This window comes from Melospiza georgiana, chromosome 2 (genome assembly GCF_028018845.1).
Source record: "Melospiza georgiana isolate bMelGeo1 chromosome 2, bMelGeo1.pri, whole genome shotgun sequence".
NCBI lineage: Eukaryota > Metazoa > Chordata > Aves > Passeriformes > Passerellidae > Melospiza > Melospiza georgiana.
In genome coordinates this window covers 111,736,933-111,857,336 of record NC_080431.1, presented here as the reverse complement: position 1 = coordinate 111,857,336, position 120,404 = coordinate 111,736,933, and the positions used below count along the sequence as shown (strand labels likewise).

The 120,404-nt window shown below is 40.2% G+C and overlaps 3 protein-coding genes and 1 long non-coding RNA gene across 4 annotated transcripts in view; 3 read left to right on the top strand and 1 right to left on the bottom strand.

Moving 5' to 3' along the window:
• Positions 1–32,238: 32,238 nt before the first annotated feature.
• OTC (ornithine transcarbamylase) lies at positions 32,239–67,548 on the bottom strand. The gene is made up of 11 exons (XM_058045586.1): positions 67,485–67,548; positions 67,159–67,372; positions 60,565–60,703; positions 59,907–59,988; positions 51,676–51,763; positions 45,779–45,932; positions 38,265–38,387; positions 37,513–37,566; positions 37,258–37,407; positions 36,312–36,449; positions 32,239–33,746 (listed from the first exon to the last, which is right to left on the bottom strand). The coding sequence occupies exons 1-11, from the start codon at positions 67,546–67,548 to the stop codon at positions 33,687–33,689; spliced, it is 1,266 nt and encodes a 421-aa protein (XP_057901569.1). The 3' UTR covers positions 32,239–33,686.
• RPGR (retinitis pigmentosa GTPase regulator) lies at positions 67,530–109,801 on the top strand. The gene is made up of 14 exons (XM_058043905.1): positions 67,530–67,586; positions 69,878–70,003; positions 76,519–76,611; positions 79,162–79,224; positions 80,739–80,897; positions 82,402–82,551; positions 87,935–88,093; positions 95,294–95,449; positions 95,965–96,089; positions 97,230–97,409; positions 98,301–98,463; positions 99,791–99,897; positions 101,573–101,638; positions 102,626–109,801. The coding sequence occupies exons 1-14, from the start codon at positions 67,547–67,549 to the stop codon at positions 105,161–105,163; spliced, it is 4,125 nt and encodes a 1,374-aa protein (XP_057899888.1). The 5' UTR covers positions 67,530–67,546; the 3' UTR covers positions 105,164–109,801.
• Positions 70,018–73,469, top strand: LOC131095839 (uncharacterized). The gene is made up of 2 exons (XR_009115919.1): positions 70,018–71,992; positions 72,963–73,469. It is a non-coding gene; the product is annotated as an uncharacterized LOC131095839 (long non-coding RNA).
• A 3,620-nt stretch (positions 109,802–113,421) lies between the features above and the next one.
• The window catches only part of LOC131095832 (cilia- and flagella-associated protein 251-like), a 7,881-nt gene continuing 898 nt past the window's right edge, over positions 113,422–120,404 (top strand). Inside the window, exons 1-4 of the mRNA XM_058043954.1 lie at positions 113,422–116,557; positions 116,784–116,823; positions 118,055–118,137; positions 119,086–120,404. The exon at positions 119,086–120,404 is cut by the window's right edge and continues 898 nt beyond it. Of these exons, the coding sequence (XP_057899937.1) occupies positions 116,204–116,557; positions 116,784–116,823; positions 118,055–118,137; positions 119,086–119,307 (699 nt within the window). The 5' untranslated portion in view covers positions 113,422–116,203 and the 3' untranslated portion in view covers positions 119,308–120,404. The remainder of the gene's footprint in view (positions 116,558–116,783; positions 116,824–118,054; positions 118,138–119,085) is intronic.

Below are 120,404 nucleotides of genomic sequence, written 5' to 3'. Positions count from 1 at the left end.
CTGAGGGTTAAACCACATTGACACCAATTCCTGCAGTGTGGATTTGTGCATGTGCAAGCACTGATGAACAGCCCCTCTCCATTTCCCTGTGAACAAACTGTACCCACTCAAATGTTTGCTTAAACACAAATGGGTTCAAGCCTGGCTGAGCAGGATCTCTGTCTGCTTAGGCACAAATATTTGAGGGGATCTTTCTCCATCATTTTCCCAGCTAATTTCCAGCTTCATACTTAACTGATTGATGACTCGCTGTCAGTGTCCATGACCAGGAAACACTGACAGCCTCTAGAGGGAAGTTTATTTCATTCTCCCAGGCCACACTGAGGGTGATGGTGCTGCAAAGCCCAGAGGGTGAAGGTTGGCCTTCACAGGGGAGAGGAAGAATAGGTGGCTATCTTTCATTAGATAAAGAAGACACATTTTAAAAGGTCAGATCTCTCATCAATTTCCTAGCTACAATCCAACCAGTGCTTTGAAATGCAAGCTGTAAATAACAAAACCTAAATTTAGGCCAGTTTATGAAGCAGCACTCAACACTATGGCTTTCATGGCATCTCCTCTTTTGAGACCTATAAAGAGCAAATTTATCCCAAGAGAAGTTTCCTTACAACATGTGTCAGATTCCCTTCGAATCTGAGATTGGAAGTGAACACCTTGGCAATGGTGAAAAGTGCTTTGTGTTTGGAGAGCAGCAAGTTAAATGCCTAGCCTGCATCCATTTTCCCTGCTTCAGCTGAGCAGCAGTGCTAAAAACAGCCCAAAACACCAACAGCTTGCCTGCTTTTATAAATTTGGGTTGCCCTAATTTATGATGCTCATGTGCAGATCCATGAGCAGCCACTGTGGGTGAATGGGGAGCAGAAATCCACCCAGAAAAACTGGAGGGTGTTTGTGGGCTGGTGCTGGCTTAGAGGGACATTGGCAAAGGTTGGTTAATGCAGCTGCAAAAAATGTGGCTCACACATCAGAAAATAGAACTGTGATGCATTTGGAGGAGCCAGCTGTGCTTTATCAATAGGGGAGTGGGTAGTGCTGCTGGACAGGGTAAAGCTGTAAATGTTGTATATGGATAATGTGGAAGAGCTACATGGGTAGACTTTGCCATGTTAGGCAGGCTTGTCTTTGGAATGGTCTAACCTAACCAGCTCAGTGGCCTTTTTTTATTTAATTTATCAAACTGAATAATAGAGCAAACATAAATTGAAAGCAAGCATGCTACTTGGTTTATTTACAAAGCTAATAGAAATGCAAAAAATAAAGTAATCAAATTATGTTCTCAAGTAAAAATGAATCAATAGATTAATAGCTTCAAAGTGCTTCCATACCAAATTAACACAATAAGCAATCAAATCAAATGATGAGGCTGTCACTTTCACTATCAGTCCTTGTCATTAATGAAGTTATGCTAAGAGAATCAGAAGAAGAGTTGTTTTCAGACCACAAGTGTCTGGCATCCAACCCAAAACACTCCTTTCACTTGTCTGGGGAGCAGCACAGGTCACGCCACCTGTTTGGTCTGGACTTTGACCCTCACCAGGCAAGAGAGAGGTGAGCAATATTCCTCTTTCAAGACAAGAAGTGCTCAGCTATCCAGAAGTAAACAGTGATTCTTGCCATAATATTTTTTGAAGTCCTGTGGCTGTTTCAGGGACATGGGTGTGATTACCAGTTCCCCTGTCCTTGCACACAGTTTGTGTGATAGTAGGTCCATCCTCTAGCACAGGTGGGATTGCTAAATCCTGCATGATGCAGCTTTAGAGCAGCTTTTGTCCTCAGCAGAACTTCTGACTAACTCAGTGGCACGCTGACATAATTTATTTTTATGAAACTCTGAAAAGTGTTTCTTCTGGAGCTGTACACAAACATTCATTTGTAACTGGGGGAGGAGGGTGGCAGGTGGAAGAGAGAAAATACATGGACTAAAGTCAGCCTGGAAGTGGAGCAATTCAGTGAGGAACCTGCAGCTGTGTCCAGGAGCTGAGCAGGGGCACTCTGGCCATGCTGGACCATCCCCAGGAGCCAGGAAAGTGCCCACTGGCCCAGGCTGGATCGTGCTGAATTCCTGGAGTAGAACTGCTCAGATGCCACTTGATTCCTGCTGCTGACATGCAAATTAACAGGAGGCAATATGGAAAAATAGAGAGAACTGGAGAGATTATTGCTCAACAGTCCCCAGGTAAATGTGCACTGGTGAGGCTGTGTTTTCTGATGACCACAGTGTTCCCTTCCTGAAACAAAACTGAACCCCAGTGAGTGCTGGGGACAAGAAGGGTTGGATTTATCCTCCATAGGGCAATGCTGAGAAAATGTTTCTGGATGTTTCTGTCACTAAAATATCTCACTAGGAGAGTACAAAGGCAGATACTAGTGAGTTTATCAAAAGAAAGAGCTTTCAACCCATCAGGGAGCAACAATGTGCTGTCCAAGGAATATGAAGATAAGCTACTCTAATTTCATGCTGTGTTATTTTATTCCATAAGACAAACTATTACTTGCTTTCATAAATTTATAACGATGACCATACAAATTATGGTTTGATGTCACAGTCAGTCTCTTGGCTTAGCTAGCAGGGGAGAGGAAAAGGTAATTGCAAAATGTACAATGACAATAAAACAGTAAAGCTAGGTGGTTATGTTAGCCATTATTTCTGATGTGTGAATGTTTCCACTACAGCTAATTTTCGAGAGGAAATTGGAAATTTCTTTTAAAGAAAAATCCTTCCTGGAATCCTAATAAGGGCCAGAGGAAATGGATGGGAAAGCCTCTCATGGCAAGTTGGGTGAGCAGCATGAAGGAGCAGTAGCAGGGGAGTTTGCTGGGGTGTCACTTGTTGCTTCCTGACAGCTTCAAGGAGAGGATGTGAGCCAAGGGTTGACTGTGACCAGAGCAGGGATCAGCCTGGTGGTGCTGGCTGGGGGAGCAGCTGGAGCGTTGCAGTCTTCAGATAGACATGTTCCAGATTGCAAGGCAAGATGTTTTCTATTACCATCTGTGTGGAAGTTGTCTTTTGTCAAGTGGGCAGTTTGCTTTATCTCCCTCTTTGAGTGACAACATTCACTCCTCCCTTGGGAGGGGACATCTGCTGATAACAGACTATTGGATGTCACTGCATGGCTGATAAGAACTACAGCATCCCATTGGGAGATGCTCCGCCCAGGGGGAGGAGCCAAGCATTGCTACCCAGATATAATCCAGAGGTTTTGAGACACCAGTACGGCTTTCTCCACTGGATTCCCCAGAGGAACAGCAGCTGCCTCTTCTCCCACTGGATCTTCAGGGGAAGAATGCAACTTTCTACAGGACCCCCTTGCTCCAGCAGAACCACCCCTGACACTGCAGGAGGGCTGAGCCACATTTCCAATGGGACTGCCACCAACACCCCACAGGGTGTCAGGTTGGGTTCTGACTCTGTCAGTGTTGTTCTAGTGTACTGCATTGTTTATTTTATCCTTTTATTTTCTTCCCTATTAAAGAACTGTTATTTCCTGCTCCCATATTTTTTGCCCCTTAATTTGAAATTTATAGCAATTTGGAGGGGTGGGGAGGGTTTACATTCTCCATTTCAGGGGAGGCTCCTGCCTTCCTTGGCAGACTCCTGTCTTTCCTGTCTTTCCAAACCAAGACAATACAGTAAACAAATAATGCAAGAAATCAGTTTAACAACTCCTCTGAGCAGATCAACACCAGCAACAAGAAGAAATTTCCAGCAGTAGTGAGAGGAAAACCCCCACATCAAATCTGTGTGGGTGGTTAGCAGGAGTGCAGTGACCTGCTTCTTCTGGGTATTGTTCTAAAATATTGGGAAGTCACTGAGAACAACCTCTCTGGGACAATGGCATTGGCTTTAGTAACTCTTTAAAGTGAAGATGAGCCAACAGAAGGTGGGTTGTGGTACAAAAGAAAATGTTCTAGGGTGTTCTGACTATTGAAGTAGGTGCTTGTTTAACATGGCTGGGAATACTGTTATTAAAATAAATATTTGTTGCTAAGATACCCTGTTAGTTCAATAGCTTGAAATCTAGTTTGTGTCATCAGACTGGAGGTGCAGATATTTTATAAATATGTCATTGCAGGGATTGCAGGCAGACCTGGGAGGCAAGGAGGGAACTCCTCAAACACTAATAAGAAATAAAACAGCTGCTGGCAGCAGCTCTGACCTTCAGGGCAAAGCTATCCTTGGAAATCAAGCAGCTTGCTGAGTGGGAGGAAGAGCAAGAAGGAAAACAGTGGTATGGGAGAAGGGAGAAAAGGAGCAGGATAGCCACAAGGAAGGCAGCAAACAGCCTGATAAATGCCACCTCTTTTGGGCTTTGTTCACATCAGCCTGTGAGGAGGAGTAGCAGAGGCAGGGCCTGGAAACAGAGGGGTGGAGGGGTGGTCTTCTGGCAGCCAGAATTCCTCACCCTTACTGCAGGACATTGGATCTGCCCTGGGCTGGGCCCACGAGCTGGGATCAGTCAGTGACTGCAGCACCAGAGATGGGCTCCTACCCTGGGACTTCCAGAGAGGGCATTGTCCAAGCATAAACCAGCACCCAGATATTGGGCTCTTCATCCAAGCATAAACAAGCACCCAGATAACAGGTTCTTCATCTAAAGCATGGCTGGGCACTGGCACAGGATCCCCAGGGCAGTGGTCAAAGCTCCAAGCCTGACAGAGCTCAAGAAGTGCTTGGACAGCACATGGACGGATTATTGGAGCTGTTCTGTGTGGGGCCAGGAGCTGGATTTTGATGATTCTTGTGGGTCTCTTCCAACTCAGAATATTCTATGATCTCATTTAGGTCACCACCAGCCTGCTTCTTGGGCCTCTAGCCCATGGTATAGTAACATTTATTCCAGTCTTCCTAAAGAAAATTCTCTCTGCCTTTTTGAGAGGGCAGAAGGCATCCCTAGAAGCTTCTAGATATTAATTCAACATCTTAGATTGAGCATCTCTCTTTCTCTCAATTGAAAATTTAAGAAATGAGTAGGAAATGCTGGATGACTCATTCCACCAGAGGTACTGCTTTTCTGAGGAGGATCAGCAGCTTTTTAAAGAAAAGGCAGTGGCATTAGCTCATCTTTTTCTTCATCTTCCATCTCACCATATAATAAGACTAGGGGGTGGAAAATGTGCCTTGAATGAAAACAGCTTTGGCTCTGTGCTTTCCTGAGCCCAAGAAGATCTGGATTTGTCTGATATGAGAGCATGCCAACCTCAGCATGGAGGGGAGCCAGGGAGGGAGCGAGAGGAATCCTCTGTCCCTCCTGTTGGCAGAGGATCTCTGAAATCCTTAAAGGGGTCCAGCTCCCAAAGCTCATGGGGCTCAGCAGGAAAGTTAGCAAGAGGGAGTCTGAGTCTCATCTGGGAAGCAGCAGGAGGCTCTGTTCCCTGCAATATGTCAGTAATAGCAAAAGTAGTCACAGAGCAGGGTTTAAGGTGTTTTGGGACAAGGCACTGACTGCCCTTAACTGGTGCAATTTTGCTCTTGCCCCTTCTGGCTCCATCACTCTCACCTTCCAACCAGAGATTGGTCAGGGTAATCAGAGACATTCTTTTCCTGTTCAGGTGTCTATCAGAACAGGTCCCAGGGTTGTACTGTTGCTGCTCACACAGGTGAGCACCAGAAAATCCCCAGGTCTGCAGATCTCCTTAACAGCAAGCACAGGAAAGCTTGAAAAAAAATCATCCCTCCCTTGCTAGAGACTGACTGAAAAGGGAAAGCACAAAAGGGAAAGCACCAGGGTTGAGTGCTGGTTTCAGCCACAGAAGTCCTGGGGCAATGCTGGCCCACAGAGGAAATTTACCACATATTCTCCCTATTTTTTGTGCTTTAGCAGATGATGTTAACATCTGTGTTTCTCAAGTCAACATACCCAATTTCATTACAAAGGGGTTTGTCAGATGGTAACCCTTGCTGTAGCAGTTTAAGATGTTATTGCCTCCAGCTGTGGGCTCTGTCCCTCTGTTCAAAGTCACAACCCTTTAAGAGCCAGCAGAAGGAGATGTGCACCCACCTACATCTGCTCCCATTCCCAATCCAGCACATCAAAGCCTTCAGCTAAGGCTGTGGATCAAAATTTGGAGCCACCAAAGAAGAGGTGACATTTCCTTCACCTCACATTGCTAAGGGGTCAATAACCTCACTGTGAATGAGTGACAGCTGGACCTGGTCACCCATTAAAGCAGTTGCTCACGTTTCTCAAAGCTGATGCGTGGCAGTCGGAAGCTGTGCTGGCCCTGGAAGGACTTTCCTTGCACAGTAGTGCAGGTACAGTGATTTGAGCAACAGAGTTTGTTACTGGCTGTGTAGCTGTATCACCATTTCTGCTCTTTGTGCTCCTAGAGAAAGCAAAGCTGTATTTTATGAGCAAGCCAAACTATCCCAGAAAACACGAACTCTCACCAGTGTGGCTGGATCTGCACCAGAGGCTTCTGCTGACACAGTTAAGACAGTCAAGGATTATTCTGCTTTTCTCTCCTATCAACCTACCAGGCTGGAAAATATCTGCTGTAGAGAGCAGAATAAAAGAGATCACGATAGTTTGTGTTTTCTGTGGTGCTCCAATTTAAACAGGATCACATGGGCAGCATCTGTGGGTGCAGCTTTACTGCAGAGATCGATTTCAGCACCCTGAGGAATTTGACCAGTTGTAATGTAGCGTGGCTTTAAAATTAGAAAACCCAATTACAGCCAGGCTCTGTCTGCACAGATTCTGCTTTGGTGGCTGGGGCCACCAGCCTGTTCATGTGAGGGCAGAAATGCCCCATGCCAGAAGATGCCCCATGGCCAGCCCTTGAAAACAAAATATTGGGAGTGCATGTGAAGAAGAGCACAGAGTTACATGTAGATGCTGGGCTGTCTGCTTGTATAACCACTTTTTACTCACAGAGAAGTGATTCTGGCAGAGTATAAATACTGCCATAACAGTTCTGAGAGCACTGCTGAAGGAGAAATATGTGGTTTAGCAGGGATGGCTAGGGAAGCACTTATGTCACCTCCTTGCAGGGTGATGGAAGTATTGCATTATTACTAACCTGTCCTAGGAAATGGAAACCCTCCATCATTTTCCTTGTCCCTGTGCTTTAATAACAAAAGTGGTGAACCATATGATGTCCTCTACAGGCTAAGAATCTGTGGAAAAATTACTAAATTCATTAAAGCCAAGCAGATAAAATCTTGATCCTACTGACTTCACCGGGACCTGGATTTTGCTTTATGTTCACAAACTTGCCTGTGTGTATAAAGTCCTTTTGTACTATGTTCTGCTCTTGTGTAATAGTTAACTTAATTCCCAGTATTAATGTTTAACATGTATTTTTTTTCTAAAAAGATTAGCTTTTCATGTAGAGCTAATTGATTCCAGCTCTGCCCTGAGTTGCTGGTAACTGAACCATACTTCCTTTGTAGAGGGGTGATGCATGGGGATGTTATTACCTGACCCTGGGACTGGGGAGCAAAAAATCCACTGTGTCATTGCCCATCATTCCTGCAGCTGTTTAAAGCAGCCAGCAGCAGTGGAATATTCCCCCATTTCCCACTGGTTGTAGTCTGTGCTCACCTTCCAATGGAGTGAAGAACAGCCCATTTTTCTCACCAGTGGAGATGATGTTCAAAGATAGCCACTTTCTCGTCTTGCTTCTCCTATAAATCCTCAGTAGCCTTGGGCATTTCACTTCTTGTCCCTCCCTTTTTCTCAAATTTATAAACAAAGGATAATATTTATACAGTCTTTCAGCTGTTGTGATGGCTATTAATTACTGTTCAGGCTCTGAAATTAATGTATGGTGCAAGTACTAAGTGTCATTTAATTATTGAATTTCAGATTTATTTGGCTCAATTGGTTATTTTTAACTCTTATCACTTAGTCTATATAGAAACATATCTATTTCTTTCAGTCTGCAAAAGTCTGTGTTAAGGGCAAAAGGTATCTATTACTTAAAGCTGGAGGTTACAGAAATATGAGACTTTCTGGATGCCTAGAAAACAGAGAAATGTTTGCACCATCTTTTATACCCACTACTGCACCTTCTTTATTTCCTGTCTCCTCCCTCCCTTTCTTTGCACTGAATGTTGTGGTTTTCCCACTTTGCTACATTAAACCTTCCTGGAGGTTCTGCCTATTGCAAACAGTCTTAAAATTAACCTGACCCCAACCTTACCTTCAAAAGTCATTTAATTCCTGTCTTCTAAACTCTAGACAATTTCTTAATTTCTCTTCAAGCTAAGAAAAACAAATTATGTTTTTTTAATGATTTATGACTGAAAATCGTCGGGGATTTGGCTGAACTCTATGTGGAGGGCTCAAATAGAGGGTTTGTATGTTGTCAGATATGTCAGTCAGGGTTGCACTGAATGGGTGCTGCTTGGTCTGTGTCTGCCTTCACCAGCCCATGACATGGATTTTGTGTGTGTGCTCATGGAAAGAGGCAGAGAGCTGCACTTCTCCCAGTTCTGTCCTGCTCCCTCAGGACCATGGAGAAAAAGCAGTGCCTGTGCTGCAGGGACCATGGGGACCTGTATTTGCTGTATTCCCCATGCATTTGCTGTACTCCCCATTGTCATTCTCATGCATCCTCTGCCTGGTGTGTGCTGGTTGTTTCCATGGTCTAGAGAAGAGCAGCATTTTATCTGTGAAGAATTCAGAAGGATCTCATTCCCGATGTCTCCAGCAGACAGGGACTGCAGGATCCTAATATTTGTAGCTAGTTAAAATAAAAAAACAAAAAAACAAAAAAAACAAAAAAACAAAACAAAAAAAAACCAAAAAAAAAAAACACCAAAAAAACCCCAAACAAACAAACAAAAAAAAAAAAAAAAAACAAAACAACCCTCATACTCCAAAAGTCATAGGGAGGATTTAGGGGAATGGATGAGAGTTGCATGCTCAGCTGCTTGTCTTTAAAACCTGATAGGATCAATGTTCAGTCAGCAAAAGGGTGTAATAAATTTCTCTGCAGGATATTTCTCTTCTACAGACAGTTTTGGTGAGTCTACAGAGGCTAACTCAAGAAATGCCCATAATTTCTCAAATTCTCCAATCTGTGCACTGCCAATAACTCTATTCAGGGAGCACTGGGTAATATCTGAAAGGCTCAGTGACCTCTCTTTGCCAGACAAATAGCACAGCTGCTGCAAATGAGTCTGAGGAGAAGGAGGCAGTGTGTTTATACCAGAGTGCAGGGAGAAGCAGGACTCTCCTCAGATTCTCTCCTAACCCAGCTGGTGCCCTGAGATCCCCCTGCCCCAGGGGAGGCACAATCCAGGATGCTAAAAAGCCATGGCCTCAGGCAGAATCTTTTTCCAGAGGAGCTGTAGGAAGAAAATATAAATGTAGAAAGTTAGGGAGCAACACAGAGCCATCAACCAGTTCCTCTGGCCTGGTCCCTGAGGAAGATGCCAGAGAGGCAGACCCATAAAAATGACCATTGCTCCACTCTTGTCTTGCTTTATGCACTGAGCCAAAAGTCAGTTACTTTTCCTGTGGAAAAAAAATAAAATTTGGAAAAAAATTTTCATCCTAGAAAAGCCAAAATACCTGGAAAGGGCTTTCCTCTCTCCGCTAGAGGGGTGGTTCTGAGCAGGCTGAGAATGGCAACACTGGGGAGAGGAAAAACCTTCAACTATATAGGGGCAAAAATAAGGAGAACTGATGGCAGCCAGTATGGCTCCAAGCTTGTTAGGAGAAATTCATGGAAAAGATAAGAATAAAATAGGAGACAAAAATAGCTGTATACTGTACCCAGTAGCTGCAGAAAAACAAACAAACAAACAAACAAACAAAAGCAATACTATGAAACAGTAAAGCTTCTGTCTTGCTGGTAAGATAAAACCAAGCAGAAGGGTTTTCCACTAGAAAATGAAGGGATGACCAGTTGACAAGAGGGTGTCTAGGATGGCATGGTATTTTTTTCTTGGTATGACAGTTACTGTGTTGAGTCTTGAGGTATGAATCACACTGCAGTAGGACAAATAGTTAAATGGGTCTGAATAATTCAGCACATCTGAACAGAAAGGAAGGAGTGCTGGAGATTGAAAAATGGGAAATTTTCATTCCACAGAGAAAAGGGTTTGAGTAACAGTGAGAGTGACTGTTTATACATTCCCAGCATGTCCATGCAGCAGCTACAGCAGTAATGTAGTAATCAGTTAGAGTCAGGGTGCATTTGAGCTGTTACAAAATACATGGCTTGATTTGGTTCCATACCACAGCTCTTCTTCTATTGCTGTTATGGTTTTCCATCAGTATATAATATTCTGCCTAACTGTATTTTAATAGCACACTATGGGCAGCTCTGTGCTCTGCTGAAAACAAAATATTTAAACAAAGAACTGTGAATTTTTAACCCATTCATATTTTATGGCTAAGTTTATTGAATTTTTTATAGCACTCCAATATTTTTCTGCAGAGGTCACAGTGGCCTTTTGCTAATAGACAGCATAACAAGCTGGTCCATTATAATATGGCTCCAAAGTCTGAAATATGGCAGCTGAGAAGTAGAAAGGTAGACAACAGCAGGGACTTTCCCAGAGACTTTTTGAGGGGTCAGACATGAATTATTTGTAACACAGGCAGAAATGTGCAGTGGTTATTGCTTCAGCTTCGTACTGGTGCCTGAGTGGACTCAGTCACTGTTTGGCCTCAGCCCCAGCTGAGCTCAGCATCACACAGAGATGGATTCATGGCTCATTCCACTGTCCAGCCCACTTCCCTGACACCTCTGAACTGCCTTCTAGCCCTGAGCATGCCGAGGCTGCACATGAAGGAAAATGAAGCCATTCACAGCTGGCATGCTGAGGAAGCTTGGAAGACAAGCCCTGTGACTCTGGCTGCTCTGCCCCTGCCATGGCAGAGCCACCAGCCTGCTCCAGCTCCTGTACAGCTGCTGCTGCAAATGCCCAGCAACAAGGGTACCAAAGCTATCATTAGCAGCACTTAAACACAGCAGTTGGGAAGCAGCACAGGGAAACACAAACCCTCTGATTGCAGGAAGCTGGGATAAAGTCCTAGCACCCTGGGAGGAAGCAAAGCCTGTGTTCTAAAATCCCCTTTCAGAACAAGTCAGGCTTTCAGCTGCTGGGGTGACTCGTGGCTGAGGATGCCATTAACAGGGAGGGTGTGACACCTCACTGAAGTCTCATCTCCAGGCTGAACATAACTAGGTGAGCTTGTCATCTGCAGTCAAACAGGACACAGGCAAGACTCTGTGTCAGAAAGGGTTCCTGGATGGCCCAGTCATGGAAGTGAGCACCTGTCAGCTGTGCACATTTTGGGAATGTGGCAGCAGGCCTTTGTCACACATGACAGAACAACAGCCTGGGGGTGCTGCAGACATGCCTGGGGCATGACTAAGAAGGGATGGCCATAGACAAACTTGGCACAGTCTAATTCAGGACAGGGCCAGACTTGTAACAAATCATGTGATGCCTCATTTAAAATAATTTTTTACCAATTTTTTATTTCTTGGTAAACCCAAACTTCTGGTTTATGTGGATGTAGTTATATTTTTGTAAGACAGCAATCGTGCCTTCTATCTTCTTTGGGCTTTCCATTTTGTACTGACAAAAGCAAAGCAAAGCAAAATCTCATTAGTGTCTTCTGGAAATAGTTCACAGAGTTGTGGTTTCCATCAGAGCAGCTGATTTTGCATTCCAGGCTCGGGGAGCATCACACAAACCAGCACAGGGGCTTGGCACAGCAACACTCACCACTTCCAAGATGATTTGCCTGTCAGGCACCTATGCAAATGGCATTGTGTCTGTGATAAGCAACTCTCTCCTCATTATCCTCTCTAAAAAGCTTAAACCACTTTCTGATTAATTCAGGAGAAGTGGATAAGGGCCCTGTCATTTTACATTGCTTAATGCTTTCCCTTACAAAAGCCCATCATGATGTTTCACCAGAAACTTTCATATATTCAGTGTTCTGCTGTGAGGTAAGGGGAGCTGGATTTTCAGCAGCAGCAAAGACTTTTGCCTGAAAGAATGAAATTCTTGCTAGGTTTTTGTGTAAAAAAGTATATTGTCCCCAAAACACCCTTAATTTTAATCTTTGGGAAAAACTTGTTTCCTTGCCAGCCATCAGCTTTCTGAGGATAGGCTGTGGCTGTAGCAAAACCACTGATTTACTCCTCTTGGGAGGCCTCAGAATCTCTGCTGAAGCAATCAGTGATGGGAAGAGAGACAGGCCAGGGCCTTCCCTCTCCCTGTACAATCACACATAACCAACAACCCCTCAATCAGTCCCAGCTTAGGATAAGGATCCGCTGCCAACAACACCAAATAAATAAACACCACCAACATTGCCCCTAAATAAACCATAACCAGCACCAAAGACACAAAAGAAACCCCTAAACTCACCAATCAACCACACCCTGCAGCAGCTGCTACAGCTAATCCTGTCATTCCACAACAGGGAGACTGATTGGATGCAACTGTACACAGCAGCAGAATGCCTTCTTTTCTGGGGCGCCAAGTTAAACAGCAGAATTCCCTCTCCTGCCTCCCCACCCTGCAGGGCCCTCCTGTCTCCAGAAGGTGCCCAAGGAGCCCTGGGTGTGCCCATTCCCCAGCCTGGAGGGGACACTCAGGACTCAGTTCTGCTGCTGTCCCAAGACCCCTTGTGCTATTTCAGACACCCTCTTCTCTCCTGCAGGTCTCTCTGGGACTAAAGGAGAAGCAGGAGACCCATTATCTTCTGGAGAGGTGGCTGGAGGGTAAATGGAGTTCCCTAGAGTGTGTAATACAGCAGCAGAAGTCCTTGATGAGGGAACAGATTCAGAGGCTCCTCTTCGTCTCCACTTTCAGACACCCAAACACACCTATCCTCACCACAGGTACCTGCAGGTGCAGTGAATGTCTCAGCTCCTGTTATTGTCACTGGAGAGCCATTTAGTAGGACCTGAAGAGCTGTGAATTCACGAGACATCCCATTTTAGGGAAGTTCTGTAGACCCCAATGACTACAGTGGCAGGACAGGTAAGAGTTTCACATGTAGACTGATATTCCAGCAATGCCCAAATTTTGGGGTCTGGGCCTGGAGGCAAGTCCCATTTTCTGTGTCTGTGTCTGGAGTTCAGGTCCTTCTCACAACAACAGCAGGTTCCTACAGTTACGTATCATTTGTTCTTCATCATTTTCCACACCAGGGGAAAAATGGAGAATTGCATTTAAAAACAGAAGCATGCAACTTGTTAAGAAATAAGTTGCAAAGTCAGATACTTGAAAATTAAAAGTTCTGTATGCAGAAGCCATTCTGCAAAGCCTAATTCAGTTACCTTGTGAATATATTGCAATTTTCCGCATTTTACAGCAGTATAATTTTTTCATATCCACCTCTCTCTTCATTTTGCATTTCAAATTACTTTCCTCCTATGTCTAACAATACGTTATTAATATAAATATAGCCATTCAAATGTATTACAAATACCTCTGTACAAACATTGCCTTTATTTAGGCTGCATAGTCAAGCACTTGAAAGCCAGGAAATGCCAGATGTACACACTGCAAGCACAGCGAGATACATTCTCTAGCCCAGAAATCTTATGAATCAAATTAACACAAGGTGAACCATCTGCCATGGGGATAGGATGGGAAGACAAAAATAATAGCGACCAGGACATGTTATATAACCTAGGTATGAGCACTGAGAGGAAATGAGAGCTTGCCTTTGTTTTCTGCTAAGAGGTTTCAAGAGACCTCTTGGCCCTGATGCTGTTGACATTCCTGGAATAAAGTTTTGCACATTGCACATCTCTGGATCTTCTGAAATGGCATCATCAGAAGCAGTGTGCCTGTGAGGGCTCAGAGAAGCCTTTCTCCAATACTTGTTAACAGACAAATTCCTGGTGTTAGGACTTTGCAGTACTAAGTGGGAGTTCATCTAGCAAAAGCGCTGCAAGTTTTAAAAAAAGGATATTTCATGTTCCAGAGCATGACTCTGGGCTCCAGGATAAGGGTAACCTACCCTGAGCCCACTGTGCTGAACAGCCAGGGCCTTGCAGTGCAGATCTTGCCCTGAGTGGCCTCACATCACTGGGAGCTGGCACATGCTTGGATTAACCTTCTTCTTCATGCTCAATGTTATTTTCAGGGGTGGATATCTGAGCATGGGTGTGTGCAACAGCACTGGATGCTGTATGCAGAGCTGTCATCCCATTCTTTGGGGCTTTGAGTACCTCCTGCTGGCTCCAGTGACAGAGAATGGCACTGACACTGGCTGCTGTCCCCATATGGGATACTTTAGACATCCAGGACAGAAAAAAGAGAAGATAAAATGGAATTAAGTTCTCAACTTGATCTCCTGGCCAGTTGTTCCACCAGATCATTACCTCTGCTACAACTCCTGCTCTCTGTCTGATGCCTCTGTTTTTATGCTCATGCTAAGATATCTCAACAATGTGAATGTAGGAGGAGACAGTAATGTAATTCCATGTCCCTTTTGCAGGACTGGCTGCAGGCAACTCTTTTGCCCCACATGCATCTTTCTCCAGCAGGCTCTGTAGAGCATCCCAACTGCTCTGTTCTGCAGGTTTCTGATGAAGGTACTATGGAAAAGGCTCCTGAAGAACACTGGCTTTTCAAAAACTGTCTGGACTACTGTTTCACCAATCTGCCTGCTAATTTCAGATTTATGCCTCTTCTGTGGGATCCAGTGGTATTCCCAGCTCCTAGATCTGTGTCTGTGCGTGCCTTCTTCCCACTTCCATTCCTGAGGCTGAATCAGAACTTGGATATTTGTCAGCCCCCTGTCTCCACATTCCAGAAGCCTGCATGAGCTGTCCAGAGAAGGAGCAGTGACACACTTTCCCTGTGCTTCTTTTGGAAAGAAGAGGAGAGAGAGGAGAGCAGGCCTGCAGGGCTCCCCACAGGGCCAGCATGACCTGTGCCACCTGAGCAGCACCCTGGCATGAGCCCTTCAAACTCTGCACGATCTGTTCCCAGTTTCTGGTGTGTCAGATGATTCATGACACAGAGGAGCAGAATAAATATAAATTTAAACCCTCTCCATGCTGCTGTTAATCATCTCAGGGTATTGTTGTCCCAGCACACTCCTCCCACAGGCTGACACCCCTCCAGAGTGTTTGTGTCTCACAGGCCTGTGCACCAAAGGGGGGTAAACACCAGAGAAGCCACATCCCTGCACATTTGTGGTTCTACTAACCAATGTTCTCCCTTGTTACTCCTGGAAACTCTGCAATCGACTCCCCACCCACGTGCCTGCCATCTGCTGCAGGCTTTTTGGTGGTGGTTGTCACCCATGTGAGAACAACTGCACAGAGCTCATCCTCAGAGCTCTGTCAAATGCTGCTTTCTTTCCAGTCTAGAAGGAGGAACTGTGGGAAGGGTGTGGAGATCTTCCCTTCCCTGGTTTTCTGAGACTTTGAAAAAATACCTTTTCTGTAATGACCACAACAAAATGCTCTTTTTCTTCTCTTTATAAACATTTCAAAGCACACCCCTTGCCCTGATCTTTCTTTGGAGCATGCACTTTGTTCCTATTACTCTATGCTGTTGTTAGTATTGATCACTATAGTGGTTTTTAAGTTTCCTTGCTCCAGTAGGTGGAAAAAACCCATCACTTCTCTGACCTTTAGAAATGCTTTTCTTAGCTATCAGCATAACTCAATGTGCAGGATTTAAAAAGGGCTGGAACAAGATGCATCTCTGCTGGTTTGTTAAAGTGGGGTCAAGTGGGTGGAGGAAGGAAATTATATGAACAGAGAGGGGTGAATTTATCTTCTTTATGCTGTTTGTTGTATGCATTCCACCCTGTCTCTTGGCCTGCACAGGAGCAGGCAGGTCCACACTTACCCTACACGGTGCCATTAGCATTAGAATATTCTCTGAAATCTTTAATTGCCTTATTGACTTCAACACAAGGTGCCAAACAGAATTTTATAACTGCAGGATTTTTGTCTAACTTAATTTGCACTCCTTTTAAAAGCACCCCTAAGCCACCCCAAAATGTCATTAGTTAAAAATGTGATGTTTCTGTGTTTGGCACAAAACTGGAGGAAGGCATTTTCTCACTTCAGGTGTGTTGGAGCTTCCCTGTGGTACCTTCCATTACATCACCCACCAGGAAACTGCACATTTCCACAGCAAAAGGCTACAGCAGTGTCAGTGCTGAAGCAGAATGAGAGGGGAAGGAAGAAACACCTTTCTTTTTAAACATGTGCATAGTTCAACTGGCTAAAATCACTTTAGGAAAAAAATGCAGATAAATCCCCTTCCTTATGAAGCTGAGTGAGAGGAATTGATAAGAGAATTAGTCTGAAAATTCAGAAGTGAAATTACAAATTGAATAGAATATGTCCTGGAGACTTCTCAATGGAAATATTGTCCTATAAGTGCTAATAACATATTTACCATTGCTTTCTATCTAGGCCAAAGAAAAGTGAAGGGGGGAAAAAAAGAGTGGGAATAGAAGGTTAAACACTTCAGTGTGATGCAATGCTGTGATGTCTCTCTTAGCTGCCAAAAAAAGCATCACTTTGAGTTTTGGCTGATAATTCAACTGGGAGGTTTTCAAAGCCATTTACTGATTAGCAGAAGAACAAGTGTAACATAAATAGCAGCACAGACTAGCAGAACAATAGAGGGAGAAAACACAACATCTCCAAAAGAAAACTCTGTGCATCTTTCTGGCAGCCAGAGTTAAGTGTCTGGAGTACAGCATCTGTCCCTTACCTTTGCAGCCACCTCAGCCAAGAAACACAAACACAGGCTTCAGGAAAATGGGACAAGATGTGAACTGGGCAGATCATTCACATCCCATCTTTGCTGGGGTTTCTTGGAAGTGGAACTTTCTCTGTCTCCTGAACTGATGCTGCAAAGCAGCAAAACTGTTGTTATTGTTTTGTTGTTGCCCTTTTGTGACGCCTCACATGTATTTTGAGATCTGCTTTCTGTATTTATTAATTTATACCTGTGTATTTTTGCTCACATCATCCTCAAGCTTGATCATTTCTACCTACACTCAGGTTGTGTCCCCATGGCTCCCTGGCTTGGCTCAAAGTCTTCAGGTGCAATTGTTTGTGAGAAATGCTTTTGTGGAGAAATGTTTTTTGTGGGAGGGGAGGAAGAAAGAAAGACAATGTAATATATTTCCTCTATTGTTGCTTTTGCAACCCATTGTTAATATAAGTAATTTAGTTTCCCTTTAATAAGTTGACAGTGTCCAGAATAGACAAACTTGGAGGTGCTGGAGACATGAGGGACTTAGTGGTCTCTAAGACTGTCTCTTGAGACAGCATTCCTAACAATCCATTATTATTTCCAGGTATTTGTAACAGCTAGTGAGCCTTAAAAATGGTCTACTTTAAAAAAAAGGTCTGTGATATTTTCTTTACTTCCCTTTCTAGAAGTAAAAGTGGCAATAGGAGACCCAGGCTGCTTTCAGCTCATGTCTAATATAGGATAAAATCAGACATCTCCAGAGGTTTCACCAGAGCAGTTTTCTCTCAGCTCTAATCAGTAAGAATGAGAAAAGAAGATATTTGCAGTTGCCTGCTGGGTCCATCATTTTTCTTTGTTACTGGACTACAATATCTGTGTTCATAGCACAAGAATGCAGCCAACAGATCCTAGACATACCATATATTTCTGGGGTTTAGCAACCCATAAAAGTGGAGCATAGCATCTGATTTATCTCAGCAAATGACTCCAACTCTTCTCAGGAACATATTTTTTTCATCAGAGGAGGTGTTCCCTAGTTTAAGTCTTGATTTGAATCTCCTTGCCCAGGGATATCTTTACAGAACTACTTATAAAATATTATCCACTTCATAAATGCATTTTGAATGCTTTGTTCACGCAGTGACTCTCCTGAAAATCATTGTTTCTTCCCAAAGGAAACTAGCAGGACCTTTAGTAATTGCTGGATTATCAAACAATGCACAAGCTCATTTTCTGCAGGTTACTGGAGTTTCATAAATGCTCAGTCACGTGCATTATTCTTCTATACTGACTTGAAGAGACCACCAAGGAGAAGGTAAATGACCCATAGAGGCACAGAAAAATATTTACATTCCTGAGTGATCTGGTGCTTCACTTGCTCACTGCCTGTGTGAATGCAAGGGATGCCTGGGCCCTATGTCCCACAACATATTGATAAGAGAATGATGACAAGCAATGATGTTATAAATATCTGACATTTATCTTGGCCTGGTTTTAAATAGTGGAGTCAACCTTTACTCATCTACAACTCTCCAGCACAGCTGTTTTATGGTCCCTCCCTTCTTCCTCTGCCACCAACTTTCTGGTTTTGCCTCTGAAACCTAAATCCTGGTATGACACAGAGATGAAAAATCTTCAGGCTGGTCTCCATCAGAAAAAAATTCTAGTGGTGTTCATAGGCCTCCATAAATCACAGGACAGCCTCTTCCTTCCAGAAAGGAAATCGAAAGAGGAGAATGACAGATACATATTTTTGATTGTTTAACACTTAGTTTTAACCAATAGGTGAATGCACTGGAAATACAAGGCAGAGATACATTAGAGGGATTCTTTTACTTCAGGTGGGAAATGCTGGTTTGACAAAACTGATTTTTTTTTACTGGTACATATGGCTTTCATTAAAATATTTACAAAATATGTTGAAACATTCCGTTCTTACCTTTGTGCTACAGCTTTTATGTTACACAGTTATTTTACTAAATGCAAAATCAAGTCTAAATTAATGAGCCCAAAGGAAACAATTTGACTTCAATGTTTGAATGTTTGCCCCCATTAAAAAAAAAAAACAAACAGTGTAGTCACTTTTATTTATGATTCAGAATGAAACCAAATTTTGAAATCCTGCAGCTTTCCTGAGGATGGGATTTCTGGTTTCTGACTGCTCCTAGTTCTGGGCAGATTATGGCACAGAAATGGGACTGAAGGGGTGCAGCACACGACATGGCCTGAGCTCTGTGCTCTGTACCACAGCATCCAAGTGCCACAAATGCTTCATTCAGCAGCATCCCTGGAAAACTTCTTTGTAACTCATTTTAGTTGTTTTTTCATTTCTTATTTAATGTTGGTGGGGCTTTTTTCTTTTTATTTTTTCCTCTTTTTCTCCTCCAGGGACTTTTTTCATAGTCTAGTCTTGCTTTTTGTTTTTTCTCTCTTAAATGGTTTGGTGAGTGTGATGCAGTCCATACGTGGGTTAAAGAATGAGGAGAGATTTGCCCTTGCCTAGGGGTGGCTAAACTGCCTAAAATTTCTCCCTGGGAGACTGACTTGAATCCCTGCAGGAAGGTGGGAACGTGGATGATATATGACTAAGCTATTTCATGGCTTATAACTTTTATCAGCATATAAATGAAAGACAGTGAGTGTCTCTTTCAAACGTTCACAGTGAAAAGAGTTCATTTGGACACATTATCAAAAAATAAGAGATGTGAACACGGCAGAGAGAGGCAGAGACTGGGATGTGACCAGTGTAGGAATGAGTCACCTGAAGCCTCACAGAGGGATGTGGTGCAGACTTTACTTTGTGACCCAAGGAAAGCAATTTACACCTTTTCAAAGCAGCCATTAACTTCAGGGGACCAAATTGAAACACCGTGAGAGGAATTTCTCTCACTGGAGATGTCCATATGTGAGCTGGTCACAAACGTCCTATTTACAGCCCGGAGAAAGCAGTGGCTGGGCGTCAGATATTTACCTCTTGGGCTGCTTTGGATGCTCACACCGGGACAAAAGCAGCTCTCAGAAATGCCTGTTTCTACCCCCAGACTACACGGGGAGCCAACAGGGCTCACCATGCCCAGCTATCAGCAGTGCAGGATCTGGAGTTAGGTGAGAAGCTGCAGCACCTGCCCTGCAGCATCTTGCTTGATCCAGCTGCTGAGTGGCTGCAAACGCCCTAACCTCAGGTGACACCTGTACAACAGGTGTTTTGGAAGCAAAACCATTTCTTGTGATCTTGTACATGGATCTTGTAAAAAAAATTAAATCTAACAGCCTGATTTTTTTTTTTCCCTATGGGAAAATGTCCTCTCAGGATTGTGCTATTGCGTTTGCTGGGAAATGTCCTGACAAAGGCAGGAATGATTAATCTGACTCCGTGTTGTCAGAAGGCTAATTTATTACTTTATAATACTATATTATATTAAAGAATACTATACTATACTCTACTAAAGAATACAGACAGGATACTTACTTAATGTTAAAAAGATAATAATGAAAACTCGTGACTCTTTCCAGAGTCCTGACACAGCTTGGCCCTGATTGGCCAAAGAGTCAGAACAACTCCCACCAGAATCCAATGAAACAATCACCTGTGGGTAAACAATCTCCAAACACATTCCACATGGGACTACAACACAGGAGAAGCAAATGAGATAAGAATTGTTTTCCTTTTTCTCTGAGGCTTCTCAGTTTCCCAGGAGAAAAATCCTGGGCGAAGGGATTTTTTCAGAGAATGTGAATGCCACATTGTGCTGCCTCAAGATTCCTGAATGTCAGAGCCAAATCTAAAAAAAACCAAAAAACAAGTGGGAAATGTGCTATTAGGAAATCACAGATACTGTTAAGGGCCTCAATCATTGGTCTGTTCCTTTCAGAACATTATTCCTTAATCAAAAATTGCCTTGTTTTTAGAATTACAGCAGGAGAGAGGTAAGATCAGCATCTAATGGAGGAGTTCAGTCTGGCAGTTTCTGTGCCTTCCAAGTTATAGTTTCTTGTATTCATGCACAGCCATAAAACTGTTACAGGTCTTAAATAAGAAGCCCTAAAACATTATGAGGTGTCAGAACAGAGAAGTAGAGGTTAGAGAAAATTCAGACAACAGTCCTTACCCATTCTATCTATCTTTACTGGAATATAAGAATCTTGAAAAGATTAAAGAGAAACTTACTAGTGTTTCAATAGCAATCCAGTGTCCTAATGTGCATCCCAGGCCAAATTCAGCCCTCATTTAAGTGATTGGCACACTCATGAAGTCAGGAAATTCATGGAGTCAGGCTTTTGCCTGAATTTGACTTCCTTTTAAATGGGGGAGCTCATTTGGGTTTTTTTCCCCTAGGAGTGAACATACAGTTTACAACCAGGATGTGATACATGCCTTCACAAATAATCAACAAATTCCCTGTGACAAAAGCTCAGCCTCATCAAACTGAGCTCTGTGCAGCACTCAAATAAAAAGAATAAAAAGCTGCTACAGCTCTAACACAAGCTGGGATGAACACGATGTGTACCTGACTCTGGTTTGAATTCAGCAGGCTCCTCTCCCCTAACAGAACAAACAGATCCTGCTTCCCCAAGCATATGGCAGCAGCACATGCAATTTACATCCCAGATGGGATCTTTGTCAGGCAACGTCCGACTATAAAATGTCACAAGGAGTCACTTCAGATCCCCATTATTGAGTGCAGACGCTCAGCATTCCCTTTTGTAGCACTGTCCACAGCTTCAGGAGAGGTGCTTTTATTATAATTTTTATTTGTGCTGCATTAGTACCTGCAAGTTAGAGAGCACTGCAACGCCTCTGCCATCATGCTGTGAAAAATGAAAAATGTAGGGTTCCTTCAGATGCCCACAGACTAATTTAGCCACAGATGAAACCAGTTGGAGTGACACATAATGAGGAGAAATGGGACAGGAAAAACAACAGTGCATGGTTACTGCAGAGCATATTTTATCATTTGGTCTCAAAGCACTTGGAAAACAGAGTAAGAAAAATTATCCTGTTTCAAAGGTGGGGAAACAGAGGCATGAGCAGGTGACTTGTCAGAGCATGCCAAAGCAGTGACAGAGCTGGCATCAAAACCCCAGTCACAGGCCAGCCCTTCCCTTTCACACTGCCTCCTCCTCACATACTCGGGTCCCATTTAGAGAGATCACGTCATGCCTATGAATAGCTCAGCCACACACATGTCAATGTGGGGGCAAAACACCACACAGAACAGGCTTTTCATCTCCTTGGTGCCTGTGCCATCATGCTTAATTGGCACTGCTGTGTGGGCAGCACAATGAAAATGCCCACAAAATGCAAATTTTAAAGACCTGTATGAGAAGGGCCCCCCTTGCAGGAGGAGGAAAAGCATGTGTGCACTCAGTGGGAAACTGGATATCCAGGCAAATGGGGCTGGGATTTCTGGCATTGCAGAGGATGGAAATCAACAGGGAGGGCATCAAAGTAAATAAATGGACAGAAGTCTGGAACAGGAAAAGAGAATGTTTGTGCTTGATGTATTTATAAGGAAGACAGAAGCAGAAAGGGATAGAGCAGGGAAGGAAATTGCTTTATCAATGCACATGCATTAGATTTAATGGGTTTCATACTAGGAAAGCCAAGAGTGGGAGGATTCATATATTCCCCTCACAATGGACTATTACAAATACCATGTGGGGCACAGCAAGTAACTCAGGCTGTGGAAATTCATCTTACAGTGGACCTGAAAGACAGGCAGAATAGTCAATGAGAGGCTTCTGAGGTCAAGAAGAATGGTGATGACAAAGGGAAGGGAAGGAAGATGCAAAGGATGTTGATGTTTTAGCCCAGAAAGATTACTTCCATGTTAATAAATGGCTCTTATGAGCTCATCAGAGTATGTGGCTGGAATGCAGAGAGGATGAGCAATGTACTGTGACGTTCTCTTTTCAAAGGAAACAAGAACAGAGGAAGCCATTGATGAGAAGCATTGGGGGAATAAACAGAGAAGTAAAAAGAGGTCTTAGGAGGCACAAGACTGCCAAAGCCACAGAAAGAAAAGGTCTCAGCAAGGGGATAAAACTGATGTCACCAAGGCCAGTAAGGAGGCTGATGACCTAAAGATATGGAGTAGCTGGGAAAGAAGGGGTCAACAACAGTGTATGTGCCACCCACCAACAACTGCACAAGCAGTGCACCACTGTTCATCCCACTGCGCTTACCCTGGCCCAAGAGCACATGAGAGAACTTTAGTTGTGAGGCAAAAGCTTTGTCTTGAAGGATCTTACCTATTTTCACTGACCAACCTTGCCTCATGTCCTTCATCCATCCTGACAGTGACACCGGTTTAACACCACTGGCTTGACATGGCAGTGCCGTGAAACCCAGATAATTGTACCCTGAAAACCCAATTGTTTCACAGCACATCACATAGCCTGTCTCTAGCCAGTAATTTGCCTGCAATACTGTCCCCTTAGCAAGAATTTGCCAAATCCTGAGAACTTGGTCTGGATGAGAAAATGTTCAGTGCAAACTTTAAATTTCCTGCAGTCATTAATCTGATGTTTTTCTTTTACCTCTTCTAGTTATGCTGGTCCTTTTTAATGAGACTGTATATTAAGTCATTCTAGGCTTTACCTGTAAATTTGCATGCAGCAAGATTTTGATGAATGTTTTTAATAAAATCTCTTTGGTTTAGCCAGGCAGCAACTTCCCCCCTGCCAAACACCCACGCCCAGCCTGCTGTCTTTCCATTTCATCCAGTGAGCCAGGTCAAGCCCCAGTCAAAGCCTCATTCCTGGGAGGCTCCCACTGGGCTATAAAACTGATAATGACACAAGGACAGTGAGCCCAGTGCTCAGACACTGTAATTGCTCAGCAGTCCATAAGAGAAATAATCACAGTGTATAGATAGCAGCCAGCACAGGGAGACCAGAGCGTCCAGAAAAACAAACAAATTGTTCTCCAAAGAAGACCTCTAGTTAACTTCTCTCTGCCTTCGTCTAGACTGGAATTAACCTTATGAATTCAGGCAATTATTCTCTGCCCTGGCTCTTGTGTGAGTGGCTTCAGAGCCATCTCCCTGCTGTCTCCAGAAGCAGCAGTCCACAAGGACATTGCAGATATTAATTGGAAGGGAAATGTTTGCCAAAGGTCAGTTCAAGCGGAAGAAAAGCCCCTTTCATTGTGGCTGGGGAAAGAGCAGGAAAAAAAGAATCTCAAAGGAGGCATAGCCAGCCTTTGTGATTTATTTGGTAGAAGGCAGGTGAGAATCAGTGAATCATCCCGCTCCTATATATTTTTGCCCAGCCTTTACCAACTTAACACATTTCTAGCCAGGACATAGATCACTTCAGCACAGTTTTCAAGACTGTCCTTTTTTTTTCCCCTACACTTATGCACACACATGATAAATCACTCTGCTGATGACTTTGTGTAGATTAGTGCACAGGAATGTTTAAATCAATGTTTGGAGTGGCTCATCTCACTTGCTGATGGCCAGCACCCAGTTTAATGCAAAATGGCATTCAGAGCCCAGAAGGGTATTGCCCTTGTATTTCACATGAGACCACAATGCCAATTGGGATGCAGAGACTGAAGTTTAAGAAGAAAAAGGATGGGAAATTATGAAGGACACATTGAAGGCCTCCTGACAGTTCAAGGCAGAGGCAGGAAATACACCATAAATTATTTCAGCAAGGTCTTCTGCCACACTGGACATCCACCCCTTTGCTGTGCATGCATTTCTCTACAGATCCAGACATCTCTAGCATCTCTCATCCTGTTCCAGAATTTTTCCTCTCAAACAAATGTAGGATTGCTTTACTTTTATTTTTGTGGTTACAGACAATATATGACATAAATGGAACATCACATTGCATTCATTATTTAAGAGTTGAGGGTGTTTTTTTGTAAAAAAATTCTCATTTTAGGCCTTTGTTCCTCACTGTCTTATGTTCCTGGGTCCTGGTAAGCTGGGAGATGCATTGGAGGTTTTAGGACTGAGAGAAAGGAATGGGCGGATGAACTGGATCATTCTGACTGTGCTGAAAGTCTGTGAAAAATGGAATGAAGATCCTGGCTACAGCACAGTCACCTGCCAAGCACCTCTGTAGCAAACACTGGAGGTGGCTCCAGACCATGAGCTCAGGTTTTCAGGCAGCCATGGACTCAGAGGTTTGGGATAGGAGGGTCACCAAAGCTGGTAGGCACTTGGGTCTCTGTCCTCTGACCAGGTAAACACCTGGGTTAAAGGACACGTATTCTCTTCAGTAGCCTGTACAAAATAATCTCAAAGACAAGTAAAATTTCGTGAAAAAAACTGAGTTCTACTGTGAAAAATTGGCATGGGAAAGTGTTTTGATACTGTCACAACTGCAGCTGAAAAAAACTGCCCCCAGTTTTTGCAGAAGTTTTGCTGCAAAGAGTGTCGTCCTGCTTAAGCATTTGCTTAAACATATCCTGTGTTTGCTTCTGCAAGCAGCCCCTGTAATGCAAGCTCTCCATCTTCCTCCTGCTATCAGCCAACCAGGCAATCTGTGAGCAATGGCTCTCCAATAACTGGTTGAAAAAGGGAACTGCTGCAAGGAAAGGCACTGGCTACCTCTCTTGGAGACAGTCCAGACATTCAGCATGTAGAGGCTAATCCAGTTAAGCCATGTAAGGCAAATACTCTGCAGATTACCTTTTTAGCTGCCTAGCTAACAAGCTACAAGGACCTCCTTTATTTTTTTGTGTAATAGCCTTTGACACCTGTTTCTCACAGGCAGCAGTAATCTGGAGACAGGTAGTATGAGCTTGCTTTCAGAGTTACTGAGTGCTTCAGGTCCAAGCAATTTCTGTGAATTTATTTCTCCCAAAGGTTAGGTCCCAGGTCTATAAATTAACCTGGCAAGTCAGCAGGACCCTGATTATTGTTACTTGCAATATACAGTGCTCAGAATAAACATGTTTGTGATTCTTTTGCTGTCCACCTCAGCAATGGGGAAGGGTAGGAAAATGCACTGTGGCCCTGAGCATCAGCAGTGAGCCCTGGGAAACAGCTTTTTCCCTTGGCAGAATGGGGCAAGTCCAAAAATTATAGGTGAAACAGCTTTACTGCTTAATTATGATGATCCCAGAGGGCACCTGTGTGGGAAGGATGCTTCCAAAGCCATCCACAATAGTGCAATAGTGGAGTTCTGTTGAGCTGCAGGGACAGGAACAAAGAACTGGTGCCTTTTTCCTAAAGTCAGAGCTGAACCCCTCCAGGTGGCAAAAACTGACTGCCCCCACAATTCAGGATCCATCCTGCCTTTAGAAACCTCTAATACAGGCTGGATGCACTGCCCTCCCAGAACATCAGAAAAGCTTTTCCTTGGCAGACCCAGTTATTCCTGCTATATGGACACCTAGAAGCAATTTGTGCACAGTCACTACAATAGTCTTTCAGAGGAATTTATTTAACATGCTTTCCTGAGTCCTTAATTGCAGTTTTGTGAATTCTAGTTACTACCCTGAGCAAATCAACAGTGTTGCTGGGAGAATAACTATAATCCCCTGGTTTCCTTTTCCCAAGAATACAACCAGTAAAATAGATAGTTCTGCTGTACTGCAACTTCCTATTGCTGTTTTTGATTGCACTGTCCTCCCTAGTGTTACAATAGGAATTAAACTTCTCTCTCTGGTGCAGTTTTCAGATTGTCTCCTGCTGGGAAGACGCTCTGTAATGCCCAGTGATTCACAGCTCTGATATTTCATGTCTAATGGAATTATTTCTGCATGGAATTGTTACCTTTCCTGAGAGAGAGACATTCAGAAAGCTGGTAGGAGACAAATTATATACATCTTCCCCTATCTCCTCCACAGTGCTTCTCAAAATCAAATTATTTGGCTACACTTTTAAAAGTTCCTCCCATTGCAAGAATGTGTGAGAAATTTAAAGAAAAACATGGGGCATTGAAATTACACAAAACACAGGAAATTCAGGGTTACAAATGGACTTAAGAAAGACCCAGCTGTGTCACAGCACAGAGGATTAAGACAGGGGGATCTGAAAGCTTTCTCTTCTTTCTCTGTAGACCATGTTATCAATAGCTCTCCATTATAGGATTATATGCCTATAAGGCATATGCATAGATCACCACATGAGGTGTGTTCTGTAATTGTTGGATCGGAATAAAGACATTTTATTGCTTGAAGTCAGTCTGAGTTTGAAGTGTTTTAGACACCCTGCCTCTCCCTTCAGAGGTGGCTGTGTCCTGTCACACTGACAGTGCCCACAGAGGAGCCCCAGGGCTGCTCTGCCACAAGGAAATTCCCTGGAGAGATGCTTGTGCCATTGCTCCTCCAGCACCCTGTGCTCAGGAATCCCCCAAACTGCTCTGGGACTGAAGTCAGGAATCTGAGCTGTGCAGTGGGTCCCATAACCCTGCTGCTGAATCATGCAGGGATCCTGTGCTGCTGGCAGACATTTCTTTTCAATTCAGTTCAATTCCCAAAGTCAGCAGATGTATTCCAAGTGATATCAATTACAAACATTTCAGTCTGCCTCAGGAGAAGAGCAGTGCACCATCTGTGGGGCTCCATTCTTGGGGTTTGCAGGGCAGGGACAAACCTGCCCCGCTGAGGCTGCCCTGGGGTGGTGGTTCAGCCCCATGGCACAGGGCAGGGGCTCCTGGGGCAGCCCAAAAGGGCAGATCGTGGGATGTGATCACCCATGGGTGGCACAGTGCCTTGTAGAAAACCCAAGGGCTCTGCTGTGGGTTTTCCCCATTGTCTGTCATCTGTGGGGAGAGCACACCCCGGACATGCAGGAGAGCCTCCCAGGAGACCAGAGCAGTGCAGATCCCATTCTTATACCACCAGAGAGCGCAGCAGGCTGCCCTGCCAGCAGGGACATGGCAGGAGGGCACTCTGACACCCTCATTTCTATCCTAAGCCAAGGACTCTGTGCAATTGCCTGTGCTGGGTCTCAGTTCTGTGTGTGCACTGCAATGTTTCTTATTCCAGCGGCTCAAGTTTAACTTTCTTTGTTACCCAAATGAGAGCAACAAGCCATGAGCGCTGTGTGTGGCACTGAACCCAGGCAGCAGTGGCTGGCAGTGTGTCAAACACAAACCTTTGGCCCAGCAACACCCAAGCCAAGTTCACCTGGGCCCAGAATTGGGAACAGGATGGGAAAGTTGGCTTTCATTTTGGGCCACAAACAGAGTTTGGTTTGTCACCCAAAAGAGATGTTTTAACACCACTGACTTGGCATTACTGAGGTGAGTCTCATCTTTACCTTCTGAAACAGGTGTCCCACACTGGGGCTGCAGAGGGGCTGTGGATCCCATGGGCCAAACCAGGCATATGGGGGGATTCCCACCTCTCAGGGCTGGGACACAGCCACCCCACACACCCTGAGCAGCCAGGGAGCCATGGAGTGCTCCTCCTCCAGGAGTCCAAACGATCATTCACCTCCCCTGCAGATAGATAGTGGATGGGCATACCAGGTGAGGCTGCTGGACAGACAGAAGTCAGTGAGGTGCACTGAACGTGCTGACTCTGAGATGGAGTTGTGATGTCTCACGACTTCAGGGGTGGTGGGGCACTGGAAAAGGTTGTCCAGGGAACTTGTGGGTGCCCCATCCCTGGGAGAGATCAAAGCCAGGCTGATCAGGCCTTGAACAGCCTGGCCTAGTGAAAGGTGTCCCTGCCTGAGGCAGGATGGTTGGAACAAGAGGATCTTTAAGGTCCTTTCCAAGCCAAACCATTCTGTGACTCCATGATTCTATAACCTGTGTGGGTAGTTTATCTTCCTCCCTTCAATTAATATTATTTTGCACTTAAATCACTAAGCATGACCCACATTTGCCCTGCCAACTCTTCAGTACACTTCTCCAGCTATCATTGCTGTTCCTTACAGTTGGAATTGAGTTTTGGCTCAACTAAGTAAACTTTGAGCAGCAAAGATTGAGGATCTTGGTGCTTGTCCCTCTCTGGATATGCTTGTATTGGAGCCTACTTTGCATGAGTGCCAATCCCCTGAAAATAGGCCCATTAAAGAGCAACAGCATTCATTAATCCTCTGGCCTATAATGCAGACCACAAGGAACTTTCCAAGGGATTTGGCAAGGGCAGGCAATGCTTTGACTGTGGTTGTGAAGGATCTGTTGTCTGAATGGAGGCACCTCAGATTTCCTGCCCCTAGAGAAAAATCCTCTACACACATACACATGGAAAAGATCATCAGCCTTTACAGAGGCCACAAAGGTTTGGGATTTCTTCAAAAAGCTGGTAACAAGATTGTGTAAGAATCAAATAACCTTGCAAATAGCTGTATCCCATTAGTCACGAGAACAAATGCTGGGCTGAATTAAATGTTGATTGTGGCTTATGAAGTGTCTCTGTACACATAACCTTGGGCAAGACCCAAAAATTCTGGGCTCTGCATTTTAAAGGCAGCTGACTAAACAGTCATGGCAAAATAATCAAAAAAGCACCGTTTATTTTCTCAATTAACCAAGTGATTAGCTGAGAAATGGGAGACACAGAAGAAAAAAGAAACTTTCCCTTTTTGTGAAATCTGTTTTTCAGACTTTCCACCAGTATTGTACATTCCTGGAAAACAAAACTAAGCTCAATATATCTCAGCTCAGCCATGAAATCTTTCCCCAGACTGAACAATCAGTTCAGTGCACTGCTCAGACCTTCATGAAGCTCTTGTTCCTTCTTCCACAAAATTTGAAATGGAGCAAGATAATTATGGATTACTTACAGCCCTGTTTTATGAGAGGCAAACATTAATTCAGGAGTTCTAGAGGATTCAGGCAACCAAGCCTTGGTGCTTCCTTGCTATTTAGTTATTCCTGTATTTCCCTTTTAGCAGCTCAGGCTTTCACAGGCGGCTGCTTCCGCTACCAGACAATGAGTAAATCTGCTGTACATGGTGTTATTCCTGATGTAAGCTGGCTCAAATAAAATATTTAATTATGTTTGAAAATTTTTACTTTGTTCTCTCCTGGTTGTCCAGGCTCCCCATTCAGTCCTCCCTAAATTACAGGAATCATTTGCAAATTCTTTCTGCAGGCCTCTTACCTGCTGTGGTTACTGTGCTCTCTCCCTTGTAGTACACAGGAAAAAATGCTGTTCTTCCTCCTTGAGAAAATGATAAAGAAGATTTCTGCCCCTCTTTGCCTGCTAAATCTCTAGTTAATGTTAGCTCACTTTTGGAAGATCACACACAGATAATCAATTCCCCCACTGATGTTAATGTGCTGCAGAACAAGAATGTACAGGGTCTGGGAACTGCTAAAAAGCAATCCTGTACTTTTCTTTCTAGGCATAGAATAGGAGTAATCCTCTACAGGCCATAGTGAGGAGTGGTTGCCAAAGCACTGGATTTGGGGCCATCCGAGGTGCTGTAGGATGTCCTTGCTGGCCACCAGTTTCTGCCCTCAGTGCCCCATTGCTCCTGTGTCCCATCTGCTGGATCTGTGCAGATGTCTCCAAGACTCCCAGCTATCTAAAATGACATCAAAGTACCTCTGGGCCCCTGTGGTCCCCATGGCCTCAGCTGGGATCAGAGCCAGATTCAGTACTAACCTTGGATCTGCACCTGGACTTTGAGCACCAAAGTTAGCGTGAATATTCCCTGTTGGGACAGAGCACAGCCTCAGTGCTGCCTGTGTGTGAGGTCTGGGTGTGCCTGCTCAAGCAGGAGCACACAGCCAGCCCTGCAGGGCAGAGGAGCAGGACAAGGGGGGTCAGTCCATCCCTTGTGCCTCTGTGAAGATGGATTAGGCTGGGAGCTGCCCCCACCAGTGCAGGGTCACCAGAGCACAGCCATGCAGGTGTGTGGGCTGAGATACTGGACCAGGGCATTATTGAATGAGTCAGATGTGGGTAAATCTTGATAGACCTGAACTGACCCAGGGCTGCTCTCTGGGTCACACAGAAGAGCAGGACTTTTGTGGAAGGAAGGTCTAGGCTATCAGGAGTCAGGCAGGAACATCCCTGTAAAAACACACAGAAAAACAACACCCTATCCTTCAAGTACACTCAGCAATGAAAACAGCACTCCCACAGATTAAACCATAATAAATGTAATGAAAAATGAAAAACACTGTAAGCTATTAGTTATGCTACCTGTTATGCATTTGGCTTAAGCCCTTTGAATGCTGATAAACTGTTTTCCCCTGTAGAAAATCTCCCTGCATTATTGCTGCTTTCCTTATTCACCACATTTGCAGTCACCACTAGTAAATTCAAGTAATGAATTAATGAGGAGTCTGGGTGGCATCATAATGCTGTCTTGCACACTACCACAGCTACCACTCAGCAATCCCAGGATGCTTAAACCTGCCCAAGTGGATTAATCCTTGCAGTGCTTTTCTGTGAAAGTCCCTACAGGCATAACAGAAACCCTTCAGGGCACCACATTTCAGGGTCTGTGGGGCAGAAAGTCTATTTGGTACCAATCCAATGCCTCTAGGAAGTGTCAGATCTGCTCTGTGAGCACTCTGCAGACAGTCTACACATGTTCCATAAATCTGCCTGCTGGGATGGTTTTGGCTCCCAGCACACAGGCTGGGTATTGCACGTGCAGCAGGGTGTAGCAGGTTCAGTGATTCCACACAGTGGGATCCAGTGCTCAGGATATGTGAAGTCCACCCAGTGTTTCTATAAAGCACCAGAACAGCTCATGGTGTGAGCAGTTTGTGCAAGATAGAGCAGGGGCTGTCATCCTTGTGTGTTCACAGAGGAATAGAATGAAGTGAAATCACCCTCCTGGAAATGCTGGACCCTCTAACTCAGACACCATGCCAGCAGCTCTGTGCATGTGTTATAAAAATGTCGAGGGGATTCAGCTGCCTGGCATCCTGCTCAGACTCCTGAGTACAAAAAGAGTCAGCAGTAACCAAGATGCATGCTGGCTCTAATCAGAGCACTGAGAATCAAAAGAGGAGCAGGACTGTTAAACTGCTCACCCTGAAACATTTAACTGTGCAGCTTTGGTGTTATAAATGTGTGTGACTTCACTGAGAGTACATTGAGCAACACTATAAACCTTGTACTGATGTGGCTTTTATGAAAGGACCAGCAAAGTGAGCTGTCTTACTCTCAGACAGCACTAAAATCAGGTCAATGGGGACATCTTCAAATTTGAGCACATGAGCAGCTCACCAGGTCCAAGAGGACCAATCCTATTTCTACATATCTTGCTGAACTGGAACCTAATTCAAAAAACAGGACTTACTGCAACCATATACAGAAATATACTGTATTCCATGCATTTTCCTCCACATGCTGAACTGGGAAGTAAAACATTGATTTCTAGCACATACCCTATTCCTACATCATTGATGCAACTATATCTCTGCTGAAGTGTAAATGTTCATTGAATTATTGAAACCCTTATAATGTTGTAAAGGAAAATGTTAATCTTAACAAGACACACAAATGCCTGCAAGAACAAGAAATCAATTGTAAATAGATAGGAAAAAAAGTATCTTTATTTTCATTTCAGTGATGTGTGGCCCTGCAGTGAACTCCAATTTGGAAAGGAACTGAATAATGTTTCGCAGCTGGTCAGAAAATGCAAACCCATTTGCAGAATTTTTTAAAATATCACAGACATTGTCCCAGTATTACGGTGGGGGGGAAAAAAAAGAAAAGTGAAACTATTTAGAAACAACAAAGAAGGTGTTTGTTAATAGTGAACTCAAAGCTTTACCTGAAATATTACATGAACATACCTAGATATCACAAAAACTACAAATGTCATGAATTTGTTTGCTACAGAGAAGGAGTAGCCAAAATGTATGGTGTGTTACAGTGCAAGGCAAAATGCAGCAATTTCTGCAAACAAGCTGTAGAAGTTTCATCATGTAGTGCCCTTTGAGTTTGCTTAGGGAAAAAAAATAGAATATTCAATTCTTTAGCCAAAATTCTGTTTGGGGAATGAAGGTCTAGGGGAGATGGGCACAGAATGAACCAGTTCCTCCTGGCTGTCTCTCTTTGCTGCATCCAGCTCTATTCCAATTCCACAACAGTATCCCCCTGCACCAGCCCACAGGAATATCATGGAGGAGGATAATGCTCACAAGTTCTCTGTATTTTTGGTGTCACACAGGAGTGGGATTTGGAGGTTGGCTGGAGAACAGAAACAGGAGCCAGGGTGCCCAGGAAATGCAGACAGCCAAGGCAAACTGCAGCACTGCTGCTCCACACACACTTCCCAAGATCAGCAATTTAATTTTATGTCTGTTGTATTGCTGCCTGGAATCAAAAGACAAAACTTTCCAAACAACATAAGAGTGGTAAGCTAAAAAGCAATTCTTTAATGAAAGCTTTCAGGTGCACAAAAATGGCTCTGCACACATGTGATACAGGATTTGTATAATTTTTATAAAGTTAATTTATTAGTACATCTGGCCAGTACATCCAATCAGAGATCAGTTGCCCCAGTAACCCACCCTTGGCTCTGCCCCTCTGGAGCTGGTCCAGGGGGTTTTTTGTCCTATATGTTGTTATGTCTCTCAAATTCTGGTGGAAAACAAGATGTCCTTGTTAGAAATTCCCTTCTTGAGAATAAGACTAAACAGAATTTCAAGAATGTGTTAGAAAGTGTTAGCTTATTGTTCTAAAATGTGAGAGAGGGCAGGAAAATCACTATAAACTATACAACTATATATTAAAAATCTACAAAGCGACAAATATATGAAAAAAGCTAAAAATCTTTATAAAAATCAATATCACACAGTGCAAGGCCACCACACCTACACCTAGACTATATCATGCCTATGCATGGGGTAGACCCAACCATTAAGGCACAACCTTGGAATGTTTTCCATTATGCTGATCCCCTAAAAGGAGGGCCAGCTGGGAGCATCCAGATGAAAAGCAGTTTCTGCAATGGTGTTTATTGTCTTGAACATTTTCAGAACTGTAATGCAATATTATACAGCTAAATATATGGTTTTATTAAAAAAAAATCACTCATTGCCTTGGTCCTTTATGAAGAAGATCTATGCATTTGCAGACCAGAATATTCTGCTGATGAGGAATATTTTTCTCCTGGCAGGAATCCAAGCATCAAAATGTGGGTTTTTGTAGCTGTGGTGAGTAATCTGTCAGCAGGGAAACCATGACAGCCTAGAGGAGGAAGAGAAGAAAAAAATCCAATCACATTGGAAACAGATACTCCATAAAAATAAATAAGGGGGAAATATTTTCCAGCTCTGAAGCCTTGTGTTGAAAGTTATTATCCTGACAAAAATGGTACACTCAGATTTATTTGCTAGAATTTCTTATGATGAATCAGGCAAGAGCTGAAAATCAGTTAGGATGTTCTGTATTGTAGCTGATAGATTTTCTCAGTGTGGACAAAATATATTAATGGACAGCTTAGGAGCAATTCACACAAGCATTTAGATCAAATGCTGAGGCCTTTTTGGCATGTTGTGATGTATTCTCTGCTACTTCTAGGAGATGCTGTGGGTACCCAGACATCACATGGGCTGGCTTGTGGATTCCAGCACTTTCCATTAGCATCAGTGAGAGCCACACCAGAACATGGGCTCTGAAATTTATCCCAGTTTAACTGTACTTTCTGCAGTGAAACATGGAAAATCCTCACTGAGGTTAAGAGTGTGCCATCCAGCCCTGCTGCCCTGCCTGGCCAGCCTTTGGCACAGCTGTGAAATAGCAGTGATTTAGTCAGGTAAATGAAATGTGATGTTGTAGCAGCTCTGCTGCCCCTTCCATGCCTGTGCTCACAACAAATCCCACACTTGCCTGGCCTTGATAAGGCTTTACCTGGTTCTTTACCTGGTGCTGTGATTTCACAACAAGGTCTGCCTGCACATTGTTATTCTGGCCCAGCACTGGGTTTGTGAGGGTTCTCCAGGGGCTGTGGTCTTGTTCTTCCTTTCCCCTCATCACTGCCAGGTGTGGAAACCCAGGGCACCAGGAATATTTCTCTGTCTGCTCTGGGGTGCCCTGACCCCCAGGGGTGCACTGACTTTGACCCTCATTCATGGAAAAAGTTTCCCAGACTTCAAGAGAGACTGGAATCCACAAAAGTGTGAAATAGATTATAGAGAGTAGTGTAGATGTATCATTGGTGAGAAATTTAGGTTTTGGGATTTTTAGTATGTTGTGGATGGAAGCAAGATGGAGGCTTTGGGTGGAGGCAGATTGTTCTTCTTTACCTTCTTCTTCCTTCTTCTCCATGGGTTTGGGTGATGTTTTGTAATTGAGCAGAAAAGTCCTCATTGCAGCTCTTTGGGATCAGTGATTGGGTTAAAAGGGAAAATAATCCAGGTGTCAGTTCTTCATTGGATAGTTTAGCTTTAAAAGACCTTGTGCCAAGAGATTGTTGCCATTTTGTGTGTTCTAATGAAAAGCTGCCAAACTCACAGTGATGAGACTGTTTTACTGATAAGAAATAATAAACACCTGAGTCCAAACATGAACAATTCTCTCAAGTGCCTTCAATCCAGACCCAGAGAAACTGATAGCCAGGGCCAGCCAGGCACACAGAAGTGCCTGAGTTACAGCTGTGCAGCCCCTCAGTGCTGCCCATTCATGGCTGCATCTCAGCCCTGCTTGCATCTCCAGCTGAGCAAATAATCTATTCTTCAGTTTGCTCTCTGTGCTACAAGTGGTAGAAAATACTATATAAACACGACCCACATATTCATTATTTTTATAGGTTGATAAAATACAAAGATGACATTTTCCTTTCATCCCCCCAGCCCCCCCAAAAATGTGCATCTGGAACCCAAAGTAAAGGGCTTCTTTCTTTTAAAAAATAATATTTAGGGCAGTTAGAAACAGTGCAAAATTAAAACAAAAAATCCAAGCCTTTTGTTGAATTTTAAGGACAAAACTATGAATTTAACACAAATTTGTTAGTAATTTTGACTGTGTCCTATGTCTGAGGTTTTAGCAAACACAACACTAAACCCTTTATTTATTCATTTGGAGCACATCTAGACTTCATCTCAGAACTCTGACAATGCCATCTCTGTTTTTCTTTTTACCTCTGAAAGTTTTCTCTAGCTTTTGTCAGCTTGGTAGATCGAAAGCCAAAAAAAAAAATAATAGGCTACTGAGATCTGGCAATGATTTTCTGAAATTCCAGGAATGTTGAGAGGGGAGTTGTGGTTTATGTTAAATGCCAAGTGTCCCTCATGGCTCCCATGATCACACAGCGTCACCCACACCATAACTTTTCAGGATTATTCGAATCTTTGCTCTTCCAGCATTTTCTCAGGGAAAGTTCCCATTGGTGTCAGCAGCAGCTTTTCCTGAGAGAAAATAACTGGCTTTAAGTGTTTGGGAAACTGCAGTTTCTAAACCAGACCCTGGGACCTCAGCATTTAACATGTTTTAATTGAGAAGTTGAGTTAATCATTAGAGTAAATCCAGTGAGTTAATTACCAAAAAAACCCAACAGTTTATATTGTAGATTTCACTTAGTGATAAAACCTGGGTCAAGCAACAGCAGAATATCACCAAAATAGATCACATTTGTGCCCAGAAATATTTGTGCTACAAATGTTTTCTATAGTCAAATTGTGATGTGCTCTGGGGTAAATTTGAAACGTATGTTTTAACATTCACTATTTATTGTGGAACCAGGTTGAATTGAAGGTAGAACAGAATTGACCCTAATCTCCAAATAATGTTATCTTTATTTCTTTTTATTCTTACCATAATTGTCCATTTTCTGTTTTCAGCCTCCTGGAAAACTAATGACTGTGGAGAATAAAATACTTCATCATCAACTTCTTCAGGCTTTCTGGGTAAACAGTGTAAAAAAGTCCAGTTGGAAGCAGCAGATTTTGCAGTCTGTAGATTAAAAAACATATAAAATACAGACATATGTGAGGACATTAGCAAAATCCTTAACTAGTAAAAAAGTTAACAAATTTTATATTAACTCCCACTCTGGTTACTTGGATGATGAACTCAGAAGAATTCCACAGACTTCAAAAGAATTCCTCATCTGTGAATAAGATGGGAATATCTCCATGCAAGTCTGTAGGAGTTCAATGCTGACTTCACAAAAGTCAAAAAGTCACTCTAATTTCTCTGAGTTTAGAAGTGGAGTGAAACCCTCCCTGCTGCACATGTTCTGGAGCTGGATCCCGTTGGGAAGCTCTGAAAGAGGCCAAGCCATGTGGAGTGTATGATATAATTAAAACTTTGTTATCTTTGTGAGTTTTCTCAGCTGGAGGGAGGTTTGAATGTGGCTCTTCCATGGCCCCACTCAAAACCCCCAAACTCATGCTTGGTTGATGTTGATTCTTATAAATGCAAAGTGTTGCTCTGATTTTTTAAGATATTCTAAACCTTCTAATATTTACATTCTTGTAACGAACTTTCTCACACACTTTATGTAAATAACTTATTGTTTTTTGTTCCTTTATGGAAGAGAAATTTGATGGACTGTTGGTTTGTCCAGTGTCATTGGAGAGGTGGCACTTTCACCCTCCAACCCACTGTCACTTTTAAAAATCTATAAATGTTGGAGTTAGAAAATAAACTTCCCCTTTTTCACATTGGGAACAGCGGTGTGTGTGTCATGTTGTTTTGTGTCCTATGGTGATATGGAAACTGTGAAAACATAAATAAACCCCAAAATCTCAGTTTTTACCTGCATTGTAATCTGATAACCTTGAAAAGCCTTTAGTCTTTCTTTCTTCTCCTCCTCTTGTCCCATGCTTATCCAAGTGTCTGTGACTAAGACATTGGCACTGTCTGCAGCTTCCAAAGGGTCTGTTGTGAGAAGCAACTTGGTACCATACTAGAGTGAATAAAATTAGGAAAATCTTTAAGACAAGGAACTTCATTTATAATGATAATAAACTCTATTCAAACTATTCTACTGGGCTGTTTCTTAGGCTCCTACCTCTTTGGAGTTCTGTTCACTTATTTTAGTTATCCTGAGGTCTGGTTCAAAGCCCTGACAAAAGAGATGATGGGTAAGACATCATTAGACATGTGTTAGATCTTCACTAATCAATAAGAACAGTTAGAAAAATACTTATTGAACCATTGTGAACCATTGGCCATGGAAGAAGAATACCTTCAAAACTGTAAAACTTGAGGAAACTGTTGGTTTTGTTGAAAGTTTATTTTGGAGATAAAGTGGTGAAAATTGTTCTAAAAATATAAGAAAAATGTATTTTGACAATTACAGAATTAAATGCATATACAACATTTAATTTTTTTTGTTCTAAACTGATTTAAAAATATTTTATATTGTATTACAATGCAATATAAAATGCTGCACATTCTAAAATGCTGCACCACCAATTTACATGAAATGAGACGCAACACTTCCACCTATCTGAAACAGGCCTAATGTTTTTTTTTTTTGGACAGGGAGAGTACATTGGATGGCTTTGTAAGGCTTTATCAGATGGAACTGTGATCCTCCATGATTTATACTCCTGTCATGTATTCCCATTTCTGATGTTGGACTCAGTGGAATCACTCCTGCTTTGCATCCGAATAACTGGATTTTGTACCTTGGTTCTGAAAACAGGCACTCGGGATAGATGCAGGCACCCCCAGCTGGGCCCCTGAGCCATGCCTGAGTGTTTGAGACAAGCCTGGTGCAGTTTGCCTTCCTTTCTGCTCGGGTTTGCTTTTCCTTACCCTGGGAGTGGCAATCCTCAGGTGCATTCCCAGCTTTGCAGCGCTCACCATGAAGGAGTGCAGGACGTTGTTGCCGTCCCCGATCCAGGCCATGGTGAGCCCCTGCAGCCCTCCATAGTGCTCCTGCCAAAGCAACCACAAACCCTGGGGTTACATTCCCGAGGAGCTGGCAGGCTGATGGACAGGAGGGAATGATCAGAAGGGTCTGTGCAAAGGCAGCTGGCTGCCTTCAAGTGCTGCCTGCATGGAGCACACCTGGAATTGCTGCTCCTGCAGGATGGTCATGGAAGGGAAGCCCTCCTGTTGTACAAGAAGGGCCAAGTGCTGCTGCTTCCCCTGGAGAAGGACACTGTCACAGACACATTTTATGAAAAAATCCTTTCCTTAGGATTTTTCTCCTGAGAAGCTGAGAAGCCTCAAAAACAAAATGTAAACAATGATTATCTGCTGCTGAGGAATGCAACAAATAGATCTGTGATTGGTCTCCAGTAATTGTTTCTGATTAATGGCCAATCACAGTCAGCTGGCTCAGACTCTCTGTCCGAGACACAAGCTTTTGTTATCATTCTTTCTTTTTCTATTCTTATCTGGCCTTCTGATGAAATCCTTTCTTCTATTCTTTTAGTATAGTTTTAATGTAATATATATCATAAAATAATAAACCAGCCTTCTGAAACATGGAGTCAGATCCTTGTCTCTTCCCTCTTCCTCGGACCCCTGTGAACACCACCGCAGGACACATTGGCACATGTGAGAAGGACACATTGACACATGTGAGGATGACACATTGGCACATGTGAGGACACATTGGCACATGTGAGAAGGAAACACTGGCACAAGTGCCACGTGGTGAGGCTCAGGCTGAGAGATTCAGCAGCCGACACAAAGTGATTTTAGCATCGCTGATGAACAGCTGTTCTTTGGACCTCATAAACATCAGTGAGTGTTGGAAATTATTACTGTAGAAACAGTCTAAACGCCTGGAGTGGAAGTCCTTCCAGCTTTCCCCCAGACTGTGAAAATATCCCAATTGAGGTTTGCTCTGGCTTGGTTGCCTCTGCACACTGTTCCCTGTGGCCATGGCAGTGCCAGGTCCTGGGGGTGCATCTCCACCCCCAGCTGCACAGGACAGCAAAGAGCAGCACTCTGAGAGCAGCTGTGCCACTCATGGCCTGCAGCATTTGTTCTCCACTCTTCAGCCAAAGAGTGCAGGGATTTAAAAAAAAAAATGTGGATTACCCAAACTTGAAACAGCATTACAGAGTTAACTGTGGCTTTGCCTGGCGGCACTTAGAGCCTGGCCACGTGCAGTTACTCTGTCCCTCCACCCCAAGCAGATAAGGCCTAAGGAGGAACAAGAGTACCAGGAGTTACATCCAGAGCAGGACAATTTGAGGCTCCTTAATGGGCCTTGTTTTAAATATCCTTGTTTATAGGCACTTAAGCTGCTACCAAAATTTTTACAAAGACATAACCAAATTCTCCTATAAGCCTGCCCAGTAAAATTCTACCTCATGACTTGAAACAAATTCTGGAGAGCCTTTTATTCTTAGTTCAAATCTGGGCCATGCTACAATTGCATTGTAGTAGCTGGAAGCCAGACAGTGTTTCAACACTTTGTGTGACATGATTCAATGCTTGTCAGAGAGGATAAGCATCCGCATTGTACTAAGTGGCAACCTTGCAGGCAGTTGCAGAAAAGATGCCAAAAGACCAAACAGGAAAAGGGCTGGGACCACCCCCTCCTCTCCTGGCAGCAGCTTCTCCTAAACAAATAGTTTGTGAGGTTGTTCTGGAACAAAGTTATTAGCATTTCTTTCAGTGACCACAATTTTGAGTCAAAAATAGTAGTACTTGAAAATTGAATGACATTAAAGTAGTGTAAATACCTAGACTGGATAGAGTCCTAGACTGTTCAGGTTTAAGGGCTAAAACTATGCTATTGCAAAAATATTGCTTTTCAGATAAGTTTGTTAACAGCAGGCTCATTGGCAGAGGTTGGATGCAAGGGCATTTACAGCAGAACAAATCAGGACTGTGTGGACATGGAAGTCATTTCAGTATAACCATTCTGCAGGTCTCCAAGGATCTTTCAAAGTCCTTCCACATCTCCTAGCAATAGTGCTGCTAGGAGAAGGCCAAACTGAAGCATTTATTTAAGGTGTTGTTTCCATTTAGAGCTTAGTGATAGCTGAGACGAGAACCCACAGCCAGAAGCAAGTGAGACAGTCCTGAGTTCTTTTCATCTCACTGTTTAAAAATAGACATCTCAGCCTTAATACTCAAAGCATTGACTAGAGTCACAAATACACTGCTATGTTAAACAACTTCACCTTACTGCCAGCTGCTGCTCTGCATTAAAAGAAGCCCAGTGCATACTAAGTGCTCTCCTCTGTTTTCCCAAGCTGCTGGCTGTTACAGATAAAATATGGAGTACTGGACGTGTCTGTATAATGATCCCTGATATGCAGTGCAAATTGCAAACCGCATCTGCAGTGACTACTGTGTAGAGTGGACATCGCTGAACTGATTTTAATGAAGATGTTTTGCTAATGGAAAGAGTCATAGCAGGGCAGAATCAAGCCGTGTGTGTGCCAGTGAAGCCTGTTTTGTATCCTGGGCTAGGCTTTATGCTGCCACTGGTGCACTGCTGCTGTAATTCAAACCTCTTCATCTAAAGCCAGATCACTGTGTCTGTGACTGTACTGCTTATAAGCAAACACATCCCCTCAGCTTCCAGCAAAGATGAGGTGACTCTGTTGGTCAGAATCAGAAAGCTTGGAGGCAAAACAAAAGCTACAGTAAATAAGACACACTTCCCCTCCCACCCTCTCCCTCTTATAGTATGTGCTTACACAATCACACAGGTGAAATCCTGCTGAAAGTGTTTTGCCATGATAGTAACACTCTAAATTAAATGAGAGCCTTTACAATCAATACCTGCTGCTCACCAGAACCTCTGAAGAAATTTCCCCTTTGCATCCCTCCCCAGTTTTTACAAATTATGTCATATTGATGTAGGCTTTACTCCTGCATGGGTGCTCTGCAGTTTCACTCTACATTTGGAACATGACTCCTAGTAAATCCACACAAAAAATAACACATTTAGAAAGTCTAGAGCCCTTCTCCCTTATGAAGGCTCTTTGACAAAGTAGTTATTGCTGCTGTAGTGCCATAAATCTTGCCTGTGTTATTTTCATGAAAAATCCCAGCTAAATAAGTAATACCAATTTTACATTCAATTTTCTCACCCTCGTGTTGCTTTTATAATGTTTCACTCTGTTCTTATCCATGGCTGCAGTGTATCAATGTAGGCAATTCTTGGAGAAAATCAGTCTGCTCAGTGATTTGACCCTGCTGTATGTGTGGAGAAGCCTGGGTTAACTAACTGGGGACATTTGTGTCTGCCTCTGCCTGGACTTGCTTCCAGCAAGACCGAAACTCTGACACCATTATAGATTAATTCTGAAATGTTTGACCACAACTGTCATAACAGCCCTCAATTAAAACAAGCTTTTGAATAATGAATCAATAATCTGTCAAATTTTAAAATGGAATGCCAGGGACTAATCAAAGCTTTAGCCCTTCAGGAGACAGTGCAATCCAGTAAATGAGAAAGTGGGCAAACTTGGATCTTCTGCTTCTCAAACTGGGCTTAAGGCAGATGCTGGGCCAGTTCTTTCTTATTCCCTCACTGGTTTTTGTCCTGGTTATTGATGCAGTATATTTTAGAAGATCAGGACAGATCTTAGTTGGGATTTCTAATTGTTAGAAAAATAAGGATGATTATGGTGATGAATTTGAAAATTGTAATAATTTGAGGTCTTGGGATCACACAGCAAGGAGAATTTGAGAATATATTGCAGCCCTTTTCTAGCTGGGCAGCATTATTTGTTATGCTGTTTAAAAAGAAACCACCGATGTATTTCTTATGCCAACCGTTGCTTTCTGAAAAAGAAAATTCCCCCCAGACCAGTGACATAAAAAGCTAGTGGCATATGGATCCACTCTAATTACCAGTCTGGCCAGCTAGAAGCGAGCTGATTTGGCCAGTGACATTAATATCAATTGAATCAATGTCAATAGCCAGGCTGTCTCTGGAATACAGATTGTGTGATGCTGCCCTCCAGCCACGCTGGGCAGAGCAGAAGCTGAGCCACAGCTCCTGCCCAGGACACTGAGAGGCACTGGGTGAACTCAGCTCGTGGCTGTTTCAGAACAAGCAGGGCAGTTCAGGGGCTCAGTGTGTGCTCACAAACTCACAGTCTTTAAAGGATAAATCCCCAAATCCTCAAAAGTAGGTTCTTTATGTGTTTGCAACCATTCCAAGTGGGTTATAACTTGAGCACGCTCAATTCAACACAACCTTTAAGAAGGAAGATAGTGTATATATAGGTTAAGTAAAACATTTTTCTTGCCTTAATGGAGGGCATTAACCCTGAGCACAATATTAAAGGACAGAGCCAGCTTAGACTTCAAACACATGAGGGGATCCAGGTCGCTCAGGAAGAAGGCACTGGGCAGGAAGATGCTGAACCTGAGGAATCTCACCCCAATATCCATAACAGGAACACACTGCATGATCTGAAAAGAGCATTTCCAGGATGAGAATTTGCTCTGAATACAGAATGAGAATTGACAGCCCTGAAAATAAACCAGCTGCATTGTTTGGGGGATGCAATGGACTATACTAAAATAATGATGCCAAAATGAACCTGTGAAAAGAGAATAGAAGCTATAAACAAGAAAACATTTTTTCAAAACAAACCATGCAATTATGTAGTTTCAGACCAAAGAGAAAGTTCTTGAGGAGGGTTCAAGAAGGCACACAACTAAATTAATAGAATATAGAAAATGGAAGAAGAAAAATGTGCTAAACATGAAGAGGACCAGAGTGCATATAGAGCTGCACTGAAAAACAGAGAAGAAAAAAAAAGGAAAATAAAAAAAAGTACATATTGGGTATGTACTGACAGCAGGGAGGAACAGATCCAGGCAGGAAAATATTTACAGGGATAGGGAAGAGACATTTTTTAAGGAGAAATAAGCTGCACAAAATCTCTAGTTACATTTAAATATTAGGCTAGCAGTCTGTGCCACTACTGTAGTTTGCATATATGTATAAATCAAATAAATTGCCTTTGTATTGCACAGAAACAGTCTAAAAGTTATGTATGGTCTTTCAACTCATTTAAAGAATCAGTGGTACCATTCCACATCCTTCCTGTATTAATCTACTTGCAGGCAGGACTTGGATGACATCTTGCTGAAAATCCCATAAGAAACTTGATTGGGGTAAGTAGCAACCAGACCCTGTGGCTCCCACCTCTTCAAGAGTTAATCTCACTTCTGTGGCCTGGCAAAGTTCATTATATGATTAAAATGTTGTTTCATTACATGCCACCCCCGTCTTCTCCAACTCACTGTACAGTGCAAAGAGGAAAAAAAGGGAGCAGAGGGACAGAAAGGGAGAGTTCAGGCAGTGCCATCACCCACAGGGAGCTGCTGAGAGCTCTCCCCTGCCTGCCCCTCTCTCCTGGATAGGAAACAGGAATGGAAAGTGAGTCAGCAGCCAGCAGTGCAACATGCCCTTGGCACAGCAGGGTGGCCACCCAGCTGCCCTATAAAGATCTCCTGACAAATTTTGGGCTGAGGAACACACTGGAAAGAGTCAGGGAGAGATGGGTAGATGGATGAAATTGTGCTCTGCTTATTGGGCTGAGTGTGAAAGTGCTGCAAATTAAAAAAAAACTTCCTCATCTGTATAAAAGCTGAGCCATTCTTTGTGATCACTGTAAGCGCTCATTTTGTCATGACACCTCTCCATGTCTTTTGTTTGAGCACCAACTGCTATGGACCTGTTTCTTCATCACCAAATTCATCCTCCCTGGTGTTTGGTGCAGCAAGAACACCCACAGCTGTTGGTGCTGCCCCTGGAATTCAAGCCAGGGAAGAGTGCAGCCCGGGCTCATATTCACCTGGAGCTTCTGCCACAGCTGTCCTGTGCAAGGATGCAATGGAGGAGCAGAGGGTGATCAACAGGGCATGTTCCCATCCTGCTGCTTTCCACAGGCTTCCCCCTAAGATCAGTGCAGAAAGAGATGCATCTCCAGAAGGTGACTGGGATGCTCATTGGACTCTCTTCATTAGCTGGAGGTGGAGTAGAGGGGAACAGCACTGTGAGCCTGGGTGCTGGAGTCAGTCAGTGGCTGAGACAAAACCACGTTTAGGAGCAGAGATACCCATGGCTGTGTGGGCTGGGAGTTACAGATTGCTCTGGTGAGTGTTACTCACAAGTGATAAAATACTGATTAATAAGGTGTTTCCAAAACAGAACACCCCACAAAACACAAACAGAAGATTCTCCTGACTTTTGTTTGCACACAGCGTTAACAATAAAATTATGACATTCTCATAACAGCTTACTGTCTCTTATGCAATTTGAACATTGAGGCTGGCTCAATGTGATCTCACAAATCTCCCTTATCCTGAGGTCTGTAAGCATTTTAGTCTTTAGTTCACCAATTTTTGCTGGTCTCTTCACCATGAATATAAAAAATTTACAAAAAATTACTTAAAATAAAAAGTGATTTTCACCAAACACATGAGCTTCCAGTACTTAAGGTGTAAAGCATGAATAATTTAATATTACTCGCACTTGATCTTTTCCACACGCTGAATGTCCCATAGCAAAGTCCCCAACAACTGAGAAACATAGCTGAATAAATCAGAAAATTATTCTGCCCTACCATTTTCAAGCAGTGTGGTTTTTATTCATTCAGAAAGTAAACAAGGTCAGAGGAGTTCATCATAGTTGTCAACCAGCCCTGCAGTATAATAATCTTTTTTATAAGCCAGATCCTCAACCGATTGTAAAACCATACAGTCCTTCTGTTCACAGATAAACATCTGGTATTCTGTGTGTGTAAAATATTATCCAGTTGTCAGATCCACAGTTACATTAGATGAAAAATAAAAAATACAATCTCTTATAACTGTTCTTTGAGGTGAGAAAGGTTTAAACTGGTTAAAGTGCCTGAACACTAAGTGTTGGTACTGGTAACATTAACTTGCTTATTCAAAACAAATTTGTTCAACCATTTCCTAATACATAAATAGTGATTCCTTTTAAGATATCCACAGATTAGGGAGGAATCAAGAGCAAACTACTGAGTGTTTTTAAGCCAATGAAAAAATCTGCTGGCTTTGCCTGAGCAAGATTCTCATCTTTGTCTTAATATGTACAGCCTTCTGTACATTCTTTGGATTGCAGACAAATTCCAATACAATACTTAATTTTATGCTTAACTTCAGTCCCCCACTACAGCTGATAGAACTATGTAATTGTTTTAAATTAAACAGGTCCTTAATTATATTGCTGGATGAAGATCTCTTTAAACAACAAGTGCCATATAATTGCTACTTTGAAAAACCTAGAGATAAATGGATTTGAAGATGACTTCCCCAAATACTCACTAAGAATTAGCAAAAAAAAAAATTGTTTATATTTTTACCTGAAGAGTTAGGTAATCAGCTAAAATCTGAAGAGGATGGTATAAATCAGACAATCCATTGATTATTGGGACTGTGGCTTCTTTTGCCATTAGGTCCAGATCATTATGGTTATAAACTCGAGCCAAGATTGCATTTGTCATGCTGGACAGCACCCTAGAGATGGCAGAAAATACTCAAGTCAAACATAATAAATATACCACTATTGCACTCTTCACCATGCAACACATAAATATTTATGAGAAATGGTAATGAATCAATATTTTTCAGCTATCTGAATAATTTATCATGCCTGCAGAACTGACTCAAATATAGTCATTTAACAAGCTGCTAATAAGTAAGAAGTTTCACTTCCTAACACTACTATAGTAAGTAAATGAAAACTGCTGCTCTATTTTATATTCTTTCCTCTTTAGCTTTTCATTGTAGTTGGAACATTGATACATGTTAATCTCTCTGAATAAGATAAGAGATTGTGTGATAGTGTGACAGTTAAAGAATTGGATAACCTCAGAAGAGATAAGGTATATGATTTTTTTCAGTCTTTTAGCAAAGAACAAATTTAGCATTGACTGAATATTATAGACTCTGTATGGTAGCCTGACTTTGTGAGGATCAGCAATACAGATCTTAGATTACCACAATTGTTTACTGATCTTAATAAACACAGAAACACCACAGGCTGGGATTGTTGGTCTGCTTTCTCCTACCTACACACCTGTGTATTGACTCACAGGGTATCAGCATTCAAGTAATGCCCAAATTTCAAACTCAGAACAAGGGAAGGGGTTGCAGAAGCCCCTGTACCATTCTGGCTTTAACTTCATTTGCTGAAGTGTGAAAGACACAGGAATTAGCATAGTATACTCTGAATTTTTTAGATAAATTTAATATGGATTGGAGCTCTTAATTTCTCTGCATTTCTGTGTTTTAATCAGGCCCTGAAGCTTGACTTTGAAGTAGCATTTTGTGTGTTTTCATATTATCTGAAATAGGACCTTGAAACAAAACAAGGGAGGACTGAATTAGAAAAATGTGGAAAAAATCCTTGCAGTATCTGCCTTCCTGATTAGCCATGGCAAATTCTTGCATCTCCTCTTGTGGAAATAAGGCTGTTAGTACCATCATCATCAAGGGCTCCTGATGAAGTCAGTTATAAGAATTTTCTACTCATATCAGACATTCCTCACACAAGCAAAGCTCTTATAAAATTACAAGATTTCCTGTAGAGCTCTCTCTGAAGAAAAGACTGTCAATAGAAGCTACAAATGAAAAGGAGGAACTGAACAAGGTATTTACTGATTACAAAGTACTGGAAGAGTTACTGTTGGTGCCATTATTTCTTCTCAGCTCACCAGTTCCTTTCTCAGGGGGAAACCTGTTTTGTCCTGAGCTGGTCATCAGGGATGTGATGCATGGTTCCTTTTGTTAGCCCTCTCACTGGTGGACTCCCTAAACAAGACACAGCCAGCCCCCAACAGTCAAGGAAAGGGACAATCATATTGGGAAATGGCTCACTTTTCTTATAGCTTTCTTTTTCTTTTAGGATGTCAGCTCAGCGGATTTCTATTTGACACTGATGATCAAGAAATTAAAGAAGATGGTTCCGTCATAAGGAATGCCATTAGGGAAAATTCAGTCATAATCACCAACTAGTGAAAACTGCTGGATTTTCATCTTTAGTCTGTTGGAAGTAGATATCAGATCTATTAGACACCTACCAGCAGGACATCAGACTTCTGCCAGCATTTCTAGATGTCATGCTTTACAGTAGGAAAATCAGTGGTAAACTGGCTTTATTCTTTGTGAAAACAAAATGAAACTGCACTTGGGGGAAAAAAACCACAAATAACCCTCACCTGGAGGTCTATGATTACAGGGGAATGATTAAGTCTCTGGTAATTTAATCAGTTGGAAGGAAACTGTGTAAGGCTGGAATTGCATAGGAAAAAAAGTCCTGAATATATAAAAGAGTCTTATCAAAGGTGAAGTTTTGGAAGCTGAGGGCTGTAAGCACAAGTTCATCAGGTGACTACATTTAATGTTCTTATTTTATCAACTACTAGGTCTTTCTCTCTTTTCATTCCTTTTCAAAACCATGAGATTATCAACTTCAAAATCCCAGAGCCTGGAAGTATATTATATTGGAACACTGACTACATTGAAATGTTGCATATCTCTCTTTTCAAAGTAATTTTTATTTCTATGGAGAAAACCTGATTTTTTTTTCCTCAACTGTATCCTCTGAGGAGTCCAAAATGAAACACAGAGTATGCCATTTTGGTATGGCAGACTTTTGAATTTGAAAATGGGGCATTTGCATATGTTTTGTATAGAATACTGCTATGCAAGGTAGTTTTGCTTTTGTTTTGACAGTTTATATCCATTCAAAAGCTTTAAACTTCTCACAAAACCACTTCACTTTCACTCATAGTCTCACAGGGACAGACAATGGATGTGTTCTCAGCAAAATAAACCCATTCCCCATAAATGCAGAGATTAATGCCCTAATAATTCCAGTGGTTAAATCATCCTATGAGCTCTTCAGAGCTCCACTGAACCTGATGGCCACTGAGCTTTAGTGGTGCCCAGTGGAACTGCTCTGCAGTGGGAAATCCAGACACAGTACTTATATTTCATTTCAAGTGATAGATCAGACATGTTAAACAGCACTGAAAGGCTCACAGCTCCTTAATGGGCGGAAACTTTTTGCCACAGTGTCAGCATAAATGTAAATGTCTTGTGAAGCATGGAGAAACTGATTTATGAGCAGGTAATAAGTCACTAAAAATATGTTCACAGCAGCAATGCTTTCAACCCTCACCTGCAGCAGTTCTAATAAAACCTGTGACTTTTATGGATCTGTGCCCCTTTTACTTTAAGTCTCAATCTCAAATACTTCAAAGGCCCTCAGAGCCCCAGACACATGCCTGTAAATATTTGAAATACCCTCTGGGTCTACTACAGGCATTCTTTTTCTGTTCTTACATTATCTGAATGAGGTTGGGATGTCATCTTTCATTCACAAGAGGCACCAAGGAATTAACACTTCAGTTGTTCTTTTGGGTAAACTACTCAGCCTTGATTATGCAGTCAGTAGTATTTCTGCTAATGACAGCAGGAGTGGAGCAGAGCACTGGGACTGTAAGGTTTTGGGAAAAGCCCCTGTCCACTGTAGCAAGTGAGAGTTGTGACTGAGCAGAGGAGCAAAATCCCCAGGTAAGAGTCATAAACAGGGGCTTGTCCTGGAGGAGCAAGCAGTGACAGAGAAAAGGGGGCTGGAGGTTTATTTGGGAAGTAGATATTGTAGGAACTTTATCCACAGAATGGGAATGCCTTCAGAATGGCTGGAAGGTTTACTTGCTTCTATTTATTGCCTTGTTTCTTGTAGTTTATTGTCTGCCTTTTTCCTTTTTTGCTTGTGCAAACAAAGGTCATTCAGGACACTGTAAACAAAAGATTTAATGTCCCTTTACTACACATTTGGGAAGAAGAAGAAATGAAAACTAGTTTATATTACGCATATCCGTTTTTGTGTCAGATTTGCTGTAGGATGGGCATCTGACTGGCAGAGAGGCTGCAGGTGACAGTCCTGCATGGCTGGTGGGACAATGCTTGCAGAGGTTATTACAGAAAAATGCTTTGGAAGGGCCCTGACTTCATCCTTGCCCTTCCTGCAGGTTTGGCTGCTGGGGTTTACAGCCAGCTTTGCAGTAGTGCAGATGAGAGCTGCAAGGTGATCAGAGAGGGAGCACCTTGCCGCCAAGGAAAGGCTGAGAGAACTGGCATTATTCAGCCTGGAAAAGAGAAGGCTCCAGACTGACCTAACTGCAGCCTTCCAATACTTGAACAGAGCCCACACAAAAGATGGAGAGGGACTATTTAGGGGCTTCAAACTGACAGAGAGTAGGTTTAGATGATTTTAGGAAAAATTCTTGACTGTGAGGGTGGTGAGGCTCTGGCATAGGTTGCCCAGAGAAGCTGTGGATGCCCCATCCCTGGCTGTGTTCAAGGCCAGGCTGGATGGGACTCTGAGCAACCTGGTCTAGTGAAAAGTGTCCTTGTCCATGACAGGAGGGTTGGAACAAGATGATACTTGAAGTCTCTTCCAACTCAAAATATTCTATGAACACGATGATATTTAAAGTCTCTTCCAACTCAAAATATTCTATGATTCTGTTGTTGCAGCTCACTTTGATTCTGGCAGATTTATGTATCTAGCAGAGAGTTAAGCCTAGTACTTCCAGGCCTCAAGGGACTGAGATTTTTACTTTCTACTATCAACACCATATGTCTTCCATTTCAGTAGTAAAAAAAAACAAGGAAGGAAAATTTAGAATGTCCTAATGTTTGATATTTTTTCTTTAATTTTTGTTGGATTTCACCGCAGAGAACAGCAACACAGTTCTCAAACAGTGGTATTCAGCAAGAGATCTGTGGTATTCAGCAAAGGCAGTGGAACTCATCTGCCTGATTTGCACATTTTGAATCGAGCCTGATGACCTTGACACTGCAGATCTTTCACCAGAACAAAAAGGACCACTCAGACACTGCTAACCTTCCAACAGCTGGGCCTGACTGAATCGACCTCAGGCTGCAAAAGGACTGCCTAGAAAGCAGGATAATGCTAAGGCTGGATGAAGCTTTAATAGCTGGTGTGCCATGGAAAACAGCAGGAGCACCTGCAACACAGGACCTCATGTTCCGCCAGCTTTCTGCAACATCAGAGACTGCAGAAAACCTCTGAGCTCAGGACCTCCCTGCACAGCAATGGAGACAGGCTGCTCCCCACCCCTGCATGTGGGACTGGGCATGACTGGCATCTTCCAGGGATGCCAGAGAGGGCAGGGAGCCACAGCCCAGCCTCCACAGCAGTCCTGGCAGTGGGTACAGCTGGGAAGGAAGCTGCAGGAAAATCTGAAACTGGCTACAAAATGTTGGTCCAGCTTCATGCTGCTGAAATGAGGGGATCAGAAAGGCCCTCAGTGCCACCCTGCCACTGCAGGGACACTGCTTCAGCAGGCTAAGGCCCACCAGCAGCTGGCCTAACAAACATAAATTGTGTCTTTGTTTTTTGATTTTGCTCGAAGGGCAGCAGAACCACAAGGTTTGATATTGGATTGTGATGCCATTTCCTGCTTCAGTTTGAGTCTTGTTAGAATATATGTGCTGTCATCAGTGGAACTGCATGACTACTGAGGTTCATAAAATTGTTCCATTAGTAAATGTAGCTCTAATTAACACTCTATATGCCAAAATAGTTCTCAGTGCGGTGTCACCGTGATATTTTCTGAAAAATCCCTTCTCCAGGATTTCTTCTCCTGGGAAGTTGAGAAGCCTCAGAGAAAAATGTAAATAATAATTATCTGATTCACTTCTCCTGTATTTGCTGCTTTGGAATGTGGTTTGGAGATTGTTTACCAACTGGTGCATGGTTGATTGGTTTCATATGAATTGTTTTTAATTAATGACCAATCACCATCAGCTGTGTCAGACTCTGGCATCAGTCACGAGCTTTCATTTTCATTCTTGTTAAGCCTTCTGTCTGTATCCTTTCTATTCTTTAGTATAGTTTTAGTATAGCATTATGTAATATCATATCATATCATATCATAATAAATCAGCCTTCTGAGAACATGGAGTCAGATTCTCATCTCTTTACCTCATCCTGGGGACCTCACAAACACCACAGTGTGGGAAGTGTAGGATAGCTTGAGAGGATGGAATAAAGTTTTACTGAGCTACAGATTCTGTGAACTGATCTGTAAATATGTAAGAAATTTGGACTAGCTTCTGACATTTTCCAGAAAGAAAGTATCAGCTCCCAAAATTCTGTAAGACAGGTGTCAGCCCAATTACCAACCAAATGCAGTGATCAATCAAGTGACATTCTACCAACCTTGCTGTATCTGTGAGACTCTCATTAGTGCCCAGATGTATATCTTGTGTTGTAAGGAAGGAAGCATGTCCTCCAAGAAGAGCAAATCCTACAGTGAGGAAAAACGTAAAAAAGAAAAAGAAATGAAACACTAGCACTTCATATTTGCAGCTAAGTTTAAAAATCTTCTTGATAGAAAATACATTGTCAAAAATAGAAGTAGAACTCAGCAGGACATCAAAATGTTAAAATTCTTAGCATTTGACACAGAAAATATCAAATAAATGTGCTGTGGAATAACCCCACTCAAATGTATTTGTTACTGAAATCCTTGGCCATGAGTTCCTATCTGTGATCACAGGAACAGTGATTCCAGCTCCAGGGCTACACATTGCCACAAGCATCACTGTTGCTCCCTGTTCAGAGCCAGGTAATCCATTCATCACGCTGCATTTCTGCTTCATGGGGCTTTGCATCCTAGAAGGACCATCAGAGTCACCTGGTGCATTTCCACATCCTTGCAAGGATCAACATTGTCTTTCATGTAAAGTCAGGCAGAAAACCCTCCTCACAACTGTAACAAACCTGAATTTGGTCTCAAATGACCAAGTGCCCTAAAAATGATAATGTGAGAGAGAGAAGAGGAAAGGTCTCAAGCCCTGCCAGCATCCCTCTACCTTGCAATAATTAGGAATTTACACGGAGGTCCAAAGAGCTGGATGGATTAGGTATGAAGAGTAAAATCCATTCCTGAGCAGGAAACCATGGAAATTTGAGCATCATTTAAGAGAAGAAAACACTTTGGGGAACTTCAGAGGTGTCTGAACAGTGTTTTGGATGAAAAAAATTACATGTTAAAGGCACATCTCTGGTTCTCTGCTGCTTTACTTTAATGGCACCACCAGTAGAAAGTTATAAAAAGAAACCATCCGACACAGACAGGGAAGAAAATATCTTCTTTTCACCAACATCTGAGTCTCTTTGTCTTTGCCTGGTTTAGGTCTGAAGCCTCTTTCCACTGAATCTGAGTGTAAAGTCCCTCATGGCCACACATTGGGAGGATAGGGCCTGATGGGGCTGTTTTATGAACTGTCACAGATGGTTTAGCATAATCCTAGCATGGGGAACAGGATTCCACAGCTGGGGATGTACAAAGTGTAGGATCTGAACTGGGCTGTATGTAGCCTTGTATGGCATTTTCTGTGTGTTAAGAACAACTCCCTTCTAGTGCAGAAATTTTCTGCAGGCAGATCACTGGCATTTCTGATGGAGGAAATTGCCAGAGAATCTTAGCATGGACAAACCAGCCTTGTTGAGACAACACTGTGGGGATGTGAGTCTTTTATTGTGACAAAAATCTAGAAAGAAGCCCATCTTTATATTTATATTTCCAGGAAGAGAAAAGCTGCACACAGCACAGTAGAGACCCCTACTTTGTTTACCAAACTGTGATGTTGTGGAGATGCTGATGAACTTCGTGCTGCTAGGAAACAAAAATTAAAAAGAGAGAAAAGAAGAGTGGAAAAGGAAGAAAAAAACAGAAGAAAAGGTCAAAAGCTGCTCAAGCTGGCTGTATCCATTAGATGGCACTGCTGACAGATTCAGCACTGTGGCTTCAGCACGGTGGTTGTACAGGTCTGCCATGGATTAAAAACTTCATCCCACAGTTACTCTTTAAAAGAGGATTAATCCAGGACTGAACACTGAAACCTTTCACAGATAAAACCAGCAGGTACAGGCAGCAGGTCTGGGCCTCACAGCTGGGCTCCTTACACAGAGCAACCCTTATTAACTTCCATGTCCTGCCGGCAGCAGGGATGAGGAGAGGTCTTCTGCTTTGCATCAGTTCAGCCAGCCTCGGGAGTTTAAAATACAATAGATAAAAAAAAATAACAGCAAAACATTTTCTTTGGACTGCCTCAATTTCCTTAGATGTCAGATTAAAAGTAATGATGCTCCAAGTCCCACCTAAAGGGCAAATTTCTGCTCCCCTAACCAGTGTAGACTCATTTTATTGAATGGGCCCTCTTAAATTTCTTGTTGTTTTCATTAAGGATTGCTCCAAATCTCAACAATATTGCAAGTCACACAGAGCAAACTTTTAGAAATGAAGCACCATTTATTCTACTGTTACTTTTTTCACCTCCCCTCTGCAGCTCAGACACAAACACTGTATTTAAAGGACAGCGTATACAAACTACACATTACAGCCTGTTTATTCTGTGCAAAATTTTAATTGAGGACCTCAAGGATGAACTGTCATTGGCAGTAACTTTTCCTTCCCAAATTCTTGTGGATTTTTTTGAGTCATATACAATTATGTCAGGTATTTATTCCTGCAAGATACACACAATACAGCAGCTCTGCATTTTAGGATTCTAAATGCATACACTTTTGTAGATGATTTGCAGTCCAGGCATGCTCCAATGGACATATTCTGTTTTCTAGAAATGATGCCCAGGTAAAAAACTGGAATCTGAACATTCATTCAGAATTGCCAGACGTGAGGCAGCCCAGTCAGAGCTGCCACCTGGAGTCTGTGTACATAGCAGAGCCCTGATGTGTTGGGCTTTCTACTCATGAACCGGCCATCTGTGCAGGGCCTGGCAACATATTTCCATACAAAACTTTCCAGCTGGAAATACAGGAGCTCTGTGCTCTAGCTTTGTATATAGTTGCAGAGACAGAATATTTTTCAGATTCTTTCATCCAGACTGCCAGTAGAAAGTGAAAAAAAATGATGACTTTTGAAGGTACGCAGGCACCAATTCAGCATATAAACATTGGAGTGGTGTATTAAACTGGGAGATCTAATCCTTTGTTGTCACAACCTGGTCATATCCAAGGCCACATGCTAAATATTTATATGAATTGTGATATCTTCAATAAACTACTACATGTTCATACTGCAAATCCAGCATAGATTACTACCTCTTGTCCACAATTCTCACTACTGTTATTTATCAAAATACACAGTTTCACTCCTCAGGCTGTGGCACATTATTGACCCCACTTATGCAGACTCTTTCAGACAGGACATGAGTGAAATCTTCATGCCAGGCTGTCCCTGCTGCATGGGCCAAGAGGGACAAAATGAATCCTGTAGTTCACAGGTTGGCTACACAGGTCTGGAGCTGTTACCTGGAGAGTCATCTTCTCAGACTCAAAGGAAGGATCTTCTTCAGAATTTCAAGACATATGGATTTGCATTTATTAATTTCCTCATTGCCTGCCTGGACTTACAAAGTAGAAAGTATTTTTCCATTTAGACTGATAACAAAGAACTCTCCTAGGCAGAAATTGCAGAACGTTCTTAAAGCAGAAGCTAAAAACTGACAAGCAGTTTTTAAAAGTTATTTTTAAGCTAGTCTTTTAAGTGAAGAGTAAACTAAGGTGCATTTGGACCTTCTGTAATGCGGCCAAGCTAAATAATACTTAGCCACTCCAACAGAAAACAGACCCTGTACCATGTATTATCATCCCCACTTTAGTTCATATGCTACAATGCAATTACTTCTGTGATTCTGTGTAGCAGTCTTTAGGCATGGCCATCATGTTCCTCTCCCCACACTGTGTAGGAGGAGTGAATTGGGAGTAATTCCACTAAAGCCAGGGGCACTGAATCCCCCTAAAGCTGTTAAGATCTTGTATATTCCAATGCACAACAAGAGAAGGTAGGCTGAGCTTTCCTACCTGCCCTGTTTCCTCTCCATTTCTGCTCTGTGAAATATTGTCTGCATTCAGTGTCTGGGAAATGCTTGGATTTATTTATGACTTATTCACTAAAACATAACTGCAGCTGTATATTTTAAGAGCAACAGTGACAATCAGATTATTTTACACCAAAGCTATAACAAAAACAGGGCATTCAACTTGTGCCATGCCTGAGGATGTTTATTTTACAAGTAATATATGACCATGTGAATAGTTCTGTTTTCAAAAAGTACACAAAATTTTATGCAGAATGGGTATGGGATTCTGGCTGTGAAGAGCTGACATTTTCCAGTGTAATAGCAGATATGTCACATTTTCCAATAAAATGGCCAGTGATAGAAATAAATCTCCTAGGCTTGCAGAACTGGATTTACTTTGCCACTACTCTATGGAAGTTACTTCTAGTTCTGCATTAAACTTACAACATCACTACTTATCTTAGAAATAGTAAAATTATATGGGTTTCAGAAATACACATTGGGACAAGATTAAAGAGGCAATTAATTATACCCCAAAGAGAGGTTTATTATTCAGTACAGTTGCAATGTCATTAGAATAAAACAGTTCAGAGAAACAGGATGTTGGAAAACTTTAAATGTCAACTGATCTATTACAATGCATCATAAATTAATGTTTTGATAATCTTCAATTAATCTTGACAACTAGAAGAAATGCAAAAAGGTCACTCCTAAGTTAAAGGGCAAGAATTCAGGCCAAGCTGCCTCACCTCAATCTGTGGGAAGGTGATGAAGCAGCTAATCCTGGGAACCATTTCTAGGCAGATTAAGGACAAGAAAATTGTCAGGAATAGTCAGCATGGTTTCACCAAGAGGAAGTCATGCTTGAGCAGCTTGATCAACCTCTGTAATTCCATGACTGGCCTGGTGCATGAGGGGAGGGCTGTGGGTTTTGTCCGCCTGGACTGCATGGTGTCCATTGACAGTGAATCCCATGAGATCCTCCTAGCCAAGCTGAGGATGCCTGGCTGGGTGAGCAGAGCATGGGATGGCTTCACAACTGTCCAATGGCCAGGCCTGAGAGTGGTGGCCACCAGCACAAAGTCCAGTTGGGGGCCAGTGACCAGCAGTACCCTCAGGGTCCATTTGTGTCTAGTCCTGTTCAACACCTGTGTTAAGGGTCTCGATGACCCAGTGTGGTTTCAGCAATTCTGCTGTTGACACAAAACTGGGAGGGGTGGCTGGTACATCATAGGGTCATGCTGCTGTCCAAAGGGATCTTGACAGGCTGGAAAAATGGTCTGACAGGAGCCCCATGAAGTTCAGCAAGGAGAGATGCAAAGTCCTGCACCTGAGGAAGAACCACCCCCTGCACCAGGATGTGATGGGGGCCTCCCATCTGGGGAGCAGCTTGGCAGAAAAGGACTTGGGGGTCCTGGTGGACAGCAAATTGAACATGATCCAGCCATGTGTGTACCTGGATTTCCAGCAGGGGTGGTAAATGGTGTCCTGGACTGCACCAGACAAATACTGCCAGAAGGTGGAGGGAGGTGATCTTTCCTCTTTATACAGCACTGGTGACCTCAAGAGTCTGGATTTGGGGTTCTCAGTAGGAGAAATGTTGTTATATGGGATACAGTTGGGATGTCCATGCTAACAAAGGCTAACAGAGATGGCTGAGGGACTGAAGCATATTTCATATGAGAAGTGTTCCAGATTGCAATGCAAGATGTTTTCTATTACCATCTATATGGCAGTTGTCTTTTGTCAAGTGGGCAGTTTGCCTTATCTCTCTCTGAGTGATCACAATCACTCCTCTCTTGGGAGGGGACATCTGCTGATAACAGATAATTGGATGTCACTGCACGGCTGATAAGAGCTATAACATACCATTGGGAGATGCTCCGCCCAGAGGGAGGAGCCAAGCATTCCTACCCAGATATAATCCAGAGGTTTTGAGACACCAGCACGGCTTTCTCCACGGGATTGCCCAGAGGAACAGCAGCTGCCTCTTCTTCCACTGGATCTGCAGAGGAAGAATACATCCTTCTCTACAGATCCCCCTTGCTCCAGCAGAACCACACCTGACACTGCAATAGGGCTGAGCCACATTTCCAATGGGACTGCCACCAACACCCTGACCCACAGGGTGTCAGGTTGTGTTCTGACTCTGTCAGTCTTGTTCTAGTGTACTGCATTGTTTATTTTATCCTTTTATTTTCTTCCCTATTAAAGAACTGTTATTTCCTGCTCCCATATTTTTTGCCCCTTAATTTAAAATTTATAGCAATTTGGAGGGGTGGGGAGGGTTTACATTCTCCATTTCAGGGGAGGCTCCTGCCTTCCTTAACAGAGTCCTGTCTTTCCAAACTGAGACAAGAAGAAAAGCTGAGAGAGCTGGGACAGCACAGCCCAGAGAACTGAAGGTTCAGAGGGAATATTGCTCATGTATATAAACACCTGAAGGAGGAGGCAAAGAAGACAGAGCCAGGTGTTTTTCAATAGTGCAATGGGCACAAACTGGGAAGATCCTCCTGAATAAAAAATTTTATTTACTGAAAAGCTGATTGGGCAATGGCATAGGTTGCCGCAGAAGATTGTGGAATCTTCATCCTTGGAGATATTTAAAAGGCTTCTGGACATGGTCCTGGACAACTGTCTCTATAAGACCCTCCTTGAGCAGGGGATTGGACCAGACGACCTTCAGAGATTACTTCCAACTTCAACCATTCTGTTTATTTCTTTTTCAATTATGTCCTTCTTTATAGGCATAGGGACAGCAGGAATTCTGAAAACTCTTCCATGATGTTAGCATGTCCCAACAAACTCCTAGACACTGCACAAGGAAGGTTTTGTAATCAATGCTTTCCAAGTCTCTGCTCTGTAATGAAATGCACTGATTTAGCAGTTCCTGAGAGTTGCAAGGTTTGTTTAGATTAATCTCCTCCCCGGGACCTTGCCCTACAAGTGACCTTTCTCAAGTTATTGAAGGGGCAGCTCTTGGGAAGAGCTATTTGAGATGACTCAGGAACTTTATAAATAAACACTTCAATCCACTGCAATTGTCCACTTTCACTAGACATTAGAAAATTGGTATTAAATTATCTTGTTTAGCTAAAAGGAACACATGTGGCTCCACATTTGTTTTGAGTTAGAAATTCCAAGGAGGGAATCATTTATGTTAAAAAAGCAGCTGAAATGTATAGAGTTTTTGTGGACAGAAAATACTTGAGTCTGCCTTTGAAGCAAAGTCTTAGGCTTAACAGACTTAAGACCAATTAACTGAAGGTGTGAAGTTAATGCACAGAAGCTAAACTGCATTAAACTCTCTTGTGGAAGCTCTCACTCAGAAATAAATTTCACTGGAACTTAATTCTCCCTTGGATGAATTTATGTGCATTAACTCCCATCCTTAAGTTAATTCATTTGAACTTTCCTGAGCTTCCCCCTTCCATGAGCCTTCAAAAGCCAAGGACTAAGCAGTGTTTCCCTCAGAATACAGAAGAATGAAGGATAAACAGATCCAGAGAATTCATTACCTGGCCATACACCAGGATGGCAGGAAACAAGAAACTGGACTAAAAACTCAGGAATTAAAAGGTGGGTGGTCTTCACAGAGAGGGAATGCACATTAGTAAGTCCTCATTATCAGGAGAAAACAGAAAGCAAAAACATGGCTGCTTAAAGAGAAGGATCAGCAGGCAAATGGCTGTGCCAGACAATACAAAGGCAAATTCATAAATGCTTGGAATTAATGTATCTGCTTTTTCCTTCCATTATTTTTACCTTCTCTCTTACAATTTGTAAAGAAATGTGAATACTCAACAGGTTTCCTATTCTTTCACTAGGGAGAAGTGAGGGATACTGGGTCAGCTTAAAAGAGAGAAGAGCAAGTTCTTCTTGATGTATCACCAGATCAGAGTTATTTCTTGCTATGAATGATTGATTGATGAGTGATTTATTTCAGCAGTGTCATTGAATTCAGAACAACTACCATGTAAATAAAGATACCATAGGTACATGTTTCAATGTTTCAGGACTGTAACCCAAAAGAAAAATGTTCCAGTGCCTGATATGATTAGGCTAATATCCTTGAGTCTCCATCAAGTTATCTTCTCCTGTAGGTAATCATGTTAATTTTTCCCCTGAATTTATATCAAGGCATTACTGTATTCCCAGCCTAAGCACGTATTTTGAAATGCAACAATGGTAATGCATATAACATTAGAAAAATATTTATTAGAGCTTGCAAAAAATTAAATTTGTCATGCTTACTGTAGTAGATGCTAGGAAATGTACATCTTGCCAGTACAGCTGGGAACTTACACCAGAAATACTTATTTCTGCCTATTACATTATTTCTGATTTTGACAAAATTTCAGTGACCAGAGCCATGTGCTTGTGAAATTATTATGCAAGGTGAAACACAAACAGCCTCCATTCTTTTCTTATTTTTGCTTTCAAAGTTTAGATTTCTCCTGAGTAGAAATTGCTAAATGCAAAATTATGCAGTGTTTTTCAGTACATACTCAATGTATATAGTTTGATATAAAGTCTCACTGTGCCATTGCTCAGACCTACCTGTTTCTGCAGATAATCTTGTTCTTGTGCTTCTCTTCTCAAAAATCATGGCCAAAGATTTGCCTTCCATCAAAGGCAAATACTGAAACATGAAAAATGAACTTATTTCAATTTTATAATTGTTATAGTCTTTAAATTATTAAATACTTCTTGCAAAATTTAATTCAAATTAGAAAAGTTCCAAAAGTGGGGTTTCTTACCTGTAGTTTTGTTCTCCTGCCCTTCAATAAATTTACTAGCAGTGGAAAGGTTAAAGGCAAAGAAGTAATTCTAGGCCCAAAAGCAACTGCATTTTGGCACTCAGTTTGAGCCAGCATTAAGGAGAACTCAGATACTAATTTAATCCCATGCAGGGAAGTGTATTTGTTTGCCACATTTAGTGCTGCATGTGTGGATGGATGGGGTTATCTGACAACAGGGAACTTGCTGCACAAACCTGTTTTACCTTTCCACTCACAAAGTCCTCTGAAGTGTTTAAAGAATATCTCTGGACACTTTGCAGGAAGGTTCTTTGATTTGCAGCACATGATTTACAGTATTTAAGACCTCAGGAGATTTTGATTAGGACATGACAGCTGAAAGGCTTTTTCACAGTACCCTTCAGAACAGTATTTATTTCAACATCTGAGGAACCTAAATGACAGTTAAATCATTTTACCTCTCCTTTGTGCTTTATCCTTTGTTTCAAATCTGATGCCATCCACAGCAAATACTTCAGTTCATCAGCTGTGTAGTTCTGTAGAGTAAGGAGGTCCCGACCTTTCAGATCAACATTCATTTGAGCTGGTGTCCCATACCTGTGTCAAAAGAGCAGAAAATGTGTAATTTTTTGCCATTCAATGCTAAATTATACATGTGCTAAAGCCAGTGACCAAGAACCTGAAATCTCTCCCACTCCCTCACATGACCCAGCTGGATCATCCTGATAGACTTTGTTAATTAGTTTAAATAATTAACAGATGTGGTCAGACAGGCACCACATGCCACTATGCACTGCATCTATGGCCATTGCAACTATGTTTTAAACTGTGTTACAAAATGTACCTTAGATGTGATTTCTTCTGTCTTCTGAGATGCATATGGCAACTGCATGCTGCCTGTTAAATAAAGTCAGAACCTGGAAAAATGACTTATGTGTAGGCCCCAAAGCTGGGAACAGAACAACAGAAATGGATCTTGGTGCTGTTTCTCCCCTTTTTGCTGTGTGCATGAGTAGACACTTGCCACATTCCAATCCCACTCTCACAAAAGGTGGCGTTTCTATAAGTGTGTATGCAATCTCTTCATTACATTGGAAAAAAGGGTAAAAAAGCCCAACAAAACAGCCTTGCTGTACCACACGAGGCATTCTGGACATGTGGTGCTTATTCAGCGTATTCTGGCCTCCATCCAGATTTAGGACTTCAGAATCACATGAAATTGGATGTTGATAATCACCCACAGAAGTTACATGATCAAATTTCCTCTAGATTAAATGAGGCATCTTAATGAAAGTCTTGTCCAAGCCCCTGTTTCACAGGCTAAAGGTTAACAGGGAGGTGTGGCAGTTCAGCCCTTTTTGGCCCTGTACTTACAGCCCTCCTTATCACTACACAGCCCACACTCTGCTCTTGCTAAGGTTTTGAAGGGTATGAGCTAAACATGTATTTCATTTAGACTGATTGAATGAAATGGACACCAAAGCAGTGCAAAAAAGTGGACTGAGTGCAGTTAATACTTTTCTATTTCCAGTTGTGTTTGTGGTTTATATTTCCCTTTAGCTCACCATTGAGACTAGGCTCAGATGGAGCACCTGCTAATTGCCAAGCCCTGAAGTCCGCAGCTAGGAAAATATGCCCAGATATACCCCCATGAGGCTTTGGACACAATCCCACACAACAGCCTGAGCCCCACAGTGCAGAGCCCTGGCTTTGGAGGGTGGGCTAAGCAGGGCACAAAGCATTGGCCAGATGGACACAGCCTGGGACTTGTGGGCAGGGGCTCCATGTGCACTGCAGGCCAGGGATGAGGGCTGTCCCTCAGGGCTCTTGTTCCTGCGGGTTTAAGCCATTTCAGAGCTTTCCAAATTCTTTATTTCTGTCCCATTCCTTTTCAGTAGGTTCTGATTTGGTTTTCAGAGTGGCACCTTCTGAGCTTAGTGCTATTTGTGTCCTCCTTTCTCTTCTGCCTTCTTTGCCTGCTCCGTTTCTTTCACATTATCTGTCTTTACCCAAGGCAGCTCCAGCCAAAAACCCTCCCCTGATTTTTTCCCCAGTACATGTGCTGAAACAGCCCTGGGTTAACTCATGAAGGCTGGGAGTGAAATGTCATTGTAAAATCTTGCTCCACTTGGGCTTCAGCCCTTGAGAGCTTTGCCTTAGAGGGCAGGAACATCTTTTCCTTGCTGGAAAGTGGAATTCCAGACCATTGCAGGGTGTGCCATGGATCACAGAGGGGAATTACTGAGGTTCCTGGGGTGCTGTTTCTGCTCTGCCTCCCAAGGGTGCAGGTGACAAGGTGACAAGGTCCCAAAGCCGTGTGGGCTCTCAGAGCAGATGGGAAATGTTTGTCTGCTAGACATTTTCAATCACACTCACAGCTCAAAACAGAGGGAGGAAGAAAATGGGAGCAAGTGTAGGGTCTTTCATGGATCAGGTAGTTTCTACCACACCATGAAAACCAGCCCACCAAGATAAGCTACTGAAATCCACTCTTATATATCAAGAGTTTTAATACCAGCAGTTTATAATCATGGGATTTGCTTTAATTTTCATTGTGCATATTCTAAAGGAAAATAGTTTTATAACTGGGACTTCTTTAATTACTTTAAATTTTCAGAACAGGGATTTGCTTTTTTAATTTGTTCATGGGGAAAAAACCAAACTTGTTCTGCATTAAAATCTATGCAATTTCTTGCTGCTTCCTACTCTCCTTATTTCAAGAACAGCTTTGGGGCTGTTCCTTGTTTTTCTCATTTCAGCCTGCAATTCCTTCCAGGGACTTAGAGATTATCTAATCTCAACTTGCCAAACAACAACTTCTGTTCATTGCTCTTGTTTCACCATCTGGCGTGATTGAGAAGTGGACTGAGAAATATTCATCACTATTTTCTCCACTGGCAGATAGTGAAGCACTTAAATTTGTTGCTGGAGAGGATTTGGAATTACCATCCTTAAGTATTTTCAAGAGGTGCCTAAGCAAAGGCATAGCTGCTCCCATATGGTGTTTGACAGGCTGCAAGCAGAAAGTTGGACTACAGATTTGCTCCTGACCTCTGAAGATTCTGTTTTATTGCTATGACCTCCAAGAAATTTACTCCCTTCCCTGTTATCCATATGTGAAAGAGGGGCAGAAGTGGAAAAATTAATTCCAGAGAAGGAGCATGAGACAACATACCAAAGTTAAAATGTAACGGGCAGAATTGCAAGGTCAAGCAGTTTTGGCTTCTTCCTTTCTGAGCAGGGACACATAACTTTGGACTCAGCACAGACTGACACACATTAGGTTATTTTGCAATATTAAACACAGTGCTATTAGCTGGGAATACCCACAGACAGTGGTGATAGTTTATGCCAATATTATGCTATAATGTTAAAAAACCCAATAAAAATAACAATGCTGTGTGTGGAACTTAACAAATCAGATTTCATCCTTGGAAAACCAGCTTTACTACACTTGTTTTCCAAACTTGCTTTTCCATCACCTCTGTGGGCTGCAGAAATTTCCCAACTGGCTTCAGTAAAAATCCAAAATTCATAAGAAAATTAACATCCAGCCTTTAGGACTGCTCTAAATCTGTAACAAAGAAATTATAGAATTTGGAAAACATTTGGTTTTCATATGATGTAATGTAGAAATTATAAACAAAAATTACTTACTGCATATTAGGATTCCTGTGAATGTGAAATTTATACATATTGTTTTCTAGAACTAATCACTTGTTATGTAACAAGTGTTAATTCTGTTCTTATTGAAGATGACCTAAAACCATGAGAAAACATGGAATTGACTTTCAGCTCTAAAATTTTAACCTGATTTTGGAGATGTGACAAACCTGAGAAGCAGCTTAGTGAAATGCTGTCATACAGGAACTTTCCTGAAACTGGGGGAGCAGGCACAGCTATGTGGGTGCAGAAAGAACCCAAAGCCAGGTCACAGAGGCAGATCTGCCTGCTTGACTTTGAATCTCCCCTCACATCATGCTTTTGCTGCATGCCTCCAGGGTATATATAGACTCAAGATAATGAGACACAGATTCACCTTGCAGCTTCAAGGAGAGAATTCCCCACCTGAACTGGCTACAATATATGCCTAAATGCACATAGATCGCCTTTATTCAGATTATTTACTGGTTATATACTGGTTACAGTAGCTGCAGCACACACTGACCTCAAGAATAAACATTCCTTCCTGACTTGGCAGCTAAATCCCACAGAACAAATTAATGGTACTTCACAAACACTAAAAACAGACGATACTCCAATCTCCTGAAGTCACAGAGCTTGCTGGCTGGTGAGGTAAAAGGACACTAAAATTGCAGGGAAAAGCCCCCCAGATCCTTTCTCCAAAATACTCCTTCACAGGATTCTGCTGCTTTTGGCTCCAGGTTTCTGACGAAACACCACACACCAGATAAAATTAAAGGATAAGCTCACCAAAACTGTCGCAGCAGCTGCTTGCTGGTCCCTGCTAGTTTTGCAATACTGATGAAATTCCTCCTGTTAAACAGCATCTTCTGTCTGCATCAAGGCTTCTCTTAACCCACAAATAAAGTTATGAGAAAGGAAGGTGTAGGAAGCAGAGAGTGAGCTGTGCTGCTGTGCAAATGAGGGAAAACCAAGAACCAAGGTCCTTGTTTTGGCTGTCTCAGCCAGCACTGGGCCAGGCTGGGCTGACCCTGAACCTTTTCTTTGGTCAAACCCTGCAGATACAGAGATTTCTCCCAGGGCCCATTGCACCACTTGCAGTTTGTGTTCTTCTGTGTGGGCTCATCATGTCATATCACTAGTGTCAATACTATTTCATAGCTATTTGGGGTTAAATATTTGTACAGGAGCATGTGCTGATGGAAAAAGGCAAAAGAAGACTTGCAGGATCAGCATGAGCAGGGGATGGGGCTGTGGGCATGGGGGCTTTGGCACAGCCCAGGCAGGGACTGCTGGCCCTGAGCTGAGCCTAAATGAGGGTTCTGGGTCCTTGGCTGAGGAACTGGGCAGGACATAAAGATTTATTCATGCTTTTGGGGCCTTGAAAAGAATGAAGTAGTCTGCATTAAAGAAATCTACATTTTCCTGGGGGTTTTTGTTGGGTGGGTTTTTTTTTTTTTTGCTTGTTTTTTATTTCTTTCTTTTTTTTTGATTTTTCTTTTTTTCTTTTCTTTTTTCCTTTGGGGTTTTCTTTTTGCTTATTTGTTTGTTTGTTTGTTTTCTGTTGTTGTTTCTTTTTTTTAATTATTTTTGGAGCAAGTTTTCAATTATGCTGTGGTAGTGTTCAACACTGTGGGCCCAGAAAGTGTAATACTGCAGCCTGCCTACCTCCTAAGGCTAAACTGCTTGCTGTATAATCTGAAGTAGGTCAGTTGCTAAATACTAAAGTGATTTAATTTAAGTTTCTACCTTCAAATATAATTGTCAGATAAGATTTTATGTCACCTGCACTCTAGGTGGTTTTGAAATATGACCATTACTTTCTCATTTCTTCCTCCCTGTAAAGAGAGACTCACTAGGGTAAATCAAGGTGATGGCATATCTGTCAGAGAGGGTGATACCTTGAAATTACAATTCAAGGAACTTATAATTAAAACATACAAGAGAGAAGTTTGACTTCTGGGAAAGACGGACAGCTGTGAAAACATCATGCAGGGTGATAGCTCCTGGTGGGATTTGCTCATGCTGAACCAACCTTGAGATACTTGGGAAATGCAGCAGTTGCCAGGGGAAATGTCAAACAGAAGTAAAATCCTAGAGAAATGAGTAGTGAGGGAAAAAAGGGAAGAAAGAGAAGAAAGGGAAGAAAGGGAAGAAAGGGTAGAAAGAGAAAAATGTCAGGCCATGTTTTCCCTCTTGGTTGTCCTCTGGCAAATGACTCCCATGACTTTCAAGCCCGGCCCCTGGGACTGAGCTTGTGCCATTAGTGATGCCCAGGAGAAAAGACAGCAGACAAAGCAAATGTGACCAAGGTGCCCAGGGCTCCAGTGCCACCCTGCAGCCTCCCAGGGAGGGGACACTGCTGATGCCTCTTGGACTGGGTCTGGCTGAGCTGGGCTCATTTTCCCACAGCAGCTCTCCCGGGCTGGGCTCTGCACTGGCAGCTGGAAGGGTGCTGATAACACCCCAAGAGTTTTGGGGACTGCTGAGCAGTGCTGGCACAGCACCAACGCTGTCCCTCCAAATTCTCATCCATCTGTAGGTTGGGGGTGGACAAGGTCTTGGGAGGGAACACAGTGAGGACAGCTGACCCAAATTAACCAAAGGGATATTTTATATAATGTAATGCCAGCTCAGACAGAAAAGCTAAGGAAGGGAGGCAGAAGGGGGAACATTCATTATTTTACAATATGTGTCTTCTGGAGCAAAGGTGAGATGCTTAACTCCTGCTTCCTGGTAATTGGCTGGACATCACTTGCTGATGGGAAGAAGGGAAAAAATTCTTTGTTTTTTTAATTTGCTTTTGTGCATGCAACATTTCATTTTTGCTTTAGGAAACTGCCTTCTCTCAACCTATGCTTCCTGTCTTCTCTCCTCTGTCCAGCTGAGAAGGGGTATAGATGAAGTGTCTTGGTGGGCACCTGGTGTCCAGTGATGGCCAATCTACCACACCCCTGTACAGAGGCTGCCTGACCCCAATTCCCACATGGACCAATTTCATAGGAAGCTCCTGTAAATGAGTGTCACCTAAGAGGAAGGGGACAGCATCCTGTGACGATGCTGTGCCCACAGCTCTATTCAAAGCCTTTCCCCCTGCCTACCATGGCCCATCCTGTGATGCCGTGCCCACAGCCCTCTACCAGACCTTTCCCCCTGCCCAGCACAGCGCATCCACAATGCCGTGCCCACAGCCCTGTGCCAGGCCCAGCACAGCCCATCCTGCAGCACCGTGCCCACAGCCTTGTGCCCGGCCTTTCCCTATGCCCAGCACAGCCCAGAGTGCAATGCCGTGCCCACAGCCCTGTACCAATCCCAGCACAGCCCATCCTGTGGCGATGCCGTACCCACAGCCCGGTGTCAGGCCTTTCCCTATTCCCAGCACAGCCCATCCTGTGGTGATGCCATACCCACAGCCCGGTGCCAGGCCTTTCCCTATGCCCAGCACAGCCGATCCTGTGGCGATGCCATACCCACAGCCCGGTGCCAGGCCTTTCCCTATTCCCAGCACAGCCCATCCTGTGGCGATGCCATACCCACAGCCCGGTGCCAGGCCTTTCTCCGCGCCCAGCACAGCCCATCCTGTGGCGATGCCATACCCAGAGCCCGGTGCCAGGCCTTTCCCTATTCCCAGCACAGCCCATCCTGTGGCGATGCCGTACCCAGAGCCTTGTGCCGGGCCTTTCCCCGCGCCCGCCCTCAGGGCCCGGCCGCGCCCGGTGCCGCCCCCGCCGGCCGCCAGGCGGCGCTGCCCGCGCCCCGGCGCCCCCGGCCCGGCGGGGCTTCCTCCCGGCCGCCATGGCCGCGCCCGCCGCGGGGACAGAGCTGCCCGTGCCCGGTGAGTGCGGCCGCTCCTGGAGGCACCGCGGGGACGGTGCGTCTGCCTGTGCCTGCCCTGCCCGTCTCTTCCCTGCAGGGCTCCCCCGGCTCCGGGCCCCGCGCCGGGCTGGTGCCTCACGGTGTCCGGGGAGAAACGCGTCCGCAGCCGGCAGAGCTCCGACGGGGCAGCCCCGTCAGCGGCGGGGCCGGGGGGCAGCGCCGGCACTCGGGGGGACGCGGTTAATTCGGAGCATTAATGGTTGGTTTGTGTCGCGGTTTGGCCCGGGGTAATGTTTAAACGTCGCCTCGTTGCTGGGATAACAAACGCCTCGTGTATATCCTGTGTGATTTAATTTACCGAGTTGGTGGGGTTCCGTTTCCAAAGTTACCGAGTTAATGGGGTTCAGTGGCAGCGCTGAAGCGCAGAATGGGCCAGGCTGGAAGGGACCGCCGCGGGTTGTCTGGTCCCTGCTCCCTGCTCCAGCAGAGCCATCCCACAGCTCATGGCACAGGATTGTGTCCAGATGGTTCTGGGGTATGTCCGGTGAGGGATACTCCTCACCATGCACGGTCACTGCCCAGGAAAGAATTTCTCCCTCTTGTTCAGGTGGAACTTCCCGAGCGTCGGTTTCTGCCCATTGCCTCTTGCCCTATTGCTCAGCACCACCGAACAGAGCCTGGCTGCATCTTCTTGGCACCCCCTGGGCTCAGATAATTATACACATTAGGTGTATATGAATACACATTAAGGTTCCCTGTAAGCCATCTCTTCTCGAGGCTGGACAGGCCCAAATCCCTCAGCCTTTCCTCATAAGAGAGATGCTCCAGTCCCGCAAACGTCTTTATTGCCTCTCCCCATACCCACTTTGTGAGCTCCACATCTCACTTGTACTGAGGAGCCCAGAACAGGGCACAGCAGTTGTGTCCAGATGTGATATGTTGTGGCTTAGTCAAATGAATGAGATACAAAAGGCATTGGAAAATGTATCAGCTTTTTGTATGCATTGAATAAAGAATATAAAATGTTTTCATGTTAACCCTTCTGAAGGGAAAAGAACCAGAGAGCACTCTACCTGCTGGAGAGATTGCTAAGAAAGTTCAGAAGTGCATGGCTGTCCGGCTGGACATGAAGACTTCAAACAGAGTTTTCAGATGCTGTTTAGCTTGTCTGTAGTTGTAGGTGTGTCTAGATAAAATAAGGAAAAAGCTCAACTTCTTCTTTAAAAAGGCTTGAGTTTGTCTGCACAAAGCTTTTTGAGCAAGTGAAAATGAAAGCCACATCTAGTGAGGTAATAAGTGCAATTTATACATGTCTGCCCCATCTGATACATAAAATAACATCTTTGGAAGTAGGGGAAGCTTTTGCAATAAATAATTATTTTAAATGCAAATCAAATATACAGTTTAAGAAAGAACTTTTAGGTTTTGGAGCTGGGGTGCATATTGTTGATGAGATTGTTTTCTTTGAAAGTTAAAGCACTAAGTTGTCTCAATGTCATTTTCAGAAACAGTCTACTGTTATTGTGTGTATTTCCTAATGTGTTACATGCTAACAAAATTTACAAGGAAAAGGTTTGGTTTATTCTTGGTTTTGTTTTTAAAAACATCTCTATTTTATAGCACAGGCTTTGACATTTTAAAATAGGAAGTCTAATTGAGCTTTTATATCTGAGCTGACATTGTCTGCAAGGATTTTGACAAATTATTTAACTTGTAAGTTCATGTACTTTTCTGTAGAATTGGCATTTTCTGTCAAACCACATGCCTAACCAAAAGCTGAACAAATAGTTAACATTCTGTGTTTTAGCAACTATGTTGTTAACATATTTGAGAGGGGGGAGAATTGAGAAGCCGGGCAAACTACAAAGCCTGAAGAGCTGCTTGGACTTCATTTTGGGGTGGTTTTGTTTGGATTTTTTAGTTCATGGTCCTACCACTGAATCACAGAATGGCTGGGCTTGGAAGAAATCTCTGGAGACCATCTGGTCCAACCCCCTTGCTAAGGCAGGTTCAGCCAGAGGAGGTTGCACAGGATCACCTCCAGACAGGTTTTGAGTATCTCCAGAGCTGGAGACTCCACAGCTTCTCTGGGCAGCCTGCTCCAGTGCTCTGCCACTCACACAGGAAAGTTCCTCCTCCTGTTTGGGTGAAATTATAGAGCTTTTCCAACCCATGTTTTGAAGGCTGAGAGAAGGAAGAAGAGAAAGATAAGAAAATAAAATGTGCCACTGAACTGATACAGCATATCTACTTCAAAATATGTGAAGTAAAATTTGCTTTCACTAAAACTGTCATCTTTTTCTGTTTCAGAGTCAGGTGCTGTTTTCACATTTGGGAAAAGCAAATTTGCAGAAGATATTCCTAGCAAGTTCTGGTTCAAAAATGACAAGCCTGTGCTTATATCCTGTGGAGATGAACATACAGCTATTATTACAGGTCAGTATTGGAAATGGAGGATATAGAATCAGAATTGTTAAGGTTGGAAGAGACCTTTAAGATTACCAAGTCCAACTATTAATCCAGCACTGCCAAGTTCACCACCAAACCATGTCCCCAAGTGGCACATCTGTACATCTATAGATAAACACATCTATACATCTATAAACACCTCCAGGGATGGGGACTCAGCCACTTCCCTGGGCATCCTGTTCCGTGGAGAAATTTTTCCCAATCTTTGGTCTAAACCTTGGTGAAAACCAAGGTTTTCACAGGACTTCCCCAAGAGCTGCCGGGAGGAAGTTTGTAACAACTGAGTGTATGACAGGATTTAAACTAAGTGTAACTTAGTTCAGGCTGAATGTTTCTCATGAATCTGACAATGTTTAGTATGTTACATGTATTGTATCATGGAAGTAACAGTAACTGCTGAACACCACAAGTTCACTAGAAATCTCCTTGAAACAATAATTGTATCTCTCAAATTAAGCTTGGAATTACTGTTGCCTGTCAGATGAAAATAGCCCTTGAAAGAACAAGTCAATACAGGATTTCAGAAAATCCTACAAAAATCAGAAATAAATGGAAAATGCATTCAAAGAAACTCTGGTGTAATAGAGGGAGCATCATTAATGGTTTTTTCTTTTCTTTGAAATGATAGAAAAAATACTCATTAAAGAATTTGTTCATTTTATTTTACATGGAAGGAACTACTCTTCTGTGGATGAGCATGTGTGATGGTTGTATTGACAATCAACTGCTGACAGATAATAAGACTTTGTTGTTGAAAAAAATATATGTGTCTTTTCAGGACTTTTAAAATTGGAATGTAGTTATTGCTCATCAATTTACAATTGGTTGTTGTGTATTAAATAATTTCCTGAGGCTTTCTTGCAATGTTCACAAGCAACATTGAAGATGCTGAATTTTTAGAAAGAACTATTCCAGGCAAGATAAAAAAGACTGTAGATTTCATGGGCTGCAGAACACCCTGAGGTGAAATTACATGATGAATTTTTCAAGCCTAACTTCACGGCAGATGAATTATACATTAATAGTTTATTTTGAACAAAGCTTGGCACTTCTTCTTGGATTGAACCAATAATATTAAATTACCTGTTGCATTGAATTAATCTGGATGTTACCTGGGGCACAGTGGCATTTTCCTTTTGCATTTCCTTTTAACATATACTTTTATATGCCCACACCCAGTTTGAAATAACACAGGTATAGTTCTGTGTTTAAACCAGTAAATTTAAATTTAAACCAGTAAATTTAAATGCCTGGGCCAGCACTGTTAACCCCAGTCAGCAACAATCCCCTAATTCCCACATCACTGTAATAGTTACCACTTAGATAAAGCTTTTGAAGAGGTCATCTTGCAGAGATTTTCATGCAGCACCATTTCTGTATAATTTCTCCTTCTCTCCATTACTTTAGTATATGCAGCTTTTTTCAAAAGTGTCTCTGTAGCTTGCCCTAGCTGTTGTAGTGGGCAGGTACATCACCAGGGAGGCTTCTAGATGATCAGATCTTTATTTCCTCAAAGCTTTTGCCCTCAAGGAACTGTAGAAGCATGAGAAAAAGACATTTTTGGTAGCAAAAGGTTTTCTGGGTCATTGTAAAGTAAAGGCAAAAGTGAAAGTAAAGTGTGGATCAACAACATGCAAAGGTAGAGAAACTGCAAGAGTCATACACAAAAAGTGAAGAAGGAAGGAAAAAGCTCTTCTCCCTCATTTGTTCTTCACACTAGTGCATGCCCATGTGCACCTCACATTTCTGCAGTTAGATGGAATTGGATGATACAGTCCTTGGGAATGACCCTGAGCTGTAGTAACAGCTGGAATAAATGGTCCAGAATCTCATTCTGAAAATGAGTTTACTGAGAAGGGTGCAGACCTTGTGGGAGACCAGGATCTTCTTCAGCTGAACCTGACCTGGAAGAGATAAAATGCAAACATCACCAAGGAAGGAAAGTATCTCAAGCTGGTGTGTGTTAATGCATGTTTCATTTTACCTTCAGTCTTTAGTTGCAGGTCACAAAATTTCCCCCCTCCTTTTTTTCCCACACCTTGAAAGAGGGAGTGAGAGGTAAACTTTTAGGGGACAGTAGGAATATGAGGTAGGTTAAAATTGAGAAATACACCAAATTTACAGTTAACATGGCTCAACAATCCTAAATAAAACAATCATCCCCAAACTGATACAAATCATTCCTTAATGCTGGACTTGGGCAGGAGAGATGGCTGCAGCTAGCATCAAATCTTGACTGAATACTAATGAAGAAAATGTACAAGAACTGATATTTAGCATTCAAACAAAATATTCAGAACCTTTCAAATACTTCTTTTATCTAATCCAGCATCAATATTCCCATATGACTTTTATAAAGACAAGTGTAAAATAAATACCAAACACTCCATCCTTTGCATTTCTAGGTCAGGAGTTAAGAGTCCAAAATTTTATTTACCTGCTGTAGCTGCATGTTGGAATTGAAGGCACTAGTGATAGTTACTTGCAGACTTTGAGTTGGCTTGCTGAGCTAGTTGAAATGTTTTCTTCTTCAGGAAGGAAGTTTAGGATTGAAATTTGTGTTTCTTTATTCTTTTGCATATCATTGGCATAAGCTTGATTAAAATGTCCAAGCAGGAATTTTTTTAAGCAGTGGTCTTCCTTAGGTCTTTAATGCAGTGATGAGCAATATATATTCCACCATCACTTGTAACATGCTTCATAATGGTTCTTGCCTCATTTCTGTATTTTTTGGCCCAAGAATACTGATACTGCATCTTCTATAACTGCAGGCTTTGGAAAGCAATTAATTCATCCTCATGGGAGCTGGTGTGAAGAAGTATGAATATACTTTTAGGACCTCATTCCAATGCCTGTGTATTAAATTTTATTTCCTACAAAACCCTCAAACTTTACAGCTATCTTATTGTTTATTTGCCTTGATTAGAGTATCCTAGGCAGCTTAACCACATTTGATCAGAGACTGATCCTGTTCTCAAGGGGGAAAGTGCTGATGAATGAAGACACCTTTTCTGAACTGAGTGCCCTGGAGAGAATTGAAGCCCCCAACACAAGAAAGCAGAAGGAAAGAAAGAAGTGTCAGTTGCAAAAGTGGGAGTGAAAGGTGCATATGGAATCAGAAGATAGTATACTCATAATTTCAGGTTTTGTAAGGCATTAAGCATTCAGCAGAGATCTTGGAAACCCTCCAGGTGTTTTGTCACCAGTTTTTCTCTATTTTTTCTGCTTACCAGTAGGTCATCAGAACATGGCACAATACCTTTTGCATCAGCTGCAAGGGGAGGATGAGAAAGATTAGTACACATTTGTGTTGATGTATGTGAGCAAGCAATGTTCTGTGCTGGTTTTGCTTGTGTGATGCCAAATGTCCTAAGCATGACTGTGCTTGTTGCTCAATAAAGTTTCTGAAAATATTATGACTTGTCTAAAGAAACTGATGCCACTCTTATTTTCCTGGGATTTATTTGACTTCTATATGAGTTTTAAATCAACTGTTAACGTAATTTATTCACTAAACAGCTCAAATAAAAATAATTTTAAAAATAATCGTGGTTCCTTGGCATTTGCTACTCTGTACAAAATACTACCTTTTATGTTTTATTCAGATACAGTTTCTCAGAAGGATCTTATAGTAAATATTCAAGGCCTGTACATTGCCTCCCCATCTTATTTCTCTCCCACACTCATATAATTTAAAAAGAAAAAAGGGCAATATGTAAAACATACCTTTCAACATAGGTGATTAGAGTACTTGGCTGCCTGCTATGACAAAGCACTTGGGATTCCAGCTGATATTTCCCAGCTGCCCAATGATTGCCTTTAAAAGCACTTCATGAACCAAGTGCACATGACTGATGGGGTTGCCAGGAATCACAGTTGTGATAGCAACTGTTCATGAGAAATGAGGGGGGAGACAATCTCTTACTGAAGTGTCCCACAAAACCTCTGCTGCTACACGTGGAAGTGTCTTGTGGCTTCCCTGGTAGCCCTGAATTGCTGCTGGTGAAACATCTGCTGCTGTACCTGCCAGGGAACACATGCTTGGTATAAATACTTCAGTTTTGCATCAGGATAAAGGTGGTGGAAGTGTGTTTTCATCACCAAAACAGTCTGAGTAGGCCTTTTCATTGTATCCTATTGTTTCCCTCCTGCCTAGTGTCACAGTCTTACTCTCTCTTGTGCCAGCCATTCCACCTGGCAGGTGGCCACAGTCTGGATGGTGGCGCCAAAGTAGAAGCAAAGAAACCAAGAGCAATATGAGTTTACAAAATTTTGAAATTTGATTCTTGCCTATTTGTCTGCTGTTGGATTCAGTGCATCTGTGTGATGGCTGGGATATCTCAGTATGCAGTTATGAAAATTGTGCCTTTTGCATGCAAAATTATGTTGGATTTCTCGGCCAGCTTAGACTGAATCATGTCTGTTCTGAAACTTGATTTGTTGTACAGACTGGAAAACATTGCTTCATTACAAGCAATTGTTTAGGTTCCTCTGTAGTGCCTATTAATTCTCATTCTCTTTCTAAATTAACTGCTTCCCAGATTTCTTATTTTCTGTTATACTCCTAGGAAACCTGAAATTACAAAAGGCTGTCAGTCAGTTGTAAAAGAATGTGGAAAAATTCCTCTCATCTATTAAGCTCCTTGACTTACAAAGCAATGCCTGAGAATTTAAAGACTGATATAAAACCCAGCAGATTATAGGATGAAAAGCATGACCTTGTTTGAATTTTGCATGGATAAAAGAGAATGTGCTTAAATTGAATTAGGGCAGCTTGGCATCATACTCCCACAAAAGTACTGCTGTCTTAGGAAAGCAGTTGGAAAGTGTAAAGCAAGGATACAAGGAAGCCATACCAATATAGGATAGATGTCATTTGCTGGTAAAAATCCTTTCTGTTTAAGGTGTGTTTGCTGTCAGGGACAGCTCTGCATGTGTTTGACATGATTGCATTATCAAAATTAGGATGGAGATATAAATCCTGTTAAGTAGAACACTGTGAGCATGAATTTGACCTCTGTCTTTCCTCCCTTCCAGCTTTCTTGGAAAGACATAATATTGACACATAGTCCCACGTGCCAAGAATTGTAAAATCTAACAATCAGGATTTTAGATACTAGTTACAGATAAGCACTGGTGTGTTTTTTTTCTTTTTAACTATGTGGTTATATTTAAGAAAATGAATGGATATTTTTATTAGAATAGGATTTTTGGTAATGTTTAAAACATTGCAATATCATGTTTCAAAGTTTCTGTAAATCACAATCAGAACCTTCACTGGGAATAGCCATATTATTTTGTCATTATTATATGGAATTGCAGTTGTGGATTGTGGTTGTGGTAATTGTAGATTATGAGGGTGACGAGCTCTATGACCAAATTTCTGTCTAGGATAACAACATTATGATGGAGTCTAATGCACAAAGCTCTGCACACCTTCAGAAGTAAAAAACTCCTTTTATTTGCTGTGAAAGGGTGGGAGTTTGGGGAGAGGATGTTGTTTTGTTGTGAGTTTTTTTGATAAATCAGTTTCTGTTGTTTTGGAAAGATTTCTGTTGGAACAAGGGTTTTATTTCTGGTTCCGGGGAATTTACAGCTTTACAAGGTGTGATAATTTAAAAAAAATGAAATTAATTGAGTTCATTTTAAGGTATTGTCAGTAGTCAGTTTTGGCTAATTTTCATCCCAGATGACAAAATTCTCATCTGTTCATATACCATCCTCAGAAAAAAACCACTGATTGTTCAGAATTGTAACAGTTTGTTTGCAATGGGCAAACATGCAAGTCCAATGACACATCATAGGAACTTCTGAAAGGTGATTCTAGCATTGTCCCTGTTGAACATTTGTAACCTAATGTCTGTATTTAGGTTTACAAAACTCTCTGTGTGGTGGCTTTATAGATTCTGTCTTTATATGCAAAATAACAAATTAATAGAGTTTGTGAAAATTTATCAGAAACTACATTTGATAGAAATGCATATTTGTAAATAATTTTAAGACATTTAGCAGTAAAAGAAATATCCCACCCTAAACAATCAAAGAAGTCAAATGTTACAAATCTGTACTCGTATTTATCAAATAGCTGCATTATTCATTCATGTCTTTGGAGTAAAAGATGAGAGTGCTCAGTTAGATGTGTTGTTATTTTATAAGGTATTATATATTATTTTATAGATACTGGGGTTTCTGGACTGCAGGGTCTGCCCAAAAGTACATCTTGTTTTCTGAAGAGCACTTCATCTGTGCTGTAACTAAAGATGAGGATGTTTCTTCTTCTGGCTGGGGATTTCTTACTTAAACAATGCAATTACTATTTTTGAACTGTTAAATCACAAAGATATTAATTATTGTTTACACTTATGTACTGAATTGCCTAAACTTAAACCTTACATTAGAAAGGAAGTAATAAGTTCATTGTGAGTGAATGACCATCTTGGCTGGAATGAGGTGTTCAAACCCCTGTCTGTGATTTTTTTCAGGGAAAGGCAAACTCTACATGTTCGGCAGTAACGACTGGGGCCAGCTAGGACTGGGATCAAAGAGCACTGTCAGCAAACCAACCTGTGTTAAAGGTTTGTGGGCTTTTTCTTTTTTCTTTTTTTTTTTTTTTGTCTTTTTGAAAAAAAAAAACCCTTGTGAAAAGGTACTTCATAGGATGTAATTCCAAAATAACTGATTCTTTCTTATGTTTCATCACATGTGCACATTAGTGCACAAGATCAGAAATGTAGCTCTAAAGGATCCCTTATTGATTTTCCATTACTTCAGATTCTGAGTCCTTTTGCATCTGAGGATTACTTCAGATACATAGAATCCTGTAATTTTTGAGGGCTCTGACTTTATGTAGTACTTGCCTATTCTCTCAAACCACATCTTCATTTTTTACTGCAGACCATAATCAGATGCTTGGTCTCTGCATGGTGGATGTGTTTGAAGGCATAGTTCCAGCAGCATTGTGTAACCTCTGTTTCACTATTTTCGTAGCAACTTTGTAAATTAAAAAAATCTATCAGAAACTTTTCACAAGTACTGCTACATTTTTAACAAGTATGAGAAATGCCCCAGGGGACATAAATGTTAATACATTTTTATGAGGCAGTAAAATAAATTCCTGTATTCTTTCACGTGTTGGAAAATATGTTTTCATTGCACTGTGATCTTTTTGATCTTTCCTAGCTGTTTTTATCTTGTCAAACAAAGCTGAGTCAATACTTTTCCTTATCCCTTTACTTATGTCAAGTCAGATCTATCCCATTAGCACATTTCTTTTCACTATTAAATGTTTATCTTCACTCTTTCTGCCAGCGGATCGATCTGTTAGCTTATTGTTAAAAACAAATTATCCTGCTTGTTCAAACTCTGTTCTTCCTGATTTAGTTTATTCTACTGTCCTTTATTTGCTCCTGCCTCCATCTCTCTTCAGATTGAGAATGCAGCTACTATCAGGTACACATCTTCTGTCAGCCATGTGAGAGATTGATTCCTACCTTGGCTTAAATAGATTTGGTTTCAAGTTTTGGGTTTGCTGTTGAATTGCAATGGAGAATAAAAGATGAAGAGAAGATGACAGCAATTCAAACCAGACCTGGCATCCATTGAAAAAAGTCACAAGAGGGGTGTCCTTTTTCTCTTGGCAGTAGACAGCAGGAGGAAGTCCTGGAGCTTTTCACACTAGCCTTTGGTCATCACTTGGCTTTGGGAATGGGATTGCAAAGATACTTTTAATTTTCTGCTTGGACCCAAATGTTTATGTCTGCATGTTTCTGAAAAAAAAGTATTTCTGGGACTTGGTTAGAGATTAATGACATTGGTTATGAAAAATCACCAGCAACACTGTAAATATAATTGTTTCATAATATACAATTGGTTAGCTTAAGTAGGAGGAAGTTTAGGGAGCACAGGCTTCTGAAGAGCTGATTAAGACCATCTCTGAAGCTGAAGAGTGTTGGGTCATAAAGATTGTAGGAAGAAACCACCATTGGAAATGTTATGGTTCCACCCTGATGGTAGTGGTAGGTGTTGGATAGAAGCAGGAACCTGAATTTGGACAAATTAAGTTTGTGTCTGTGTGACAGAGCAGGGGCAGTTCATGCTTAAGTTGATAGATTTGTTTGGTGACTTGGTAGAAGGCACCTTAATCTGGATGTTAAAGAGCTGATGAAAGCTGATCTGGAAGGGCTGAAAAAGGGTTTGTGAAAGGGATGATTGTTGTTGGCTTTGTTATGGACTAGTGCAATGGAAAAGCAATTAAATATTTATTATGTAAAAATAATCCTGGTTTAGAGCATTGTATAGGGGACATGGACATGACTGAGGAAAGATAATTTGTTGACAATAAACAATAACTGGAGCAAGGATGGAAAATTCAGGGAGACATTTCTGAAATGGAGGACGCTTTTCATAGGAGAAGAGGAGCCCCTGTATTTTTCTCTCTTTCCCACCAAAATAACTCCTGACTCCCCTCACATCCATTCCCAGTCTTTCAAAGTGACTGAGTGCAGAGTAGTACATGCTATGGGAGCCTCATCGGTGCTAACTCAGCTGAAATGGAGACAGAGTGACACAGGCAAAAAATGCAGGCACTGGGCCAGGTAGGGCTGCCCTTGGCAGTTGAGATCAGGGATCAGGAAGTGATCAGAGCACAGCAGAAAAGGGGTGGGAGCACAACAAAGGGAGGTAGGAATGGTGAGGCAAAAGAACAGGATGGTTTCAAAGATTTACAATACAGGGAAAAGTCTAAGGGGGTCGTAACAATAACACTGTTAATGAAAACTGAAGACAGCTTAAATCATTAATTTCATCCTGCAACTTACTATTTTCTTTGAGGCATATCCCATGAATGGCAAATTCCAGGGACTGTGGCACTGGGGTGAAGTAACCATCATCAAGTTAACTTGAGTGTTTTAAGTTTTTAAGGTTTGACCTATTTTCTTATCTCGGGGGAATACTGATTTGATAAGTCATGTGCTAGATTCAAATGTGCAATGAATTTTGTAATAATTCTGTTTGTAAAAATGTGAAAAGAAGAAATCAGAGCTCCCTCTAGAGCATAGAACATGTTGTTGTTGAACCAGCTATCAGTTTGTTTATAACATCCCCTCCTCTTTGGTTTTAATTCTTAGCTTTAAAACCAGAAAAACCAAAACTTGCTGTTTGTGGAAGAAACCACACCTTAGTTTACACAGGTATGTAACCTCTATTTCATGCATATTCAAGATGCATTTCTTCCTTTGCTTTCGTGCAAAATTAATTAGGAACCTCAGAAGTGTTGAAGAAGGGAAAAAAAGGGTCTTCTGAAACTCAGGGGTTTGACATCCAGTTCTTAGAATTCCGAATTTTTTAGAATTTTTAAATTTATTCTGAGCAAATGCATTTATAAACTAATGTTAGATAGTAATTTCCTACTAAAAGACATATGGAAAAATTTCTTGCTGGCATTTTAGGTGTGGTTAACAATTATTAATATGTCCTTTAAGCCCTGTAAAGATATATTGTTAATTTTATATACATCTGTACTCAAATTTACCTTTGATAAATAATCTTTATTAGTGTCAAGTTATATATTTGAATAAATATAGTAGAACTGAGTGTTTTCAAGTCTTCAAATTTTCCTGCATTTTTAGTTACACAACATAGTCTGCTATTTCAGTGACAAGTTGCTTTATTAAGCTATAAATAAATAAACTGTAAATATGAACTTAAAAAAATGTGTAGAGACACAGTATACAGAGAATTTATGAAGGTTCTTGTCATGCTTCTATAATTTATGTAATGGAATAGCCATCTCTGTGGTTGCAATCCTTTAGCTTTCAGTAATGTTGTAAAGAGGATTGTTTGATTATTAGGAGGTTTATATACATGGAGATCCTGAACAATGTAAGTAAGATTGTTTGAATAAAATAGAACATATTAATAACAATTGAGAATGCAAGTCTGCACAAGGTAAATATTAGTCACCTTTGGTGTACACCCTGGCTAGGTAATTTGTGGCCATTATATGTCAGTTTATTTATCACATTTCTGTCTGGGTTTCTGTCAATAATAGGATGTATCTGTTTCTTCATAGATGAGCACTTTAGATGTGAAACATACTAAAATTAAAAGTATAAATCTCAAAGTTCTCTAAAGTTGAAGATATCTGTCATCAGTGTTAAATTCAAGATTCTAGAAAACCCACCTGGTTAATTTAATTGGAAGTTATTTAAATATTAAAATAAGTAAAATGTTTCTAATAAAAAAACTGAGTAGAAATATATTTCATTCACAATACTCAAAATGATCAAGTTATTAATTTGTTTAATTTACGGACTAATACAGCTTCAGTTTTTCTTGTATGTGACATCCTGCACCCTTTTCCTCCCACTTCATCTCAAAATATACATTGTTTGTGGAAGGAGCTGCTTCTGGTTGCCAGGGCTACTGGTAGTTCATTTTCTCAGAGCTCTTGCAGAACTTCCAATCATATTTATTTTTACATCAGTCTCCAGAATAGTGGGAAATGCAGCAAGGTCTTTAGGAAGTTCTGCTCCAAGTGTGTGCAGGAAAACCTTGCTAGCTGCAACAGAAACTGCTAATTTCAGCTAGAGGGTGTTTCTGGGCAATAGACCCTAATGTTTTTGTGATGTTTTTTCCATTGAAAATTAAATCACTTGTTCTGCTTTCTTCTTTCTCTGTATTACCTGTGCTTTTCTGTATGCAGAAAAAGGAAATGTCTATGCTGCTGGAGGTAACAGTGAAGGCCAGTTGGGGTTAGGTGACACAGAGGAAAGGACCACATTCCATTTAATTAGATTTTTCACCAACCAGCACAAGATCAAGCAACTATCAGCTGGGTCATACACCTCAGCAGCAGTAACTGGTGAGAACAAATGCTAATAAAATCTATTTATGTGTGTCCAACCTGGTTCCAGGAAGACATTTTGTCCAGTATTCTGTCTGTATATGTGGGTGCATTTTCTGTCCTCACTGTCTTCTTTCCTTGGTAGCCACAACCATTTTTTTGTCAGTCAATTTCCTATTTCAACAGTCTGGTAAGGGGTGTATGTCTCAATAACTTCTTAGAGTTTTTGTGAAAGTTTAGTAGAAATACTTACAGAGGAGGAGTGGTATGAATACCCTCAAAATGGAAAAAAATTCTTCAGTTTATTTCCAGGGAAAGCAGCTGCAAAACATGAATCCTATGAAGACTAAGTATCTTTAATTCCATCTGTTACTGCAGCTATTGCAGTCCATTGGTTCAGGCTGCACTGCTGTGTCATTCCTTACTAATTCTGGGAGAGGCTGAGCCTCTCACCTGTTTCTCAGGTGGCAGAATTATACCAATTTTACATCACAACATGCTGAAATCCACACAGTTACAATACTTCCAGTCACAGGATGGGTGGTCCTTTATTACCCTATAATGCAATTTTTCATGTCTTGCTGTAAAGCAGTTTTTTCTGTACCTGTTCAGGGTAAGTTATTGAGGCTGTAATTTCAGAACTTGAGAGAGATGCTAGCCTGCTTGTTTGGTTTTGGGGGGTTTTATGCCAATTGCTGATATTCTCCTGAGTTTTTTTGATTTTTGGGACAATTTTGAATTAACTCCTAACACTACCTCAGTAGTACTGTAGGTGGTACTTTTTATTCACAACTTATTTACCACCAATAAGAAATACACATACATATATAGAGAAGACTTATAAGATTTTATATCTTCTAGAAGAATCTACAGACTTTTCATGTTGTTCACTGCCTTTTTTTTTGTTGGTTTTTTTTTTTTTCTTTTACTATTGCCATTGGTCTTTGTTTCAATAGAAGCTGGTCTTAATAAACCTGGAACATCTACTGTTGTAGTTTAAGGAGAGGAGAATGAAGCTGGTCAATATAACTACCTGTGAGGAGAACTGAAAGATAAAGCATGAATAATTGGGATGCCTACCAAAGTCAGAACAGAAAATAAGTTTGGAAGACTGAGAAAGGGGTGACTTACACCTAGGAATGAGATGATACCTTAAATTCACTGTAATATTTACATACTGACCTCTGGCAACTGAATTGTCTCACTCAGTGTTCCTCTATCTGAAGGAATGATTTTTTACACAGTATTTTTTCTGTCGGTCTTTATGGTCTAATGTTGGTTATGTGTAAGTGTTCTGGGTCACTTTTGAAAAGCTTAGGAAAAACCCTCTTATTTCCAATTCCTTTTTGCATTGAGCCAAATTATCATTTATATCCTTGAGATCATGACATTCACTAGTATCATATAGAGAGTTTCTGAAGTACTTTTCAATAAATAGATTAACTTTTATTAGTTTTTGTTTTAAATCTATTAACTATCTGTTAATAGTTAAATCTCTTAACTATCTGCGTCTTCATTGTAGAGGATGGGCAGCTCTTTGTGTGGGGTGATAATTCAGAGGGGCAGATTGGCCTGGCCAGTGAAGCCTCTGTCAGTGTCCCCTGCAAAGTGGATATTGGAAAACCTGTTTCCTTTGTATCCTGTGGATATTATCATTCTGCCTTGATTTCAGGTAAGAGAATGGGAATAGAGCTTAGTGGAGACAAGGCAATAGCTTTCAAATATTGTTTGAAACTTGATATAGTTGTTAAAACTCTATAGTTGTTAAAAACTGCCATGTGACAGAAAGCCTCCTATGTAGAGAAAAAACTTGCAGTTCATTTTCTGCATTTGCACATTGTTGTGTGAAAGAATATTAGAAATAATGAAGTATCTTATTAGAGTTTGTTTTTATAAAGGTTATTGCATATATTGTGGATTAAAACCATGGTTTCAAAAATCCAACTTTTTTGAGTTTTTTCTTGTTTTGGTACTCAAATAATAAACTTTATCTTCTCTAGAAATACCAATATTGAGCTGAGATGCTATTTTATGAGGAAAAATTAATCTTGTTAGAAGTAAAAGATTGTTGTTTAAGTTTATTTTTTGGTCTTAAATGTAAGTTTTGAAATAATTTAAACTGGCAGTATGTGATAGAGGAGAAGCAATGCTGCAGTGAGCTGTTGCCTGATCTCCAAACCAAACCAAACCAAACCAAACCAAACCAAACCAAACCAAACCAAACCAAACCAAACCACCTCCCTATTGCTTTCCACCTCTCTCTTCCCAACTCTCCATTGGTTTCCAAAGTGAAGATTCCACTCACCTTTTAATAATGCCAGTATGGATGAATGATCAGCCAGTATTGATGGCATTATGTATGAGCAGCTATGAATTCCTCTCAGCCATATAGATTTACATTATTAAACTTTACTGTTTGGTCCCCTTAGAGTAATTAAAGATTTCAAAGGATCGATAGTTTTGATTGTAAAGCTTTTAATGGGTACCCAGGAGCTATTCCATCAGATACTTTTCCCAGATTACTTGATAAATGTTACTTTTCCACATACAATATCTTTATTGCTCTCTGAGAACATGCTGTTAACAGAATGAGAGCTTGCTACAGTGCACAAATATTAATTAGGTGTTAGGCTGGTAGTGTGCAACTTTTTATTACAAATGCTTTATTACAGTAAATGAATTAAGTGTCTGGGACTGATCAGGACCTCAGCATCTGTTAGGAAAAACACAGCTTCCTGGACTCAGAATAAATGGGGGGAAAAAAGATGCTTGCCTTCAAGGATGTAGTAGTAATGTGTGCATCTCTGCCTTTGAGCCAAAGGCTGAAGGTCCAGGAGTGCAGCAGGGTGTCACAAAAGTTCTTATTAGTAGAAGGGTTGAGCACAAACATCTGAGATTAAAGAGAGAACAGTGTGTGCCAAGTGCCCTAAGGAAGTGGAAACTTTTGATGGAAGGGGATAAGAAAAAAGGCTTAGAGTTGTACCTGGCTAAGAAAAATGGAGCTTCTTAAAATATTGATAGGAAGAATGAACGGGTTATCACCTGTAAAAATGAGGAGTTGGTGAACCTATTACTACTTAAACAGGCCTGAGTATGAGGTCGAAAATCTTAATTTTTAGCCTTAATATCTACAAGTCCTGCATGAATTCAGTCTATGTCACTGAAGCTACTGCCACTCACATGGTCTTGTTTGTGGTGAAAGCATAAATTTTTTTAGTACTTTCCTTGGTCCCCTTGCCATCAGTTTTATTTGACTGATACTTCAGCTGCCATAAAAATTTAATATTGGGCATCCAAGTACTTTTGCAGAATCGATTTTCTGTTGCACTGCTGTCAGTGTGTATCTACACAGTGTTTAAAAATTAGCTTTATGCATTTTTTCTGAGTATACCATAGTCACAGGATGTTTTACCTACCAGTTATTACAATACTGTAGAATAACCACATTTTGATTTTTAAACATGAAATAATACACTCTCTTTAATAGTGTAACATACTTGCAGGATTTCAAACTTGGTAGATGCTGTCAGACTGAACTGATAAACATGGCACCATATGGCTCCCTTTCTTAATATGTTTATGTTTGACATAAGGTGTGTGCTGGCTGAAAAACCTGTTGGGAACACAGACATATCTGGGTTAAAACTAAAAGGTGGCTCATGAGGACATAGGAAACATAGTGTGGACACAGAGTGCCCTCTCCAGGGCAGGACGTTCATTAATAAGAGAGTATTGAATAAAAAAGTGGTAAAGCATAGATGCCAGCTTTTTTTTTCCTTTTAAAATGAAGTTCTTATTTTTTTTGACATTGCTGGGTTTTAAATTTTTTTTTTAGTAGACTTTTAACTTTAAGGTGGTTAACTGCTATAAAGACAAGAGCAATGCCTCTTATAGTTCCAAAAAGTGATGTCACCCTTCTTCATTCTGCTTTTAGAAGGCTTTCTTTGCAGACAATTAAATGCTGAACATGTGTCACCTGTATTCTGCCATGTACACGTGGACTCCACTGATGCCAAAGTGGTTGTAGAATAGAAGAACAGAATAAATCCTGAATATTTTAAACAAAAAAACCCCACCTTCTGGAATTTAGACTATGAACATGCACAGGCAATGGCTAACTCAATTCCATATGCAAATTAGGAAGTAGTCTAATTAATCAGTTCATATTTGAAAGATGATTGTTTGCTCCCTTTCCCTCTCCTTTGCGCTTGTCAAAGAGTTCCACTGAAAAGAAGTTGTTAGTCTGTAGCTTCCAGCTCTCTTCAGGATTTTTTCAGTGTGTTTTCTTTCCTTCCTTTTTGCAGGCTTTGGACATTGTGTCCCAGTGTCAGGGTTTTGCCTCAAGCAAATCAACAAGAGAAATAAACTGCTGGGAGAGTGTAGCAACAATTTTGAGCACTTATACAGATCTTTACTTGACTCTCCTTTGATCACACACTCAGGAGGAGACAATTTTTCAGGAAGCATTAAGCTTGGCAAGCATGTACAGCTCATTTGTCCACTGCAGGAGATGGAGAGCAGGAAAAGCTGATGTATCTCACCACTGCTTGGCTTCTACAGCAGAATTAGATGTGTGGAGACAGAAAGGAATTGAATATATTAGACCCCTTCTGGTGTTTCCCCTGCCTGAATTGTAACTGTAATCAAGGTCAAGATAGATTCTTACTGAGAAGATGTCTTTTCATAAAGAGTTTTGCAGGTTCCTTGAATTCTTTTTTTAAATATATTTTGTCATTATTTTTAAGGATTGGTTTAAGAATCATTCATGCCACAAATATTACCATGCTCTGAATTTCAGTGTTTGGGACAGTTTTAACCAATTTGATTTTAATAGATATTTCTTTTCTTTTTCTTCTTCATTTATTCAAGAAACGTTAGAATTATCCAAGTCTTTTGTCCACTCATTTTTGTCCCTCATTTGCCACCAGCCAGATCTCTTATCTATGCACTCAAATGCACATTTCCCTTTGAGGGACATTTTCCATTCATTTGTCCATTTTCTTGATGTGCTCCCGTGATTTTAAGTTTAGTGATACAGAAAATCACATTAGGGAAAGTTCAACGTGTGAGAGTGTGACTCATATGAGAGGAACAAATTAAATAACCAGGTTTTGTTGTGAACAGAGTGTCCTTAAAATTCAGGTGTACTCCACACAGTACATCATGTCCTCAGCATGCAGATGCACTCAAAATTTATCTGGGTTTGACTGGGTTCTGTTCATGCTTGATTGCTATTTTTCATAGTTTTTAGACCACTATTTGCCTAAAAGGGATGTGTAATGTATTCAAAAATTGCTTTGGTAAATGGGTTTATCTTTGTTAGCTGGATTATTAAGTGGAAAAAATGTAATAAACTTGATGAGTTTGGGAGGCTTGGCCATTTGAATCTCTAATCCTCTTAATTAGATAATGATTGGATTAATTTTTTCAGTGCAATAGTGTTTAAGAAGAACTGCTGGTCTCTTCAAAGAGAACTGCATAAGTAGTTATTTCCCAAGTGCTTTTGGGTTTTTTAAAACTTGTTTTTAGAAATATATGGCTGATCTAATAGTACTGAAAAAATACTTACCTTCCAAAAAACACAGAATTCTTTTTGTTGCTTTTTTTTTCTTTCCACTTAGGATGCTTAAAATCTCTTTTTGTCAGCAGAATGTTTTGGTTATGGAAAACCTCACATTGCAGTTGATTTTTATCTTTTTAATTGGGCCACTGTTTTAGAACAGAAAATTGGTGCTGATGCAAATAACAGCAAAGTATTTCTGCATATAGATATAAGAACAAAATCAGAATTAAAACAGAAAATCAAACTGAACAGAGAAGCTTAGGTTCATAGGTTTAAAATGTAATGAAATGTGCTTTTTGCAGCTGAGGTAATTTGCTGGTTCTTAAGAAGCACAGAAAGACTGAAATGACTGCAAAAAATTCTTAGAAAAGAGGTGTAGAAGAATGTAAGAGAGCCTTGAGAAGATGAGGCTGAGGCAGAATCTCATCCCTGTCTGCAGAGAGGGTCAGGGCATGGACCAGGTTCTGCTCCATGGTGCCCAGCAGTGGGACAGGAGAAATGGGCAGGAACTGATGGCCAGGAAGTTCCACCTGACCACGAGGAAGAATTCCTTCACTGTGCAGTGACTGAGCACTGGGACAGACACCCAGAGATGGTGTGGAGCCTCCCTCACTGGAGATATTCCAGAAATGTCTGGACACAATCCTGTGCCATGTGCTCAAGGATAACCCTGCTTGAGCAGGTTGATTTTCCATCAAAATTCCACACAAAATTATTTTCTGTTTCAGTTCAGATTCTTACAAGCAATTCATCATTTAACTTTAATACTGATTACAGAGGGAATTACCACCTCTCAGAAGCAGGATGCACGTGGTTTTGTTTTTCCTGTGACTACATTCATTGCAGGCTAAATAATGTGATTTGGAATTTGTAAGGGACTCAGATCTAGCACCTTTGTGTCCCATCAAAGCAGAGTGAGGGTGAGGGGCTTGGAGCAGAAACCCTGTGAGGAACGGCTGAGGGAGCTGGGGATGTTTAACCTGGAGAAAAGAAGACTCAGGGGTGACCTTATCACTCTCCACAACTCCCTGCAAGGTGCCTGTGCTCAGGTGGGGTTGGTCTCTTTCTCCAGGCAGCACTGACAGAACCAGAGGACACAGTCTTGAGCTGTGCCAAGGTAAATATAGGTTGGATATTAGGAAAAAGTTTTTTACAGAAAGGGTGATAAAGTTTTGGAATTGTCTGCCTGGGGAGGTGGTGGAGTCACCATCCCTGGATGTGTTTAAAAAAAGACTGAATGTGGCACTGGGTGCCAGGGTTTAGTTGAGGTGTTGGGGCTGGGTTGGTCTCAATGATCTTGAAGGTCTCTTCCAACCTGGTCAATTCTGTGAATTCTGTGCTTTTCACAGCTGTTTGGGCATTATACAAATATGTGTACTGTAATGTTCATGCATTTTTCTGTCTTTATAATTTGTGTCTGCAGCAGTCTTGACAACCCATTCTTGCTCCTGAGTGTGTGCTAGAAACCATAATTTGTTCTGTATTTTCACAGGAGATGGTGAGCTCTATACTTTTGGAGAAGCTGTGAATGGGAAACTGGGATTATTCCCTGAACAGCTGAAGAACAATAGAGTCCCACAGCCTGTACTGGGAATTATGGAAAAGGTTAATAAGGTTGCTTGTGGTGGAGAACACACTGTGGTGCTGACAGGTATGCAATTTAACTGGCTCTTCTTACAGCCCTGTAATTTAAACTCCATTCACTCTAAAGAATTTACATCCCACTGAAGTGCTGGATGCTGCTCCTAGCTGGAGGGCCATTGTACACCAAGCAGGTAGAAAACCATGCACCACCCAGCTAAGGCAGGCCTGTGCTGCACTGCCCATGTCCCTTGGCTACAGGATGGACTTGGCCAGGTGATTTTAACAGAGGGGCTAACAAACAGCTCCTGGTTGACACCACTTGCCTGTCCTTGCTTTATCTGGAACTTCAGCAATGTGGATGTCCTTTTTATTCAGTATAAAATGCTGAAGTTATCAGTATAAATGATGTGTAGAGTGGTTTGGGGTATAAGAAAATACTGAAAGAGCTCAAACTGAGGTAGCCTTCCATGGATAGGATCTGCAGAGCGTGCTGGGGTCCTTTTCAATTCCACATAGGTCGGGACTCCCAGCCTCTGAAGGGACAGAAGGTTATTCATCCTGTCTTCTTTTCCTTGTAGTCTTACCTCCAATAAATAACATTTTAAGAGAACTTTACATAGGCTGAGTGCCTTTTTTACTGGAATTGTAATAAGGCAGCACCACCTGGTGCAACACAGATGACTGATGTTTTTTTTCCTCTAAGGAGCTTGAAATTATTATTGCAGTGAGAGGGAAATTCTAGAAGAAAGCTTCCATTCTGTAGTAAATTTAAATGCTCTTGAATATTTAGGAAGGTATGTAGGAAGTCACTTTTCAAGTAGCTTCACTATCTACTGCATGCCTGAATGGATTAAATATCTCTTATTGTGATACAGAATTTGCTTGTGCCTTTGAGCAGAATCTTTAGCATAAATATGAAACCAGTACAGACATTTGACATATTGTGCAGGTTATGAAAATCAGCAAATACAAATGTTACATATTAATTCACAGGGCCACATATATAGTACTTGGAAAATGCAGTGTGTTACTGAACTGTTAAATGGTTGTCTGCCAGTGGTGACTGAGATTTTCCAAGGCATTCATGCAAAGCAGTTTGAAAGAAATGTCATTTCTTTCCACAAATCCTATCCTGACCTAGAGTGGTGTAGAAGCAGGAAAGGTAAGTTTGACTTTGCCTGAAGATAGTTCAAAAAATAGAAGCTTTAGCTTGTAATGAATATAATATGTGTAAAACTGAATAGCTTGCAATTTTTCTTCTTCCAAAATAAAAAAGCTGCAAAACCAAGATATATATAGATATATAACCAAGATATATATATATTAGATATATAGATACCAGTCCTTAAATCTGTATTTTAATCTGTATTCTCTGTGGTTGTCTCTTGACAATCTTGTGGTGTGCATTCAAGGTTAGGTAGCCAAACTTTCTAAAATATAAACTGAAAATCTAACTGAGGGAGATTGTGAGTGGTGTTGTGCTGCAAGCCATTGGAAAGAGTAAAAGGGGAAGTGAAATGCTGGGAAAGATTATGTAGTGAGTCAAGCTGCAGGATTCTGGCTAGTTTAAAATTCCTTTGGGAAAACTATAAAGAGGAAATAGCAGTAGCTAATTCAGGAAGGAATATAAACATTTGTCTACATTTCAATGCCTTTGTCTCCCTTCTTCCACCAAGATACAGTCTTACCCTGACAGGAAGAACTTGGCCATTCTGTGTCACAAAATAAATTTATTTATGTGAAATCAGATTATCATTATTAGTGAAAAAATGGCCATAAATTTGGAACCAACAAATGCATAAATCATAGCATTATTTTATGAGTTATAAAGTGAAGTTTTGTAGAAAGAATTTTATTATCATCGTTGATTATTTTTTTAACCATAAATCTGAATTCAACCAGTAGATATTTTGATTTTATGGTGTTTCATGTGATAAAAATAATCATTATAACCAATGACTGTTATAGAGATTTAGAAGAAAGATACAGACCTGGATGCCATCATCATTGTAGTGAAATCTGTACTAGAGCTAGAACAAAGAGGGAAATATAAATGCCATAGAAAAATGCAGTGAAAAACATACTGTAATAAATATGCATATATGTAAGATTTGCTTGCTTATGAAAATAAATTCTTTGGTAGAAGTAAGTAAGAAATTCAGTGCTGGCTGAGCTGGCAGTTGATGGTCAAAGTGTTGAGTGCCAGAGGACCTAGTTGAGTCATAAAAAAGAGGAAAACTATATCCTCCAACAAAATACATTTCCTGAAGATTAATAGTTGTGATAAGAGTGAAAAATCAAATAGATATTTTTTAATGTGATTCAGCTGTTATTAAAAAAGGGACAAATGTGAACTTCTGACTAAGACACTTTGAGTGAAACAGTAGGGAATAGTGGCAATGTTGTATCAAATGAAAGATACTTAGTCAGAAGTGTTAACACCGAGGACATTTTCTGACTCACAGCAAAATTTGAGCAAAAAGTTGTGAAAAGAGGTAGATACAGGTACTAAAAATTTTAAGAGACTGTGACATACATACATTAATGGCTTTGCACCAGAAACTTCACTTGAAATTGGTCCTAAATTACATCTTGAGGTGAAGTGGTGTGACCAGAAACAGAGAATTCTGATGAGATATCTTCAAAGAGGGGCAGAAATTTACACTTCTTTTAAGCTCATTTTCATAAATTAAGAAAGTAATACAATTTTGAAGAAACTCTGAATTTCAAGTGTCATCCTCCATGAAAATGGGTGCTGCTTGCCTTTATTAACACAATATGTACTGGTGTGGTTCTCATCCTTTCAGGGTCTTTCCAGTTTTTCAGGATGTGACATTTCAGTCTCAGGAAATGAGAATTGAGTATGTGACTATTGAATATTCCCTTGATTCATCTATCTCATTTGACATATGGAAAAACTCTTGCTCATCTTGGCTCATTTCTCAACATCATTTCTATTTGGAGTTTATCAAATTAGAAGAAAGCATAATTCAGTTATCTTAGAGAGTATACGGAAAGTTTCTTCCTGACTTTCATGTGCAATTAGTCTATTCCAAAGCACTTCATATGGTTTGTTTTTTATTTTTTACGACTGTTGTCTATAGTATTGGCAATTTTTGTGTGGTGAGAACCACTGTTATCTGGGTTATTAAGTAAAGGTACTGCTTGGAATCTCTACAAGCATCAGAGTAAAAGGTAGAAAGCATATATTAAAATAATTCTTTGGGTTTTTTTCCTCTGAAATTCTAAAATGAGAAACTCAATTATTTTTTCCCAGAGAATAAGAATTAAATTGTCAAGAGCAATAATTTAGGGAAAAGCCCCATTTTTAAAAGATTAGTTTTAGAAATATTGAGTGTGGTATTGGAAACCATCATCTTTACAAACTCTCTTGTTACCTCTGCCTTTAATATTTGCAATTGTTCTAGGCAATAAGCAGAATTGCATTTAAAAATTCTATCATGCAAAATCTTGATAGCACAAAGCTTTTCACTTCATGGCAGTCTGTCAGCCAGTCTGAGAAGATCCTGTCCTCATCTCAGATTCATTCACTCAGAGACTGAGAATTGCACCAGGTTCCCCCAATGCCTGCAGGTACTTGCTGCTGCAAATGAAAGTTGTTGGTGTCATCACTTTCAAATTAAATATGGGTGAGCAGCAATCCCAATTTGTGTGCTTTTTTCAATAAGGTGTTTTAAAAGGTAGAAAAATAATGAATCTGAATCTAGAAATTGGAAAAGAAGAAGCAGATTATTTGGAGTGGCCTTAATCTCTTGCAGTTTTTTTCAGATGAGGACAGATCCTCTGGGAATAATTTTTTCTATAGAAGGATATATTACTTCCTTTCATTCTCTGAAAGGAAGGAAAGCAAAGATAGCTCTTCAAAGGAAAAAGTGAAGCAGACCTTTGAGAATAAAATGTTTGACATAAGAACATTAGTGCGTTAGTATGTAAAATGTTGGATTTTTCATCTTCTGTTTCAAGGTCTTTTAAAAAGAAAAGAAAGCCAAGGCACCCTTTTGAAAGAGGACAAAAAGGATGAAAAAACTCTACCTTTTCCTGTCAGAACTCACAATTCAGACCACATAGGATTATTAGATTTTTCAAACTGTTCTTAAGTCTGTATACTGTTTATACTGAAATCCCCAAATCCAGCTACTAATTCTGAATTAATGAACACTATGTTGACAGTTGATATTTTTACAGTAACATTTTTCAGCATAAGCTGTTTAAAAATAAAGCTATTGTGAGTGTGAATAGTTCATTGGAATAATAGTCATAGTAAAAATAATAATAATAATGGTGATGTTCAAGGGGAAGGAATTTGGACAGGCCATCAGGATGATTAGAGGGATGCAGCACCTCCCCTGTGAGGAAAGGCTGAGAGAACTGGGGTTGTTCTGCCTGGAAAAGAGAAGGTTCTGGGCTGATCTAATGGCTTCCAGCCTTCCAGTACTTGAACAGAGCCTACAAGAAATAATAGAGAGGGATTATTTACAAGAGCCTGGACTGATAGGACAAGGGGGAATGGCTTCAAATTGACAGAGAGCAGGTTTAGGTTGGTTATTAGGAATAAATTCTTTACTGTGAGAGTGTTGAGGCCCTGGCACAGGTTGCCCAGAGAAGTTGTGGATGTCCCATCCCTGTGTTCAAGGCCAGGCTGGATGAGAGCAACCTGGTCTAATGGAAAGTATCCCTGCCCATTGCATGATGTTGGAGCCAGATGATCTTTAAGGTCTCTTCTAACCCAAACCATTCTATGTTACTATGATATAAGCTTACCTGTCTGCTACCTTTTTAGTTCTGTGGATTTTTAGCTTCATCTGTAGCCTTAGATACATAGCAGGGAATGCATGATTCTGAAAAACATTCTTTGAGCCCCCACAGTTCTGTCAGCAAATGGCATGTTGTAAAAAATAATATGGAAGCTATAAAACTTTTTGCCTAGGAGTGTTTTATTGATAGTGCAAATGATCACAGAGATTACAAAAGATGCCTGCAAAGATGGAAGATAGCACAGCTACAGGGAAATATCCCCTTTCTTCCAAAAAGAGGACTAGGAAGTAAAGAAGCAGCTCTTCCAGCACTCAGGTGCTGGAGGTCACTTGGAACAGCAAAGCCATTGTCTTCTGTGCATCCTCTGCAACCATTTCTCTTTATCCTTCAAGGGCCCTCTCCTGGGCTGCTGCTGTGTTCAGAATGATGAAATTCACCCCTGCCATTTTATCAAGTGTGTGAGGTTGCTTTTCCATACTTTCCTCTTTCCATGTATTTATAAGGACAGATGGGAGGAAATACCTCATTTCTACTGAAGGAGGTTATTAGTGAGGTGTGACCCCACTTCTGCACCAGAGTGGTGAATCAATTAAGAAAGGTGCAAGGTTTTTTTCTTCCTCTACCCTGATAATTCACTAAAAAGCAAATTTAGGATGAGCACATTTAGGTGCCACTGGTCTATAAGGGCAGCAGAAGAAATTCTTCATCATATAAAGGCACTCTAACCTGGCTTGGGATTGGCCTTTTTCCTCATTTTCAGTAGAAACACAGGAAAGAAAAAATTCCCTGCACTTTTAAAGTTAACATTTGAGAACATCTCCCTCTCAACAAAAAATGCAGAAGACTTTGCATATTTGATGCTAAGATTAAAGAAAAAAACTTTTAGTTCATTCAAAGTAATTATGTTAATCAGGTAAAGCCATGTAGTTAAAATATCTGCCAGTTTACAAAGAAATGTTTAAAGAAATTAAGTACTTCTAAACAGAATTTTTTGAATCAGTCATCCTGAGAAAACAGTTTACTAAAATAAAGATGAGACTTTTGTTTGCTTAGAGAAAGCTCCTGTCTTTCAGGAGCTTTCAGATGTAGTTTCTTGATTATTATGCAGGAAGTCTAAATATTATAGGAAAATTCTTGCTACTTTTACTTAATAAAGCTCTCAAGAAGGTTTTACTGTCTTGCACTAAAATTTCCAGCAGAGGGAGCTTTACCATTACATTTAGTAAAATAAACCAGGTTTGCTCAATACTTTTTGTCTACAATTTATAAAAAATTTGAGACCATTGTGCTTTTTTTGTTTATGGTGTGAATTCATGACATCTTATTATGGAACAATTTATAAGGAACAGAAATGAAAATACTTTCCTAGAAAGAACATTTCCATATATAGTGGTACTATTTCATCACAGTTCCTTTGAAGTTGGAAAGTTCTTTTAACTTAACATAGAATATTTTTTGTCAATTCATAATCTTTTTCGTTTTTTCATAATAATTTTTCAAGTGCTTTGAGTAGGAATTCTCTCACTTTTCCTTTGTTGCCTACACGCAAAAGAAAAAGAGGCAGGAAATGAAATTCTAGGAAAACTTCTCCTTTTTTTCCCAAAGAACTTCTCAGTTCAAGCATGACCTCATCAAGATTTCCAAGCTTCACAATCTTCCCCTGTAGTGATGGAGTGCCAAGGGTGGACACACCAGGAATCTTTATTGCTTTGGAGAAGCTCTCATTCTTTTTCCTGGCACACACAGTCCATTAAACAGACAAAATATAAATGTGGAAAGATGATTATTCTGTCACAAGATAGCACAATTATAGTGTTCTCTGTATTTATTGCAGGACTGATCTGGTAGCTGAGCAGAATACTGAAACCAATTCTCTTACTGTTCCAGTCTCTTCTTACATACAAATTATGAGGTCTTGTCTGTTGTATTTAGGGCCATATAGAGCTAATGAGTTCATGGAGCTAATGAGTAATTAAAATGAGGCTATTGTGAAAATGCATATAAATGTATAAACATTTAGTCTTTAATTGATTGCAGTATGTAAGTTCCCATACAATTTTTAAATTTTTGTTTTGTGTGCATATGATCAGTGGATTATTTTGCACTGATGTTAAAAAATATATCACACATTGAACCATTTAAAATTCTTTTCTGTGTATACTTCTGTGCTTCAATTCGTGTTTTTTAATTTTGTTGTATATTAATAATTGGTAAATTAATTGACTAGTTGTCACATTTTTAATTGATTAAACATTTTTTGAATTATGTTTATGTCATTCCATCTGGAGAATAGAATTTAGGCTATTATATAAATATATGTATAAATTATATACTACATATAATTATTTATAAATAATATAGTGATATAATAAATAATATAACAAATAATATAATAGTATAATACATTATATAATTATATAATAAATAAATACGTGTATAAATAATATATGTATCAGCATATTTGATGTTAACTTTGTCTGTATATTTTCAGAGACAGATGTTTACACTTTTGGACTTGGACAGTATGGGCAGCTGGGACATGGAACTTTTGTGTTTGAAAGTTCAGTACCAAAGCCTTTGAAACGCTTGAAGAGGCATAAAATTTGTAACATTGCATGTGGGGAAAACCACACTGCTGTGATAGCAGGTATGGGAGTGCAAAATTCTGGAACCACTTCTAGAACTCTCTATTATGCTGTAAAAGCTTTCCTTATACAATGAGCAGGAGCAGACATATCCATTACTGGTTCTAAGGGTGAAATGAGCCAGTGAGAAAGGTGACTTCAACAGGAATTTCTGACTCACAGCCATGCCATGCATAACTCTGGATCTCTTGGGCAATTATATAACCTCCTAATTATGCCTTGCTAACAAATATTCTTGTTTAGAAGCCATTGTTTTTCTGTATAGTTTAAATTTTATTATTTTGTTGGGGTGAGTTTTTTTACAAATTGTCTAGAAAAACATCTCGGACAGTACTTTGTCTGAAAACATGCATATTTTTAAATAATATTCATCTGTTGAAGATCTAAAAATAATTGTTCCGATTTTGCTTTTGGAAGGGAAATATTTCTTACTTTAATAGCCTGTTACTTTATGATGGTTCTGTCCTGGTTTTCTATTGAATCTTTGTTTTAACATCCTTTTTATTCCCACATGCAGAGAATGGCCTGATGTTTACTTTTGGAGATGGACGACATGGCAAGTTAGGATTTGGAGAAGAGAGTTTTACAAATCTGTTTGATCCCACTCTGTGTTACAATTTCTTGAAGTTCACAGTCCTTTTGGTAAAATCTTTGCTCATTCCTCTCAGACATCATAATATTTATCTTTTTATGAAACAGATTATTAATGAGAGCTGAAATATCATTATAGAATTATTTCTTTCTGTAACATTTAAATAGTAGACAACAGAAACTGAAGGAAAGAGGATATTTTACATGCTTATCACAGTGTTCATTTAGTTTAGAATGTTTTTGACTTGGGCTTGACATACAGATTCATCTTCAGGGTTTTATTCAGTACTCTTGTGCTATGGTGTTTTGGTCTTCAGAGCTGTGGTAGCTCATAAACTGAATTATTTATTACTCCTGGATAGTTGGAAGTATGGGAAAATTTATATATTTTCTGTAAACACCAGAGAGTAATCTTTTAAATTTTGACTATTTTTGTACAGTGGGATATTTTTAAACCTCAAGAAAATTTGAGTTTGTTTTTTTTTTAAATCCAAAGTGGACAGGAAAGCAAGAATAGTAGTTTTTTTGAGAATTGTGTAAGGGAAGTTGTTTTCATCGGCTTCTTGAGGTGTGGAGGAAATGTCAGAGAATTGTCAGCATCAAAAATGTTAACATGACTCAAGATTGAACAAAATTTGCAACAGAAGTTTATTGATCACTTCTGTTTGTTTACTGGAATTAGAGGTGAAGGAAGTTTTATTGGAAGCAGTGAGTGTTTTAAACTTTCTAAAAAGTGAAACCTCTCATCTTTATATAATAATATTGTGTCTACTGGAGGATGTTGAATTTATTTTACATTTTGCTGATTTTGTAAAAAAATAAAACATGTAGGTTTGAAACTATCAGTATTGCTTTCAAGTGACTTTTATCAACATAAATAGCTAATGTCTCTTGAAAATCAGTGGAAACATCTTTGCTATATTTTATATAAAAATTTGATTGTCCTGTCTTCTGTTCAGTACAAATACATTGTGTTTAACTAAGAAGAAGTGAACATAGATCACTAATCATTAATAAACATAATTAAGTACTTTTATCTTGGTGTAATTTGGAACTAAATTTGAAGCCACTTGCTATGTCTTACTTCTACTACATTTCTTTCTTATCATCTAAGTCCCTGGACATAACTGTAAGAAAAGTGCATCCTTGACACTTGCAAATGAACTAATCAGACCTTTTTTTGAGCTGTAGGTGGCTTGTGGGGGTTGTCACATGCTGGTTTTTGCTGCTCCAAGGCCTAAAGGATCTGAAATACCCTTGGAAGATTTGTATGAGCCTCGTTTGGCTGCTGCTGCCTCTCAAAGCAGAGGGGACTTTGTGCTGGCAAACACTTTGCAGTTATCAGCAGCACGAATGCGGCGTCGAGAGAGGGTAAGCTCCGAGGTATTCAGAGTTGCAATACTTCTTTCAGGAATCAAAACCACTTTAAAAGCTAAATCACAGCATGTGCCAAGCAGTTAAATATATCTTCTTAAACTAAAGCTTTATCATTTTATTGTATAATATGAAAAACAGACATTTACCCTGGTCCCAAAAATTGATGCAGGAGGAAAAAAGTGTTAGTCGGATTTTGCTTAATTATTTCTGTGAAGGAGATTCAAATTGGATTTGTAATTTTTTTTTTATGAAAAATGTAGAACCTGTTCCTTTGCATTTTTTAAACTTAGAAATATTTTTTTGAAAATAGCAAGAACCTGACTCTTTCACTGTTCCCTCTGAATCTTTTAATATGTTAAACAATTTTATAGTTTATAAAATATCAAAGGAGAATATTAGATGTAGCTACTTAAAATATTGCTTTCTGCTCTTATATCTCTGCTACACATTCCAGGTGATTTCCTTAAACATCACAATGAATTGGATTATTTCACTTACCTATCTGAGAACTAACTCTACCAAAAGCTGAATTTATTATATAAAAATATATTGATATGTGGATTAAATACCTTTTAAATATCTTAATGTTATTTGGGAGATTAGTTATTCATTTTGGATAAAAAGAAAAATTCTTTTTCTCCTTTGTTTATATTTTAGGATTACTTGAAATCATTCCATAGAGATGATCTTAAAAATCTCCTTATGTACCTGTCCACTTTCTAGGACTATAAATAATTAAAATTTTAAAAGATATTTGTTTCTGCTTATTAAGTTGCAACACTGTATCCCAAGCTAACAGCAAATGCCACTGATTAATCTGAGAGAATGCTTACATTTTGTTCTTCTAGCTTTTTTCTCAATTTATTGTTTTTCAATCTCCTAAAGGAAAGGTCACCAGAGCAGTTTGCTCGAATGGCACAAACTCTGCCTGCAATGGGGAAAAGCTTCTTAAAATCTTCATTGCCTGTGGCAAGCAACACCAGCCCATTCTGGTTTTCTGCAAGTCGTCCTAAAGCTGAATCTGGGAGGGATGGAGACCATGAGAAAGGTGAAGTGCCCCCACATCTTGCTGCTGTTTTCTGATAAGAATGGCTTGACTCAAAATTCATAAACAAATGTGCAGTTTGAACCTGAAAGAAGGTTTAGATTCAGTCTTACCTCAGGACAGTCTGGCAGCATACAGGCATGAAAGCAGAGAAATGCAGACAAAAATTTTCTCACACTGTTCATGTTTGCAAAACAAGTTTAAAGATTAAGAGGAGGCTTGAGTGAAAGAAAAACAATTTGTTGATTGTACCTGTGGTTCCTTAAGCCTTTAGAAATAAGATTCACAAAAATACTGTAAGAACATTAACTACTTATTTTGTTTTCACACACACAAAAAAAGGAATTACAGAAAAAAAGAAGTTAGGAACAATGTTAAGGACACAGGTAAGCCTACAAAGAACTTGGATAAGAAAACATAAGAAAAGAGGTCTACTAATTCTTACAGGACCTTTCTTCTTCACTTGGAAATGCAGAAGTACTCTTCACTCTTTGTTATCTAAGATAATAAGGATTTGTAATATTCCAGCTGATGGAAAAGTCTGGATAACCATAATAGAGTACTGGACTTTGGCACAGATTCTCTAGAGCACTTCTGGACTTGTCTGGCATCCTGGGCCTGTGTGATTTCCTAGAAAGAACAATGCTGAAGAGTGCAGGATGCAAAGCTTCTGTGTAACTGTTAGTTCAGATTTACTGGACAGTCAAATCTAATTTGAAAGTAATTCATTCATAGAATGAAGATGGTTATTTTTAAATCTGCCAGCATGTCCAGCAGCATTTCTGTTTCCAGGAAAGCAATGCAGTGAAATTTCAATTTCTTTTGGAGTTTTCTTAGACCTAAAACCTCAGGCTTTGTGCTGTACAAAATGGTCATGGACCTGATGAGCTTAATGATTTAGGGACATTTTTATAATGCTGCATGAAACTCACTGTCTCTCCATCTATAACACAGATAAGGTGCAATGGATATAACACAACTGCAGCTACTTTGGTCTAATTGCTACACTATTATTAAAAAGATTATCCAAAAGAATCTCTTTCCCAGGTAATATTTAGGCTTTTAAAGCCTGCAGAAATGGTCAGAGATCTACAGTGCACTGTACCACTGTGCAACTCACCAGATTGCTGAGCTCCCTCTGTTGTTAATGATGAAAGGAGATGGAAGTGGTTTTGCTGTGTCTTGGGCTGGGGGAGTGAAGAATCTGAGGATTTCAGTTCTATGTTACTAAAATAGGAATAATCTCTATTTTATAAGAGTGGGGTGTTCTGTTTGCTGTACAGTGTTTGTTCCTGTGACATTTGTTTATTTACCCCTGTTTTACCTGTAGAAAATAATCATCAAAATGATAAACCTAGTGAAGACTCTTCAGAACAAGATTCAGATAATGAAAATATCGACAGAAACCTTGGGGATACAACTGACATCCTAAATATGGTAATATATTCCAGTAATGGAACTATAATTCAGTAATTTTTTGCAGGGGAAGACAAAGAAACTGAATTGTGTTCCAGGTTCTAATGCAGAATTCCTGACTACCAGAAGATCATATGTGACACACATCATACTGATATACTGTTAGATGAGCATGCATTTTGTATCATCATCACCCAATGCTAAAATATGTTTTAATCTTCAAAGTAGTGTTGTGACATGAAGCAGTCCAAGTAGTGCAATGCCTCCCCATGCTTTAGCTCTGGAAATCAGAAAGGAAAGGAAAAGGATGCTGGAGGCCACATGGTGATCTCTATCTCTGACCTTGCTTTTCTTGATGATTTCTAACAGAGAAATGCAGGAAATGAAGCAGAAGAGCATCTTTTCCTGTTTGAGAAAAGGTTTTTTGATACAGGTGGATCATATTAAAGGGAAGGCCAAAATTCAGACATTTTTATTATTTGGTGATCCCCCAGCTTGTTCCTACATATTTCTTTTATTTAAAAAACATGTTCACCTTATCACTTGTACAACTTTCCAAAACATTTTGTTCTCTCAGCAGAAGGAACATGTCCTGGCCTTAATGCAGCCACAGTTATGCTGGAGGGATTGAACATCTACAGGAATTATTGTTTGTTTGCATTTAAAAGTACTTAGTAATTTACATTATAAAACTTCATTTTTATTTACAAGAAAAAAATGTGATCAGATCCAATGCACAGCATGGCCTCCATTAATTTACTGAAGCATTATTTGCATGTTACACACTTTATGTGCTAGAATTCCTTCTCCTTTTCAGTTTTATACCTGTCCTGAATCAATTTTAAAACATGTAAAAAATTTTAAACATAAATTTGTAAAAAAGCCTATCAGGAAAACTTGCCAAAATACAAGATAAATGGTTCCTCTTCTTGGATCTGAATGAAAACAATCTGCTACAGCATAGTTTTTTTCAATTTTCCTAGACTGTGGCAACATACAGCTTATTGACACATGTGACAAGAGGAGGAAAAACCTTTAATGTTATATTGATGATACAAATTATTGAGAATCTGAAACCAGAACTCTTCATGCTTACTGTGTTGAAAAAGAATATAGTTAAACCATGAGCAGTTAATAATCAACAGCAAACAATATTATTATATTGTCATTTGGAATATATGGCAAGGGATGAGCAAAATTTCATTATATATTCCCACTTAGTGGTATTTTTTGTTGCCTTTTGGTTTCTTGCTTTATGTGGAAGAGATAAAAGCATTAGATTCCAAGGAAAAATTCTGCTGTGCAACATTTCTTTGAAGATGTTCTTTCAAGGCTGTGGTGCCAAACTGGATGTGGAGTTTAAGTTTGTGATGATAATGAAGTAAGGTTCTATTTGTAACCTCACAGGGAAGGTGAGGTTATATGGGCTGGAAGGTGGATCTCAAACATGTCTGTAGTGTTCAGTCTCTACAGGCAGTTTAGGTGTTGACATTTATTCACCACACTCTTTTTAAGCAGTAAATGATGGTGTGGAAGTGAAATAGCTGAGCTGAATGATCATACAGGTTTGTCTCACCCTGACTGTGCATAATATTAAAATATTCATAAACTAGCTCTGTTTAGTAAAATTGGGCTTTGATGCTGCTTTCTGTATTAAATATATTTATTTTTTTAATAGAGATCTTATTTTTTGCAGACACATGCAATGAAGCTGAATCCTGGTGACTGGTCCTTAAAATTATCACCGCTCCAAAAACAGAAGGTACTGTAACTAATTACATATTTTATATTGATACTGATGTTTAAAAATCTGCAATTCTTGTATTGTCCTACTACTTCATTATTTTCCTTTGAGTTTTTAAAAAGTCAGGCAAATTTTATAGACCTCCTCTTGCTAATTTTCTGAATATCCATGACCTAAAATTCTAAGAAGCTGCATGAAGGCAGAGAGAATTTGGGCAGGCACCTAGAACTCCACATATCCAGTGCAGTTTAAGAGTGTAATATTTCACTAATTTAAGAAGCTAGAGGTTATTGTATACACCCTGTAACTTCATGTGGTAGCATAAATTTCTACTGGTTTGTTGCTAAGAAAATATTTTGGGACACAGTGTAAATAAAGATTTTATTTACAGATATTCACCATGAAGTATATTTAAAGAAGCAATAATACTGGTCTTAATTATGAAATTAAAGTACTTTGTAGTACTTTATATTTCACTCCTAAAGTGATCCCAGCTTTTCAGCACTTTGTTATATTTCATTACAATTTTATTTTAGATTTTTAAATTCATAATTTGTTAAATAAGTGTAAAATTTAAAGCAGAAATACAACATATTTTAAAACTTCTTAGAAAGGGCATAACAGTGAGTGCATCAGAAGATTTCGAAAGGAGGAAGGTGTAAGAGAACTGTATGAATTTCCTCCTGCTTGCACAGCCTCATGCATTGCCCCTGCTCTGGTTTATGGGATGTGGCACTGGCTGCACAGTTCCTGCTGCATTTCCTTGGGTAGTGGGAAAGGTGTAGCACTACACTGATCATTACCAGGATGTTGCATTCTTCTAATATGTGCACTTGTAAATTCATCTCATGTGAAATACTCTACCTTTTATGCTGTCTTTTAGTCCCCTCTCACAAATTGTTTCTTTTCTTGTTCAGATGCTTTTGTAACCTTTTTCTTTTGCTGCCATTTGTCTTTAATGCTTGTTTTCTTTCTTTTTAATTTTCTGCTTCTCATGTGGAATAGAAGAACAATAAAAATGTGAAACTGAAAAGAGATGGTAAGGGTGGGCTGAAAAACAAGGATTCTGATTCCACAAAGGAGGGCTCAAAATTAGAGTCTGGCTCTTTACAAAAGCAGTCTTCACTTTCAGAGTCAACTGGTCAAGATTTAGAAAAGAGTAGTGCCTTTGTAGGGAAGCCTGTGGCCAGAAAAAGTATAAAGAAGGGTAAATCTGAACATGCACAAAGTGATAGTACTTTGAAAAGTGGTGCTCAAGAAATTACTGAGGACAAAAGCATATTAGTGAAAAGGGAAAAAGAGGGTGTGGAAAATCCTGAATTTTTCAGAGAGGATGCAAGATATAATCTTCCCACTGAAAATCAAATTCTGACTGAAAAATTAAATTCTTCCAATAAAAAGCCAAAAGCTGTTAAATCTAAGCAGTCCCTTAAAATAGAGGTACTTCCTTCTGCTCCCAGGGATCAGCCCCAGGCTGATTCATTAATTGTACAAGAATACAATCCTGTTAAAAAGCAAGGGAGTCAAAAAACAGCAGATAGTCAAAACAAACTAAAGGATGGTGTTGAAAAATCTGACAAGTATGAAAGAATGAATGTCACAGGAGAACAAAGTAGTGCAGAACAGAAGGAGCATCATAAAAAAAAGCATCAGTTTTTGAAACAAGTATCTGTAACTTCGTCATCATCTTCAACTGAGGAAAGTACTAATGATCTCCAAAAATATATACTTAAGGAAGAGGCCTTCTATGAACACAGAGTTGTGCAGAGGGCAAGGAGGACAGTGACACATCTGGACTCAGAAAAAGACAGTGAGATTGAGGAGATGCAAGCTACAAACAATGAGAAAGAGCATGTAGAACAGACTGATTTAAAAAGCCTGAATGAGGAAGAAATAAGCTCTGATGATAAACCTGATGAAGACAGGCTAGTAGAAATTAAGAATGAGGAGGAATCTGATCAGGAGCAGGAGAATGAAAGCAGTGAAAAGGGTGAAAGTGAGAAAGAAAAACTGGATGAAACAATTGACAGTGAAGGTAAACTAGGGGAGGAAGAAGAGAGTGAGGTTAGCAAAGACGGAGATGAGGTTTCAGTAGAAAAAGATGAAGAGGGAAAAGATAATGAGGAAGAAAATGAACAAGAAGAATCACAAGCTGAAAGAGAAAGTGGGAATGAGGGTGCAGAGGAGAATGAGGAGCTCAGCCAGAAAGATGGCAAAGAGCAAAGAGATGAGCAAGGCAGGTTGGTGGAGGAAGAAGAAATGGTGAGCGAGGGAGAAAAGGAGGATATGGAGGAGAAGTATGAGAAAGAGGAGGGCACTGAAAAAGACAAAGAACAGGTTAAAAGTGAGGGAAGAGATGAGAGTGAGGAAGGAGGGGAAGATACAGAGGAAGGGGAAGAAAAAGAGGTAGAGGCAGAAGAGGAAGGAGAAGATGAAAAGGAAGATGAAGAAGAAAAAGAAAGGGAAAATGAAAAAGACAAAGAGGGTGAAGAGGAGGAGTTGGGAGAATCATTGGCAGGGAAGGAAGAAGAGGTATCTGAAGAAGAGCAGGTTGAGGAAGATGCAAATACAAAAACTAAGGAAGTGGCTGAGGATGGAATGGAAGAAGGAAAAGATGGGGAGGATGAAGTGGAAGAAGGAAAAGATGGGGAGGATGAAGTGGAAGAGGAAAGAGGAGATGAGAAAGAGGAAGGAGCAGAGGCAGAAGCAGAAGGGGACAAGGGGGAAGAAGATGAAAAGGAAGAAGAGGAGGGGGAAAATGAAGAGAAAGGGGAAGATAAAGAGGGAGAAGGAGTGGAAGAAGATGAGGGAGTAGGAGAGGAAGAAGAGAGTGTTGGGGCAGATGAGGGAAAAGAGGGAGTGGATGAAGAAGAGGAAGATGAGGAAGAAGAAGAAGGAGTGGAAGAAGGGGGAGATGAGGAAACAAGAGAGGAAGAAGAAGAGGTAGAGGAGGGGAAAGAGGCAGGACAGGAAGAAGGAGAAGAAGAAGGAGAAGGGGAAGAGGAGGAAGAGGGTGAGGAGGAAGAAGAAAAAGAGGAAGAGGGTGAGGAGGAAGAAGAAAAAGAGGAAGAGGGTGAGGAGGAAGAGGAAGAAGAGGAAGAGGGTGAAGAGGAAGAAGAAGAAGAGGAAGAGGGGGAAGAGGGTGAGGAGGAAGAAGAAGAAGAGGGGGAAGAAGAAAAAGGGGAAGAGGGTAAGGAGGAAGAAGAAGGGGAAGAGGGAGAGGAGGGAGAAGATGAAGAGGAAGAGGGGGAAGAAGGAGATGAGGAGGAAGGGGATTTAGGAGAGGAGGAAGAAGAGGATGAGGGAGAAGATGAGGATGAGGAGGAAGAAGAAGAGGAAAAAGCAAAAGATAAAAGGAAAAATTATAGTAGTAAACTTCCAGAAAAGAAAAGCAAACCCAGGAAGCCAGAAAAGACAGGAAGTGCTGCTTTACCAAACAGCTCTAAACAAAACGTGAAATCCAAACGTCATGTAGCAAATGGTTTACATAATCCAGAACAATTTTGGAACAATGTGCTACCTCATTATTTAACACTAAAGTAGCATAGACTACTGTAGATGAATTTTAAGCCTATTCAGGAAACAGATCAATTTTTATTACTTGAAGGAATCTTTTCATGAAATCAAAGCAAACTGTTATGCATATAATTTAAGTGCCAATGTCTTGAAAAAGACTGAAGAAAATGTTTGGATTCAGGATACTTTTATGAGAGAAATCATACTTTATTGATACAATCATTTTCACAATCATGTTTATCATGTATGATATATGAAACATTAATTGCTGAGGAGGTAAATTGCGTTTGCCTCTTAATCAAAGTGTAATATGCTGACAAATCAATTATACATTGTAACAGTGTAATCTTTGCCTTTGAATCACCAATTTTAGTAGCAGGGCAGTTTACTGATAATGTGCCTTACTTGAAGGGAGTTTCAGTAAATTAGCAAAGGTACATATTTTAAAATTTTGGTATCACTCTGTTGTAATTGAGTGACAATACAAAGCAACACACTCCATTTTCAGAAGGCTTCAAAGCTGTTTTTATTATAGCATGCATGCTTTTTATACATTCTTACAAAACTCCTAAGTTTACACTTTACTCATTGGTCATGAGAGACAAACAAAGTGCTCATTGAAATAGGCAGTTGTAGGTTTCTCTTGTTTATCCTTCTTTCTTTCTTGGTTTCTATGTCAACAACCTTGGTAGAAAATTCTTTCAGGGGTAAACATGGATCCTTTTGTCAAACTTCTCTCTGGCTCTCTGTAAAACTTCTTCCACATCACTCCATAATTTATTCCCCCTACTTTTATTCGGTTCATACATTGGTACAATGTTCAAGGACCTAAATTAAAGAAAGGACAAGTTGCCAAATTTACGTGGGTCAGCGGATGGTAATGGAAATGCAGGCCTGGGTAAGTGATGGCCTGGGACTTTGCAAGGGCCTTAAGGCTGACTTCTTATTTGCTGTCAGCACATAATTCTGTGCAAAAAGGCACACACAGATCTCAGAATCTGGCCTAGATAACTTTAGAGTACAGGGATAATTTTTTGAATATCACACTTGGTGATTGGATAGAACTAAGAATTTGAAATACACACTTCTAAAACATTTTTTTATTTGTTTATACTGTGCAATACACAAAAGATTCTATATCTGCCTACAAAAGACTACATTACATAAGTCCTCTAACTCTGAGCTATTCCAGGAGGGAGAATATATGTTGTTGCTGTGTGAAACACATATGTTTCCAGGATCAGAGCCAAAACTTCTCCTCATTGGAGAATATTTATGGTTTTTAAAAACCCTATCTGTAATCTCCAAAAAGAGGCAAATCAACAAGCCAGATGGAATAGTAAAGAAAGTGGTAAGAAAGTCTGATTTTTTTAAAGACAAAGTTAATACTTTCAGAATTTCCTTAAAATACACAAACAAATTTTGCAAATTATTTTTGTAATATAATGCATCACTCTTTCAACCATTAGAGACTGAACTGGCAAATGAAGACATAGGGACTCATGCAGAATTGTTACTTGAATATTACGCCAATGGGGGGTCTCGGAAATTTTTGCAAACAGATCTCAATATTGACATTTTCTAGAAAAATAGTTGTTTAAGCCCTACTTGTAAATGAGGAGAGAAGAAGAAGGGAATCAAAATGAGTAAATGTCATTCAATAAAAACATGAATGGAATCAATACTTATGTTGATATTATGAAACATTTTATTATTGTTTTGTAAGATGCTGGCATTAAACAATCTTTGACATGATGTCTCCAGAATTTATTTTCTACAAAGCCTGTAGTAGATCAGTAGTTTGCCAGTGAATCCTAGTCTAGGTCCAACCTTCCTGCCTCACTCACCCCTTCCACATGCTGCATTTGAAGGTAAGATCAGTTCAGGTGTGCTGTGCCTAACTACAGCAAAATGTTACCCCAGTGACTGAATTTTTCCCTGTGACATTTGTTTCAAACTTTGGAATTTTCTGGAGCACATTGTCTTGACATCAGCATGTGTCTTTGGAGCAGGGTAAGTATCCTCATATTCTGTTAGAGAATATTTAATCAGTTTAATGCCCTTCCCAATATCTCTCTAACAATGGAGTCATTGGATATTTTGCCAGTGTGCTGTGCTATCACAATTCCTCTGAAAACACTTCCCCTTGAAACTAAGTGGAGCTGTGATGTGTTATTTTATCTTTCTTAGAAAGATTAGGATGTTACTGTGATTAAACTTAGTAAGTTTAGTAGTATTGAAAAGTATTTTTATAGGCCTAAAACTGGGTTTCTTGGATATGACATCTACTTCTTCATGGTTCTAGAATTCATCATTGGAGCAAAACTGGGCTGTGAAAAACAAAACAACACTGTTTTTTCTAGTAAAAAGTATTTCCTAGAGAGAAAGAGAGAAAAAAAAAGAGAGCATTTTAAAGCAAGTGATTTCCAATTCCACATAGGAATGGCCCTTCATTTACTGTTTGGTTGCAGCATTTAATGTAAATTCTTAGGAAAATGAGGACTATTTGTTTTTTCTCTCTTAGCATATGCTGATAGCAGAAAGCTTTCCAAGAAAGTGAAGGAAGCCAGCTTATGGTCATCTCCTCTTCTTTGTTTTGTCTAGATTAAAATTCACTGATTTGAGAACTGGTTTTATGTAGTTTTGTGGATCATTCCTGTGGTGGTGGAAAAGCAGAGCTTTACTCCAGCACTTCTAAGGGTTTTCCACGGGCTCGTTATATAAATTGGGCTCTCTGCCACCATTTCTGGGTTTTCAGGGGACTTTGAAACTTCATTAGCATAATGAGTGGAATTTCATTTAGTTTGACTCATTCTGGTTTATGAAGTTTGCTACTTGTGGTTTTCTGAAAATTCAGTATATCCTTGGTATTTATTGTAGCATACAAAGAGATTTATATGCAGTACTGAAGAAACATGGCAGAAATAGTTCTGATTAGTTTTTAATAGAGAAAAGAAATCCTGCATTAGAGAGAGAAAACAACAGACAATTGCCCAGACCAAAGATCTATCCATCTCTTTTCTACCAGTGGCTGCTGGTGAGTACCTGGGAAAAAAAATAAATTCGAATATTGGGTAGCACAAACATGTAGTGTTACTTCACCCCTGTAATCATTCAGTATAATGAATATATTCAGCATTTTCAATAATTTGTAGTTTAGCAGATACATGTATTACTTTTAACATCCATTTTCTTCACACGAATTTCTTACAATCAATTTTTAGCCTGTTTAGCATGTTTTGGAAAATAATTCTTAGATTTCTTTACACATTGTTTGGGGAAGTAACTCCTCTTTTTAATTTGCATCATTTGATGTCTTTGTATTCCTGTACTAGAAAAAAGAGCACTTATTCCCTCTTCATTATTTATTCCCTAATGACCATCACGTGGAAAAAGTGTTCAATTCTGTGGTTTAAGTCAAGAATAAGTGGTTTATTGATTTATTAATTACAGTTAACCAGCAATCAATCACCTACATGTTTAATTCAAGAGCAGCAACACTGGACATCTTCAGTGTTAAGAAGCACATGCAAATTTCTAGGCATCCCCTGCAGCTCATGTCAGAGGTTTTAATCCCCTGCACAGTCTCACAGAGATTCCCAGAATTACAGATGCTGCTTTTTACAGTGGGTGTGCAATACAAAGACCTCTGGCATTTTCAGAGGTTGGGGTGCAGATCTGCTGCTGCCTCACAGCTCTGCTTAGAGCTGAGGGTGTTCTGGGTGACCTTGGAATATTCTGTAACACAGCTCTTCTCTTGTGTCTGCAAAATTTCAGCAGATAAGATTTTCCATTATAGCTGAACATATCAAAGCATTTGTTCAGATAGTAGATCTCTTTGCATAATTGATGCTGAATAACAAAAATGTCCTTCTCCAAGTTACAAAAAATGTCTAGGTTTTGCTCATTAATTTTTGTTCCAGCTTCTTATCTGGATGACCATATGGAGATTCTTTGGAACACGGCCTTTCAGAATTTTGCTGAAAGGACATCTAGTTTTTATTTTCAGTGCTGTTAGGATTTTTTCCCTCCTAGTTTTTCCTTACCATTTGGTATCTTTTAATATAAATTTTAGCTTATTTTCTCCCAAGATGACACTACCTTTTAGATCCTATCTGTCATACAACATTAAGGATCTGTAAAAAGGCCAAAAAATGGCAAAGTAAATGTGAAAGGGTAATTTTTCATCTAATTGTGGAAGTGACAGTGTTTAGTACTGTGGCATTCTATGAACAAATGAACAAATTCTTTGCTTGCAGAAATGGCAAACCCATGGTATTGTGCTCAGTAAAGTTCTGGGCATGTTTGGGATCCAAAGCCACTCACTGAGCTGTAACATTCTTATACACTTATTTATGTTTTAATGGAGACAGAAGAGAATTGAAAGGATATTGAAAGGATTTTGGAGACACAGCTTTGGCATCAGAAAATTGCATTGCAGACAGCAACAGAAGTTTTATTTTTCTATTGCCAATAGAAGAAGCAAGTACACTTAATCGCTCTCTTTTTTTAAGGATTCATGATAGTGCTCATTGCTTTTTTGCTTGTCAACCTATGCTATAATAATTTAAACAAATATTAATACTGTTATCTCAAACCCCCATGCTTAGTTATGAAAATAATTCTTACCAGGGCCCTGAAATGTCTGGTTTAAAAATATTTACCATTCTGGTTTTCTTATTTCTCCAGCATTGAAAAATCAGAAATTACTCTTTACGTCTGTGATGGGTTGCAGGGCTGTCTGCTGGAGTGTCCCAGGTTCAGTGGATTTACAGCCTTATAATTTGACTGGCACACTTTTCACACAGAGTCTCATTTGTGGTTTGTGTGAAATTTAAAGTATTTGTGCTGTCATATGGAGAGTGTGTGAGAGAGAAACAAAGGTGGCTCTAAGAAGAATTTTATATTAAACAAAGCCTTTATCTCTTTAGTAAGGCTGTAGATCACAATAATATTGAAGAGTAATGTTCAATCCCCCCTGTGTACTATTGTTAGTACAAGAGCCTGTGCTGTTTGACTGCAAAGTGAGCAATAAATACCAACCTAAAAGGAGCTTGTGAGCCAGCCTGGCAGAGCCTGGCTTTCTTACAGGAAGTATAAAATACTTCACTTTCATTCAATCCAGCATCTATCCAAGGCACTAAACTACTTTCATAATTAGAAACACAGCAGCAGAACTGCTGCAAAATTTAACCTCTTTTACAAGGCACTTCATTATCATCAGTGTGGAGAAAAAGGACAAAGCAAACCTGAACTGTCCTGTATCAAGGGTACAGAATGAAATCAAGCTGTGCTGTACAGCCAGCCTTGCAGTGGCTGAGGGAGAGCTTCCACAAGTGCTGGCAGGAATTACAGAACAATTCCATGGGGAAACTGATGGCACTTGCATTGCTGAGCTGGGTGTGCCTTGAAAAATCTATGAAATGAGAATGGGCTTAAAGATTAGTGATGGTTGTGTAAAAATTACCAATTTACATCAGATAATTTTGAAGTGGGGGCTCTTCCCTGAGACCCAGTCTTGCAGTCTGTGGAGGTTTTAGCAGTGACTCACGGACCAGTTCTTTGAGGAATATACCAAGTCAGAGAATGGCAAAAATCTTCCTGCAAACGTTCTTTGGCAAAAATTTGCCTTTACCAGTATTTTTATCAAAGCACTGAATAAAAAGCAGAATTATTACAGCAGGATTTTAATGAAAAGTACAGGATTTGGGAAAGACATGGAGTATCTGAGCTATGTGCACAATAAAAGCAGAAGGAGTGACTGTCCTCATTCACTTGCAAATATGTGAGAGCTGCATGACAAACTCCAGACACTACAATTTTTTCTATAAGGATTTGGAAAATATGCACAATCTGCATCCAAGTGTGGGCCAATATTCCCAAGTAGTTTTTTTTTTTTCCTCTGTGTCTGTTAGCATTAAGAATTCATTTTATACAGTATAATATCTTCCAGAGACACAGTGAGTTTTTCAGATAACACCAACATATTCTGGAGTTGCTCATTATATTTCTCCTGTTTTGCTCAAGTACCCAGGAGTTATTTTGGTGTGGTATTTCCGAGTGAATATTACAGGGTATTTATGTTACTGTGTAAAACATTTCATAAGAGATTATACTTGATGTAAACAGTCTCAAACTTCTATAGAACTAGAAAGAATTTTTAAGTTGTTTTGTGAAAACCATAAAAGAAGTTTTTTTCCCCCTTTTTGCTTGGAAATTTCTATTTTCTGTTTGTTATCCAAAGAAAGAAAACTTTTATGAGAAGGTAACAGTTTTGTATGTGAAAGTTGTAGTACATCTGAGCTATTTCAGATGTTGATTTATCTTGGAGAATAAATAAAAAATATCTTTTGAGTTGCTGGGAGGATAAAACTTTAGATGACTCTATTTAAATATCTAGTGAAAAACTGAAAGTACAAATACTTCTTCAGAATGTAGTTTTAAATTAGAATTTTATGCATTGGTAAGTAGTTATTTTTATTCACAGAAGAATGCAGAGATACATCTTTCTCCTACAGCAGCACCTACAGCAGCAAGCTGGCAAACCACAGAATAATAACACCAAAGCCAACTGAAATAATCCTTAAGAGAATGCCCTCAAAAATTACTGGCTACTCTGTGTAATCAATGCCAGTGTGCAGTCTCAGGATGACACCTTGGTTAATGAATGTAATCTGATTAATCCTCTTAATGCAAAGTATGTGCACTGCCAACCTGTGACAGAAGTGCACAGGTCTGTGGAGACCTGTAGGTTGTTGTGTTCAGCTTTTAGTAAATAAAATATGTTGGGTAGCAAAGTGTGGGCTGAAAAAAACTTAATGGAAAATGAATTTTTCAGTCAGTCTCTACCAACATCATTTTCAGCTGTGTATTCACTGTTTTATCCCAGGGTGATGCCATCCTGTTGGAGGGCACTGTTGTGGCAATTAGCCACCACATGTCCAGGGTAATCTGTGTATCACTACAGGACAACTGCTACTTCAATATGTTTTCTTCCATCATATTTAAGGCAGAACTATTTTTATAGTTCAGTTTTTGACATTTAACAGTGGAAACTCCCATCTGACATAAAACTGGTTTCCAGTGGTTTCACTGCACAGAGTGCCTGAAATTACAAGTGCAGCATTGCCTTCATTTTCCAGGACACTCACACAACAGCAGCAGCATTAAGGGAGTGTTAGAAGTATCAGGTAATCCATGTTAAGTGCTTTTAACATAAAATTGTGTAATTGGGAAACCAGTATAACCTAGTAGAAACCTAGGTGTTAGCTTTAGACAAGTTATGGTGGCAGGCTCAGTTTTTTGCAGGAAACTCCTCTAAGTGTATTTAGCTGAGCCCTTCTGTTTCTCTGTGACAATATAGAAGGAAAGCTTAGTTTGGCTCCTTATTGCTTGTAAGTGGAAGGATAAGCTGCTAAATCCCTCATTGGAGTACTCATGTCTTTGAATTTTGTCAGTCTTTTTAAACTTGACAGCTTTCTTTAATCATTAAAGTAAGGGATATTTCTCTAAGGCTTAGAGTGGCTGAGCTAATAACTCCTCTATATTAATAGCTACAAAATGAAAGCCAGTTCAAATACCTGATGACAAGTGGCTAACACTATGTGGACTTTAAGGTTTTAAGCTGTCTCTGGAACTGTTTAGTAAGAAACAACACAGTATGAACCTTAGCTTTTCCAGCAGTTCTGTCAGGCAGTATTTCCAGTCACTTCACATCAGATGCCTTGACACCCTGATCAGTATCAAGAAAATGTTACATGGCTACCCAACCATGTACCTCTAACCTACAAATGGTAAACTGAGTTTTTTGGTTTTGGGTTTTTTTCACTCATCTCTGCATAAGATCAGGGTTGGTGTTACTTTCAATGCTGTTTTAGTAAAATGTTAACCCAGTGCATTTTCCCAGCATGGACAGTTCGGGAGTGACGTGGATGTGCACTAGGTTTTTGGAGGGCAGAATGACAGCTACCATAGGGCATGATTCCTCTATCTATTCCTCTTCAATCCTACATCAAAGCAAGAGGATAGCCTGTAGAATGTGTTTTGTATTTGTCTTTACCAGTGCTCCAGAAAGTTCAGGCCCATATGAAGCATTATGACCATTGCCCAACTTCCTTGGACTAACACCTACTTACTCAGAGTCTTCTGCTTCATAGGGAAAATCCTGTTTGGTATTTATACCATTCATTTATCCTGTAGACATGTAAAAGGGACATGAGAACGCTTTTGAGCATGTCAAGCTAATGAGCTGGGCAGGTAATGGAGAAATCTCTTCCTTAAATGATTAAAAACTCTGCTAAGCAATTGCTGGTTTATGGCTGCTTGGCAGAACACCACACAGCAACAGACATTTAACTACCTATCTCATTCTCAACTCTCTTTAATAACCTTCTGTGTGGATTTTTAACAGTTTCCAAGGCAACTGGAAACAAAAACATCTCTGTAAAGCAGAGCTTCCTAGAACTCTCCACTTCAAATGGTACACATAGTAATTACAGCTTTCTCTTCATCACTGAGTTTTCACCAGATTTCAAAAAGATCTGCAACTAAATTTGTCCCATCAGTGGGACATTTTGAGATTTTCTTCTCTAGAAATATAGAATGATCATGGCAAACATTATTTTGACTTCTTGAGGAGATGTGGAAAGATACCATAAGCCTTCCCTTCTCAAATGCTAATTATGAGCAGCCCATCTGGCAGAGCTGTTTCCATAAACTAAGCAGGAGGGGTCTACAATGAAACAATTACAGAAATACAGAGAAACCTAGTTGGCAGCTGTTGTTTGAGCAAGATCTGCCATGAGATGTGTCTCAGTCTTCAGTGAGACTTTTAGCCAGAGCATGGCATCAGGTGAGACAACAGTATAGAACAGAGGGAAGTTTTTTCCCCTCTCTCCTGTGGACATAGGACCATATTTTTTGTAGAGCAATTTGAAAAGAAATGTCTTCATTCTGTATTAACCTGCCCAAAGAAAAGCCATTAGCAGCCATTTTAGCAGAAGACAGTTATACGCCCTGAGTTATACCTACTAAAGCAATATTTTTGCCAAAACCAGTGCAAGTAAAGTCATTTGTCCCCATAAGCTTGGAAACAGCAAATTTATATTCAAGAATGTCTAGTTATGAAGGTCTGGATTTACAGGAAAACCAGAATAAATGCATGAAAATAAATCAGAAAAGACAACTCTTCAAAAATATGTGTATTGTGTTAAATCTGCAAGGCTGTATTTTCTAGATTGCTGTTCTGCTGTACTGATTTATTATACTATAGGTACAAAATGTTTAAGGCTGTTTCATAGTAACAACCACAGTTTTGTCCTTGAAGAAACTGGAACCTCAAGCTTAAATGAAACCAGTTTGAAATATTTCACTTGTATGCTCTCTACTACTTTTGACTTTGTATGCATGACCTTGGCACAGACAGCTTCTCTCTGTCTCAACTTTAGAGGTATTGAAGGTATTCTTTCAGCATTACCTTTTTATGAAAAGGAATTTAGAGTGAAATAAGAAAATAAACCCCCTGAAGCATGATGAAAGAGAATAATGAAGAGATTATAGGTATATATATGCATATAAGTATACGTATATATGTACTTTAATTAGTAGCCTAGGTTATTAGATTATTAAATTCTTCAGGTATAAGTTTGAATGGTCAGATGATGCATCCTTTAAGGTAAAAGCATATGTGTAGTATAACAATCTCAGATCCTTCCCTGCCATTGGTAAAATCTCTAAACCATGCCTGTAAATGGGCAAGGAGAAATAACAGTAACAGAACTGTGCTATCAGAGTTATGATGCCAAATTTGCTATTTTAGGAGTACCAGATGAGGTGGCAGCCAGAGACACCTGTGAAAAGCTGCAGTAAATGGAAATGGGGTCACTCTGGGAAGCTGTTCAGTTAAACAGGTGGCTTCCTTGGAGTAAAAGGAGTGTCTCTCTCCTCCATTTTTTGTATTTTGGATGAAGAGCATGGCTCAAATAAATTCATCTAGTGTGATTTAAGTGCTGTAGGCTGTGAGCTGGGCTCCAGAATGATGCAGGTCTCCATAAGTCCCCTGCAAGGATGTCTCAGATTCCTGGGATATGTGAGTTGGGCTTAGCAAAGGAGTTCCACCAAAGGTCTCTGTGTTCAAACTTCACTGGTGGTCTCCTCCTCATCAGCAAGGACCTTCTAATGACCATGAGAGCAGCTGGGGAGACAACAGGCAAAAGTCCAAAGAAGTAAGAGAGAATAGGGAAAACATTAACAACAGATGGGAGACAACATTTGGAACCAGCTGTAGGAAGGAGTTCAATGTAAGACTCCTTACCACACTTCCAAAAGGGTGTGCAGGTACTTCCCACCACTTTCCACAGTGACCTTGGCTGCAGTGGAACACAAATGTTCTCCTCTGGGCACTGCTGTGCCTTCACTTGAGTTGTCCTTGGAAGCCCTTGGCTTAGGCCTTTATATTCCTGCAATGGGATGGAGAATGCTTATTTAAATATTGCATTTTATGCTGTTATAAGTACATACTGGCATAATAATGACAGTCTGATTGAAGGGAGTAAGAAGGATATAATTGATTCATTTTTCCACACATTTTACAGAAATAACATTCGTGCTTTTAAATATTTATTTTATAACGCCCTTGGCCATTTTATTTTTACTATATTGAAGTTTATCTTAGGCTGAAAATAATTTAAATTCAAATTACAATGTCTGTACTGAATCACATAAATCAAAGCTTTGTATCTGGCATTTCTTCATTAATTTTCTTGAGAAAAAGATTTGAATTTTTTTTCAATGTTGGAATTATTACTGCTTGTGTCAATTATGCTAATTTAAAACATTTAAAAGAAATACTTTATTTCCAGAAATAATTTCTTTTCATTGCTTTTTCTTTAAGGAGGCACATATTGGCAAAACATAAGTTAGCTGCACTCCTAATGTTCCCTGGAGGTCAGTTTTTAAAAACAGATTAAAATTAGCAAACTTTGATTGAGATCTCCTGTGCCTGTTCTTATTCTATCTCCTTACAACATTCCGTTTTGAGTTTTCTTGTTAGTCAAATTCTGATGTGTGATGAACTGGTATGGGATGAGGATCATGATCATTCTACACCTTGAGTTTCAAAATTATGTTTTGGCAATTTTGTCCAAGGAACAAAACTTCTATGGAGATGAAGAAATAGATGATGATGAGGAAGAAGAAGAAACAGAAGAAGTAGAAGAAATAGAAGAAGTAGAAGAAGTAGAGGAAGTAGAAGAAGTAGAGGAAGTAGAAGAAGCAGAAGGAAAAGAAGAAAGAGAAGGAGATGAAACTAAAGAAAGCACAGAGAAAAAAGAGGGAAAAGAGGGAAAAAATGAAAAAGAAAAGGATCGTAAATCACCTGAGGGAGAGACAAGCAGTTCTAGTAGCACTGTGGAAACTGGAGAGGTAAAGTTATTTACTCCTATTAAGTTACAGGTCTCTGAAAGAATTTGGTTCTGTAACTAACTTGAGTTTGATGCATGTGTACCTATCCTGTAAATGCAAAGTTGTTGTTTGGGGTGGTTTTGGTAGAGGAAGAAACACATATAGGTGTTAATAGTTAAACTTTTTTTTCGTTTTAACAATTTTGAAAGAGTTGTTTGGCTTTTTTTTTTTTTTTTTTGGTCTATAGACAGAGGAGACTACTCAGAAAGAGACCATCATTCAGCAGGGTAAGAATACAATTCCCAAGAATAGTACATTCTAAAGACAGATAAAAGTTTTCTAAATGATATTATAAAAATACTGGACAACACTGTCCTTGTTCATAGTTGGCAAAGCAGTTCTTGAGAGGCAAACCCCCATTATTAACTGTTAATGATTTGAAAGAAATAAATACTTTTCCCAGTCATGTGCAGGAAGTCCACGAGGACTTTCTCTTAGCAGGACTGAATCCTGTGCAGTGCCAAAGTCATGGTAATTTTATTGTCTCTCAGAAAACTTCTTTATGTGCCCTGTGCCTCAATTCAGTCAAGAAGCTGCTCAGAATTCTTCCCCATCTTTTTCAGCTGACATTTCCTCATTCTATTCACAGAGAGATTATTTTAGGTGAGATGTGATAATTGCTGAACACTATTCAGGATGCTGAATATGTAAGTCTAGAAGCTCCTTGCAGTTTTCATGGCAGTTTATGGGAACTGAATATTCCTTTATAAAAGCTGGGGAACATGTAATTGGGTGCCCTATATGTATAGGACTTTTTTTTTTTATTTTAGAAATTTGGAATAATCTAAAATAGTTCTCTTGAAAGAAAATAACAAGTGTGGTATAAAACAGACCACAGCCCTTATAATGAAGAAGCTATGCCATTTATTTTCAATATTATAATGGAAATCGCTTGTACAGAAGGGATGCTAAATATTTTTCCACTATTCAGTGATCTGGAAGTTTTGGTATTAAGTTTGAAATGTATATGATTCATACAGGGAATATAGGAAAATTTAAGCACAGACACATCAACTGAGATGGAAAGTTTTCCTTTTCCCAGAATTGTTTCTATGGAATAAAATTCATGCTGAACTGTAACTCCTGCCCTAAAATCAGCTTTGCCAAATTAGAATATACTTGCAAATAAGTGTGCAAGACATTGTCTCCTGTCAGCAAGAGGAAACTGTGAGTGTCAAGTAAAAATATTTTCTATATTGTCACTGCTGTAAGTGTTCTATTCTTAAAAATTGAGCATCTGGAGAGTAATGTCAGGACAATATATGGAGAGATTAAAAAATAAAAATCGTCTTTTCAGGCTGGGCATCAAGTTTTACTGAATATTCTGATTGTTTTTTCAGTTTTATTTAGCTCTACTTCAAAAATAATCTGAAGAGTAATTGTTTCTGCTTTTCTGTGATATTTTTCTGATTTCCATGAATCAGAAGAAATTTAATATAAACATTTATGTTATTGTAGAGAAGGAAAGCACTGACAATCATGCTGTGAACAGTTCTTCAGAGAACACTGAGGACCAAAAAACTGGAGTGGGGAGAAAAAAGGTTTGTGGCCTGATGATTCTTTCTAACTTTGCCAGTGACCAAGAAGCCAGTGGGCAGTTGCCAAAGCAAATAACTCATATCATGTGCAAAGATAATTAAACTGCTGAGCAACCTGTTTAAGACTTGATTTTATTTTTTGATAAAATAATTTTAAAATGTCCAAATAATAGAAATTAGTTAAAGCCCATTATGACCTCTTAATAGAGGCATGTCCCTGAGAGAGAGATTGTTCATCACATCATGAACTGGTGAGGTGAAAACTTAGGACTTGATTCCTATGGGACATTATCTAAAAAGATTTCCCTTCCTATTTGCCTCTGAAAGCAGTAGCTGAGGTCATTACTCTGCATCTATTTGCAACATACACTGATTTTATCATCAAATATATCTCTCTATATAGGTGCATGAGCATGTTGAGGAGTAGAATTTCTTACAGGTTTTAGGATTCAGAGGCTCCTGCAGAGGCTGCTGAGTTTCCTGTTGACCAAAGGCCCTAAGCAGTACTTAACTTTAATTTTACTTTAACTTTGACACCAGTGTGGTCTCAATGAGCACAAGCACTGTCATTTATGGCAGTACACACATTTATCAGCAGGCACAGTGAGCACTTTCTGGGACTTCATGTTTGGACCTTGCCTCAGGCTCTTATTTGGAAGAAACCGAAATAAATGCACCACTCACAGCATTTTGTACAAACTGTACAATGTGTAATTTAACAAATTGCAATCACTTGAACTTTTCTGATTGCCGTGTGCTATTTTAACACATTTTAAACATTGCAAATGTTTCTCAACATTTTTTAGTGATTTTGTTTAAAAAAAAAAATTACCAAGGAGAAATCTGCCAACCTCGTTTAACTTTGATATCTACTGGGTTTGTGTTTTTTTAATCTTGAATTTCACTGCTAACTGTTTCAGACATATCCTTTACCTGTTTTTTTCACTCCAGTTTTCCCTGTTTAAGCGAAAGCCACTGACAAGCCAGAAGAATGTATGTAGCAGAAAGGAAGACAGCTCTGCAAAGCCACTGCAGAGTGAAGAAAAGGAAAAGGAAGATTTAACTGGTGAAAGCAATAAAGATGAAAATCAGAATCATACACTGGAGAATTCCAGTGAAACTGTGACTAACCAGGACAGAAGGATGAAAGTTAATACATGTACATTGCTGTAAAACTGTTGTAATATAAGAGAATGTGACAGTCTTAAAGCATACAGTGCAATTTTTACTTGAAAACAGGTATGACTCGAGATGTTGATGGCTGCTTTTTTTTAATTGATTGGATTGCTGTAATTTTAAATAGGCAGATGATTTTCTTGGTATTTATTGGTAATTTTAATAGGTCAAAATTATATACTTATCAGCACCTTGCTGGAGTTCTGTGGCCTTACCTGTTGATGTTCTAAAGCAAAATATGGGGTTTTTTAATGTGAAGAGTTGAATACAGGCATTTTATGGTTTTTGCTAAATAATTTTCTTCTGTTTCAGTCTACAGAGTACCACTTTCAGCATGACACTCTTGCAAAATTATAATATTCTATATATTACTTGGTTTAACAACCTAGTCAAGAATATTTAAGGTACTCAGAAATATACATCTTTCTGTTTTGACATAGAAAAAATAGCAGTAAAACTTTCAAGTTACCTTGTAGGCCATTATGGAAGAAGTTACTTGAGTATGTGCCTAATTTCACTCATGGCAGCAGTCCCAGTGGAAACTGTGTAAGGATGGAAGTATCCTGCCAAACTGGGACAGGGAGAAAGCTTTTATTTCTGAGAAGTGCTGAAAACCTTTGCTCCTGCTGAAATTGGCATAAGCTGATGGGCCTCTCTCCTATGGGATCAGGCCCAGGGAAAACTGGAAACCCTCATTCTTGTTTCACTTGGATTCTAATCCTGTATCCTCTAAATATCCACACCTTAATGTGAAGCTTTTCTCACAGGAAAATAATGCAACCAGAGGTACTGTGGCATCAGTATGACAGGCTGATCATTATGGGGTAAATATTCATGTTTTTCTCAGGCAGACTGGCTTTTCTTCAGAAGGAAACAGGAGGAGCCAAAAGTCAGTACAAATAAAAACTGCTTAACACCACTGTAGCATTAAGAAGCAGGAGTTCTTTATTCAGCCTGATGCTCAAGGGGATATTTCCTCTAAAATATTGTGCAGGCTGAGTACAGAAAAGGCTCCTGTTTAGATACTGTATTTTTCATACATAATCATTGATTTTCCAAGAAGAAACATACACATGACAAATAATTTCCCTGAA

Coding starts and splice junctions, on each gene's coding strand:
- RPGR (XM_058043905.1), top strand. CDS start 67,547: ATGGCCGCGCCCGCCGCGGGGACAGAGCTGCCCGTGCCCG. Junction 80,898..82,401: donor CACCTCAGCAGCAGTAACTG/GTGAGAACAAAT, acceptor TCTTCATTGTAG/AGGATGGGCAGCTCTTTGTG. Junction 96,090..97,229: donor TGAAGTTCACAGTCCTTTTG/GTAAAATCTTTG, acceptor TTTGAGCTGTAG/GTGGCTTGTGGGGGTTGTCA.
- OTC (XM_058045586.1), bottom strand. CDS start 67,548: ATGGCGGCCGGGAGGAAGCCCCGCCGGGCCGGGGGCGCCGGGGCGCGG. Junction 51,764..59,906: donor AAGATTATCTGCAGAAACAG/GTAGGTCTGAGC, acceptor TCCTCACTGTAG/GATTTGCTCTTCTTGGAGGA. Junction 37,408..37,512: donor GTGAACAGAACTCCAAAGAG/GTAGGAGCCTAA, acceptor TATTCACTCTAG/TATGGTACCAAGTTGCTTCT.